This window comes from Erpetoichthys calabaricus, chromosome 11 (genome assembly GCF_900747795.2).
Source record: "Erpetoichthys calabaricus chromosome 11, fErpCal1.3, whole genome shotgun sequence".
NCBI classification, from domain to species: Eukaryota; Metazoa; Chordata; class Cladistia; order Polypteriformes; family Polypteridae; genus Erpetoichthys; species Erpetoichthys calabaricus.
The window spans coordinates 158,227,106-158,345,883 of NC_041404.2; the positions used below are offsets into that span (position 1 = coordinate 158,227,106).

The following is a 118,778-nucleotide window of genomic DNA, read 5'->3' on the forward strand; positions in this document are numbered from 1 at the left end:
TTTCCCCCTAGGGACAAGTATCTGAAGAACAAATACACAAAAAAATTAAGAAGATAATGTTGGCTTTAGCTCAAAAAATATTTCATATGTGGATGGCTTTATCTTCACTGTATCTCACTAAGAAAACCTGGGGAACCCAATATTCTTGACTGACCCACAAGTCTTATAGAATGTTGAAAGCTGGAAAGTCACATCAAATGGGCTTTAACCCCTTTACTTACATGTATAGTTTTAAAATGCTTCAAGTTAATTTCTGTTTAAAAAGTTGTATTAACGTTAATAAACCACTACCCTTCAGACAAATTAAATACTGAAGGAAACATCCAATATACCACATCCAACATGCCTTATTGCAAAAGCTGCTAACATATATGCAATCTATATTGTCATTACTGTCATAGTACAGAGATATTCTTACTTGTATGTGCTAATCAGCATGCAGCATATACCACTGACCAATACCATAATTAGCGAGTTTCGCTACCTTACATTGAAATTTATCTCATTGCCTGAAAAACCACGTAAATGTTCTTTGAAGACATTTCATGTACCTTTATTGCTGGGCCCTGTTCCTCAAAGAACACAATAAACCTTCACAAAACATAAAGTAGACATGAGCATGCAAGCAGTGTTCAAGATTTATAAAGTAATAAAATAAATACTAGTTACCTTTAGAAAAATACCAATGAGAAGAAAAAAAAAACTTGAAAATATATGCAAATGAACAAAATGATTTCAGTAGTTTTCCTTTTTATTGCAATTAAAATTGAGTTGTCAAAAAACTTCCAGGCGAAATTAAAAAATATTCTATTCCAGGGTGTATAATATTTATTTATTTTTTTAACTGAGGACACAAATCCTTCTTTAAAGACAAATTGTTAAAGTAGCATTAGCAAAGCTGTCCTGGCAAATTCTTGCATTTTGTCTCACTTCCCAGAGTATTGGATTTTGTTTTAATTCACTTAGCTGTACCTGAATCACATTACACAGTTTGTATTTTCTGTATCAGGCATTCACTGATCTATGGCCATGGTGGCATTTGTAAGAACTAATGCAGTTAAGTATTTAATTTAGACTTAAGAACACGTAACTTTCACAAAAGGCATTATTTAGAGTAGGTTTATTATACACTGTATAAATCCTCTGAATGCACTTCCCTCTCAGAAAACTTTTTTTTCCCAATTTGCAGTTAAATTCATAATGTGTAATGCATTCAGTTCATAAATTCCCATTAAAAAGGCTGTATTAAAATACTAGGGCACATGGCATTTGACATCTGCAGTATATTTCTGAAAGATGCAGAAGAAATCAGCATTTTTATATACATTTTATATGACTTCTTTACTTTGTATACAGTCTTATTTTGGTGTTCACTTTGTTAAATAATATTTCTGTGTCACTTTCTGGACTGAATTCTAAGATTCTTTGAGGCATGACTGGTGTACATATTTTTACATTTGGCTATTTTTTCACAATCTGGATAACATCCTCATGTTCCATGATGTGTGTCAGTCCAACTCTCTGAGGACTGTACTTGGTACTTGTTCCCTTAAAAAAAAAAGTACATAATATATTGTTATTTTCTACATTTTTAAAAGTTCCTCAAAGAGTGAAGGATATAATACTTACCCACACCAGAGCATATTTAAATTGACTTGCTAAAGTTCTATGAATTCGATGGCACTTAAAACAAGGAAAACATTATTTAGTTAGAAAAACAGATTTAACATATCTCAAAGTTATTTTAGACAAAAAAGTTTAATAGATTTACATTCAAACATTTATTAGGTGTTTTTCTCATATATAAAAGGATTACCAACGCTAAACAAAATATGTCAATCTTCTTACCACATGTTCCACTGATGCTCCTCTTCTCATGATAATTGCATCACTGAAGTCAGGCCTCTCTGTGTAAAATGAAAAGGTTAAATGTGGCATATTAATAAAATCATAATGCAAGACACTAACACAGATATGGTTTTACACACAAGGAAAAATGTGAAAAAAATTAGAATCCACACCTCCCCTCCTCTTTGTGTAGATACAGATAAGTGCCAAGTACTCCCAAAGCATCTCCAGCAAGTAATCCAAATTTAGTTTCATCCCACAGCTTTAAAAAAAAAAAAAAAAAAAAAAGGTAGTTATTTTTTAATTCAAGTCTACTTTTTGTGGAAGTGTATTAGGGCCACAGAAGAAAAAAAAAGTCTAGTTTATGATTAAAGTCAAAATTTCGACTTTCATCTCGAAAGTTACATTTTAATGTCACAGTTTATTTTGTCATTAAAGTAGAATGTCGTAAAATTAAACTTAAAATTGATGTTTAAATTTACTAGTTTCAAACCCTATTGTAACTAAAGTACTATGTTAAATGCTTTGTATTCTGTGTGTTCCCTGACCCAGTCGTTAACCACTATGTGCTTCTTATGCAGAATTCCTCTTGCACTGAGAGGAGCCGCAGGCAGGGATCGTCACACGGAATACAATTATTTCATGATATTACAGCTCCCTGAACATTTGGAATACTTAGATTTATACTTGATGTCATTTTAATGATGGAATACGATAAAGGATGTATATTACATTTTACAGATACATCGATAATTTAAATAATGCATACTGTTAATAATTAAACATACAGGGGCATGGTGGTAGCGCTGCTGCCTCACAGTAAGGGGGTCACGTCCCAGGTGTTCCCTGCCTGGAGTTTGTATGTTTTCCTGGAGGGTTTCCTTCCAAAGGCATGGAGGTTAGGGTATTTGGTGATGCTAAATGGATGCTAGTCTATATGTGTGCTCGTATTGACCTGCAGTGTTCTGACATCCAATGAAGGGATTGTTCCTGCCTCACGCCCGATGCTTGCTGGGACTGGTGTGACCCTGGATAGATGGACTAAATAATTAAACACGTTTTTCAATGTTCCTTAATAGTTTTGAAGAATTGCTATTCTAAGTTTGCAGCTTGTTTTACATTAACTACAGATACTTATTGTTTGGGGATTGGTTATGTGGAAAAAGAAAATGAAAAAATAGGAATTGGGGGTTGGTATATTTGACAGAGACAGTGTGGCTACAATAAAGAAAGCACATCCAGAACAACATCAATTAAATTCTCAGGACACCTTGCTGTAATATCTCTAAAAAGTGACTGCAAAAACAGCTGTACGTTCAGTTCAGAGAACCTTTATGGCAGGTGTGATGAGCCTCCAAGAGGCTGGATATATGAATGGTTATCCAACTGGTTTAATTTAAACAATGTTAAATGATGGTAGTCGGAGACACGAAAACAGAATTCAATGGATGTTTTTCTGAGTGGGCTTTCTTTATTGTAGCTATACTGTCTCTATCAAACCTAACAAACCCCAGTTCCTATCCTTCAGTTTTCTTTCTCCACATAACCAATCACCACACAATAAACATCTTCATGAAAGTAAAACTAGCTATAGACTTAAAACACTTGAGTGTCCGGAACTTTTATGGAACACTGAAAACTCTTTGTTATACATGTTTAATTATTCCATCCATCCATCTGTCCTTCATCCAGGGTCATGCCTGTCCTAGCAAGCATAGGGACTGAGGCGGGAACAATCCCATGCAAAGGTAACAGCTCATCGTAAGGTGAATATGAGCACACACACATACCCTAACATCAATTTAGCATCACCAAATCCCATAACCTGCATGCTTTTGGAAGGAAACTGAAGCACACAAAGGAAACCCACCTGGAAACATACAAACTCCAGGTAAGGAACTTTCAGGACATGACCCCATTACCGCAAGGCAGCAGTGCTACCACCGAAACACCGTGTCCCCACATGTTTAGTTATTAACAGTATATACATTATTTAAATTAAGTATACACATGCTTTAATGCATTTCATCATTAAAATGATATTAAGTATAAATCTATGTTGTTTTCTAAATGTTCAGAGAGCTGTAATTGCATGAAGTTAATGTATTCCGTGTGACGATTGCTGCCTGCGGCTCCTCTCAGTGGAAGAAGCGGCTCATTTAAGAAGCACGTAGTGATTAATGAAGGTATCGGGGAACACATAAAACATGAAGCATTTAATGTGGTACTTTAGTTTATAATGGGGTTTGAGAAACTCTAGTAAATTAAACATCATCTTAAAATTGATGTTTAAGACGTTCTGCTTTAAAGACAAAAACTGAGATTAAAATGGACATTTAGAGATTAAAGTCAAATTTTTGTCATTAATCAAGACAAACTATGAGATTAAAGATGAAATTTGAAGATTAAAGTCGAAAATTCACTGTGTCCCTATTTCTTTTCTCAGAAAACACATAGTACAAAAAAGTTCATTTTCCATTAAATGAGACTAACGTATCTAATAAACATATCTAACAAATCTGTTTATTACAAAAAAAACCCCACCGTGTTTCAATATTATTAAATAATCTTTCACCTGATCACAACACTGTTTGGTCTTCTTGCAAGACGGTCTACTTCCTCCATGGAAATTTGATCTACTTTATTGTAAACCTGTAAAAAAAGTTCTAGTTATGTTTTGCCTTTTGTGAATTGTCAACATTTGGTAATACTGTACCATTTCAGAATGGCATAGAACAATTAGAAATACTCCCATTGTTACATACAGTGGTGTGAAAAACTATTTGCCCCCTTCCTGATTTCTTATTCTTTTGCATGTTTGTCACACAAAATGTTTCTGATCATCAAACACATTTAACCATTAGTCAAATATAACACAAGTAAACACAAAATGCAGTTTGTAAATGGTGGTTTTTATTATTTAGGGAGAAAAAAAAATCCAAACCTACATGGCCCTGTGTGAAAAAGTAATTGCCCCCTGAACCTAATAACTGGTTGGGCCACCCTTAGCAGCAATAACTGCAATCAAGCGTTTGCGATAACTTGCAATGAGTCTTTTACAGTGCTCTGGAGGAATTTTGGCCCACTCATCTTTGCAAAATTGTTGTAATTCAGCTTTATTTGAGGGTTTTCTAGCATGAACCGCCTTTTTAAGGTCATGCCATAGTATCTCAATTGGATTCAGGTCAGGACTTTGACTAGGCCACTCCAAAGTCTTCATTTTGTTTTTCTTCAGCCATTCAGAGGTGGATTTTCTGGTGTGTTTTGGGTCATTGTCCTGTTGCAGCACCCAAGATCGCTTCAGCTTGAGTTGACGAACAGATGGCCGGACATTCTCCTTCAGGATTTTTTGGTAGACAGTAGAATTCATGGTTCCATCTATCACAGCAAGCCTTCCAGGTCCTGAAGCAGCAAAACAACCCCAGACCATCACACTACCACCACCATATTTTACTGTTGGTATGATGTTCTTTTTCTGAAATGCTGTGTTCCTTTTACGCCAGATGTAACGGGACATTTGCCTTCCAAAAAGTTCAACTTTTGACTCATCAGTCCACAAGGTATTTTCCCAAAAGTCTTGGCAATCATTGAGATGTTTCTTAGCAAAATTGAGACGAGCCCTAATGTTCTTTTTGCTTAACAGTGGTTTGCGTCTTGGAAATCTGCCATGCAGGCCGTTTTTGCCCAGTCTCTTTCTTATGGTGGAGTCGTGAACACTGACCTTAATTGAGGCAAGTGAGGCCTGCAGTTCTTTAGACGTTGTCCTGGGGTCTTTTGTGACCTCTCGGATGAGTCGTCTCTGCGCTCTTGGGGTAATTTTGGTCGGCCGGCCACTCCTGGTAAGGTTCACCACTGTTCCACGTTTTTGCCATTTGTGGATAATGGCTCTCACTGTGGTTCGCTGGAGTCCCAAAGCTTTAGAAATGGCTTTATAACCTTTACCAGACTGATAGATCTCAATTACTTCTGTTCTCATTTGTTCCTGAATTTCTTTGGATCTTGGCATGATGTCTAGCTTTTGAGGTGCTTTTGGTCTACTTCTCTGTGTCAGGCAGCTCCTATTTAAGTGATTTCTTGATTGAAACAGGTGTGGCAGTAATCAGGCCTGGGGGTGGCTACGGAAATTGAACTCAGGTGTGATACACCACAGTTAGGTTATTTTTTAACAAGGGGGCAATTACTTTTTCACACAGGGCCATGTAGGTTTGGATTTTTTTTCTCCCTAAATAATAAACACCATCATTTAAAAACTGCATTTTGTATTTACTTGTGTTATATTTGACTAATGGTTAAATGTGTTTGATGATCAGAAACATTTTGTGTGACAAACATGCAAAAGAATAAGAAATCAGGAAGGGGGCAAATAGTTTTTCACACCACTGTAAGTATTTTAATACAGGTGAGCTCAGGTCACTAAAGTGACTTACTGAAGTCATAGTGAGAATCAGTAGTAGAAGCCTTTGAGACTTAAAGTCAAATACCATAAACAATAGGTCATACTGTGTGAAACATCTTAGCTAAATAAAAAAACAAGTTAAATTAAACACACTTCTGTTTATTGCTCCTGTTTACGTGCCATGTCCTCCATTCTTCTCACAGGTCTATTTCTATGAATGAGCTTCTATTCAGCAAAATGTAGCAGAAGTGTTATCACCTGCACTACTGATCAATGCAAGACTCTAAATTCTGAGGGAACAGAAGACTGCAGTTGCCTAATTATTGATAGAAGACTGGTTTCCTATTTATTGCTATGTATACAAATGTCCAGAAAGGTAATATATAAAAGTGTTATTAATCATTTTCCAGTTCTTTTTGAGGAAAGATTTTACTAGAGTAATAAAAATGTAAAAAGTATCAGATGTTCTAAAGTTTAAAATATACTGTCTAGATGTGTTGCAACAGCTCTTTCACACCAAAGCTGAAGATTGACCTGAACTCATACTCAATTCATTTAGATGGGAACTGTGAAAGACTGAGAACTGAGACTACTTCAGTGAAGGCCTCTGTTCAATTCAATTAAATCTCAGAAATGGAAGAGGATTCCCACCATTGTCCATACAAATACAACCACATTAATTAAAGAAAAAAAAACTTGGACATAAAAGAGCAAAAATGCAATGAAATGTGTTAAACCGTTAAGCTTTTTGCAAAGCTATCTCTATGTTTGTGTTGTTTATAATCTGATTTTCTGATTTTCCTAAGGTTTAGATTATATTTAAGACCAAATAATAAAGAAAAAATAAATAAATAAAATTAATATAGCTTAGAACAATTGAAAGCCTACTGATACACTTCAATCTTGCCTTACAAATAGAAACAAATACTTACATAAAGACAGGGCATGTACACTCGGTTTCCAACAATCACATCAATAAATTCATCTGGGCTGCAGTCTTCCCTGAACAAAACCTCTGCATTAAAGATTTCTGAAGTAAAATGTAATTAAAGATTTTTTTATATAAACAAATTTTAAATTATACTTAGCACATTATGACTTCTTATATGAAGGATCCTTTGTTTTTTTGTTCTAGATACAATCTATTGGCCTACTACCCCCAAAAAAGTCTAAGTAGCAATTTAAATAGCCACATCAGATAACAGATGAGGAAAAGAAAGAAAAAACCCACAAAACACAGTTACACTCCCATGACTCAATCAATCACTTTTACCTTTTATAAAGTTACCAAAAAGAAAGTAGAAGTGAGCATTTATTTATGTGTACCTACAGAATCTTAGCATCAGAGGCAGGCAGATCATATTATAGTGGACAAGTGATGACATTTTGTAACTTTGAAGACTGTTTACTTCTCTAACACCTCCTACAGACAACACACTCAGATAAGTAGCCAACAGAAGCCTCCTTTTTATGTGTGTTGCAATACCCATGCTCCTCTGACGACCAGTCTCATCTTTATACTTGTTTTAGCCTACAATTCTTTTACACTACCAGAATACTTAGCAGCTGTGAAATTATTTCACTGCCTACCACAATAGCAGGAAGTTACAAAAACATTAGCTGTTGCTATCTGCTTAGATGTAAATTTGTTTTGATGTAAAGTTCATCCTACATCCTTTAGGCATGCTGATTGTTCAGTGGTTTGGGCATGGTCTTGGTGATCAAAACTTGAGGTTAAATGTGTTACTTTTCTTTTGTATTTTCTTGTTTTTCCATTTTCATTTATGTACACTAGGCCTGAACACTATATCACTGAGGGAACTAAGGATAAAACTAATAGATATACTTTTGCTCCTAGTTTTAATAAATAAAATAAAATGCCAAGATCTGTGTGATAATGACACTTCTGCTTGTTCTTTTTAGCTTTGTTTTCATATCTGATATTCCAAGATGATGTCCTTGGACCTGTACCTGCACTTTAATTCACCCTAATCCTTAGGTACAATAAGGTATTTCTTTGACATCAGTCTCACAGCTTTAAAGATTTCTGGTTAGCATCTTTATGAAAATACTTTTCACATTTCAGTGACACGTTCTGTCTAAAATAACATTTGTGATACACAGACCTAACAAAGAAAATTACATGTTGACGTTTCATGCATGCAGAATTTCCTTTCATATACTGAAGCAGAAAGGTAAGTGGAAAATCCAGTTCCAATTATTATACCATGTAAACCTCTCAATCTTCAGCACACCTCCTCCAACCCTCATATCACCATTTCTCAACTACACTCAACTACAAGTGTCCCTTCTCTCACTTTACAAAAATTATGCACTAGGCTCACAATCTGTGTAGGGTGGGTGTAGTCATTGTCAAATTAAGTATCCAAAGAGAAAGACATAGCTCTAAGGATACAGGGACAAGGCATTCATAAAAATACTGTATTTTAGATGTCAGGTACTTAAGGTTCTAAGGCATTCTTTCAGAACATCACTATAGTGTGCTTAATTTTCTATTGTTTACAGCACAGACAAAGGTACAGCCTTCTCTTTCAATGATGGGACACTATCTTTGAGGAGATATTCTTCAATCAATCAATGTTAATCTTTCTTTTTATTTTAAACAGATTGTGCTTCTATCAAAAATACACACGAAAGACTTGCTCCATACTAAATTAAACTAAATTATTACCGATGAATGAGTGCTCAGAATTAAAAGTCAGAAAAGGATACTGTATTCATGTAGAATAAGTTGAACTAGCTTTTCAGAACACTGTGTAAGAGGAACTGTTGAGTTGTAAGAAATACCACCACCTTTCTTTGGCTATAAAAAGAACACAGTATAATTAATAATTAGAAACTGAAATTACATTTAGAAGAAACAAAACAGTTTAAGGGTGCAGACCATTATCATACCTGTAAAAAGCCCTGAGCACCCAGCAAACACTTAATATCCTAGAGATGGGATAACTTGCAATTCATGTAATGCAAAGTCATACATATTATTTAAATATATATTTAGAATATGCTAGCCCCAGTAAAGAAACATTTCCATGATCACCACCCATTAGAGTATTATTTAAAGGTAGTTATTCTATTATATAATATGTTATACAATATATTATACAATATGTTATAATGTTGTGGAAGATCTGTATGTACTGCAATGTGCCTTACAATTATACTATTTGCATTTTAGAAATAAGCAGCTAAATAAAAATCACATTATTTGTGGGGGAAAAAAAACAAAAACCTCCATGATCTTACCTTGAAGTATATATTAGGTTTGGACATGTTTAACCTAATTCCAACAGATTCCAGTTCTTTTTCTAAGAGACTCCTTCATTGAAAAAATTAAGGAATAAAATTAGTTTTTATTTAATTATTAATGCTCCTCTTAAGGTTGTTTTGTCTATTTTTTTCCATTTTTAAAACTTAACCAACAAAAACAAAGCCTAATCTTTGGCACATGAAGCATAAACAGTCAACAAATCTTCATCAAGTTAAGCATACAGTTATGTTTTGTGTATATACTGTATATATTGTTTACAGACATAAATGTATGACCTTCATCCTATCAAGCATGATAAGTGGCAATGAAAGGTTTCTAAAATTACTATACAGCATATATTAAGCAATAATCACGGCCAAAAAGGCCAATGTCAGACATTAGTACCGCATGTTAAGCTCATGTTTACAATTGGCTCTTTCCCACCGCAGGAACTTTTTTCAGGAACCAGAGACTTTGTAGCATTCCTACCACTGGAACTTGGGTCATTTGTAGCTCCTGGTACTTTTTTTTATTTCCTACTAATGGTATATACTTTTCATTCAATCAGGGACTATCATGGGATGGCTTGTGCAATGAATTGTGCTGATTGGTTGACCACATGCACCAACACCATTTTACAAATCTGTTAATAGTTTGGAGTTATCAGTGATGATGGAGTGCCACACTTTGCATCGCATCATTCTACTTAGCCGCCCCATGGTCCGCTGCACCATGTACACATTGAAGCAGTAATATCTTCTGTGAGATCATGATTGCTTCGAAGCAATAAGGTGGAGGAGTCTCCTCATGAACTCCCAATTGTGCCGCAATTAGCACCTCATCACTCTTCTTTGCACATCACATAATTTACATAAAGCTTACAGTTCCTGTTGCACGATGGGAATGCAACACACAAAAGTGACTAGGGACCACAAGTGGCCCTGAGCATAAATTGTACAGGAGCTCATTGGTTCCTTCAAAGAAAGTTCCTGCATTGGAAAAATTCCTACTATTAAGCTCAGTAATGAATTTGAACTTGCACTATTATTGCTATCTATTCTCTAATGAATCCAGTATTTCAAGATGTCAATTTACCTGACAGACTTTTATTTTTAATATCTTAAACAGGCTATAATATTTTAACAAAGGCTTCAAGTTATCCATCAGGGTAACACTGGCTTACAGCCACCTATTGATGATATAAAATACTAAACAGTTTCATAAACTGAACTACATTTTAAAGGCATAAAATACACTGCTCTAGGCACTGCTTTTTGGTTCCAATCATCCAAATAGGTCTTGAAACCAACCTCTGAACATCACCTTTAGTAGCATCCAGCATCATAATAACAACATCTGCAGTCCTGGCAACAGCTATCACTTGTCTTCCACGTCCTTTTCCTGCAAAAAAAAAATATAAACGCTCTTTTTATTTTTATTTTTTTTAATTTCATGGAAGAAAATAAAATTCCAACAAATGAAGTCAAACTTAACAAAACAGAATTCAACAACCCACCTGAGAGAAAGAGAGGAGAGCCAACAGCATGGGCAAAAATTTAAAAAGAACAAAGAAGGGAGAATGCCCTGTCCCCAATATAAAGGCTTATTCTAAAATTTTATCAAATTAGACCTTGCTATATTTTAAAAATAACTTCTTAAACAACACGACTCGATGAATTTGAGGTGCAATACCACAACTAAAATATTGCTAGATGATTTCTGAGCTTTAGCAATTCACTGACCAATTTGCTCTTTTTTTTATTGTATGGATGTTTGGAATATGATAAAGGGACTATGCTTTATAGGCAGCTCTTTGGATGTATCCTTTAGAATATACATGTAAAATTTTCTTTCATTAATAGAGTGTAAAAATATTGCACCTATTGGTGATGGCACTCAGTTAATGCATTGTGTCCATCAGCAGTAGAATGATATTCCATGAGCGCATGTCTCTTTTAACCCTCTATCACAACTTAGTACATTTAGCATCTAACTGGAATCACAATGTCACAGATGCAAACCCAATCAATGCATTTACAGCTGTTGTCTTGGTTAAGCTGGAATACATTCACCATTATTCCTTAAAATAATTTCCAACATGGATTGTCCATCACCATTTAGTGAGGAAATGCATGCAGAATGTAAATCTATGATAATAAAATACTTTAGTATTTCAATAACTGATAGTTTAATGGTCACTTGATAACCATGGTTAAATTCAGAAAACTGCTGCCTTAAAAATCTTTAAGTTTAAAGGCTCACTCTAAATAAGAACAAACCAACACTTAGGTTTTAATCAACACTATTAGTATAGGATATACTATGTAGTGGCTTCAAATAATTTTCTTAAAATAAGAATAAAAAATAAAGCTGCTTCTTCAAATGTGTTTCAATTAATTTGACATGTCTTTTAAAATTTCAATAAATGGTTTTAATATACAGTATATTTTAAATCACTGCCATTATTCAGAAGGTTGAAATATAAAATGTACTTGTTGGCAGTGACCCAATACCAGTATTCCAACTGCACAATGATCTCCTTTCTGTCTGTTCCCCTGCACCTGTTTTCTTCCAGTTTTTTATAATAAAGCATTTAAAATGTAAAAATGCCCCATCCAACTCCATTAAAAGCAAAGGCAGAGGAACTGTATTTTTTAACTCTATCCAAAATACATTTATCATTATTCTTACAAATTTCTTGCGGCATTGATGGGACTATTTTTAATGTCACACTGCCTTAATACAAGTGGTAACCTGCAGTAAAAGTGTAATGCAAGATAATACTGTCATTTAAAAATAACGTGTCCAAGTGCCTCGCCATATCATTAGAAGTATGATTGGTGATAGCATCTGAACAGTGTAGGTCTGGCAGTGTTTATGATAATGACCTTAATGGACTAATGGTATTCATCAAGGAAAGACAGTAGAATATGTCCAGTTAACCCCGATGTCTGTTTTTATTGGTTATTGCTTTTACCTAACATATCACTATGTCAAATACCTGATATGTAATTAAGCTGTAAATTTGCTAAAAGACAAAGCAGACACATAATTATATGCTGATTTTTTCACATTTCTAAGTAATTTCTAAATTATTTATGCTGTGTAAAGATAACAATTATATTAAAATGAATAAGAATATGGACAAAACCAATATAACAATATAAAAGCAAGAATATACCCCTTCAATTTTCTCTTCAAAGACATACAAAAATATAGCTTTGCAAAAGATGTATTTTATTACAGAATCAATTTATTCAAAGAAAATAAGCTTCAAAACTCATTAAATGCTGTGGGAGTACTGCAGGGCAGGAGAGTTAGGATGCTATATATCAATATTTAAAACATTACACTAGATATTACAGATTTATATTTGAGGCAAACAATTAGTTGAAGACTAAACTTGAATAGAAACACTGATTGAAGAGGTTACCTTGTGCTGCACCTTCAATAATTCCAGGCAAATCCAAAAGCTGAATGTTTGCCCCTTTATACTGAGAATCAAAAGAAATATTTTAAAAAGTTAAAACATCACTCTAATTACTTAATAATTTTAAAAAACAAAGTGCATTGGTGCTGTCTGAGTTCATCAATCACTGCAGTCTTAAATTTATATTTTTTATTTTGAACTAAAACATGTCAGAAATAACTTTTTTTGTGTGTGCATTTTGTGCCCAATTAGATTTTAGGTCATAGTTGGCTCAAACTGCAATCAGCCTGAACAAAGCAATGTCCACTGTTACCTAATTATATGGCTTTGACACTTACATACAACAACAACATATACAAATTATTTGAAACAGTCATACTTTGTTTATAGTTTTTTCACAACCTCCAAAACACAATGTGAAGTTCTAAAGCAATTTTGCAGAATTACTTAACCATTTATGATTTTCCTTTACTTGATAACTGTTTGTCTTAGCAATATACTGTATATTCCCGTTTTGTTCCTGACCATATCAGCAACATCCTTTGTCAAAACTCTCTGGTCTGCTAAATGAGGTCCAATGCTGGCAGTCTTTTTCTGTGTTCAACTAACTTTTGTTTTATGGTTGACAGAGACCTGGCACTCTGATGCTGCAATGCCTTCCACATAGCTGTTAGATCTTTAGACCCTATTCATTACCAAAAAAAGTGACTTAAAATCCCCAGTCTTAAGTATTAATCTTGCACTGAATGCATAAACCCTTTCAACTATAATTTATTTACATGATCAGATTTTTCCTGTTTTATGTCTACGATAAATAATTTATTGTAGATTCACACGATTGTCATTCAACCTCTGTTTGTCTCTGTGAAGAGATGCTTTATAACACTTTGTACCATAGTCATGATTGCTTTGTTTTTAACGCCCATAAGTCAGTCAAAACAAAGAAGGAACATCTTATAAAAAAATTAAATACAATCTCAACATAATCTGCCAAATGTTAGCCTGAACTAATTTAAACAACCATGTAATGATTTAAAAAGATGTTCCCTGCTTTGAATTAAGCGGGCTCTGAAAATGTTATGATATGGTACTGTATTTAACTAATGATACCAATAATTAAAGAAAGCATAATCATAAAAATTAAAAATGTAAGAAATAAAAATGTGAAGAAATAAAATAATCTAATTTGTAAAATACTACTGTACCTCAATAACACCAGGAATACACGTCAATGTAGTAAATTCATAAGATGCAGCTTCACTGGCAGTTGATGTCATCAAGCTCAAAAAAGTAGACTGCCAATGAAAATAAAAATGTAAAAGAAATTATTAAGCACTGTCAAATTGTTAGAAATCATCTTGATCATTTTTTTTTAAATAATGACTGCAACTACTTTACAACTATTCCAAATCTATATATATAAAAATGGAATGAGTGGGTCGTCGGGTGGGCCTTTTTTTCATTCCGTCGTTTTTTCGACGTTTTGAAAATGTAGAATGATTATTTGATTTTTTTGTTTTTATTTGATCGTGTCTATGTAGCCGCCGTCGTAATAAAGTATCGCTAAAATCGTCATTTATCGTAATTTATTTTTGACGTATAACGTCGCCGTCGTCGAGGTCAGTGATACCACTGCAAAAAATCTGCTTACGGTTGAAAGACACGCCCTACTCACTGGACAGTTAAAAACACCAATCAAACTAACGATGACATCAAGTATTACCCAATCAAAAGTAGGAAAGGAGGCATCTCATAAAATGCGTGTGGGATGATTTGCATGACACGCTGCTTTAAAAAAAAAAATGATAAAAAAAATATGGGATAAATCCCGTCCAGTATTGATTCAAAACGGGACGCGCAATTTCATTCTCAAACGCGGCACGATTCCGTATTTTAAAGGACGGGTGGCAACCCTACAGTGCCAGGTAACCACCCATACAATCACATTGTGATTCAGACTAGGAATGCAATGAATGTAATTACCCCCGATCTACATACAAGGCGAAAGTCTTGCAACATTCAAAGATGATGGTTTGGGATAAGTACACCATACAACATAAAAGAGCTTATGAAGCCTTGAACCGAAAAAAGCAACATCTCAGAGATCATAAAAAAAAAAATAGGAGCTAATGTCGTTTTACTCGCTGTAGATTTTAGTCAAACATTACCAGTTATTTCACGAGGGAGACCAGCACATCAACTCAACGCGTGTTTAAAATCCATGCTTCTCCCACGCTCGGTTATATGTCGCGTGTTCTCGGGTAGGTGCACCAAAAAATGTATACATTTAAGCATGTAATGGGCAAACAAAAAATGAGGTATACCCGAAGGCACAGCAGTAGTACTTAATGTAACTTTACTTCTTAAATGTTAATGTTTTACTGTTTAATAATTTATACGCTCCTTATATGTTGTTCAAATTCTTTTATCAAAATACCACTGACAGCGCAATGCACGATAACATCGAGTGAATACACCATACGCATCCGCCCACGGCTGCCCTGCTGTGCGCAGATAGGACTTGATTGTACAATAAAATAAATAAAGATAAAAAGACTAAAACAATCATCACCCATAAAGCGGATAGTAGACGTGACGTACTATATGTGTACCACATTTCAAGTGTATAGGTGCAACGGTTTGCGAGCTACAGGTCATTTAAAATCCTGGACAGACACACAAATTGCCACGGTAGCAAATTACAGAAGAAGATTTTACTGTTTAATAATTTATATTTATATGAAATGTGCTTCTTATATATTACTTCATATTCTCATATGATAATGATGTTAATGTTTATATTGATTTCTGTGTTATTAAAACTGCATGTATGTGTGTATATGTATATATATATATATATATATATATATATATATATATATACGAGCTGTATATACCCGGCGTTGCCCGGGGCAGAAGTAACCTAATCGGTCAAACACTTACATATATACCAAAGTAAACCTAATCGGTTAAACAGCTTCATATATACAGAAGCGAACCTAATCGGACAAACAGCTAATCTATATACATAAGCAAACCTAATTGGTCAAACAGTTACATAAATACAAAAGCAAACCTAATCGATGAAACAGCTTCATATATACAGAAGCGAACCTAATTGGTCAAACAGTTATGCATGTGCAGAATAATTTTACAAAGATTATGCGTGTTAACACTCATTAAAAAGAAAAGATTGAGGAACTCTTCTTCTATATGTGATGAAGCTGGATGAAGCTGACTTGACGAAGACGTAGGTGGCATAGATTGGTTTTTCTAAAACAGAAGAAAAAAATGAGTATCTATTATTATTTTAAATTAGAATGAAAATGAGAACCTTGATTAGAGATAGATTATCCGTATTAAAATATGTGCATGAATAAACTTTTGGTAACTCTCTAGCAAAAGTTTATTCATACAAATTGCCATGGGATGGCTTTGTGAAAAAGTAAAAATTAGATAAAAATAAATTGAGAATGCGTACTTCGATTTGACTGAGATTATCTGTAATGATGAAAAAAAAGTTTAGTATGTTTTTTTTTTCCATACGGGAAGGATGTAAAACCTTACATAGGCACCCTTCAGCCCGTACTGAAGGGTACTGTCAGATTCTTACTGACTAAAAAACACCCTTTTTATTCCACACCTACCCCAAAAACCACTATTAGGCATTACTTTGGGGTGGCAGTAGTTTAGTTATGAAACAGCTGGGTCCTGAAAAAAATCTATCACATATAGAAGAACAGTTCCTCAATCTTTTCTTTTTAATGATTGTTAACACGCATAATGTTTGTAAAATCATTCTGCACATTCATAACTGTTTGACCAATTAGGTTCGCTTCTGTATATATGAAGCTGTTTAACCGATTAGGTTTACTTTGGTATATATGTAAGTGTTTGACCGATTAGGTTACTTCTGCCCCGGGCAACGCCGGGTATATACAGCTCGTTTATAATATTTAATCATGTAAACAGGCCTCAAAACTCAGCATTTCTGGTATAAACCAACAGTTGTCTTGTGGATGCCGTTCAACCTAAAATTGTCAAACTGTCCTTAAAGATTCATTTAATAATTAAAAAAAATAATTTTGGGCACAGGATAATCAGTTACAAATAGAACCTTCATACAATGTTAAATCCTCCTTTGTTCATTATAGACAACTGGATAAGAGGACACAGATATGGCTAAACTAGACAAAGAGCCCATTTCGACAACGTAAGATGAAACGGGCACGAGTTTGTGTCAGCAGTGTATGAAGAACAAATGATAAGTAACGAAGAAGTTGTTTTGTAATGATTGTAGTCCGCTTTACTCATTACTGTACAGGCTTGTACTGTTAGTTGATGAATTTTCCAGACCTATAGTATAATATTGAATGATGAATGTTCCAGTACAATATGGAATAGTAATAAGTATAAGCACCACAAACCTGATATAGGTGTATTGAATGAATGCGTAATTGAATCAGAATGCGTAATTAGGCCTCGAGCTGTAGTCAAAATCGCCGTTTAGATGGCCGGCCAGCTCTAGGAAGAGTCCTGGTGGTTTCGAATTTCTTCCACTTATGGATGATGGAGGCCACTGTGCTCATTGGGACCTTCAAAGCAGCAGAAATTTTTCTGTAACCTTCCCCAGATTTGTGCCTCGAGACAATCCTGTCTCGGAGGTCTACAGACAATTCCTCTGACTTCATGCTTGGTTCGTGCTCTGACATGAACTGTCAACTATGGGACCTTATATAGACAGGTGTGTGCCTTTCCAAATCATGTCCAGTCAACTGAATTTACCACAGGTGGACTCCAATGAAGCTGCAGAAACATCTCAAGGATGATCAGGGGAAACAGGATGCACCTGAGCTCAATTTTGAGCTTCATGGCAAAGGCTGTGAATACTTATGTACATGTGCTTTCTCAATTTTTTTATTTTTAATAAATTTGCAAAAATCTCAAGTAAACTTTTTTCACGTTGTCATTATGGGGTGTTGTGTGTCGAATTCTGAGGAAAAAAAAGAATTTAATCCATTTTGGAATAAGGCTGTAACATAAAATGTGGAAAAAGTGATGCGCTGTGAATACTTTCCAGATGCACTGTAGATATTCTTTCAACAGTAATTCGACTGGTGGAAGACCGGACAGTGTTAACGGTTGTAGATATTCTACCACATATATATATGTAAAATATTTACAACCATTAACACTGTCCGGTCTTCCACCGGTCGAATTACTGTTGAAAGAAGGATGTATCGTAATGTTATTGCATAATTTAGGTATGAGTCGTGTTTACGTATGAGACATGTAAAATTTTAACAGGCGACAAGAAAGTCAATGTGGTACATCTTCCATGGATAACATTAGACACCAAAGGAGATCTTGATTTGCCATTCATATTAAAATGTTTACAGTTTCCCATTAGAATAGCTTTTCCTATGACATTTAACAAATCACAGGGACAAACATTCGAAAAAGTTGGTTTATTTACTAGAGAGAAAGAAACAATATTCACTCATGGGCAGTTAAATGTTGCGTTGTCACGATGTAACTCCAAACACGGAATCAAAATTCAATACGATATTGACAAAGAGTTACGTTTTACAGTAAAAGTGTAAGTTTAAAAAGTATTTGCGAGTTAATTTCAAAGCCAAATAGAACGAAAATGTGCAATGCAATGAATGCCTCTAATACAACATAAAACATAATTATCTTTCAATTTATGTTTTACCATTTTTTTACTATGGTTAATTACTCGCTGTAATGTAAAATAGTTAGGTCTATTATGCATATGCAACAATTCCCATGAAAATAACAATCTGTTTAAATTGTACATCCGCTTCCCCATACATGAGTGACAGTGCCGTGAAGTGGCTAGCCCACCCTAGTATATGTATGTATATTTTATATATATTATATATAAATATTTGTGTGTGAAAGTATTAGTATTTATATTTTTTTTTTTATATTTTTATTTTATTAATTTTCATTGTAATCATTCCATACAAACAGATCAATTTATAACCCAACAAATTTGAAAACAAATCAAACCCCATCCCTGAGAAGGAGAGCTTAGCTAAAGGAAAATTTCTTTAAGCTTTTTAATAAGGCAAAATTAGACAAAAGAAGGGGAGAAGTAAATATCTATATAAATAAGAGATGGAGAAGGGAGTTAAATGCAATAATAGTTAATTCTCTTATTCTAAAATAATATTGATTAAATCCTGCCAAGTTTTGAAAAAATTTTGTACAGATCCTCTAACTGAAAATTTGATTTTTTACAATTTCAAAAAAGTATTAGTATTTAGTTACAATGTATCATAACTCCCAATTCTGGTTAATAAAAATAATTACTATTGTTTGGTGACTATCAAAATGCTGAACCTACCAATACATCATCTTTAAAACTGAATGGTAAAATATAAAAAATGCTGTGCTGTAAAATTTATTGTTACATGTAGAGAAAAGCCAAGCAAAATGACACCTTTTATTGGCTAACTAAAAAGATTACAATATGCAAGCTTTCGAGGCAACTCAGGTAATTACATCTTGCCTGAAGAAGGGGCCTGAGTTGCCTCGAAAGCGTGCATATTGTAATCTTTTTAGTTAGCCAATAAAAGGTGTCATTTTGCTTGGCTTTTCTCTACATTCATAATGGCTAACACGGTACAACACCCTAGTTGTAACATGTAGGAAAGAACAGTTGTGTGGTAGTTAACTGTGCTGCCTGACAGACAAATGGGCCCAAATTCTACCGATTGGTCAAAATCCATACAGGCAGGTGCTGCACTTTCTCCCTGTGTTTAAAAGGGCTTTCTCATGGAATTTCAGTTTCTACACACAAAAATGAGACATACACATTAAGGTATCCTGTGGATGTGTAAAAGACCCAGCAATGCACTGCCTTTCTGAACAGAGTTACTGCTGTCAAAGACGATTCTGCCTATCAACAACACCATAATGGAAAATGCAGGCTCAGATATGGATGGATTCAGCAGCTTTATGGATGATCATATAATATAATGAAGTATGACATGCCTTACCTTCCCCACTGAAGGGAACCCAATAAGTGCAACTCTTGCATCTCCAGATTTCATGACATCAAACCCCTCACCTTTTGTTCCACCGGATTTTGAGGGTTCTAACAGCTGAGCTCTATATTTAGCTAGCTTTGCTTTTAGTAAGCCCAGGTGGTATTCAGTGGCTGCAAACAAAAACACAAAGCATACATAAACACGACAACATCATTTAACAATTCAATTGGATATACAGTACATCATGTTGACTGTTGGAAAACATGTACAAACGTGTGATTACTGTAGTGTTAAAAATGAAAAACTCTGATAAAAACAGTATTAATAACATCATTATTAATTTAACGAATTAAGTACCGGTATATTAACCTTTATAACACCAGTATTTTAAACTTAAACTTCATTCTTGCAAAAAATATTAAACTGGTCACTTTAAAATAATATGTAAAACTTGTCCATATAGGCAAAAGAGTGTAAAATGGCTAATTAACTTTTGTTTTTGAATTTTAGTCAGCTCTGATGGGTACAGGAAACAATTCTTTATAAAAATCAAAAAATGTTTTGAAGTAGAACACATTTTTAAAATCTGCACCTCGCGTTTAAACGTTAGCCCCCATTCACGCACACTAGCAGTATTTTCTTACCTTTATTTTTTTGAGTTCGTGAGATTTCCTTCTCAATTTCAGATATTTTTTCTAATATGCCCATTTTGATATCCTTGTAGGATGGCTCGGAAATGCAGAAAGAAAACTTTCAAACAGGTATAAATAAAATCCTTAGCGTCGTGGCACCTACTGCCCGGTCAAAAAAAATCCGCTAGTTCACAAGAGGCATGAAATACACAGGCTTAGTTCCGAATCTATAAAGTTTACTCTTATATTTTCTGGGCAGAAAAAAAATAATAAACAACATTAAAATGTTGATAATAGTTCAAATATGTTACCAACTCGCTCAGCTCCACGCACTGCCAGCCTGAAATCTGGCAGCAAATTTCGTTACGACGACTAAATCTCACGGCGGGGAAACGCGAAACAAAAGTGTTTTTCGTTCCTAGTCAAGTCTCATCCACTAGGTGTGTCTTGAATGCGTTTGCAGAAACGTGCTGTGGCACTGCTTGAAATTATATGTATATTTTCTAATTTTTTAAAAAAGTAAATGACTCCACTATTTGGTTATGCCAGTAATTGATTATGCTTTATTGTAGCTTTTAATTTTAAAAGTTGTGTTCACCAGAAATAAGAAATCCTCACATTTTCTGGAAAATTAACATGTTTTGTGTGTGGTTATCAATGTCTACTTATAAAAACATCCACTCATTCCTTCATTTTATGAAAGAGCATATTCTGCAGGGGAGTGAGAGTCCACCCTGAAAGAACGAAACGCAAGTGAGCGGGCCGCCCTGAACCGGACGACAGTGGATCGCTGGACACCCGTGTGTTCTCCCGCAGTCACTCTCACTCAGGATAGACCTGTTTATTAAAGGTAACCTTTGGCAGTTAGGAACAATCTGATATAAAATCATATATTTTTAAAACAAATTTGCATTATATTGCAATGCCAGTTTTAAAACATTTTAAACACGTGTCATTTTAACTAGCAATGCTGCTTTATAATTTCTGGGATATTAAACCCCAATGGCTGGGCACTGACTGCGTACATTTACATTTACATTTACATCATTTAGCAGACGCTCTTATCCAGAGCGACTTACAACAGTGCTTAGTGTTTACAAATTCTACCCGCCCCTACGTTGGTTTTTAATATGTACAGTACAGGTATTGCGATTTTCTTCCACAAGGCAGTGATTGACTGGCATCCCATCCAGGGCTGGTTCCCAAGTTTTGGAATACACCCCTACTCCTTGTGACTTATTGTGGAATGAGAAGATTAAGGGGAAAAACATAGGGCTAAATGTCATTCTTTTTGTAGAAATTAACCACTTTAGATTATTTTACAGTCTTCATTTACTGCATATATTGTCAAAGTAAAACAGGAAAAGCTAAACTCATTCTTACCCCAGAATCACATATTTATCGAAGGTCTAAATGACTAACTAACTTTCTAGTCTCTCCCTTAATCTTCTATAATGGCTGCTTTTTCCTCACCTACTCTCATCTTTTCTTTTTTCATCTGCCCAGTTTCCTTCATGTATATGACACCTGCTCTTTCATTTTCAGTTGCACACCTGATGAAGGACACACATAAGAATAAAATCGTATATAACCTTCTGACCTTCTAAGCATAAAAATATCACCAGCTTCTCTCTCTATCTCTCCGTCTTTCTACATACATATATATTTACTATACATACAGTATATATTATACATGGACGCGAGGGTCTGTGATATCGGTGTACATATTTGTAGGTCGTAGTCCACAAAGGTAACAAATGAATCACGTATCTTAAAATAGTTTTTATTCCTAAGCTTTCGCCATCCTACCAGGTGTCACCATCAGCGGGAAATGATTAGACAGACATGAATCAATGGCAATATATAGCAAATGAGGGCATGGGGGTGCAAGGGTCAATCAATAAATTGGGGTTCGGAAGTTGTTGGTAGGCATCTTGGCGTTACTTCACGTCTGATGCAAATATAAAGGAATAAAAGTTTTTCATAGCTGTGAGCTACTCGGATAGCCGATACAGTACATTGGAGGGCTTCTTGATACTAAAGGATTTATACGTAAGCTCCCAAAGTGCTTAGTTGTTTTCTCTCTGATAGCTTCAAGGTTAATTGACGTAAAGGTGTTAGATACTTTGCGTTAAACTTCGATATATTATATTGCTAATATAATTTGATATTAATCATAATAAAAATTACACATACATTGCAGCAGTTTCACACAAAAAAATCACTGTTTTCTGAGTTCTGGTGCACTCAGTGATGGCAATAACTAAACGCGTACATTTCGAGACCTATTTGACCTGAACGTTATTCTGTACTCATTTAGCCGGTACGCTTATGAAAGGCCACCGTCACGTGTCTCGTACGTCACTCTGCGCGCGACCGAAATGGCGATGCACGGTGGGGGAGATACGGGCTTTGGGAGGGCTGCCGGTGTTACTTTTACAATACCAGACGTTACATCTGAAAACGAGACCACACAACACGGGGAACAGCAAAATAAAAAGCCTTGCAGGGCTTGCGTGGACTTTAAGTCTTGGATCAAAGAGCAAAGGAAACAGAGCACCGCGCAGGTTTGTCCTTCGTTTAGCGTTAGGTGGAGGGCAAAGGAAAGGAATGTGGACTTTTCTGTTTGCTCCCCCGAGTTGACGTTGTTTTCGGCATCACCAGGTTGTTGGTATAGTTTTATTTTTTCTGACATGCTTGACCTTGGTATCGCACAAGATTGTAGATGTTCGCAAATTGGTGAAACGTGATCATATTTTTGAAAATATCTGGCACTATTAAAAGTGTATTTTAATTTCATTTTCGAAAAACAGAGCATTATCATGGCATTCGACACAATCAAAGAAATAATGACATTGAGAAAAAAAGCAAAACAAAATTCAAAACGGAAAGGGAAAATAATGTGAGTCAAGCAATGCATTTGAATATTAATAGCATGAGAGTCAATCAAAGGCCAAGCTTTTTTATTCTAAGATAATATAAATGGGGTGGCGCAGTGAGTAGCGCTGCTGCCTCGCAGTTGGGACACCTGGGGACCTGGGTTCGCTTCCCGGGTCCTCCCTGCGTGGAGTTTGCATGTTCTCCCCGTGTCTGCGTGGGTTTCCTCCGGGCGCTCCGGTTTCCTCCCACAGTCCAAAGACATGCAGGTTAGGTGGATTGGCGATTCTAACTTGGCCCTAGGGTGTGCTTGGTGTGTTTGTGTGTGTCCTGTGGTGGGTTGGCACCCTGCCCAGGATTGGTTCCCTGCCTTGTGCCCTGTGTTGGCTGGGATTGGCTCCAGCAGACCCCCGTGACCCTGTGTTCGGATTCAGCGGGTTGGAAAATGGATGGATGGATGGATAATATAAATGAATTCTTATGTTTTAGAAAAGTTTTTGACATATCCTCTAAAAGAAATTCTTCATTTTTTTCGTTTTGAAATTTGGGATTAAACAGAATGGAAAATAAAGTTACAGAAGGAAGGTTGGGATTTTTCTGACTGAGCAGGATAAGTCTAGTAGTGTGGTATAGAATATTTAAATCCATGTCTCCCTATGCATTTTAATCCCATCCAGGAGTAGTCCAAACATCAGCATTAATGGATTAGGAGTGACTATAACACCAAGGCTGCACTACAAAAAATGAAACCTAAGCGATTAAAAGCTTTTATATCAAGCCATTTGGCTTTGTTTTCCTTATTGTAAGATGTATTGACTTATCAAGAAATTTGTATTTAACGTTATTTCGATTATTTTAAGAAATCTTGTCAAGTAAACTTTGCTTACTCCATTGGCATATTTATTTATTTGCTAAATTAAAGTTGTTTTGTTGTTATTTAACAAGAGAAATCTGCCAGTGGGGTAAGCAAAATTTACGTAACAAGATATCATAACCTAAATAAATACTAAATGTATATTCCTTGATCAGTCAGTAAATCTCACAATAAGGAAAATAAGATTTATTAGCTTGGTGTAAAAACTTTGCACTTGCTAAGATTTCATTTCTTTGCAATGTGTCTGAGAAGCATGTAAAAATGTTTGTCCAAAATGTTGTTAATTTAGGGCATTCCTACAACATATGGCCAAGTGATGCTGGGGCTAGACGGCAGCACTCGCAGATTGAATCTGGTTTTTACACTATACATTTACAAACTTAAAGCAGGTGGTTACCTTCAAAAGATTATTAAATGAATGAGTCACTTTTTTGCCGTCTGTGTTTTACCCTACTGTATGTATTGTACTATATTTTTTGTGATTTTTGATTTTTTAATACAATAATTTGTAATGTTTTGTGGTTGGAATGTACATGGAATAATGCCCTGAGCTATTAAAGTAATAAGGAGTGGACGAGGTATCTCATTTGAGGCAATACAGTGTTTTCTGTGCAACCAATTAATTATTCATAAGAGAATTCTTTCTGTGAGATGCACTTCTTGAATAATTATTATTCTAATTTACTTTTGGAGTCACTGCATCCCAATTTACCTTAGTTGTGTTTTGGTACTGAGAATTAATTCAACCTGTAACACATGATATTGAATATGGATAAAATAATGAAAATGCCATATCAAAAGGGAGTTGAACTTTGAAGTAAAAAAATTATAATTACAAATGCAGCTACAAAGATGAGTCATATTAGGTTGATTGCCAGCTTTGAAGCAGGTCTGACAGTTATAGCTTTGATATGTGAATGTTCAAAACGGCATAGAGGTCAAAGTGATGCCGGACATGCAGGTGCGTCAGTCACAAAACTTAATACTTTTTGTGGCAAGGGGCGTTATTTCAAAAATAATGACAACATATTTCAAACATGAACACAATGCCTCAGTATGGAGAAACAGTGGTTGGAAAATGAAGCTAAGCAACAGGGATAGTTGAACACTTCAGCAACAGGATAGTTCTTAAATGCCACAAAAGCACAGCATAACAAATTACCACATAACCGAATCAGCACCTCTGAGACCTACTTTCAGTAACAAAAAAAAAAAAAAAAATTGGCATGAACTTCACAAAGCTCAACATTAGTGCAGGACTGCCATTTGGACATCCTTGTATCCAAGGCCAATCCCTAATGATGCATATAACGTTATGTAATAAGAACAGAACTTGCACCCTTGAATATTCAAAAAAGTACTGTTCTCTGATGTGTCATTTTTCATGTGTTTCCAGCATCCAAACAGGATTATGTTTGGAGGAAGTCAAGGGATGCCTGAAATTCACAATGTCCATTACCACCTTGTATGAACGATGAGGTCTGACAATTGCCCCGCATGATCATATAACGTCCAAGGAATAACATCCAGGACCAGGTGCACACTGAGGTGCAAACACTTTCCCTCATGAAGTTCCCCTGTTCTAGCATGACAATGCCCCCATACACACTGCTATACTGATTTAAGATTGATTTCATAAACCGCAATATTAATTTAAATGTCTCCAATGATATCTGCGATAACCACATCTAAACATAATTATATCTTTATGACAAGATCGGTGGCACGGAGTTGGAAGCAGATTTTCACCTCTTTCTTCCCACAAAAAAATTAAGGCTTTTTAACTTGTGGAATGGTGCACTGTTTCACTACACAGAGTTCAGGGCTTGTATGATAGCATTCCAAGGAGGGAAGCAGTTCTCAAGAAAGAGGCTGGTCCTACTTCTTATTAGTTCTCGGTTACCATTGTGGTGTTAGGAGTTTCTGCTACTGTATTATGACCATTTAGTGTATTTATTGGACTTCTTAATTATTTTATGAAAAAGCCTCCAGTGCAAGTTATCACTCTTATCATTTACCATAAATGATTACCTTCATGGAAACTACTCAAGAATGCTTCAGACAGTTGAAATAAACTTACTTATTCCTTTTACCTAAGTTACAGTGTTTAGATATCTATTAGAGTGCAACCACAAATATCCGGAGTATTTAATTTAAATCAATTGATTTGGTACTGAATTAACTAAGAATTCAGTGGCAGGCTGTAGGTGAAGATATGCTCTAGAGAAGAGAGGAATGAAGGTCAGTAGGACCAAGACAGCATACAAAGGTATTCTAGCAAAGGTGGATGAGTTTAAATACCTGTGATCAACAGTACAGTGTAACGGGGAGTGTGAAAGACAGGTGAAGAAGACAGTACAGGCAGGGTGGAGAAGAGTGTCAGGATGTGACAGATGGGTACCAGCAAGAGTGAAAGGGAAGGTCTACAAGATGATAGTGAGACCAGCTATGTTATATGGGTTGGAGATGGTGCCACTGACCAAAAAACAGGAGACAGAGCTGGAGGTGGCAGAGTTAAAGATGCTAAGATTTGCAATGGGTTTGACAAGGATGGGCAGGATTAGAAATGAGGACATTAGAGGGTCAGCTCAAGTTGGATGGTTGGTACACAAAAGAAGAGAAGGAGATTGTGTTGGTGTAGATATGTGCAGAGGAGAGATGCTGAGTATGTTGGGAAAAGGATGTTAAGGTTAGAGCTGCCAGGCAAGAGGAACAGAGGAAGGCCTAAGAGAAGGTTTATGGATGTGGTGAGAGAGGACATGCAGGCGGTGGGTGTATGAGGAACAAGATGCAGAGGACAGGAAGATATGGAAGACTGCTGTCAACCTTCAGGAGAGGATTAGAACAAGAACCAGTAGGCACTGTAGCCTTCCGAGGTCAGGTTACTGTGCTAGATTATTTTTTCTTCTTAACCTTATAATAGATGAACTGTTGTTTTCTTGCAAGGCAAAGCTCATGGGAATGTTGAACCGATAACCAGCAAGTCATCTAACACCCTGTATGTCCCAAGCTAACTGTGTAACCGGTTAGTGTTCCAGCTGTACTGTATGATTTGATTTGTACATTTATGGAGTTATCTATCTAATCAGTGTGTGGATAGGACTACTAAATGCCCTAATTCAATGAGGCGTAAACTGCATCCTAAAGAAATATTGTATAAAGTAAGGAAAAAATGAAGGTTGGAAACTTTAGCAAAGGTGAAGTATCAAAATGCTTAAGGAGAAGCTCAGACATGTCTTAACCCCTTGTAGGAGATTGTCATGAAATCACTTCAAACTGCTTCTGGCCTGAATGCAGCCAAGGTAGCGTATGTATCCCGCCAATGCCAGTTGATGTATATTTGATACGTACCAAGGATCGTATTGGAAGCACTGGTCACACCATCTAGCAGTCATAGTGGAAACTACATCTGCATACTAATTTCTTTGTTATTTAATTGTAAATAAATTTAGGCAATTTTCTGTCTGAGTTATTAATTGATTGGGTCTGCTTATTGTTTATTGGCTGATTAAAAAAATATTAAAATGGTTTTGAATAGTAAAAAGCAGCAATAAATTCTGAGAAAAGAGAAAGAACATAATGTAGTTTTACTAAAAGCTATGCAAGTACATAACATTTGAAAATGTTTGTATAGCCAAATACAAGTGCAGAAGTATGCTGTTATGCCCCAGTGTTTTCCTGTTGACTGTATATAAGTAGGGGTGGCACAGTGATATCACCTGCTGCCTTGCAGTAAGGAGACTAGGGTTTGCGTGCCAGGTCCTCCCTGCATGGAGTCTGCATGTTCTCCTCATTTATGCGTGGGTTTCCTCCCACAGTCCAAAGGCTCGCAGGTTAGGTGAATTGGCGAATACTAAATTGGCCATAGTGTCTGGTTGAGGTTGTGTGTTTGTGTTTGCCTTGCAATGGACTGGCACCCAGTCCAGGGTTTGTTCCTGCCTTGTGCCCTATACTAGCTAGGATAGGCTCCAGCACCCTTTGCGACCCTGTTCAGGACTGAGCGGGTTTGAAAACTACTAACTATATGCAAGTAACACTGGGCTGAAATTGTAGATACATTGATTTGGATTCTCATGGTTTTTGTGACAGATGTATTCCTATTTCTTTATTCTTTACTTATATTAACTTGAGGTTACTGCCAATTGCTTTATTTTTAAATTTTTAATTTTTTTGTACATTTTTTGTTAGTTTGGCTTTATATCTATGGGACCCTTTTAACATCTTGTCCCTCTTATGAGATCTGTCCCTAGCTTTGTGAATTAGAGGGTGAAGGCCACACAAATGTCTTTGAATGCCCAGGCAGAGAGAATCTTTGGCTGCTTTGGATGAACAAAAAGACATCACAGTTGAGGAAACAAAAAAGTATACATTAGCCAAACCTACCAAGAAAGCCAGAATGGCATACACAAATCGTGTTTACCAGAAATCAAAATATGCCATTTTATAGCTTTATTATCTCTAGAACATCTTATTTTGCAGAGTCAGCAAATGACATGCTTTTGTTTCACAAAATCCTCCATTTCTGTCCACACATTAGGTTAGCTAAAAGAAAGATCAAGAATAAATGGTTAATCATAGGCTAATCTAAACATAGCTGTATTGTACAACACATACAGTTTAAACACGATGAGGAACAAACAAAAATTGCATGTTTGCTTGCAACAGTGTAGGGAGCTGTAATGTACCCTTTGTTGATCTGCATAATCTTTGTTAGTTGGCTTATGCCACTTCAGAGCCATACTTTTAAGCGGAATCTCCATCTAGTACATAAAGTAAGGTACAGAACTAATAAACATGTATTTTAGGAATATAATAGTCTGGTTTGTAGGCTCAACATGAATTATTAGGGAATGCAGATGTGGAGAGGAGTTAAAACAAAGAAGAAAAATCAAAATGTAGAATTCTGCACTTAGCGCATGGCCCCATATAAAATGTATGTTTGTGTTGCCCTGCTTCCCACTTACTATACTTCACTCATGCAAACTCTTTCACGTTTTGTTTTTCAGAGCACAGTATCATTTAAATTTATAATGGAGTAGGCACTGATGCACTCAAAGCAAAATATTAAACCCTTTGAGTTTAAGATGTTGCACCACAGTTAGTTTCAAATGTTAAACTCAATGATGATGCTAAATGTGCTTTGTTTTGTTTTAGGGTAGTCCAGCTGAAGAAAAAAATGAGCCCGTGGATTGCCCACTAGATCGGGAACAACTTGGCAGAAGTACTTGGTCTTATCTTCATACAATGGCCGCATACTATCCTGACAGTCCCACAAACAGCCAACAGCAGGACATGAAACAGTTTATTAATTTGTTTTCAAAATTTTTTCCTTGTGAAGAATGCGCTGAAGATTTAAGAGCCAGGTTTGTCTTTTTTTTTTTTTAGTGGCTGCACACATTAATCTTCTTATATAATACGCTACTGTGGCTGTCCATTTGTCTGTCCAGGATTTTAAATCACCTGTAGACCGCAAACCATTTGACTTATTGACCTGAAATTTGGCACACATATACTACATGACACCTACTATCCGCTTTTGTGGTGATGATTGACCTCCAAGGTTATTCCTCTTTTTGTTTTTGTTTTGTATTAAAAATAAATTAAGAAACAATGAAGAGTCACTAATGTGCTTGTCTTGCAGTCTTGTTTGTATGTTATCACCCAGTTGATGCTCGGAACCAGACAACTCTATTTAATTTCAAAAGCAACAGGGGTGCGGTGGAGCTCAAACATAAAGAATGCTGGCAGTCACCTCCAGTTCGCCATCTGGTGGTCGTTCCAAGTGTCAACTAGATGATAACATGCATAAAAGACCGCAAGATGAAGGGGGTGGGTTAGGGTTGATTTCACCCTACAGTACAGTATTTTTATTCGACCAATGAGAAACATGTGTACCAAGTTTCATGAAAATTGCTCCAGCCGTTCAGAAGTGGTGCTGGAACATACATACATACACACACACACACACACACACACACACACACACATACGTACATTAATATATAGATTGTGTATAAAAATCATTTTTCACAGCTAGCAAAGCTAGGCATGCTGTTAGCTAATATTGGAAGACTGTATTTCCTATGCTACAACTGACAGAATTAGTATGGGGATTTTCAAGAAAAAAAAACAATAATCACTTATTATTCTATAGCTAACCTTTACTTACCATTTGATGGAAGCCACAAATTATATCATAATACAGGTGGATATTACAAGTTTGGGTATGAATACAGTAAAGTAAATGGACAGGTCAGTTATGTGCTCATACAGGAACAGGTGGGTATGAAGCAGGGAGTGATGCATGGGAGATGCAAGTATACTGAGATAGACCACAAAGGGGAGATGAATTCTTGCTTCAGTCATTATCATGTAAAAATTGTGAGCCCAGCCTCCCTTTATCACTAATGTGAAAAATTCACACTACAAATATTACATTCAGCACAGAGGCTGTACACTGCAATGGAGTCCATGCTCTTTCATCCCTCAGATAAGAAGTTAATACCCTAAGCTTGATTTGAACAAAGCATTCTGTAAATTAGGAGTTATGCTTGTCACTGGGATGCACCATGCACAGTAAAAAACGGTGTCAAGGAAAATGAAACAAAACTTAAAAAGAGCATATAAAACTAAACGGGTTCCATTATACAGTGGAACCTCGGGTCACGACCGTAATTTGTTCCAAAACTCTGGTCGTAACCCGATTTGGTCGTGACCTGAAGTAATTTCCCCTATAGGATTGTATGTAAATACAATTAATCCGTTCCAGACCGTACAAACTGCATGTAAATATATTTTTTTAAAGATTTTTTTTAAGCACAAAAATAATTAATAATACCATAGAATGCACAGCGTAATAGTAAACTAAATGTAAAAACATTGAATAACACTGAGAAAACCTTGAACAGAGAAAAGTAACATTGCAAGAATTCACGCTATAGCCTTACGAACCGCTCTCTGTAAACACTTTTTTTAAGCACAGGGAAAAATTTGAAAACCCGTAATTTAATAAACAACCAAGAAAAGTAACATTGCAACAATGCACGCTACGAACCAATTGCTGTAAACAGAATTGAAGTGGAGGTTAAAATCCAATAGAAAAAAGTCTTCATTAAATACAACGAGGTTAAAACAATGCTCGAATCAGTCGCTTTAAAAACAAGCCCGGTGCATTCTTTAACTGCCTTCTCGGTCTTATACGGCCAGCCCTCCCCTCTCTCTCTGTCTCTCTCTCTGCACAGGGATAGACTGAAGAAATCATCGGCGCGTACAAACCGGAAGGGAAACTAAATTGTTCGTCACCCGAGTGTGTGGTCGTGAACAGATGCAAAAGTTTGGCAAACTTTTTGGTCGTAACCCGATTTGTACGTGGTCTGAGATGTTTGTGACTCTGTGTTCCACTGTACTTCATAGTCTTTTACAGACATTAAAGTAACAGATGCAGATGAAATATGTACATCACTGCAACATCAGCTGTCATGGGTAGAATTTAACATAAATTTAGTGGGCTTAATAGACTAGCAGGCTGAAAAATAGACCAGTCCTTTTGTAAAGTAGCCATGCATCCATTTCTTAACCCAGTTGTCCAGGACAGGGTTGTGGGGAAGCTGGAGCTTGTCCAAGCAAGTATCAGGCACAAGGCAGGAACAGTCGCTGAACAAGGCACCAGTCCATAGCAGGGTGAGCATACACATGCACACATTAGGGCCAGTTTAGCAATACCAGTTCACCAATTTTAAATGTTTTTGGACTGTGGGATGAAACTGGAACACCCAGAGGGAACCCACAAAAACATGGGGAGAATGTGCAAACTACACACAGGGAGCACTTGGGAGGTGAATTTTTGTCTCTTTGTTGCAAGATGTAGCAGTGTTGCCACTGTGGGTCCCTTTTGTAAAACATATCAGACAAATATCAAGGTGAACAAAAATTGTATTTTGTAGTTAACAAGGCTAAGTTTTAACAAAACAGTTCTTTAATTAAATCTGAACATATTTCTCGAACTATATCAACCACATAGTGATATCTTTAGCAAGTCATTATAACATTACATGCCTTGTGCTAAATCCTACTAAATCCTATTTTGTTGTTTTAACTAGTCAGAAAAAATCTGTAATTGTATTACAACTAATGAAAACTAACACGCTTTTCTCATGGACTATGGAACTTTTAGTTAGAGAGATTTATAATTGAAATTTGACTAGTTGAAATAACACTTGTAGTTATCTTTAATGTGTTTAAATTATAAATATCCAAAAGGTACATTTAAGTATTCTGAACATAATTAAATATATACTGTACAGTATGTAATCTTTATTTTGGTTATGGTTGTGGTTAGTTATGGTTATCTTCTAAATGTGTCATTCAGATTGTCATTGAATATCACAAATTGAAGGTGGTATATAAGTCAATGGGGAAAAGTCAATCAGTTATGTATATCATAAAGTATATTATAAATATCTCTAATGAGAATTCTGAATAGTCAATACATACTCAATAGTCAATATTGTTATTTTTAATTCTGAAGTTTTATTAGTCAGTGATTTCATTCAATGTATTGTGAATTTCCCCTTAGATAGATACTTTATTAATCCTATCCTATCTATCTATCTATCTATCTATCTATCTATCTATCTATCTATCTATCTATCTATCTATCTATCTATCTATCTATCTATCTATCTATCTATCTATCTTTTTTTAATTAATGATATAGATGCGTATTTTATTATACCTACTTAACTTTTATCGACAATTTATCTAACTCTATATTTATTTTTCTAGTATCAGAACAATTTTTAAAATCAAGTTAATTTGTTTTGGTTTCAATAGATGTATTTTTAATATTTTCGATTCTTGTTTTCTTTTTTCACATCTTTGCACCCCCCTTTTTGTTACTTCACGCCTCCTTAGGGGAGCCTGCCCCACAGGTTTAGAACCACTGAGATATATTATAATTAGTCAAGTGTAGACACTAAAATGTTAAAATATTTGCCATATGAGCATGAGTCCATAAATGAAGATTTTCAGTTTACAAGCAAACCTTATGAAACTAAAAATAGTCACAATAGTTGAAAGCAATCACAGTTTTAAAAAAATATAAAAATAAAAAAGGAAACAAAATGATGTACCAGACTATTGTTCAGCTCCTTCTTCCTTAAATATTTATCACTGTCCTTGTTGTTCTGTGGCATAAATATGTAAAATAAGTTCCTGAGAACTTCTCAAAGCTAGATTTATAGTGTTACAGTCACAGCGCAGCCTTAAGCTGCATGCGGACACCTAAGCGTAATAGAGACATCCTTAAAAGAAAAGCCGCTAAGGGAATACAAGGAAACCTTCAAGCACAAAAAGTTAAGAGAGAACCACTGTCTGTACAAGCTGAGGTGGTAAAAGCTGCTGCTGAAGAAGACTATTTGGAGTAGCACTGTCATATAAACATAAAAATGTGTTATGTAGCTCAGCTTACCAGAGCAAACTATAGTCCTTTGTCCTGTATGATTTTGTTGTGCTACCTTTCCTATAGATTTGTCAGTGGCATAAAAGACCTGAACTAATAACAGCATGGGGATTTTTACATAATTCTCATTGATACTCCTTTACGATGAAAACATTTAGTAGCTCTGTTGATACTGCCAGGGTTACTAGTCTGACAGATACCATCAATATCATGCCCTGGCTGTGATCCAGACTTGTGTGCAAGTAAGGCTTTATGAGTGGAACTGGGAAATGACCCATGTAATCCAGTTCAGAGTCATGGATAGCCGGAGTCCATTCCAGTAACATTTAGGTACAAGGCAGGACACAGCACCCTGGACAGGGCTTCAGTCCATCACAGTCAACCTAACCTTTACATATTTGAAATTGGTGGCGAAAAACACACACATCGAAAAAATGTGCAAACTTCATAGGAATAACAGCCAGGTGTGGGATTTGGACCTAGGATGCTGGATCCGTAAGATGGAAATGCCACCCATTGTGCCACCATGCCTTCCACATCACAATCCCAAAACATAAAATTCTCAAATCATGACACCCCTAGACACAAGGTTGGAAACAACACTGGAGAGTATACCAGTCCATCGCAGGGTCTATTCCAGCACACACTCCTATTCAGGCCAATTTGGAATTGCCAATTAACTGAACCCACACATTTTTGGAGGAAGTGTGGAGTTTGCATGTTTTCCCTGAAACATCCATCTGTAGTATTCAAGCCTCGGATGCCAGATCTGTGACGTGGCGACTCTGCTCACTGCTCCTCTGCCACCCTCTTCACAAACACCAATTTTAATTTTTTTTCCACTGTAACACTCATAACTTTGTTCATCCACTGCTTTTAATTTGAGTGTGTGGGGTTTATAAATGAGCAAGTCAACATAATATTTAGAAGCTATTAAGAAATATTTGTGTCCCCAAATATACAGTTCAGTGTGTTTTCTGTAGTCATTTTTTACAGTTTGCCATTCATAAACAAGTCAGTCCCAACTTTTAAAATAGTGAATTGCATTTTATTCTTCTGATTTTGATCCAAAATAAACCAAGTATTAAGTCTCAGGTACATAAAGTTTAAGTACAAAAAAACAAAAAAAACAACGCAAACCAGAAAGTGACACGAATTTCTTAGGGTCATAAAGTGCATAGGAAAGCTGGCTGACTTGCATTTTCTTACATACATCTCAAAGATGGTTGCTGTATTTTAAGCTTAAGGGTGAAGCCTCATTTTTAATATTTTGCATCTACCTCCGAGAAAAGTAATTTTATTTATTTCCAAACTTTTTGTTTAATTTATTATTGTCCAAATAATATTTTCCAGATTAAACTGAATCAGATTTAAATAAACATTCAAAAATGGCACAGCAAAACAGCACATATCATCAAAATGCTGCTAACTCTCGCTTGTTTTGAGGCAGGTTACACCTAACAAATCACTGGAACAGTTACCATTGTAAAGGGAGCTGCCCATGCTGCGTACTGACCTGCTGCAGACTGAGTGGCCAGAGATTTTAAAAATAAAAATATCAGAGTTTGGACCTGTTATTTCTTAATGAAAAGAGTAAGAGATCTAATTAACATAAATTAGCACATTTATTTAAAACAATTCCTATTTATGTATTATGTTAAGAGCGCTTACCGGCCATCAAATGGGTCACAGTGATTTTAAAAATTGTTCATTTGTTTTAAATAGATACAGTAGGCTTGGTAGAAGTGATCTTAATATTAATATTAAACATCTGTTGTAGGAAACCACACCCATTTCTTGATCTTGCCAGATAAAAACAATGAACTTTTTTTTTTTTTTTTCTTTTATTATATTGTTTTGGGTCTTTAGGCTAAAATCAAATCAGCCAGACACCAGCAGTCGGTACAATTTCTCTCAGTGGATGTGCACTCTCCATAATGAAATCAACTTACGATTAGGAAAACCTGAATTTGACTGTACCAAAGTGGATGAGAGATGGAGAGATGGTTGGAAGGACGGATCTTGTGACTGAGACAAATTAAATTTACTGTACAGAAAAAAAGAACCTGCGTGTCTTGTTCTTCAGACCTGCAATGATGGAAACACTATTCTGTTTTCCACTGGATGTTGCCTGTAATTTTTGTAATCTGATTTATTTTTGTACATATCTCAGGTTTGTAATGAGTGGTTTTAAAATTATCAGTGCTTTCAAGTTCCAGATTTCACTTACTGTGATTAAAAAGTAGGCAGCATTTTTATAAACAAGTAATGTATTTCTGTTTAGAAACATTTTAAACAGTTTCTGTCTTGATGTTTCCACATATGTGACTGACGTTCCATAGTAAAACATGCCTGATTAAAGAACTGGTGACAAATGTTTTTATCATTAATTGAAATCACTTTCATTGATGCTTGCCAGGTTGGATTACAATTTCTGAAAAATCAGGGGTAACAGCAAAGTTTGTTGAGTACTGTACTTTAAATGTTTCATTTACATTGTGAACGGCTGTATAGAATTTGACACCCTAAACTTACATTCACAATATTCTGAAGATTGTGTGTGTGTGTGTGTGTGTGTGTGTCTCGTCTCTCTACCTACAGTATATATTGCATATGCAATTTTATGATTAGTGAACTTTGCCTTGAATGATCTTTTTGTCTTTTTGTATTTCCCATTTAGTGAAACCTTTTGTTATATAATTTAATACTGTACAGGGAGTCTGATTGGGTGTCTACTATTGAAGTGCAGCTGATACTGTATATAAAATGATTTTTATTTATATTTTTTGTTTAACCTGATGTTAATATCAATTGTGTCTGTTTATACTGATTATAAAACTGTTAATCAGAACAACATAATTGTATGCAGTAAATAATAGAAAAAGAATAATTATGAAATTATGTAGAGAAAAGCCAAGCAAAATGACACCTTTTATTGGCTAACTAACATAAAATTATGTAGTATATACAGTAATATTCTGTCAGTAAGCAATGTGGTATGGCAGGTGGTGAAAACCAGTCAATACATTGTGATGATGTGTTTAAACCCTTTGCACAGATTTCCGTGTATTTTGTTTTTCCTGTGCATATGTAAGATGAACTGATCAGCCATAACATTAAAATCACTGACCTGAGAAGTGAATAGCATTGATTACGTCATTACAATGGCACTTTTTAAAAGCTGGGATATGTATGGCAGCAAGAGAACATTCAGTTCTTGAAGGTGATGCGCTGAAGGCAGGAAAAATGGGCAAGCTAAAGGACCTGAGTGACTTTTCACAAATGGTGATGTCTACACAACTGGGTCAGGGCATCTCTAAAACAGCAGGCCTTGTAGGGTGTTTCTGGCACTCGGTGGTTAGTACCTACCAAAAGCAGTCCAAGGAAGAATAACTGGTGAACCAGCAACAGGGTCATGGGCACACAAGATTCATTCATGTGCATGGGGAGCGAGGGCTAGCTTGTCTGCTCCGATCCCACAGAGGAGCTACAATGGCACAAATTACTGAAAAACATAACGCTGCATGTGAGAGAAAGGTGTCGGAACACACAGTGCATCACAGCTTGCTGTGGATGGGGCTGCGTAGCTACAGACCAGTTAGAGTGTCTATGCTGAACCCTATCACCAAAGTGCCTATAGTGGGCACGAGTGTCAGAACTGGACCATGGAGCAATGGAATGGTCTGTTCTAATGAATCATACTTTCTTTTAGGTCATGTGGACAGCTGACGTGTGTGTCGTTTACCTGGGGAAGAGATGGCAGCAGGATGCACTATGGGAAGAAGGCAAGCTGGCAGAGGCAGTTTGATGCTCTGGGCAATGTTCTGCTGGGAATCCTTGGGCCTTGGCATTCATGTGGATGTAACTTTTGCATGCACCACCTACCTAAAGACTGCTGTAGACCACGTACACAACTTCACAGCAATGGCCTCTTTTGGTAAGATAATACACCCTGCTGTACTGCAGAAGTTGTTCAGGATTGGTTTCAGGAACATGACAAAATGTTTAGGTGTTGACTTGGCCTGCAAATTCCCCAGATCTCAATCCAGTTGTAATCTGTGGGATGTGCCGGAAAAACAAGTTCGATCCATGGAGGCCCCACCTTGCACCTTACAGGACTTGAAGGATCGTCTGCTATTGTGATACCAGATAACACAGGACTCCTTCGGAGGTCTTATGGAGTCCACGCCTCTATGAGTCAGAGCTGTTTTGGGAGCACGAGGGGGACCTAACAATAGGTAGGTGGTTTTAATGTTGTGGCTGATTGTTGTATATGTGGTAGGATAATTGGCAGTTCCAAATTGGGCAAGTGCCTGTGTGTGCATTAAAGTGGGCTTTGCCATAGACTGGCACAATTATACCAGTACTATCGATATAAGGTGTAGCCGACCTGTAGTCACTAATTGCATTAGATGGTGTATATATAACTGTGTATGTGTGTATATATATATATATATATAGTAAGTACAGTATATGAGATAGAAAGATAGCACTTTATTTGTCCCAAGAGGTGAATTTAGCTTTTGCAGAAGCCTAAGAAAAACAGCAAACAACACCCCCCTCGAACACACACAAGAATTACAGGAAAAGTAGAAAAACCTTCAGAATTGGCTAAAGATAAGAGATCAGTCGCAGTGAGGCATTGTAAGGGCACATTGCCATTGGAGCTCCATAATGTTTATTGACACATTTCTGCTGAATAATTTGTTGGCTGAAAGTCCTTTGTGTGTCACAAAGAGGATGTACAGCAGCATTGTTTATAATGGCACTCACTTTTGTTTTAATTCTCTCCTTTGCTACGACCTCCAGGTGTTCCAGAGTGTGTCCGATAACTGAGCCTGCACTTTTAATTAGCCTGTTGATTTGCTGGGCCTGTCTTGAAGTGATGTTTCCAGCCCAGAACACCACGGCGTAGAAAATCCCACTGGCCATCACAGTGTTATAGAAGATGTCGCTTCCCACATTAAAGGAACACAGGGCAGAGCAGGGTCTTTTTCCTTAAGAAACTTTCTTATAGAAGTCCTCTGTGTTCAGAGACCAATCCAACCTGTCATTAATGTGGACCCCCAAGTTCTTTTAGGAGTGGACCACCTCTCCATCCACTCGTTGCATTGTGACTGAACACGGAGGCTCTTTGATGTGGTGAAAGTCAATAACCAATTCCTTGTTTTTTTCAGGTGTTAAGATGCAGACAATTCTCTTGGCACCAAGAAGCAAAGGTCTCCACCTGACTCCTCTCCTCTGTCTCATCCCCCTTTATCAATACACCCCATAAGTACAGAATCATCTAAGAATTTCTGCAAGTGACACAACCTGCTGTTATATTTGTAGTCTGAGGTGAACAGAGTGAAGAGAAAATGAAACGGGTTTGCTCTTGGTGGTGTTGACCAATGTACGAGGAGGACGCATGGGATTCCAATGCAATTCCTTTAAGTCCCCTTAAGGCTTTTGTGATAGCCTTTAGAGTTGAGTATGGTCTAAAAATTTGCTGGCTTAAGTTCCTACTTTCACCAAAGCAGATCAGATACTCATGTTCTGAGGGGCAGAGTAGGTTGCAGAATTCCTTTACAGCAAGGATGTCTCTTAAAGCTGTTGCAAGGTTTATCTGGCCTTAAAAGTTGGATTTTCCAACTGTGGAATGAATTATAACCGTTGTAAGAAGACACTATATAGTGCCCGACCTGACACAGATTGGACATGGGAGGCACGTGTAAAATAAAAGAAATACTTTTTATTTTCTTCGTCTGTGGGCTATGCCTTCCTCGTACCCACAGACACAACATAGCCCCAAATAAGGCACACCACTAATCCACCACACTTTCTCTTCTCTGGCACCACCACTCTTCCCCAACAACCTTGTCCTCCTCCACCCGACTCTGGCCGCTGAGTGGTGGTCGCTTTGCCATAGCCGAGCCTTCACACCATTTTTAACACAGGTCCCGGTCCAAATGGACAGACCGGAATCCTGCTGGCTACGCCAGTGTAAAAGGCGCTCTATAGCGCCCGACCCGGCACAGACTGACACAGAGGCACTTTTATTTTTCTTCAGCTGGAGGGCACGTCTTCCCCATAATCCCTCCAGCCACAACACAGTCCCAAATAAAGCACTGAAGACCACTCCAATCCTTCCTCTGCAGCACCACCACTCCTCCCAGGCAACCTCTTCCTCCCGATTCTGGCCACTGAGTGGTGGTCACGGGCTCCTTTTATAGTTCACCCAGAAGTGCTCCAGGTGCTTGATCACCGAGTTCTGGCTGCACTTCCGGGTCTGATGTATATGCTGCCCACACGGGCTCAGGAGTCCCAAACACAGCACCCCCTGGCAGTGCCTGCGGGACCCAACAGGGCTGCACCCAACTCCAATTCCTAGGGAGCCCTGTGGGAAACTGAGGCACTGCTCCACCCCAAGGGGGCAGCCATCTAGTGTCCAGAGGGCGGTATTGCAGCGTCCAGGGCTGCTCCCCCTGAATATAGTGTGCAGGGGCATCCTGGCTGGGCATGGACGCCAGCCGGCTGCCACACCGTGAACTGAAAAGTGATGGTGCATGAGACAGCAACCACTAATGTTGAATAATGAAATAAAACAATCACGTCCCTTAGCATTCCAAGAATAATCTCAAACTAATAAGTCCAGATGGGAAGAAATTTAAGACGAATTTCAATACTGGTTATGAACCAGCACCTATACAACAATGAAAACAATAAAAACACTCTCTGTAACTCCAGAGCAGTTCAAGGTCCAAGCCAGTGCACGACTTTGTATGACTTTGAGAGTGTACTCCATTCACGTGACCAGTCAATAGAATGCTAATTATGCTGACATTTGGGACGCTCAATGAAGGTAAAAGGAAAGCTGCATCCATTTCCCATTTGCTTTCTAACAGTGGCCAGCTCGCCTCACGTGGGTTGCAAACTTTACTCCACAAAACTCTGGATTTGGAACGATGTCACCCGCATCTCATTCTCCAAACCCAGTCCTGTGTACCAACCAGTAGTTCCCAATTTCTGGAGCCCTAACTCTGTCACACTTGCTGTTGGGAGTGACGAAGATGTCAGGTCATCTACACATAAGGAAGACACAATGACTTTGAGTGACATTGAAAGGCTTTGGGGACTCAAGTGTTTTAACGTTCACAGGGATTATCCTGAAAATTGAAACTTTCTACTGGCGTTTCTCTTAAAATATCAAGCTAAAAATGTTTTGATTACCAGTTTAGGAGCCAAAACACTACATAAAGAACCTATTTTGTTTCCAGTTCTTTTTTGTTTCCTAAATAATTTGGACCAGGCACATGGTTCAAAGGAATGGAGGTGTGTTGGTGTGAGACTCGCGTACGGTAAAGCAGTATGGCGTGTGGATGTGAGCCCTGGCAGAATAGCAGATCCCAATATACAAGGAAGTAGACTCACCTAAAGTCTGATTACAAATGCTTCTCAACTAAATTATAAAAGCCACCTATCCTGGTAAGTTTTACATGATTGTTGCAAATAAGCATGCCCACTTTGTTTGCTTCCCAGTTCCTCCCTGTGTGGATAGCGCTTTGAGTACTGAGAAAAGTACTATATAAATGTAATGAATTATTATTATTATTATTATTAATAGAATAAATAGTTAATGCAGCAATTTTCACAGCATACAGTGGTGTGAAAAACTATTTGCCCCCTTCCTGATTTCTTATTCTTTTGCATGTTTGTCACACAAAATGTTTCTGATCATCAAACACATTTAACCATTAGTCAAATATAACACAAGTAAACACAAAATGCAGTTTGTAAATGGTGGTTTTTATTATTTAGGGAGAAAAAAAAAATCCAAACCTACATGGCCCTGTGTGAAAAAGTAATTGCCCCCTGAACCTAATAACTGGTTGGGCCACCCTTAGCAGCAATAACTGCAATCAAGCGTTTGCGATAACTTGCAATGAGTCTTTTACAGCGCTCTGGAGGAATTTTGGCCCACTCATCTTTGCAAAATTGTTGTAATTCAGCTTTATTTGAGGGTTTTCTAGCATGAACCGCCTTTTTAAGGTCATGCCATAGCATCTCAATTGGATTCAGGTCAGGACTTTGACTAGGCCACTCCAAAGTCTTCATTTTGTTTTTCTTCAGCCATTCAGAGGTGGATTTGCTGGTGTGTTTTGGGTCATTGTCCTGTTGCAGCACCCAAGATCGCTTCAGCTTGAGTTGACGAACAGATGGCCGGACATTCTCCTTCAGGATTTTTTGGTAGACAGTAGAATTCATGGTTCCATCTATCACAGCAAGCCTTCCAGGTCCTGAAGCAGCAAAACAACCCCAGACCATCACACTACCACCACCATATTTTACTGTTGGTATGATGTTCTTTTTCTGAAATGCTGTGTTCCTTTTACGCCAGATGTAACGGGACATTTGCCTTCCAAAAAGTTCAACTTTTGTCTCATCAGTCCACAAGGTATTTTCCCAAAAGTCTTGGCAATCATTGAGATGTTTCTTAGCAAAATTGAGACGAGCCCTAATGTTCTTTTTGCTTAACAGTGGTTTGTGTCTTGGACATCTGCCATGCAGGCCGTTTTTGCCCAGTCTCTTTCTTATGGTGGAGTTGTGAACACTGACCTTAATTGAGGCAAGTGAGGCCTGCAGTTATTTAGATGTTGTCCTGGGGTCTTTTGTGACCTCTCGGATGAGTCGTCTCTGCGCTCTTGGGGTAATTTTGGTCGGCCGGCCACTCCTGGGAAGGTTCACCACTGTTCCATGTTTTTCCCATTTGTGGATAATGGCTCTCACTGTGGTTTGCTGGAGTCCCAAAGCTTTAGAAATGGCTTTATAACCTTTACCAGACTGATAGATCTCAATTACTTCTGTTCTCATTTGTTCCTGAATTTCTTTGGATCTTGGCATGATGTCTAGCTTTTGAGGTGCTTTTGGTCTACTTCTCTGTGTCAGGCAGCTCCTATTTAAGTGATTTCTTGATTGAAACAGGTGTGGCAGTAATCAGGCCTGGGGGTGGCTACGGAAATTGAACTCAGGTGTGATACACCACAGTTAGGTTATTTTTTAACAAGGGGGCAATTACTTTTTCACACAGGGCCATGTAGGTTTGGATTTTTTTTCTCCCTAAATAATAAACACCATCATTTACAAACTGCATTTTGTGTTTACTTGTGTTATATTTGACTAATGGTTAAATGTGTTTGATGATCAGAAACATTTTGTGTGACAAACATGCAAAAGAATAAGAAATCAGGAAGGGGGCAAATAGTTTTTCACACCACTGTAAACCACATTTTTATTAATGTAAAGTACCTTCAGAAAGTATTCAGACCCCTTCACTTTTTCACATTTGCTTATGTTGCAGCCTGATGCTAAAATAATTTAATTTTTTTTCCTCATCAAGCGAAAACCAAATACCCAAGAAAGCCAAAGGGAAAACAGGACTTTTGGATGTTTTGCAAATTTACTGAAAATAAAGAAACTAGCCGATTGACAGTAAGTATTCAGACCCTTTACTTGGTGCTTTGTTGAAGCTCTCTTGGCAGGAATTACAGCCTGGGGTCTTCTTGAGTTTGAGGTGACAAACTTTGCATGAGTGGGATTTGGGGTTCCTCTGTCATTCTTCTCTGCAGGTCCTGTCAAGCTCGGTGGACAGTAACTTTCTGGTCTCTCTGGAGATGTTCGATTGGATTCAAGTCCAGACTCTGGATGGGCCATTTAAGGACGTTCTCAGAGTTGTCCCTGAGATGAGCCACTCCTGTGTTATCTTTGCTTTGTTCGTTTGGAAGGTGAACTTTCTGACAAATCTGAGCTCCAGCATGATCTGGGAACAGGTTTTCATTAAGGTTATCTCTGAGCTTTGCTCTGTTCAACTTTTCCTCTACCCTGCCTTGTCTCCCAGTCCCTACTGATGAAAAACATCCCCACATCATGATGCTGCCACCACCCTGCCTCACCTTTGGAATGGTATTATGCAGGTGAAGAGCGGTGCCTAGTCTTTTCCAAACATGACACCTAGAACTGCAGGTCAAGCAGTTCAATCTTGGTTTCATCAGACTAGAGAATCTTGTTTGTCACAGTCTGAGAGTCTTTTAGGTGCCTTTTGGCAAAGTCCAAATGGGCTTCCATGGGGCTTGCTAAAGAAGAGGCTTTTGCCCGCCACTCTGCCTTATCAGTGGAGTGTTGCAGTGATCGTCATGGTTGTCCTTTTGGAAAGTTTCTCCCAGGTTGTCTGGAACTCATCAAGAGTGACCATTGGGTTCTTGGTCACCTCTCTTACCATAACTCAGTTTGGTTGGGTAGCCAACTCTAGGTAGAACTGAGGTTATTCCAAACTTCTTCCATTGAAGAATTATAGAGACCACTGAATTTTTGTGAACCTTCAATGCTGTAGAAAATGTATTGTATCATTTCCCATACCTGTGCCTTAACACAATCCTGTCTCCGAGCTTTGCTGGCAATTCTGTCAACCTCATGGTTTGGTTTTTGCTAATCTGTGGAAATTTCGATGGACAGGTGGATGTTCTTTCTAATCAGGTGCAGTCAATTGAACTGACCACAGGTGCACTCCAAGCAAGGTATAGAAACATCTCAAAGATGATCAATAGAATGGGATGCACTAGGGCCAAATTTCAAGTATCATGCATGGGGTCTGGATGCTTGTGTCAATGTGATATTTCAGTTTTCTACTTTTAATAAATTTGCAAGCATTTCTAAAATCCTTTTCACTTCGTGATTCTGAAACACCGACTGTCGTTTGATGAGGGGAAACAATTAATGTAAACGATTTTAGTACAAGGCTGCAACGTAACAGCATGTGAGAAAAATGCAGGGGTTTGAATACTTCCCGAATGCAGGTGATGCAAATCCTTTTCCTTATAATGGCAGTCTTGGACTCTGAAAGGTTCTTTCCTGGTAACTTTGTGTCCGTCGTCTTGACTGTTTGCTGAACTGCTTTGAACCACATACATTCCCTCACCCCTTCAACGACAGGCAATCTAATATTGTCAGATGAAAACCACAAGATTGGAAGTTCAGCCTCCGCCACAAATTTACCGGGTGTCCCAGAGTAAGCCGCTTATTCTTCCAGGACGTTAACTTTTAAAATCTAACACTGTCAAAATTATGTTTTAGCTATCAACGTACTTCGAACTTTCACAAAACGTGGTAAGTGCAATCTTGTTTACATGCACCCGAATTGAATGATGGGAATATAACCGCAGAAAAGGTGCAGTAGAATAAAAGAAAGCCGCTACATTCGAACGTATTTCTTAAATCAAAGCGCGTCACTGCACGCGCGTTCATAGGCTCAGAGACTGGGGCGCGCTCGCGATAGCTACACGCGCCCCCGTCCAGACAGGGGTGTTGCTTCTTCAGTCGGCTGTCCAAAACAGGAGCGCTGCGCTGTGCTGCGCTGTTCCGAGATAGTCTGCGAGCCGACAGGAGAGGTGTGGTTCGCGACGTTCCTGCAGGGAACGCTGGAGTAGCAGCGGCAGTCGGAGGCGAGGCGAGGGGGTGTGTACACACGCCCGCCCAACCTCTTCTGTGGCACCGAGCTGGGAGCGCAGGGCGCAGTGGGGCAGATCTGCAATCAACATGGAAGCAGGAGGGTCGTTTGGAGCTGGCAGAGCCGGGGGTGCCTTCGATCCCGTCGCCTTTGTCAAGCAGCCGCAGACCATTCTACGAATACTCTCCTGGGTAAGGGTGGACCTTCCTCCTTCGCCGTTATTTTTCACCGGTCATCGCCGGTTATTGATTTGGGTTAAAAGCACATTCTGTTCTGTCTGCTCGCTAGCGGGAAGGCGTGCCGGTACCTTTGCCAGCCACCGTGTCTGGCCGTGAGAACCGTAACTGATTAGTGGACATACATTATTCAGGGATAAGGCTGGAGTGAAAGAGATCGCAGAAGGAAAGTATTCCATGCAAATATCGGGGTCCAACCCACATCAAGTCTGCAATTTTATTCTGTAAAGGTATGCCTAAAGAAGTGGCAATGAAATCCTCATAGGTGCTTGAAAGGACAAATGAGTTAGCTACAAATAATCCGTCCGTTTTCAAAACCCGTTTGTCCAGGACAGGGTCATGAAGAGGCGCTGCTTTTCCCTGTAGACAGGTACAAAGCTAGGACAAGCCCTGGACGGGATGCGGGTTCTGTTTCCATTACAAATACAAAATGCATGAACGATTATAATAAGCATCATGTTGAGATGAATTTATTGAAGCGTGCGTGAGATCTTGTGCGCTGACATCACCTGGACGTCTAGCAATATAAACCGGCAGTTCAGGTGCCGCACTTGCGCTGTTGAGGAGCCGTTTTTTCGCCACCTTCCCAGTGGAGGAATAAAATTTTAAAACTGAAGTTTAATTACGAGGGAGTATCTTTTGATCATTATTTATGAGGTATTTATTTGGTTAGGTCTCCAGTTATCACAATTTTATTTTTACGGTAGTCACTCTTTTGATCATTATAGCATCTCTGTCGCCGGCAGTGCCTCCATTTTGGCAGAGACCGTTTGCACCATATCGTCATCTCCATGGTGACTCTCCAGTCTGATGATTTCCAGTCTGTTTTTTTTTTTGTATCTGAATTAATCTGAAACGGACAATCCCAGTGTAGCCATGTTTCGGAATTCTGGTCATTCACATATGCGTTAATTTTATGTCTTATATTGTCACAATCGGCTGGTGGAGTCGTTTTGAAGCACTTCTCTATTTTAGAGGAGCACAGACCGAGCGCTTGTGGTTTTCCACCCTCTCGTTCGCTTCCTTCTCTGCAATCATTCTACTTGTATTCTCATCATCTTCTTTGTGTACTATTTAGCCAGAGTGTATGGCGTTACGTTTATTTGATGGGTGTGATACCAGCGAAGGCAATGGAGGTTTATCTTTTCGTGTTTTCGTTATCATCTACTGTCTAAATAAGTAGATAAAGACAAATAAAGACATAATTAAACAAGAGCCCAGTGCTGTTTCATTTAGCGCCGCCGTTTCACAGACCCAGCAACCTGGCCCCGAATTCCACGACTGATCATTGCCTGTGTAGAGTTTATATCTTCTCCAGATGGCTGCGTGGGTTTTCCTCCATCACAGGCTAATGTACGGATTCAAATCGGTCCCAGTGTGAGTGTATACGAATGCGGTGCTGCAGGGTAGGTGAACCGAAAGTGGACCAGTCGGGTTTGAAGATGAGATGACAGAGAATCTGAAACTACAGGCTATAATTGTAATGTATCAGTAAATGTTATGTAGCATATTTTGAAGGTATAAAAATATTGATTTTACAGAACTTGGCTGTAAAAAATCCTGAAATGTATTGTTTAAGATATACCGGTAATTTTCAGTAGAACATAAGGTAACTTTCCTTTTTTCAGAAAAGGTATTTTACTTTAATCATTTACAGTATTTTTTACCGTTAAATTTACTGACATTGTTTACAGTGTATTTGAGCAAAAGAAACGAAAGGAGTCATCAACCAACATGCTAGGTGCGGTTTCGTTATTTCTCAGAGAGCTGACGACCAAATGCGTTGTCTGTTTAGCAGCAGATAGGAATCAAACAATTGCTCTCTCTCTCTCTCTCTCTCTCTATATATATATATATATGTGTGTGTGTGTGTGTGTGTACATACAAATACTGTATATATACACACACTTTAGTTGAAAGATGCTTTTAAAAATTGTACAGATCTCCTTCTATGTTAGGATCAGGCCAGTTGTTCACAGGAAAGCACCCAAAATTTGAAAAGCATGTAAATTTGAAAAACCCATCACTTTCTTTTTACAGGAAGTCTAGGGCACTTCCTTGGGGGGTAATGGTTACAGTCACAGCTATGGGTGCAATGAAGGAATGGGAAAACCCTGTTCATCACCTGCACCCTTTAAAAAAATAGGGTTATTTGCATATGAGGTGGTTCTTTGGGCTTTTAAAAGGTTCATAACATGTGGACAAAACTGAAAGTTTCAATAGGCTACTAACAGATCAAGAACACCAGAACAAGTCTATAATTGTATGCAGCAAGTGGCCTTTTAAAATCAGAAACCCATTGGTATTTCACAAATTTGTTATTATGTATTTGTTATTTATGGAACCTGTTACAGATCTAAATAAATAAAAGACTTTTTTCTGTAACCTTCATGTGGATGGTTCTTCTGGGAACCAAAAGTGGTTTCCCTATGGTATAGCTATAAAGAACCACTTTGGAATATTTCTGACAGCGTGGACTATCAAATTAGCAGCATGGCTTTGGCCTAAGAACTTGCAAACTCCAGAAAATTTTAACTGGTGTGTACCTGTGCACATTGAGCCATTAATTGTACCAGCCTTCATTTGCCAGTCTGTATAATTCTTTTGATGGCTGGTGCTATCAGCGACTGATTTGTGTAGAGTCCCATGAAATGTTTCTTCTCTGCACATTAGTTCAATCAAAGGATGTTACTTGTTATGTATCGGGGTAGTTCTATTGCCTGCCTGATAATGTGTCCTGGGTGCAAAATTGTCTATGGAGTGTGCATGTTTTACACTGTGTCTGCTTTAGTTTTCCTTCCAGATCTCCAGAAGCCTTGCAGGTTAGATTAACTGATGGTTACAGATTGTTCCCAGTTTGATTGGTGCACAGTTCAGGAACATTTTCTGCCTTGTGCCCAGTATTGACCGTGAAATGGGATTGAGAATGTTATGTTTTGATGTATGTGAAGGCTCCTGAGTCACCTTATGGAGGTTAACCTCAAACAGCTGTATAATTCCATGAACATGGCCACCCAACTTTAAGGAAGGAGACTTGAATCTACTAGGCTTATATCCCAATTCTGACTCACTGTGTCATCATGAACTAGTTATTTAACTCACCTGCTGTCCACATCTTGAAAAAAATATATAGTGTCAAACTTGATTCATTTGGTCTAGAATTCTTCCCTTAAGTTTCTTTAACAGACACTTTCCTCTGCTGGAGAACTCATGCAACCTTGTATCTTAGTAAGATATTTTCTTCCTTAGCTGAAACTCTGAATTGTGCCTCAATGGACAAGGATATCATTTTACATCTTTAACTCCAAATCTATACTTTGGTGAGATAGTCCTTAAAGGGGCTTATAATCCTTAAGGGTGTAAATATGTATTATCTAACTGCCTTACCTTAACCTTTCTTGTTTCTATTTGTCTGTTTTATTTCATTCTGTCTGTTATTAGATGCAACTGAGAAGGCAAATTTCATGTTTTCTTGTGTAAACATGACTAAATAAAGAAACCGTAACCTTAAAGTCACGATATGATGACTTCTCTGTATAATTTTGTGATGTTATGGTGGTCAGCCTACAGTGTGGAAGGTCCATGACCTACCCCGAGTAAGTGGTGTAGGCTTTCTGAACATCCATCCATCCATTTTCCAACCCGCTGAATCCGAACACAGGGTCACGGGGGTCTGCTGGAGCCAATCCCAGCCAACACAGGGCACAAGGCAGGAACCAATCCTGGGCAGGGTGCCAACCCACCGCAGTTTCTGAACATTTATTTAAAAAAAAAAAGATAAATACTAGCCATGTATAAAGATAGTGTGTATCAAAGGCATTATATGAAAAAGTTTAACTGATACAGCATTGAGCATGACCATGCAGTGGTTTGTGCTACTGCCTCACAGCCTCACTTGTCTGGGTTCTCAACCAAGCCTGGTTGCTCTTTCTAGAGTTACACTTTCTCTCTTTGGTTCAGTGGATCTCCCGCAGACTTGCATATTAAACTACTGTAGTCTGAAAAAGAGCAGCCATGGACAGGTATACCACCCAAAAGTGGTTCCTGCCTGGCACCCAATGCCGCTATGATAGGCTCTGAACCCAGAAGCCCTACAGTGGAATATGCAGGTCAACTAAATGGATGGATGGATGATAATGTGCTCAGTATGGAAGAGCAATAGAAGCACTAAGGCACATGGCAGTCACCTGCTTCAGGCAGCTGGAGACTTAGCTTTGAATCGTTTTGTAAATCTTTTTTTGAAGGGGAATTACAAAGGCACGATGAAAGTAAATAGGAGGAAGTGGACAACGTGTCATAAATGAAATTCATTTTTTGTCCCTCAGCCATTTTATATTTTACCTATTTGACTTGCATACCTTCTGAGAGTGCTCTGAAGAAACGGGTCTTGTAAATAATAAGTGATGAACATTTGAAATTTGTCTAACCTGTCACAGAGTCTGGACTTTGCTTTGATCCACAGCTAGGGTGCCCTCTGTTTGGTGTATAAATGTTTTCCCATTAGTCATGGGGATTTCCTTTGGGGAAGTTTGTTGTCTTCCTACAACTTAAGGACTGGTAATCAGTAGCTATAACTTAGTGTGTGTATGTTGGTGGGTACCGTGTGAGGGGCCCCGTCTCACCCAGTGTTGGTTCCTGCCTTGCAACAGCGATGGACCTTGACTCAATGTGATCATATACTGGATAAAGCCACTTTAAAATGAATTTTTTCCAGTATGGGAATATATTTTAGACAAGTAACTTTTAAAAATTTCCAAAAATATCTTCTGAACTTGGGCTGCTACCTTCTCCTGCATGTTCGGCATCATCTAGCAATGCTCATGTATAGTAACAAGGCACATTTCTTTCTGTGATGTGTCATATGGATCACAGGACCACAATGTTAAATAATTTTATTTTTTCAAAACTTTTTTCTTCTTTTGCTTCATTATCTGTTTTTCTAGTGTTTTAACTTGTCATATTATTAATCTAACCTAATAACAGGTGAAGACTTCTCCTATTTTAAACAGATTAACTGACATAAAGTGTATAATCTTTGGCTCACAGCTTCAAAATTCTTGTGCTGGATGATCACGTATCCCCAAGCAAGACACGTCATGATTTATAAGGCAGAGTAGGTCTACTGACATGTACAGACTGAATATGCGTATTCAAAAATAATGTGGGTGGAAAAATAATCAAAGGTGTGGTTGAATTATTATTATCTAGTATTAGAGTCGCACCTCAAACCGTACCGCATGTAGTGAGCTGAAAATACAGAAAGAGACTCCACCTGAGTTTTTAGAATCTGTCGAAAAATTGCCCAAAACACTTTGAAGTGGCATTTGGTAGAAAAGCTAAACTAAGGAATTGCTGATTTGATTGTGGCTAAGGAGTGAGGCTCAGTGCTTAAGATCATGGCTTCAAATTTCAGAACAGATGCAGTATAGTGTGTAGTTCTATGACATATGCACAAATGTAAATGGGATTGGCATTGCTGCCAATCCTCACCCTTTGTTTTGGAGGTGGTGAGCCTTCATGTTACATTGGCTCCAAAAGTGAGTCCCTGAAACCCTTAGGTTTGCACAGATTTATTTAGAACCATTATTAGAGTCTCCATACACTACCAAGAATCCAGAGATTTTCAGGAAAGGCCCACATTTTACTTGCTGATCATGGCAGCAAGCAATGGCAACGTGTTGTATGTTGGTCAGATGTACCAGTAAGGATTTCACTGTACTCTTCTGATATGTGACACTAATTTGAAGTTCATTAGTATGTTACTGGGTGTGATGTGGTTGAGATGTTGAATGAACACAAAAATCTGACATCAAAGTCCTCTCTGAGGAAAAGTGTCATGTTACCTGCACGTAAGCATTACGTATTCGGTCAAATTAGAGGATTTGAGGACCACACCTTTATTCTGTTTATGTGAATTTTAGTTGATATGTTGGGAGCATATGAGGCCACTGCTGATTTATGATGAGCTCATATGATGTAGGAATTTTCAGGGTTTCTCCTTGTGATTTCTCACCCCTTCACTTTATTTTGTTTACATGGAGTTCCTGTTGGCAATTTGGGGGAGAAAAACAACACATTAATCTTGTATTGCATTGCTGTAGACATAATGTAACCATAAAGATGTAATATCTGGTGAAACTGGTTATTGTTGTCATTATATATGAAGAAATGGGCTGAGCAGTCAGCATGACATTAAAACTTGGATGATTTGTATAACAAAGATGTCTCGCAATTGTTTGGAGCCTGAAATTGGAAAGACGTTCCTCTTGGAATACCCCATTGGGAAGTTTGTATTTTCCATCATCCTAATTAAGCACGAAATCTTGAGATGATACCAATGATTTACTGGTCAATTTACATCTTACACGCTCTGGGTTGTAATTTAAAGGATGAAATGGTGAGTGCATGCAGGAGGAAAAGAAACGTCTGTCCAAGGCTTGCTGTTTGTGACAGGGTGAGGACCTGCTACTTCTCCAGGTTGAGATGACCAAGGGGAAGGTCCTTAGACATAGTTAGCAAAGAATTAATTTCTTGGAGGTGATGAGAAAGTACATGAATCAAAATTCTGTCCATGATCAAGAAATTGTAATTGCAATTCAGACTCAAAATTCATTAACCTGGCATTACCGATGGGTAGGACCAGGATATCCTAGTTGCCTTGCTTAACTGTTGCCACCTTGACTTTATCATAACAATCGAATTGAAAGTGAAAAAACAACAATAGTCATCATAAACTATATAATTTAAATCATTACCATAAATGTTATTTCATGGATTAAGTCATTCAATAAAAGAAATAATAATGCACTTTGGAATGTTTTTCAGCATCAAGGATGCTATAAAAATAGGAAGCAAGTCAGCAGTTCAGAGACTGACTCATTACTATCCCATGAAAGAAGAAGATAGACAGGCAGGAGGTGAGGTGTGTGTGGTTGTGGTGGATAGACAATTAGACTTACTAAACCACAGGGTTAACAGTCCAAACTCATTGCATGTCACAGAGGAAGTCACCTGACCATTCTATAAACTATTGCAATGTACATGGATGCCATAGGCTGCATTTGGCTACTAAATTAATCAGTCAGTTATCCACCTCAAGGTTGGGGCCTGAAGCGTTTCCAGGCAACATTGAACACAAGACAGAAATAAACCATGGATGAGTGGCCAGTCCATCACAGGGTACTATACCACCATACCTTTGAACTGCATTTCCTTTGTGTGGTTGGGCGCCACACTAGTTTCTGTGACATATGGCAGAGAGACCATGCCCAGCTGTGTCCTTACCTCACTGGTGGTTTTATTGCAGAACACAAATGTGCCTCATATTTCAAATTAAACATGAATAATTTGAATATAGGATGGCACAGTGGTTCACACAATATGTCTCAGAAAAAAATTCTCTGTCCCAAATATGGTAAAATCTTTTTTGTGGTAAGAGGGAAAGGAGCATATCAAGTAAGCTGATTCGTATTTTGTGTTAAATAGAGTTCAGTTAGGGCGGCACAGTGGTAGTGCTGCTGCCTCGCAGTTAGGAGACCCGGGTTCGCTTCCCAGGTCCTCCCTGTGTGGAGTTTGCATGTTCTCCCCGTGTTTGCATGGGTTTCCTCCGGATGCTCCGGTTTCCTCCCACAGTCCAAAGACATGCAGGTTAGGTGGATTGACGATTCTAAATTGGCCCTAGTGTGTGCTTGGTGTGTTTGTGTGTGTCCTGCGGTGGGTTGGCACCCTGCCTTGGATTGGTTCCTGCCTTGTGCCCTGTGTTGGCTGGGATTGGCTCCAGCAGACCCCTATGTTCGGATTCAGCGGGTTGGAAAATGGATGGATAGAGTTCAGTTATGTACTTTAATACAATCTAGTTTATCATGGCTCTGGACAGTGGCATGTTGGTCGGACATGTAATTTCACTATACTCTCTGCACATGACAGTATTATTACTACTGTTACTACTAGCCCTTCTACAATTACTACAAATTCCAAGGCACCCGCATTCATTTTCTTACCTGCTCACTGACCATGTGGGATTTGCAAATTCTTCTCATTTCTTGTGTGCTTTTCTTTTTGTACTCCAACTTTCTACCACATCTGAAAGGTATATGTGTTAATGAAGTGGATCGAAGGGAGTTAGTGTGGTTCGTTGTGGTAATCTGGCATCCCGTCTAGTATTCGTATGTTTATTGCTCTAGCGGCCACTAATCCTGTGACAAAATCAAAAAACATTGTCAAACAATGGACGAATACTAAATAAGTGAGACATCTGAATACAGCCTGCTCTCTCAGTGATAGCTAGTCAACATGTAGATGGCAGAATTGTTTATCTCATGATTCCTGGCACCTAGCGTGGCCTTGATCAACCTCCAGGTAGTTGACGCACATTCTGTTTAATTGGTGGGAGATACACTAATTAAGAAAAGCCAAGAGGCTTCAAAAGTCTGTGTCTCATGGAGCAACAGCAGAAGTGTTCATTGCCTATTGCCAGGACAGAAAATAATGCAAACATCTTGAAGACAAATGAGTGAATAGCATAGCAGGACAACAAATTTCAGTATGTCTTACCAGTAATGCTCTACATTTCTGGAACTGCAGTGGATTCTGGATATCCTTAACTACTACCTTAGTTCAAGGCTGTTCTCATTTGAGACTGCTGTCTGTTGACTGCCTAGACAGAGACAGGGTCTTTGCAAGAAACAGCTAAGTTTAACAGTCTTACCTTATTGATTTACTTATTAATTGAGGTGAAGGTTGGATGAAAATCCATTGCAGTTTAATCCCTTCAGGCAAACAACACTGGGTCAATATAAGAAAAACTTTTGCCTCAGTGTTATCTGCAGGGTTAGTCCCATAACTGCACCATAACAAGCTTGGACATTGAATGCTGTTGTATTTATCCATGCTAAATTTCTTTGTTCTTCGTCAATGTCATCTCACCATTGTCACCAATTCATGGCTGCTCCTTACTATGGACCATCCTCCACTTGAGAACAAATCCAAGTCCTTTTGTACAAACCCCAGTGTGTTGGCCTTCCATAGTTGTGATTGTAAAGGCTGAACAAAAGACTCACGGTTATTAGTAGGATGATGCTACCACTATTCTCCAACAAGCTTCCAGGAGCCCACTTTCCAGAATTTTGTATTTTGAGGGATATCTGCTACTACCACAAACTGTAACTGGGCTATGACTTAACATTGTGTCCTGTACCTAGGATGAAACCCAGAACATCTTGTGTACATTGTGGGTCTGCAAGACCACTGACAAAGTTGCATTTTTTTGGGGGGGGGGGGGGGGGGGGGTGGTTGGTTAGGGGGGTAGTGGTGGTGGCATTCATTGCTGGCATGAAGCTTAATTATGCTTCATTCTCTTATGCTAAAATTTTCAGACCTCAGCAAAATGCATCCCCCAGTTGCCACCATTTGTAACTTGTATAGAGCTCACTCTTAAAAAAATAACCTTTATTTTATACATCATCATTTTACAGAAAATGTCCAGTTCATTTTACTAGTTAAGTACATTGTACAACTGTTTATGTTTATATTTTCTCATAGATGAAGCACAGAAGACTAAATGACTTAACTCATGATCACAAAGAGGTTTGAATGTGGGAAGAGAACCAGCATTGTGTCTAGTTCCTTATCCACTAGGCTACACCACCTTCTCAGCTCTTATTGCCAGGGGTCAAAACTTGGATATTTTGCTCATAGGTCCCATTTAGATATTTGGTGACACTCACGGAAGCAAACTGCTAAGAAGAAGCAGTACCTGAGTAAAAACCATATTGTTACCTGCAGGTTGATGCCATTTGTCCACCACAACAGGATCATATGTGATAGATAGTGTATGTGCTCAGTGTGTTTATTTATTAATTACTGTGGATGCATTTATATATTGTCCTTTTAAAGACCCCTCCTCCCCTTTGCATATGACAGCAAGCTAAGAAGAGTTTGGGTTTAGGCAGCAGCTAGCAAATTGCTTGTGTTATTAATCATTAAAGCCAGCATTTTGATTCCCAGACTTCTGTTAAGCAGGCATGTTTTGTTACAGGAAGATTGGCTTCATTTGTTGAATACTAATGAATCCATACTGTTCTGATGTCTCAGAATCCTAAATGTTTACTGTATGCCTTTCATTAACCTTAAGACCTAGAACTGTTTTTTTTAGATTAAGCCAGTCTTCAAAATGAATGGATGGATTTTTCATTTGCAGGCACTTTACTCGGTAGACATATATCAGTACTTTTGCAAGTATAGTGAATCTTTAAAGCTGGATGTTGGAATGGTATTCACAAAGTTTAATAATGAAATCAATTAGTCCATATTAATTTTAGAGATTCAATAATTATGCATTGGGCTGGCGCCCTGCCCAGGGTTTGTTTCCTGCCTTGCGCCCGGTGTTGGCTGGGATTGGCTCCAGCAGACCCCCGTGACCCTGTAGTTAGGATATAGCAGGTTGGATAATGGATGGATGGATGGATGGATTCAATAATTATATTTATAGGCAACACTTTAGTTTAGGTACTACCTATATTGCATCTCTTTGACACACACTTTTATGTAACAAGACATTAACAAAGGCATCTTTTGGACTTAATGACACTTACAAAGTATCAATAGAGAGGTTATTTATTTCTGTGCAATGTGGCATACTAAAATAACTTCACTTTCAAAGGGTTGGGGGCTTAAGTGGGAGTTAATGTCTATCAATATTTCATCCTTCAGTATAAGGCTTAAGAATCCTTAATTAATGCTTAATAAGACCAAATGATGCTCTCATATCACAAGCTCTTAATATGACACACTACACAGAGACGAATAACCACTTTACCAAGGCTTTGTAAATGTTACTAAAACCAACAGAAGCTTTGTTAAAGTATGATTGCATGTGACTTAGAGATGCTTTATAGGTGGTACCTAAAGTGTTATTAAGTTATGGTTAAATGCTGTTACAAACTAATGATGACTCAGTTTTACTCTTTCTGTTTTAAAAATCTAGATGTAACAGTGATGTTTTGAAGGTGATGGCAAGTAGTGTCATACATGGGCAGACAAGAGATGATGGAAATCTACAGTACGCTGAAGGAAAGACAGTTAACCCAATATACTTTACCTTACTTTAATAAATGCTTATTAAAATTTCTAATGTTTCCAGTACACTGCACTTTGAAATATCTACACATCACCTCCTATAAAAACGTTGCCATATTGTGAAAATGATACAAGGTTTATCCCCAGCAGTGCAAGGTACACTAATCAAAAAAAGCCCCGTTTTTTCCAGCTCTTGAATGATTCTTGAATCAAACCTAACCTCAAACGATCCCCAGACCTGCAGACTTGATCCACTGTATACAGAACAATAGACTGTATATGCATATATAGGAAGAGAGTGAATGGATGGAATAAGCAGGGACATACAGTACAACATGAGACACATCTGAAGACACAAGCTTATAATTCTGTATCTGATAATAAAGCATTATGGGAAAACATTGAATTGTAGGTGCATCAGCTAGTTACTGCTACATAACTAAACCTTAACAAATGCTTTGTTTTGCTCTTAATAAAGCTTAACAAACCACCAAGGACAACACAAAAATTCAGAGGCTACTTACAGTAACACTGACATCTGTGAAGTCCCCATCACACTACACGACTTTTACTGATTTTCAGTTGTGGACTTCCATCCATCCATCCATTTTCCAACCCGCTGAATCCGAACACAGGGTCACGGGGGTCTGCTGGAGCCAATCCCAGCCAACACAGGGCACAAGGCAGGAACCAATCCCGGGCAGGGTGCCAACCCACCGCAGGACACACACAAACACACCCACACACCAAGCACACACTAGGGCCAATTGAGAATCGCCAATCCACCTAACCTGCATGTCTTTGGACTGTGGGAGGAAACCGGAGCGCCCGGAGGAAACCCACGCAGACACGGGGAGAACATGCAAACTCCACACAGGGAGGACCCGGGAAGCGAACCCAGGTCCCCAGATCTCCCAACTGCGAGGCAGCAGCGCTACCCACTGCGCCACCGTGCCGCCAGTTGTGGACTTCATTTTCATAATTGTTGTGGTGTGAAATTGGTAAATATTTTGTATGTTTTTATTTGTAACTTAGACAAAGCAATGTAATATTAGTGTTACATTATTGATAAGAACAGCAATGGTTTGATGGTTAAGAACCCCTTCCCCCTTTCAAGAATGAGTTTTTACGACAGGGTTGGGCGAAGTGCCTCAGACAAGTCTGGCAAGTGATTCTCTGCAGGACCCTCTCAGTCAACCCTCACATGGAGGCCAACTACCTAGCTCGCAATCTTCACTTTAACAAATGGTTTTGGGGGCAGGTGTGAAGGTATTCTGTGCCCCATTTGTCTGAAGTATGGCTGTTTGGAATTGGCTTGTATCAGAAGCCTTTAAGTACCATGACGCCCTATTGGCTGTAGGGGTTGGACAGAAAATCTATAAATTTGCTTGCTTTACCTCTCTCTGTTTCTCTGACCAACTGATGAAAGACCATCTCACACACCATGAACTAAAATGGACAACACAATGAAGAGCACAGCTTGGCAGCCATATTGAGACAGGCATGCGGCCTGTTCTGAAGAAAGCTGACCAAAAATGAGGACTTGACTAGAGACATTTTTAATAACTAACAAGTCTGTGTGCCGCCTGAAACTACACATCATCATTTATCACGTTGTATGGTTGCCAATATTCAAATGTACTTTGCATATTGTTATTATTTATGAATATTATCAGTAATACATTATTTAAATTGTAACTTAACTCCTGCTTGTCTTTTACTACACCTAATTGCCTGAGGTTATAAATGTAGAAGGGAAGGTGGGGAGAAGTTATATGGTACAATAATACATCATAAAGAGTGGTAAGTCTGTGAGATTTGAGGCATTCTGACAAAGGCTACACATTAATAATATAAAAGGAGAAAGTGGAGTAAACTCTACCAAGACAAAACAATAATCTTTCCAAGTCGGGTTCAATCACAGCGTGTTTCTGTGACTTTGTGTTATGTAGTCTAACATCCCCAGGGACTCCGTGAGACTGTTCTGTCACTTGCCCAGACTTTGATTTTGTGTTACGTTGTAGGGACGGGCCTGTGTGAGTGCACAAAGAGCTGACAACTAATGGATGCTCACTTGGAAGTAAAATGCAGGAATGCTGCCAGGAGTAATAAGGAGTATATTTTTTTAGGACTGTACAAACAAAAGAGAGGCTTATCTGCATAATGTCTTGTGTTTGTTGTGCCACAACAGAACTGAAGAAGACAAAAAAATATCCAACATTGCAGATGAATTTATCATACCTGGAAAATATATATGCAGACACCGGGGCTGTCGCATGTTAATTGGCTGTCAGCATGTGGCAAGCGATACTTTGGAAATATGAAACTGCTGAAAACTTGTCTTGAAGTCAACTAATTTGTATTGTTCGTAAATCATAGTCCTGTAATCTGACATACTAAGGCAACAAGATCAGCAACTCAGTCATCAAGTTTGACATTCCCTCCAACTATAGCAGTCATATAATATGCTGCCGGCTTACTTTACTGCTACGTAAGAAACCCATAAAAAAGGCCTTGTTTGGTCTTAAAACTGCAAAGCACCAATGTCAACACTATGGAATGGAGATGTAGTACATCTAATAGTATCTTATGTCTGCATAACAACTGATAAGACCTTAACAAAGGCTTTGTCTATGCTAAACAGCAGTAAATGACTAAAAGATGTACTAAAATGCCTGTAATTTAAAGTATTAATAATATACTGTTTTGTTTGTACTTTCAAAATGAATGTCAGTTTACCTTTGACAAACCACTACCATGATGTGCTTCAGAAATAAAACTGAAATAGAATTCAGCCTATTGTAGAAACTTAAATTGTGACAATACGTAATCTTCGAATTAGGGGTGCAACTGCACATTAATTGTAGGAGGAAGACTCACAAATGCAAAGCACATTGCTTACTTTCACAAGTGTGACATCCATGCTGACGTTCTTTAAAAATGAAAGGTGTGTTTGGTACAAATTTTACTAAGAGCCTCTTCTTTATGGCAAGCCAAATTAACAGAAATATCAAAGTACAGTTTAAGGGTTCCATTTTGGGGCCACTACTTTTTTCAATTTACATCCTGCCTTTAGGTGCAATTTTTAGAAAACATGCAATCTCGTATCACCTATATGCTGATGACTGCCAAATTTATTTCTCCCTCAAGTCAACTGACTCCACTAAACCTCTTCTCGACTGCTTATCTGACATTAAGGACTGGCTGGCTGTAAACTTCCTTCACCTGAACGATTCAAAAACCGAGGTCATTGTTTTTAGTCCCGACCCCAAACAGACCCTACCCCTTGACCTCGACTTTCTTCCCATTCCAGTAACTTCGTCTGTTTCCAATCTTTGGAATCAAAATGGATATGGTCCTGAAAATGGATGCTCAAGTCAACAGCACAGTAAAATCCTGCTTTTTCCATCTCAGGCGAATTGCCAAACTCAAACCAATTCTGCCTTACCACCTCCTGGAATCAGTAATCCATGCATTCATTACGTCCCGGCTCGACTATTCTAATTCCTGCCTATATGGTATTAGTAAAGCCACTCTTTCGAGACTCCAATTGGTTCAAAATGCGGCTGCAAGACTTTTAACTGGAAGCAGCAGAAGCCAACACATTACACCGATTTAAAAACCCTACACTGGCTGCCGGTTAGCTTCAGAATTGATTTTAAGATACTCCTCTTAACCTATAAGGCACTAAATGGTCTAGCCCCTGCCTACTTGAGTGTCTTGCTCCATCGTCACAATCCCCCTCGTGTTCTTAGATCCGCAGATCAGCTGCTCCTAACCGTTCCCAAGGCACGTTTTAAAGTTTGTGGTGAAAGAGCTTTTTCCGTCGGTGCACCCAGGCTCTGGAACTCCTTACCTTTAGTGGTTAGGCAGGCCGCTTCAGTCACCACATTCAAATCAAACCTAAAAACTCACTTCTTCACATTGGCTTTTAATTCTTAACCTGTCTTATTCCCACTTGCTTTTTGCTATTTCTCTGTTTTATTGGGTCCCCTGACCTGTTTTTTAGTGTCTCTGTTTTAATTCTCTCTTAATGTTTGTTTTTAATATTTTGCTTTTAGTCTTGCTTGTTTTAACTGTACAGCGCTTCGGTCAGTTGTAATGCTGTGTTTTTAAGCGCTTAACAAATAAAAATGGTATGGTATGGTATATCATAAAATGAATTACAGATACCTAATAATAAGTTTATTTTTAATGGTATCTTAAATGCATTTTCAGTTTTAAAGGAACATATTTTGGGATATCTTAATTTCAATTTCACATACCTGAAAAATGAAAGTTAACTTGAATTAATCTGAAAATTATTTTATAAATAAAAAATGATTTGTTATTTTATATGTCCTACTTAATCGTACTGCCTCATTTTGAAAGGAAGCTGGGCATGGAAGGGCACTAATGCACAGTATTTTACCACCCATCTATTTCTTGGAACCATTTAATTCACTTTACGGGTAACAGAGCACCAAAGGACAGAAGAGAGGAAGGAACTAACCTTGGACTGGCCGCAACTCCATGGGGTACACCCACTCACTTTTTACTGAAAAGTTTGGGATTACTATGAGCTCCTAATTGCCAGCTTTGTGGGTGCGCTTTACCTGCAGTTGATCAGAAAGTGTTTACAAGGTATGTTGAAAGAAAGAATAATTTACTTAAATTCATGCCTAACTGAACCCTCACAATCTAGTTAAGTGTAGCAGAATCTGGAGCCTATCCCTGCAGCATCTGGGTCATGGCAGCATGCAGTGCTGCAAGTGTAACCACTTGGTCTATAGGTTGAACTGCTAATTCTGGTAACTCACAAAGAATAAGGAAAGATTATAAAACATCCAGACATACAGATATCAGAAATGGAATTGAACCCAGACTCCTTGAGCTATGAGGCAACAGAGTCAATTACTGGACCATCTTGCAGTCCCATCAATTTCTGTACCTCTTTCTTTTATGAACTGGTTCTACAGACCCTTGATAGGATATACTGTACTCACACACATGCCCATGTTCACTGACCTCAGTTTTGACCCACAGTAACCATTTGATGTAAAGTGTGAAGAAATTAAGACAAAATGAGGAGATCCCTTGTGAACACAGGGGGAGTGCAGGGGCAGATGAAGACCATTACAGGCCTTAAGCACTTAAAAGATTTTGGTGCCCCCATATATATCTAATTCAAAATATAAACAATATACCATAATATAAAATTTTATTTTTTGACATGAAACAAAACTTACAGTAAGATGGAAAATAAGGTTTATTTTGCAGTTTTGCACTATATGGTCCATGGTGAATCTGGCAATGGAAAATTTGTGTGGTGGCCTCCTTCCCTTGATGCCCTAACCATGTGCTTATTTGTGAAAGTGAACTGCCTGGCATTTGAATGCAGCTCCCAGGGGCAACAAAGAATTCTATGTGTACAGAGCCTTTATTGTCACCTAAAGTACAGTAAACTTCTTAACCAGTCAGCATATCTTTGTATGCTGAGTTTATGTTTAGAATTATTATTTATTATTTTAACAATATGCTAGTTGCAATGTGTTTTGGCTTCAGATACTGAGTTCACTTCTGACCCTCTGTGCTTTTATTGCTTTTGTTGGTGATACTGGCACTGAGGGGTTTGACTTCTCTCGATTTTATATGGGGCTTGGGTCATAGAGATTTGCCTTCTTGGACTGTACTTGAAGTGGCTTCTGTGCGATCCCGACTGCGACTCCTAATGTTTTGAAAACGTTAAAAGGAGGCAGTCCCATACCAGGTGGCAGGGCCATTTCTGGCCTTTTCGGTTTCCTGTAAGAATCTGTTTTGCTCTCCTCGTTCTTCTTCAGTCCTCTTCTATGTGTAGGTTAGGGCGCACCTCATCAGCACTAACCGTGGGGCATCAAACAACTTCTGGGATCACTTATGCTAGCAAACGACCCTGCTAAGTCCGCTCCCGTCTCTGTCTATTCCACAGCAGAAGTGATGTTCCGAGTTCGCGTCTGATGGGCAATAGTTCGAATGACCGCTCACTATTTATGAGAAGGTTTCATTTATTTTCAGTTGTTATATGCTAATTTTAAAAACAAAGAGAGCTAATTAAACACACATACGTATTAAAAAAAGAAAAACGCTATCTCGCACGCAGCTGTTAAAGTGGGAAATTGGTAATTGTCGGGAAAATTTTTAATTGCAGTTTATTCTAATTCAGATGTAAATATTCTCGAAAATACGCTTAGCCTACTACTTACCGGGAAATCCCATCCATTTTGCTAACCCGCACTGTGAAATGACAAATTCAGATATTTCAAAAGAAAATCTTCTCTGAAAGAAATGTGCGCAGTGCTACATGAGTGCAGATGAACAGATGGCCATGTAGGCAAGTGAGCGAGTGTGTCTCTGACGGTGCATGTCTACATTTCCGTGTCTTTCTTTATTTCAGGGCAAACGCATGAAGAGCATTTTCTATATTTGTAACGCATTTATTCAATATTAACTCGACTCGGAAAAACGTTGATGAGAACCCCATGGGAATACTTGGCAAATTCCACCACTCCAGAGCCTCACACAGAAAGACCGTCATGGCTGCTTAATGACCCAGCAGGCTGTACGAAAAGCTGCGACCTGCGCAACATTGTCACCTCCGCGGTGAAACGCCACTGAACCACTTTTTTTTTCTTCTCCTCCCGTTGCCATGAAAGCAAAGATGCTGGTCTCATTTACGTCATCTTACAGATTCCCATATCCAAAATTAGCACAGAGCCAATATATTTTTATACGCATATTGTGACGTTTTATGTCATTAGACCAGTCTTTACTCACAAGCAACAATCCTTTTGTGTTTAAATATATTCAATGTGACATTTCATTCACCACTGAAACGGACATAAATCCGGTATCTACATCATACAAGATTTTCTGTCGGGCTTGTCTGTTTGATTCCTGCGAGCTTGCTGCTGTTTCATTTGATTTTTCATAATTATAGCGACGTAGTATGTAATCATAATGTAGCACAATCCTACAATGATAATAATAATAACAACAACAGTAAGCTATATGGTCCAGGTTTAGTTCCCAGCTCGCGCCAAGTAATGTTAAGATATTCATTCGCTCGCCGCGATCCTGACTAAGACAAGCGATTTAGAAAATATAGGAATAGATATTAAATAATGGAAAGCAGGCCAATGAGGATCTCGGTGGATGCCTTGTAGCCTACCATTTTGTTTGGGTCACGATAAGATGTAATAGCTTCAGCCCTGCAACGTAAAACGTTTCAATAGTCAATTGGTGAACAGCAAAACGTATTTTTTCATTCTGAATATCGTGGTAATGCCCAAAGAAAAAACAAAGTAATGCTATCTATCTATCTATCTATCTATCTATCTATCTATCTATCTATCTAGTTGTATATAGCCCCATATCTATCTATCTATCTATCTATCAGGAGGGGACCTACCCGCACGAGTTATTGATGTGAATCTTGCACTGCAACAGAACCCTAACTACAAAGAGGACTATTTCATTTATGTTAGGTAGAATGCCCAGAGGGGACTGGGCGGTCTCGTGGCCTGGAACTCCTACAGATTTTATTTTTTTTCTCCAGCCTTCTGGAGTTTTTTGTTTGTTTTTTCTGTCCACCCTGGCCATCGGACCTTACTCCTTTTCTATGTTAACTAATGTTGTCTTATTTTAATTTTGTATTTTGTCTGTTATTTTTCTTTTCTTCATTATGTAAAGCACTTTGAGCTACTTTTTGTATGAAAATGTGCTATAGAAATAAATGTTGTTGTTGTTGTTTTTCATCAGACGTAAACCGTTTCTCATGTCCACACGCCAAGTTCACCAAGATGTATTATCCAAGCTACGAAATCATCCATTTTCCAACCTGCTGAATCCGAACACAGGGTCACGGGGGTCTGCTGGAGCCAATCCCAGCCAACACCGGGCACAAGGCAGGTCCCCTAACTGCGAGGCAGCAGCGCTACCCACTGCGCCACCGTGCCGCCCACCAAGTGGGAAATGCTTGCGTGACCCTGCACTAAGAGCAAAAGTGGGAATTAAGTTTTAAGTATGATTGTCTCTCTGTTAAAGAGTACTATTCATTAGGTCATCCAGGGTCCTGCAGGGATCTTACTTCAGATTTGCTATACTGTATATCTATCTAAAAAGGAACACAAATCTAATCTATTTGCAGATATTAATTCGGATGATTTCGGCAAAATGCCTTAAACTTTGCAAGAAATATATGTCTCCATCATAACTATAAACTTGCATATAGAATTTTTGTGTGGACATTCCAAAAATACATGACACATAAAAGGTAGCTCTTTCACTAGGGGTGTGCATTTAAACAACTGGTCATTTTAATTACATTGTAAAGCCTTAAATGAAATTAAGATTTTCTTAATATCACATCCCTGAAATGTTTGTGTTGCAATTTGAATTATTTTGGTACTGGCTAATATTCTGATTTTTTTGCCATAAGAGAAGTCAGACATTCGGGGATATGGTGGGTTTATGATGCTCACAACCACTTGACATCCAAGGAGCCTAATGGAATGGAGGTTAATGTATCTCATTTACTTAGGCAAAGGACAGAACTGGATTTACTTAATTAAATTCTCCCTGAGCCTTTGGTCTGGTGGAAGAGTGATGCTGAAATGAATTAGATGTACCACCAAAGTGTCGCTTCCCTTAGTTCTGTCAGGCTTTTCCCTTTTGAAAGTAAATTTAATAACAATTGGAATTCTTTTTTGGAATCGGAATACTAAGTAACAGAATAGATGTTTCCAACCAAGTGATCAAAAAGGGAATAGAAAAGTTGGGTGGGGGAGTTGTGGGCAGCTTCTTCATGCAAACGTTAGCCACACTAACCTCTGCAGGATCAGAATCTCACGCAGGAGCTCCACATTGCTGTCTAATTGAACAAAAACAACACCTCTGTGTGAATTAAAAGAACTGGCCAGCTGGTGTGAGTGAAAGCAGGGTGGTCAATGCCAGTACAACCTATACGAAAAAAACATGACATTACCAATTTAGATTTCACACTGTCCATGACTGAGAGAGACTGCCACAGTGTTTGACATAAAAAAGTCATCAACCACTGTCCTTCCTGGAAATTCTCAAATCTCATGTCTAATTAAATTCTCATAGTGGAAGACATTATAAAAAAGGATTAAGCAAAGCACGGTGGAGGCACAGCACTGAATTCTTTTCAGTGCACATTGTTTCACATTATGCTGTAATATACTAATGCAATTTTTCTTGTAAGATGCTCACATTGAAAGGCATTGCATTTATCTAGATCTAGCCAACTTCTACTTATCTGCTTTTCTGTATGTGTTAGTTGATTCATTTAATGCAATCTGGCTGATATATCGGCAATATAGAATGACCTTATATAAAGCTGGAGGCCAAGGAAAGACCCTTTATAAAGTTGGAGGCTATGAACTCCATCCAGAACTTACTCTTTTTTCATATTAATGTATTCCTTTTTTATTTTAATAGATTGACATTGACTGTAGGAGGCATAATATAAACTAAATTTAAACTTCTGCCTACATTGTGGCATCCTGCCTGAATCATTTATGCTGTAATGTTTTAAACTATTTTGAAGAGCACTTTGAGACAGTATGACCATGGCCTCTTCTTTCTTACAGATTTTCTCAATAGTGGTTTTTGGCTCCATAGTCAATGAGGGCTATGTTAACAGTGGTAGCGAAGTACTCCACTGTGTGTTCAACAAGAATGAGGACGCCTGCAACTACGGCATCACAATTGGCGTCATTGCATTTTTTGCTTCCATGATGTTTTTAGCCCTGGACATATACTTTCCCCAAATCAGCAGTGTAAAAGACAGAAAAAAAGCTGTCCTCCTGGAGCTAGGATTTTCAGGTAAGCTCTAATTTTTTTGGCAGTTATCCTTTACTAAGAGCAAGTATCTCATTTTTGAACTCATTAACAAAAGATGTTAATATGGTAGCAAACATGAAGGACTCTGTAGAAGACCCAGTTAGAATAGTGACTGGGAATTGAACCCAAATCTCCAAAGCTATATGGCAGCTGTGCTAACCATTGCATCCTGTACTTGAATTAATAAGACTTCAGCAAACCTTTATAATACAGAGAAGGTGGGCAGTGTGGTGTCTTTCATACCTGAGATTACTAGTTAGTATTTTAGGAAAATGACAACCAGATGTCCAAGAAACATCAAACCAAAAGACTGCAAAGTGGCACAGTATTCTATAACATGTGTCTGTCAGTATAAACCCAATTCTGTATGAGCTGATATGTGAAGAATAACAAATGGCTAAAATCAAAACCACAGTAATTTACTAATTAACGCTGTGGTCCAGAAGAAGAACGAAAAATTTGTAAGCAGGTGGCCGAACACATACAGGAGCAGCAAAGGTATCCAAAAAAGTACAAGCCAAAAATAAAAATCACAAAGGACATAAAGGCTTTTATAGAGGCTGGATGCCCAATGCTACAACAAAGAGCCTCTCCCAAGTGTCCTCTTCCAACTTCTGGCACCTCCTACCATGTGACCAGTGCCTGACTAAGGCTGTATGGCAAAAAGACATGATAGGAGGAGCCAATATGCAGAGAGGAGGCACATATGCAGATAAAGCAAATGTCTGGGGGCAGAGCCCAGCGACATCCTGACATGGATGAAGGCAGTGGATTCTGTGAATGACAAAGAGAACTCCTAGTCAGTATATGATGTACATTTTAGTGAAACATTTTACTTTAACCACAAGCTGGGTGGCACACTTCCCCAGGAACATGGATTCAATTCTCAGCTTTTGTCACTAACAGTCAGTAGCTTTTACATTCTTCCACTTCTCCACCAGGTATTTAGGCTGCCTTTGACATCCCAATGACATGTAGATATTGATGCTAAGTGAAGCACAGATCTCTGTGAACAAGAATTTAGGATGATGGCTGCCTTTAAAAAGAGACTGCATTTTAATAACCAATAGTCCCACATGCACTGCATCTGTTAACTAAATAGAACTGTGTACAGCACATCCCTGTCCTGAAAGTCATTTCTTGTATAATATTTGCAAATCAAAACATTTGAAAAAGTGAAATGGAGATTTTCCTGCTAAATTACTGCTTAGGAAAGGTCTTGTGAATGCCCTGCTCTGTAGCACCCCTTGTTTTAGCATGTCATTCTCATCGTGCTTAACTAGGAGTACAACTACATTTCTCCTTGAAATGATTCAGAGACAGAGGTAGTTGACTCTGTATGCCTGGGCATCAGTTCAGAGACTAAAGGGCATTATACTGCCAGTAATTAAAATCAAGCACACGTGTCTTTTTTGCTCCTGGGTTGAAGTCACAGCAGCAATCTTCACTATGTGCTTCACACCCCACTTTTAACCTCTGTGCTCTTTTTGACAGCTTTTAATGGTGGTTCCCCCTTGGTGGCAGATGCTACACAGCAATGTTGGGCCATCCCAGGCAGCCCCTGCTGTTCACTTTGATTGTGGAAAGCTGTTATAATAGCACAAGAGAGGAAGTGAGGGTGTCACAGCCTCCTTCAGAGTTCTCATCTATGAACAAAGGGCAGAATATTATTTGTCACACCATAGTTACCAATGTCTTGAAAGGCAGACATGCTGACTTACACTTCTCTGCTCATGGTTAAGGATAGATTATTTTATGATTACTTGTAGGTTTCTGGACATTCCTGTGGTTTGTAGGATTCTGCTTTTTGGCCAACCAGTGGCAGCGTACATCTTCAGAAGGACTTGTTCTGAATCAGGGGGCAGATGCTGCCCGAGCTGCCATTGCCTTCTGCTTCTTCTCCATTCTGTCTTGGGTAAGTATTCTCTTTCCTGCATTTTTGTTCCTTACTATTGTCATTCTTTTTAGTTTTATAAATTAATGCTTCCCAGAATGTGTCATTCTCTAGCTTCCTCATGGATGAATTGAACTATTGCCTTTTGGGAACCGGCCAATAAAACATAAAAAGAAAATGTCAGTCCATCAAGCTTATTTAGTTAACAATTACTGAGGCACTAAAGCACCAGTTATAATCCAGTATAATATTTTTATGTGCATGGTAATAGGAGTTCACCCACTCCAATAACAATACCAAGGAAACCGAGACTTTCTGAAATTATCCATCAATCATCCATCCATCCATTTTCCAACCCACTGAATCCGAACATAGGGTCACGGGGGTCTGCTGGAGCCAATACCAGCCAAAACAGGGCGCAAGGCAGGAACCAACCCACCGCAGGACACACACACACACACACACACACACACCAAGCATACAATCTATTCTTAATCAAACTAATCCAGCTCAGCTGGTGGGGGCCAAACTCATCAGGCAGCACCAGGCACAAGCCAGGAACCATCCCTCTGTCAGAACAGTTGAATAATATTTTTAAACCAAAACACACACAAGGCATAATAATAAATAAACAAAAAATGGTTATATACAATAAAAAAAGAAATGCAGGTGTACAACTGAGCCTTCCTTTCCAGGTCTTTTCTCTGAACAACAATAAAACCTCTAATTTTTTCTTTTTACATCATGACTTGTACATCTTCCCACCCGAGAGTCTTTTCCTTTCCAAACCTACCTCTGTGGTACAGAGTGGCCTTTAAACCCGTCACGGGATTAATTTTGGGCCAAGATTTGAAATAAATTTTAAGACCATGAGATCAGTATTGGGCGGCACGGTGGCACAGTGGTAGCGCTGATGCCTCACAGTAAGGAGAAGTGGGTTCGCTTCCCGGGTCCTCCCTGTGTGGAGTTTGCATGTTCTCCCTGTGTCTGCGTGGGTTTCCTCCGGTTTCCTCCCACAGTCCAAAGACATGCAGGTTAGGTGCATTGGCGATCCTAAATTGTCCCTGGTGTGTGGGTGTGTCCTGCGGTAGGTTGGCGCCCTGCCCAGGATTTGTTCCTGCCTTGCGCCCAGTGTTGGCTCCAGCAGACGGATATAGCGGGTATGATAATGGATGGATGGAGATCAGTATTGACCCTTTGTGCTTGAAGAGTAGCAGGTTAGTGCTCCCTCTAGTGATCAATGGTGTCACTGTACACCATTGCTGAGAGCAGCTCTTGAAAAGTCATATCTTTAAAACAGCTCTCTGCATAAAACACATGTGTACTGTCTTCTGTCTAAACTTTTGCACTGAGCTACAGTCATCTAGTAACAACAGCAGCATTTATTTTTATTCTACATTTTCATACACAGTATGTTGCTTGAAGTGCTTTACAAGATGTCAAAGAAATAGTTACAAGAAAAGAAAACATTCAAATTAGATAAGAATAATAATGAATAAACAATATAAAAACAAATCAATACACACTTAAATAAAATAGTTATATCATTAATAGAGAAGTAGAGTCCTTATATATAAAATTATTTTTTAAGTCTTTAAAGATGAGTCCAATGATAAGATCAATTGGCAGAGGAGAAGAAAAACACAGAATCTACAGGGGTTCCAAGGCCAAAAGACTGCCCAGCCCCTATTGGGCATTCTACCTAACATAAATGTTCTTAAGTAGTTGGTTATTATTTTTTATGCTTCATCCTAGAGGGTTTGACACAGTTGGTCTCATGGAAAATTAGGGTTTCTGGTTTCACTTGAACATAAAATGCAGCTGCACAGCGTTTTGATCAAACTGTTGTAGTATATACTTCATTCTCTGTTGTTCTGTTTAGGAGGCCCACTATATATATGGGAATGTTGTATTGTACAGTATACTATAGAGGCAGAGCAGCTGAGGTTAAGGGGTACTACCAGCACCTGCCCATGATCAAACACAAGCCTTTGTGGTCTTAGTCTCTTAGACTAATCAAACTGGGCGAGCTAAAGAAAATCTTCTTTGTTGATATCACTGTTATCTGTGAGGAAAGTGGCATTTTGGCTGTTTAACAGATTCACATGTTAAACATAATTACAAAAAATGAATCTGTGTGTATTTATATAATATTATAAGGAGCATCCCCAGAAAAATATGAACCAGGGCAGAATAGAAAGTATTAGCGAAACCTTAAGTAAGCACTCTCTCTTCTTCTTGTTGCCAGTGACGTTTTGCCTGTGATACTCCCAAACTCCAGTTTTCACATCTTCTGCAAGTCTATGTGAATTTTGAGTCCAGGTACTCTGGTTTTCTCCCATATCCCACAGACATGAAGTTCAGTGTGAGTGATAAATCTATACTGGCCTAATGAGTGTGTGTTAGTGCACTGTCTTTGGGTTTTGTTCCCGTTCTTGTGCTCAATTCTGCTTAATGGGCATTGGAGTAAATAGTTTTGATAATGGATAGATAGTTGGATGGCTTAAGAAAATGTATGGATGCAACAATGGTCAAACCTACATGCAAATTCTAACAAGAAAGAAGGGAACTTAGCAAAGTCCATTTTTTCTAGATATTTTACTTTTTTTATGTTGTTTGCTACTTGTCATGAACTATCATCTGCTCAGTATACAAGAGAGCTGGTTTGTGCCTGAGTATGCCGAGTAATGGATTGGTAGCGCATCATAAATGGACTCCTTCCTTGAACCCAATACTGCTTCCTGGGAGGACATTTTTTGAAAAAAACAAAACAGTTTCTTTTGAAAATTTGCACTACCTGATTTCACATTTTACAATATTTCATACTGAGATTTGCTTTCTGGGAAAAAGGTCTGTATTTTTTTAACAATGAAAAAGTATAACATTTGAAAAACTGATTAATGCCTTTTATAATTTCAAAAACTTGGGATAAATCATTAGCCCCATTATTACATCACTGGCATCTTTCTGGTTATGAAGAGGAATATTTATACATTTGCAATGATGTTTTAGCTAAGTAGGTTTGTTATTTTCTGAATTTCTAGCAAAGTAAGTCTATATGCATTTGTTGTTAATGATGGATATTGTTTTCTGTTCCAGGGGTATCTAAGTCTCTTTAACTTGGACAGATTTAAACATTTAGCCTTTGTGGAAGACAGTCAGCGCCTGTTCCCTCCTCCTGTCACTGCTACCCAAGTATAGCCTGTCTGTTAAAACTAACTCAGAAAAATTCTGTAGATTTAGAGAATTTAACATGACACAAAGACTAACCTGTTTGAACCAAGACCCAAAATGTTTAATATCCAACTCAAATAAAGCATATTTGCAAAGGATCAGCAGTTAAACATTTAAAAATGAATGTTTCTCTGCAAGTGGCATACCTGCTTAATTTGCAGTGGAACAGAATATAGCCCTACTTACTATGTTAACTGGGACATGGCTTATTTCTGATACTTTTATTATAAATATGACCAGTACACAGATGTCATTCTTACTTACACAAAAGTTTGAAATCTATCACTCACCACGTGGAAACATCCATAAATATGCACTATGTTTTAAATAGCCTCTATAATAATTATGTTACAGTATATTTTCCATCTATATTTAAATCCATATATTTTATTTTGTTTTTGTCCAAAATGGTAACTTTCCACAACTTTCATCTGTAGAAAGTAAAATATTTAGTATTAATACATTTCAATAATTAGCCGTCCACAGCTGATTCCTGTCTTATGCCCCCAGTGTTGCTGGGATAGAATGCTTCCCCATGTGACCCTAAATTTGACTAAGAGGATGTTCTGTTATGTTTCTATAATCCACAATATTTCATGGCCTTGTTTTTATTAATAATTATTTGCTTACAGAGCAGTAATAGTATATGTACCATTTGGAGTAACTAGCATTTTCTGATAGCTGTTATATTTTTTCTCTTCCTGTTCAAGGGAAGTTGCACATTACAGGTTATACTGCCAACTCGTAACAAACTCAGGAATGTCCTTATAGTGACAGAATCCTGGGTTTGTATCCCAGGCCTAGATGATGTCAGCATGAGTTTTCTCTCACATCCAAGAAACATATATGCTACATTTATTTGTGACATTAAACTGGCCCAGTATGTGAGGCTGAGTGAACCCTGTGTTAGGTTGATGTCCCATCTGGCCTTGAGTCCTATTTTATGCGTAGTGCTAGCAGGATAGCTGACAACCTCCCAAATGCATTACTGAAATTAGCACATTTGAGGATGGGTACATTTTGGTTCATTGTTGTGGGTTGGGGACATTCTGGCAGTACTAAGTACAAAGCATGAACCGATCCTGGACTACATATGAAATAAACAATGACTGATGGGTTGATTTCTGCTTGCTGCTCTAACTTGTGTGTATAACCAACATCTAGAAGACCAAAAGCATGTAACCCTAACATTTTAACATTCATTTCTTATTTTCATCTCTTTTCTTGTCTGGATTATTTTTTTTAATATTGTAACACTTGTGACAGATAGGGGGCACTGTCGTCCCCTTGAACCCTCAGACACCACGTCAGACACCAGATAAAAGTCCAATAATTATTTAGTTTATAATAACTATGTGCACAAAGCACCCTCCACTCCACAATACTCCAATACAACAATACACAATCAAATAACCAATAATCAATCCTCCACTCCCAGCAGCTCAGTCACCCTTCCTCCCAACTCGGCTCACTGCTGGGATCTCCCATAATCCTTTTATAGTCCTTGACCTGGAAGTGTTTCTGATCCCTCAGTCCATGAGATTTTTAACACTTCCGGGTCAGGTGAAAAACTCCTTGTCTTCATCCCGGAAGTACGTCATTTCTTCTGTCCCTGTGACTAGGACGTACTTCCGGGTTATAGTGCAAATAAAAATCCCTATGCCTCCCTGCAGCATCCTCTGGCGACCCCATGGTATCCAGCAGGGCTGTGAAGGAAAACTCCAATGTCCAGGATGCCCTGCTAGAATTCGGGGCACCTCCATGTTGCCAGGGGAGCTCCATCTGGCGGCATGGGGGTATTGGCCGGGATGAACGGCCGGCCATATCCCACACACTATTGTAATATTGTTCATGGTTATTAAGACATTTAAACTGTTTTTTATTGTCTGACTGCATGTAATAATCTTTACAACTCCTAAGATGACACAAAAGCTGCCACATAGCTGATTTATGTTTATACAGATTTTTTGTGAATATTTGAATCTTATATGAATTCATTTTCAATGCAGCTTATTGCTCATAAATGGATTAACTACAGTGATTCAATTTTAGTAAGTAAAATTCTTTCTATGCATGGGGCCTCATGCAAGATCATCCTAATTTCAGAGAAATTCAGTTACTTCTTGAAAAACTAATTTCTACAAAAAAAAAAAGAACAAAATTAGTAAAAGTAGTACAAGCAATAGTCTTCATATACAGTAAGTGAGCTATGTGTCTCACCTGTTGTCATTTTTCAAACTGTGCTTTACTAATTATGTTTACCCTTCTGAAGGCTGGCATGACCCTAAAGGCACTGCAGAGATACCGGCTGGGCACTGACATGTCCCTATTTGCCACGGATCACCTCAATGGCAATCCCAATGTTGAACCCTACCCTGGCTATCCAACAGGAAGCGGCATTGAGACCAGGGACACCTACCAGAGTCCTCCGTTTACTGAGAATCTAGGCACCAACCCCAAGGGATACCAACTGCCAACCTACTAAAAGGCCAAAGGTCAAGCAAGACCACAGAAACCTTCATTTGACCTGTCTGTAGCACAGTAAATATGTCTTTGGCGGATAACTGCAAGTTTCACGTGAAGTTAACTTCTTAATGTGGCCAGTCGCTGATGGTTTACCATGTTTCTAGGCTGTTGTGCAATGACTTCTGTACAAGTGCATTATGTTGGTTGTAAATCCATCTTTGTCCAGGTATTTATGCACTAGGTAGGCTAGGTGGTGCCCATAACCCTGTTCTGTCTGCTGATTATGTTATAGATCCAGGAATGGAGAGAGTGAGACGAAAAGCTCCTCTGCTTGTGTGTAGAGATGGTTGTTTTGTTTCATGTCTTAGTTCTATCTACCTATCTAGCTTCTAGCTAGCACAGAAAATTGATTTTGTATTTACTTGAAAGGTCTACAGATTTTATACTGAACCTGACCCTGGCAGTATAGAAAATTATACTTTGAATTGGGATGTGTCCACCTCACGGGCTCTGTCTTTCTGTGTCATGTCCATCCAGGAGCTGCAGGTCATTCTAATTTGCACATAGAGAGCCAACTATGTGTAACTAAAGTGTGACCTCATGTTCAAGGAGACCACAGTAGTACCCTTCAAATTATGTTCATCAGGTTGATCTCTTTTGATTTGTACAACTTGGATATAAACAGACCTGGTGACATTTTGAAACTTTGTATTATGCATATATTGTGTTGTATTGAAAGACTTTACATTACCATATCTGTTGTATATTAAGGAGGAAGTCAATATCAGGAGGCCTTCATTTGTACCACCATTTCATGCCTTGGTTACCTGTAAATAATCAAAATGAGGATGCTCTTAATAAAAGAAGGAAATCTTATGTATAGCAATGCTGCCAGTCTGTTACCAGCAAATACTGAGGTAATAAGAGTACTGATTTAAGTATGTATGCACACAAAGAGATTTATTATAACATATTTTTGTTGTAATATATATAATAAAACATCTGCAAAATACAAATAATAAATTTACAGTAGAGAAGATGAATATATATTTGTTGTTTGCATTTTGCAGCTGTTGCACACAGAAAGATAAGTATGATGTTTTGCAGACAGCTTACTTCTCAGTTATAGTGGCTTGGTGCAATGTTTCATACAGCAGCACCCACCCTGCATTTTTTGCATTATACCTTGAATACCCTACTAAAGACATACCATTTATTGTTGAAGTTGTGCCCAAAATGACTCCTATTAAAGAACAATATTCATTGTGTGAACATATGTAACTTAACATAACAATATCAAATATGGCTAATCCAATTTATGGTTGGGTTTGCGTATACAGTATACCTATCAATTAAATCAGCCTGACTATCACCATGACCAGTGCCCAGAAGCAGAGGTTAACAGCACATATTTTATTATTGATAAGAAGAGAAGTATAGAGAAAATAAGGGCAGTATTTTTCAATGAATGTACCAACTCTTGTCTCTACATTCAGCTGGGTCTAAATCAAAATGGAAAGTGAAATAACTCTCTGTTCATGACCTTTAACCCCTATGTCACCTCATGTGTGAATGTGCCTTCCTTGGACAAACATGCCCCCGTTTGTGACCTTCAATGAGTGATCTCCAAATAAATAAGAGGTATACATGACAGTTGCATTTACAGTGGATGTGTTTCCATTATCCTCTCAGACACCCCAGTTCTTCTAGGATCTTGCCTGTAAACTCTCATTGTCTTGATTTATAAAAGTGTATTTGCACCTTTACTTAATTGAATTTATGTTTTATGAGTCATTTTTTAATGCTTACAAATGTTGTGCCAAGTTAAAGAGCTACAAAACAAGCATTTTGTGGTTGTGAATAGCATCCATAATCTATGCTGTTCATTGCCTGACCGTGCATGACTTTCATTGGTGGCTGCTTTTGTTTCTGTACCCTCCTGATGCTGATAATGGTTTTCACTTTGGGGGATTCTCAGCTACCTACCTCTGATCTTAATTAATGAAAACTGATCTTAACCCAGCTTTTAATATGTGTATAAAAATACTACTTATATGTGTGTGCCCATTCATAAACATGTACTATTGTGAGATTATTTCATTTGCTGATATGTGCACAGACCAGGCTCACACTCAACCTGGGAAGGAAGATGACTAATTGGATAATTCAGCTCTCTGACAGTGTGAATAGAAGACATTTAATTTAATGTGTAGCAAGAAAAAACTGCATTCACTTTTTTAACATACTAACTTAAAAAAAATAGTCAAGTTTATTATTTGGAGGCTGTATTGTTGTTAGGTTAGGCTGCAGTTGTCAAAGAATTCTGTCATTCCCTTGTTGCAACACTGAAATCTTCTTAGGTTGGCAATTTGCACACTGGCTGAATTTTTGCAGATTGCTTAATCAAAGTTTATAGTTTAGCTTTAGCATTTGAAAGTCTTCTGAAACTGTAGTATACTATTTTTCTTTAGCAATCATTCAGTACCAGGTGTGCCAGCTGTGAGGTTATGCAAAGCACATACTACACAACTGGTAGTTTTTGTACAACACAAAAACAACAGATCTAGTACTACACATGTAAGATCTTCTATAAAGAATTTTCTCTTTGTGGGTTTCTTCTGGGTGCTCAGGTTTCTCCTCGAGGTCCAAAAACATGCAGGTTAGGTGGACTGGCGATTCTAAATTGGACCCTGATGTTTGTGTGTGTGTGTGTCTGTGTGTATTCACCCTGCAATGAGCTGGTGCCCTGTCTGAAGATTGCTCCTGCTTTGTGCCAGATGCCCTCTGGGACAGGCTCCAGCTTCCCTGCCACTCTACTCTGGATAAGTGGGTTTAGAAAATGGATGGAAGGGTGGATATTTCTGTTTGAAGCATTTTGATTCTTTAAACATGCTTTTTAAGCAAAGGTCTGCTTTGTACAACAAAGAATTGGTATGTCATTCACCGAAGCAAGTGAGCTTTCAAAAAGTAATGAGGCTTCATCTGGGTAATACAAGATTTTTTTTTTTTTGGATTTTCTGCCAACTTGGAGCCTGGGGCCATATTTGGTACTCTTCTGTCTGTCATAATACTGGTAGTTCACTTTCTTGCAACTCACTTATTTGAAAGGGTTTAAGGAAATTGTCTTTAGAATCATCATTTAAGCTAGATCGGTCTCTTTCATCTGGTGATGGGGGAGAGTGTTGACTGGAACATTCCTCTTTAAATGAATGCGTTTATTTGTTCCCAAGTCAAAGTTAGGAAAGGACAGTGGGGAACAATAAATATTGAACTCAATGGATGTTTACCTTCTGTTACGTAAAAAGAAATGCCCTTTATCATTCTATAAACTTGATAACCTTATCCTCTTACATATGATGAATATTAATACTTACTTTATCAGCTGAATTGTAATACTCCCTCTTCTATGTTGAATCTTAATGTTACATTTTATTCATTGAATTATTATAAACCCTCTCATTTTTTAAAACAAATACCTCTATTTACATTCTGTTTCATTGAGGTGATACTCCTCTTTATTACTGACTCCTTGTACTACTTGTTCATTCACTTGTAATAGTCCCCTTTCTTTAGTGCATATTGGGGCATCATGTTAATCAATGAAGAGTAATGTCTCCTATACACTGTTAGTTGGGTCAAATGACTTAAATCCATGCTATCCACTGTTTGAAATCTCAGTGTGATTAAGTCAGTGCTTGCAAGAGGCCAGGATACCAGAGGCAACTAAACATTTACCCAAGCATAGTTTGCATACACAAATGGTTTACAATTTACATGGCTTAATACTGCACATACAGCTAATCTGTTCTGCACTGTAAAGACTCCTAACTAGCACATTTAAGACATTTCTATTAGAACCACCACTAAAGGATTCACACAGAGAAGAAAGATGTTTTTGCCAGCTGTGAGAAATGAACTCATTGCTGATGGGAGTACTCGCACCCAAACAACATATTATTAATTTATTTGTCTAAGTGCAGAAAGGAGAGTCGTATTGCACTGCACATCATTTTTGCACAAGAAAGTATTTTTGGAATAATGGGAATAGAGACCTTTTGATCCACTTTTCTCAGTAGGAATTCTGGTTAGTACTAAGCAGTAGTAAAACCGATCGGCACAATGACACTTCATTGTAGATAAAATAAATGATTAAAGTTTGTGTTTTATATTGCTACCACATTTAATACTTGTGATATTCAGAATTTGTCCCGTACAGTGTTTGATATTTTACTTCTTAAAAATATATATAGTATATAATACAATATGAAGAAAATAAACCAAAAAAAGACATGTGTTTGGCGTTATTCTTTTTAATGTACAGAATATAGTAGGATATAGACATCAAAATCAGCTAGATAGATATCAAGGGGGACAAAAAGTCCAAATAAAAAAACAAAAACATGGGGAATGTGAAAAATATGAATGTCATGCATTCTTCCAGCATGAATAACTGCAAGGTTTTCCGAGGTTGCATTTGCTTTCGTCAAGATTAGCAAGGATTTCAATAAATGTGCTAAACTGAGGCCTTGAGATCCTGAGTTCTGCTGCTGCTTATGAAACAGAAGCAGTGACAAGTCTTGTAACTTGGTGCTCTTATTCCATGCATAACACCAAAGCATTCTGACCGGCAGTATCGACTACTAGTTCTGCATTCGCACCTGTTACATCCAACTCAGTATGCCTTCTGGATTTTCTAAGATGCCTTTTGTAAGGTGTTTCTTTGATAGCAAAATAATATGGTAAGCATCTGTGGCTAACCATACAGTGGCGAAATGTCCCAGCTAATACACTAGGGGAAAGGATCAGTGAGCATATGTCAAATGTTTCAATCTTATAGTTGTGACTCTTGGGAGTGCATTTACAATGAGAAGGTGCAAATGTCCAGCAGGAAGCCAACTCTGACATTCCTTTCATGTGGGGAAGGAGTTCATGTCGACAATGCCTCATGTTTGATATCTGTGGTAGCACATCTCTAACGTGTTTGTGAGATATGGTGTTGTACACAAAGTGCTATTGATTGTGATTCAGTATATCTTAATGGATTCATGTTTACTAAGTTGTTCTGAGTCTGTTGTACTTGTACTACTTACACATTCCTGTTCAAAAAGATTCCATAGACCACTCTGACAGCATGTTTGTGTTATTTTTTTTTTCTACTTTTTGTATTATCTCATCTACATCTCACTATTGGATACTGAAGCCCATAATCTGGTAAAGGAATTCGTAATAGACATCACAATAAATGTCAAATGGAATTTGATTGCATTGCTAAAGTCTTTACTGTCCTTGAATAAAATGTTACATTTTTAAAGTGTTGTGTATTTTCTTTGCAATTTCATTGGTTACACTAATAAAAGGGACAGGTGTCTAACTGAAAGTGGCCCCTTAGAAGAATTCCACACCTCCATTATTTTGGCACACTGCGGTACTGTAAACTAAGCTGAATGACCCGTTCTAAGGAGAGCAGTTTAATGACTTGCTTTAATTTAGCATAATTACATCATAATATAGCACAACAATCAAAAATAGTTTTAAATATCTAACATATTTTGACTGGTTAAAATCCTAGTGCACCTTGTTCATTGGACATATCTACAATACATTTTTAAATAGTCAAAATACAATATAGAGACACCTGAAATTATATTTTAACAGTTCATCATTTAGATTTCAGATAGGTGTAATGAAATGTTTAGAATGAAGGGACTTTTCTTATTGATGTTTTTGCAATTTTATATTTTGAGTAATTAAAAGGGTATTTTATATATCAATGACAAGCTGTTTTAACCTTTAATGCAGGGGTGTACAACTCCGGTCCTGAAGGGCCGCCCGGTTTTCATTCTATGCCTTTTCCTAATCAGTGACCAGTTTTCACTGCTAATTAACTCCTTTTTTCTTCATTTTAATAGCCCTGTTTTTAAGGAGTCAGTCCTCTGAATTGATTCCTTTCTTCATGAAATGGCAGCCAAACAGAATTGAGATGTGAAACGAGCCAACAGATGATCAGCTAAATTGGAAGGTCAAACTCCAGCGAATTTCACTCCAACCAGTTTGTTAATGAGAAGCCAATTCTTGCTATTAATTAAAGCTGTTATTGAATATCAGGACCTGTTGCTGTTCTCATTCTGCCACAGCAGACTGTTCATTTTCTGTTTTTTTTGAAGACCACTGTCAAGATGTTTTGGTGTCCTGAGCAGACCAACATGTCCGAGACCTTCACCTTTCTTTATTTTCAGGTTAGCTGGTCATGTGGCGGCTTGTTTTGTGTCTCATTATTGTTTCGCTGCTCATTAAGGAAAAAGAAACAACTAAGGGGTCTGAGTCACGTCAGCTAAAATGAAGGCAAAACAAGTTAAACAGCAGCAAACATGGCTTACTAATTAAGAAGATGGTTAGAATGAAAACCTGCAGCCACTGCAGCCACTGCAGCCCACCAGGACCAGAGTTGGACACCCCTGCTTAATGCCTTACTTTGACAAATCATAATTACATTCCAAGGAGTCAAAATTATATTTTAAATATCTACAATATAATTTTGGCAAGACAGAAACTGAAACTGATATATCTAAGAAAACTTGAATTAAGAGATATCCATAATGTACTTAGAGCAACTGATGGACTTTCCCCATTAAATTCTGCACAGCTTTCAATTTGAGATATCTTTCACTTTGCTTTAACAAGTCAAAATTCAATTGCAGATATTTGTAATGACATCTTAATTTGTCATAATTAAAGATATATTCGATTACATTTAGATATCATTATTTCAAACACATTAAATATAACTGCTGTAATTCCAATCCTGACCATTTAAAACTTTACTTTAGATATCTCGAATTCAGATTTTGATTAGTCAAAAAACAATCACTAATTTAATACTCCACAGACGTTAATAGAAAAAGTCTTTCAGTTATCGTTAGTCAAAATGTAATTACACATATCTGCAATATGAATTTTGACTGGACAAAATAGAATGCCAGATAAGGTGAACAGGAAATTGACATTAACTGTTAAAATGGCTCATCATATTCAAGCATTTTCGTACTTACATATCCAAATGGGGAAATAACCTGTACCTCTCTTACTTGCCATGATTGGAAATTTAAAACTATCATAAACTGAAGAGAACAAGGAGAAAACCAGCACCCCTAGGATTAAATCGTGAGGAAAAAGCAACTCTATACAATGAATGGATGGAAAAGGGGGAATTCAACCCTAGCTTAGTATTGTAATATGTGGTAATGCTGAGGTATTCATAGCCACAGTAAAAAAGATTATAAGGCCTCCATACAATCTTGATTCTGCAATTAGCCAACTGTCAAAATTAAGAATGTACATAAGAAATCCAGGCAACTCTGCTTTGAGACTGTAGAGTGATGCCACCTCACCTCCCACCAGATGGTGCTGTTGTTCTAAAATTAAATATGTAGTAAACTTGCCTTAATGTATCATAACAAAAATGTTTATAGCAAACTTGACTTTATAATCACAGTCTAATGTTTCCAATTTTTCATGCTCAATACAATTTCTTATCTAGAAAAATATTGTTTTCAAGCATGTGAAATTTTCTTTATGCCTGGTGCCACTAAGCTCTTTCCAGGTTGCTCAGACAGGCCCTTGCAACCCTGCAGTGTTCTCACATACCTTTATACAGGTATGAACATAAGTGTCCTGAACTTTTCAGTTCTACTTTAGCGTCCAACGACTAAAGCCCTCCTAGGCTATGCACTGCTTGATTTTTTGACATAATTCAAAATGTGTGTGAACCTATACATCTTACTATTTTAGAGTAGTTGTCATTTTTATCATGAACTCCATCCTCTACCTACCTATAATACAATTTATAATCCTATAATCCTTCCTTGGCTGTCCTCCAATGCCACTGCTACCTCTCCAATCTACCATGGATCCTTCCCTGCAGTTCCAAAGATCCTTATTCTGCTGTGTCCCAAGTATGCACAATTATGCTGTTGGCTTCACTTCATACAACTCACTTTGGGTTACAGACCATGCCATATCCATTTCTTTATTCAACTCTAAACTCTACCAGCCAATCCATGCCAAAACCCTTCCCGAGATCTCTGGCCACCATGCAACCAGGCCAATAAATTTAAATTCTGCTCTTTAAGTTCTTCATCTCTTACTCTCTCAATGTTATGACTACAATTTAATATATCATTAGTGCAAGTCCCACACTTATGTCAATCTTTTATCACTCTTGCATCAGGTCTTTCTTTAATTATATTCTCCTGGACTGGTTTGGAAATTTTAATGTTATTAACAAAAACAGAATAAATCAAAATGTAAAATGGAGCCGTAACATAACAAGGTCTCAGCAGTCAAATCTGACAGACCAGTTCAATACGACAGTATTATGGAAACCAGAGTGTATTGTCTCAGACTGGACTCACCCACTACATTCTCAATTTCAGTTGTTGCCATAACGTCAAAGGTTCGAGGTTCCAAAGAACCTTGGCTTTTGATGGCTGTGTTCTTTGTGATGTGTTTTTTTATGTTATGTCGTGGTTTATCAGTAAAACCAGCTGACAAACCAAATTGCCCTCCTGTGACAACAAACAATTTATTGAATTGAATGCATCAGATTTAAATGTGCAACAACAGCTCTAAATGTAACGTACCTGTGTACACAGTAATGTTATTTACGTTAGACCCGAGCTCCGTGCAGAAGTGTACAGTTGAAGCAGACATGGCTTTTTTCAGTCCATACCCCGCTGAATTAGATTAGAGCAGATCATTGTTTCACAAAAATGAAATGTAGCCAGTTGATATCGGCACTTGAGAAGACACACGCACATAAGAACGCGAGCGACCTGCGACTGTGGGCAACGGCTTTGAAAGATAGCGAGTATAAAAAGCCTGGGACTCTCGCCTCGCCTCCAGCAATAACTAGCAGCGAATTTACGATAAGTAGCACGTGACACCTCTTGCACGCGCGCGTAATACAAGCACGCGCCTACGCTTCTTGTCCCGCCCATGTGCGCAGCAGGAAGTTTGACAGAAGCAGAATCCACCCAGCGCCGCGGAGTGTCCATCTTTCAAGCTCACATCACCTGTGAGTGACACAAGGTAAGATTATGTGAGAATCCCTTTGCACTGGTGTGGATGAAATGGGGCCAGTTTGACATTTCGTTGTTTTTTGCTGTGCTGCCTGAAACCACAGTACGATTAGAGACACTCGTGAAGCAGTGACTAATGACGAACGACAGGAGAATGTTGCGCGATTCCCCGAGGGTAATCCGGCTCACAGGATCGTCATTGTTGAGGACCAAACCAAGGGGACGCCCACGTAACACCTGGCTGCGGCAGATAGATGGTCATTTCCAGAGGGTGTGTGACTAGACCACGTGTCTGCTTGGGGCGCAGTGTTGCCAACTTGGCGACTTCATTTAAAAAAAAAGAGCCTAGCGAGAAATCCAGCGACTTTTCTGTCATCAAGTTGTTGAATACAGTTCATGTACAGTATCTCACAAAAGTGAGTACACACATCACATTTTTGTAAATATTTTATTAATCTTTTCATGGGACAGCACTGAAGATATGACTCTTTGATACAATGTAAAGTAGTCCCTGTACAGCTTGTATAACAGTGTAAATTTGCTGTCCACTCAAAATAACTCAGCACACAGCCATTAATATCTAAACCACTGGCAACAAAAGTGAGTACACCCCTAAGTGAAAAATGTCCAAATTGTGCCCAATTAGCCATTTTCCCTCCCCGGTGTCATGTGACTTGTTAGCGTTACAAGGTCTCAGGTGTGAATGGGGAGCAGGTGTGTTAAATTTGGTGTTATCGCTCTCACACTCTCTCATACTGGTCACTGGAAGTTCAACATGGCACCTCATGGCAAAGAACTCTCTGAGGATCTGAAAAAAAAGAATTGTTGCTCTACATAAAGATGGTCTAGGAGGCTATAAGAAGATTATCAACACCCTGAAACTGAGCTGCAGCACGGTGGCCAAGACCATACAGCAGTTTAACAGGACAGGTTCCACTCAGAACAGGCCTCGCCATGGTTGACCAAAGAAGTTGAGTGCACATGCTCAGTGTCATATCCAGAGACCAAAGAAGTTGAGTGCACATGCTCAGTGTCATATCCAGAGGTTGTCTTTTGAAAATAGATGTATGAGTGCTGCCAGCATTGCTTCAGAGGTTGAAGCGGGAGGTTGTTAGCCTGTCAGTACTCAGTCCATACGTCGCACACTGCATCAAATTGGTCTGCATGGCTGTCGCCCCAGAAGCAAGCCTCTTTTAAAGATGATGCACAAGAAACCCTGCAAACAGTTTTCTGAAGACAAGCAGACTAAGGACATGGATTACTGGAACCAAGTCCTGTGGTCTGATGAGACCAAGATGAACTTATTTGGTTCAGATGGTGTCAAGCGTGTGTGGTGGCAACCAGGTGAGGAGTACAAAGACAAGTGCGTCTTGCCTACAGTCAAGCATGGTGGTGAGAGTGTCATGGTTTGGGGCTGCATGCGTGCTGTCAGCACTGGGGAGCTACAGTTCATTGAGGGAAACATGAATGCCAACATGCACTGTGACATACTGAAGCAGAGCATGATCCCCTTCCTGGGCTGCAGGGCAGTATTCCAACATGATAACAACCCCCAAACACACCTCCAAGACAACCACTGCCTTGCTAAAGAAACCGAGGGTAAAGGTGCTGAACTGGCCAAGCATGTCTCCAGACCTAAACCCTATTGAGCATCTGTGGGGCATCCTCAAACAGAAAGTGGAGGAGCACAAGGTGTCTAACATCCACCAGCTCCATGATGTCGTCATGGAGGAGTGGAAGAGGATTCAGTGGCAACCTGTGAAGCTCTAGTGAACTCCATGCCCAAGAGAGTTAAGGCAGTGCTGGAAAATAATGGTGGCCACACAAAATATTGACACTTTGGACACAATTTGGACATTTTTCACTTAGGGGTGTACTCACTTTTGTTGCCAGCGGTTTAGACATTAATGGCGGTGTGTCGAGTTATTTTGAGGGGACAGCAAATTTACACTGTTATACAAGCTGTACAGGGACTACTTTACATTGTATCAAAATGTCATATTTTCAGTGTTGTCGCATGAAAAGATATAGTAAAATATTTATTAAAAAATGAGGGGTGTACTCACTTTTGTGAGATACTGTAACAACTGATTGCTATGCAGTTCTACTGCTTAAAAACAGGTGTACAGAACAGAGTACAGCTGAGTAAGAAACTGCCAATACTCTTCAATGTACGTTTTGTTTTGGAAATTCTGTTTTCTGACTTTTTCATGGTGTTTGGAGTTCCCCACATTTTTAATGTTCTTTGCCATGTTTGGCCACCATTTCTTGATCCTTTGAACATGGGAGAGCATATTGTTTACTGTTGCTGTGGCCGTTGCTGGTCACATGATGCATCAGGTGACATCACCATTTCTACATGGCTTTGCAGTTCCCTCAGTATTCCAGACATGAATAACAAATCTCTATTCTCAATTTATTTTAGGAACCTTTGTTATATCTGCCTTTTGAACTTTGTTGGCTAATGCTTAAAAGTTTTAAATGTTGGCAGTTATCTTTTCTCGACTTGCTGGTGATAAAGCTCTGCCTGTCCTTTTTTCTCTAGCCCTCAGTTTTTTCCATCTTCCAATCCTTTTTCCATTCTAGACCCAACATAAACAAGTGAATATCCAACGGAAAAGAACAATATATTGAGGAAAATTCTGACAGCTGTTAATACAAGAGGCTGTGCACGCAGAATGGAAACTTCCAGGTGCTGAATGGTGTTCTGTGCCACATTTAACAAAACATTGTGCAGCTACACAAAATGAACAAGATCACTTTGACATCGATGTTGGTGGTTAAACAGGTTTTTGGAGACAAAGTGAAACACACCATGAACTCTGCCTCTTGTTCAAAACTGTGTTTTGCCTTTCACCATTGTTCATTGTCTCTATGAACAAATGTAGTGGTTTTCAGTTCAAAGACAAAAGCAGAAGTGGCTCCTGGGTGCAGTACTGCAAGCTGCTTGAGGTCAGGCCAGATGATGTTGGAAAGATTAAGCAGTCAATGGAAGATAACGATAGATACCATGAACATGCTCTCATCTCAAGTAGCTGACCATATGATCCAGACCATTTACCTAGTGTTCTGTGGAAGACGAGACATTGCTGGAGATGGCAGAAAGCACGACACAAGAAATGTGCTAATATATCACATGGTCATCTGTTCCTTTATTACTCTTTTGGGCCTTCCATGGCTTGTTCAACAGGTGTGATGATATCCTTGCAAACCTCAACTCAATTCAGTTGCTTATACCATTAATAAATGAGTCATGAATCTTGTTGTGGTTTATGGAAAACAGAAGCATCCAGAGGTAGCCCTCCTTTTTTTGGTTTTTTAAAATACAGAGGACCTGATGGGCCCAGTCATCTAGTGGTAGTCATTTACATGCCTATGGCGCTCATTGTGTAAGCCAGCGTTATACAAATTAGATCACAATTTATGGACACAAAACATTTTTGTTACTGGGCAGATACAAAACCAATGATGGAAAATATTTTTTTTTTCTTGAAGTGCCAATGATGACAACTAAACCCAAGACAGTCTTGTCTTTTGATTGGAAACATTTTATTTGAAAACATGATTACTGTGGGGAACGGTTGTCACTTTTACATGCCTGTAACTTCATTTTTAGCACAACTTTTACTTTTTGTTTAACATTGCTGCTGCACAAACCACTCAAATTTGGTTGTGTTAAATAACAATTTTTATAGATTTGTCTTTCAGAATTTAATCTCCCTTATAACAAATAAAGACATGTCATATAATTATAACTGCTGGCAGTCTACAATTTAGATACAATTAGGTGATTCAAATGATGCCACACTGAGAACTCTTGGATTAGCAGCAGTACTTTTAAGCACAACAAACCAAGGAATGTTGACTTAGTAATTAAAACACACTTCTGAAAATATTAAGAGCTGGAAACAAGTATCAGCACTTCAGACCAGATTGTCCCAAATGATGCTATCATATTTACCGGGAGATCAAAGTGTTAAAGTTGCCATAGCACTTTGTTTCAAGGCTACATATATTTAGGTGAAAAACACAGAATCCTGTATTAAACACTGACAACACATTACCCAGAAAAGCAAGTCATCAAGCAATACATTAACCGATCATCCAGTTTGAATTTCTTTGCCTCTCTGTATAGAAGACTACAACTTAGACATACTCCCAATTGACATGCAACTGCTCCTTACTTCCATAAAAAAAATCTAATTGGTCATTTTATATTTGCCCATGAAAACTGTAATAAACAACACAAGCAAGTCTTAAGTACTTTCTGTACCATTTACAGATTTAATAAAGTTTGAGTGACAGTTTTAAACAGCTGTTGAATGATGCCAATGCCAGCCTTTTCTCATCATTTCAATGAAACTTTGCAGTTCCTCACTAAGTACAAGTGCTATGTGTAACTATCCTAGATTTTAGAATTTTTTGTATTACTCTGTGTCCAGCACTAATTACTTTTATCTTATCAATGCAAAACAGAACTTAAATAGTGAATTTATACATTAGATTTTACAATTCAAATTTACAGAAACGGTTAAGCCTCAAATGCAAATCTTTATACAGTATTTTCAAAATGTAGGGATTTCATTCAGGTGCATCAGCCCCTTGAAACCCAACACATTTTCAAGTAAGCTTAGTCTACTTTCCGTTTTGAACATTTGTCATTTTGTCAGAGGTCCAGTACTCTGCATCGTTAAGCAGCAATACTTGAAACACCTTAAAATTAAACTTCTCCCTTTAGACAAAACAACTAAGTGAGTAACTGAATCACTTTTAACTGTAACTCTTGCACAATTTTTTTTTTTACTGCAACTTCCCTTAAATCCTGTCAATTTTCTTTAACATTCTTTTTCTTGTAGCCATTTGGTATAAGCAAGACCGGCCAACAACTGTTAACTACTTTTAGCTGAAAAGCTTCGGCTCTTGTAGCATTGCTGTGACACTTTACATAGTGGATGTAAATTTATTTGCTTAGCTAACTAATGATTTTGCTTATTGCTTGCAGTGAAGGAAAATCATCATCCTCCCTATGTATGATTTTGTGAGCAACAAAGTCCTTTTCGGTGAGGACCTGAAGGCAATGGGGACAAACCTGGCAGTCCAGTTCTAAGCTGTTCTTGTTGCTGGAGGTGGAATTTGACTGCCAAGCATTTATTTTGTTCTTTTTAGGTTTGTTGCAGCCCTGATTCTCCTGAAGACAAATGTCCTTGTGGGCAGAGAGTAGCTCTTGTTGCTTGCTAGTGTCAGGCAATAGCACAAGCAGTTCATTAAATACCAACTTGAAATTGTCACCCAGTAGCTCTTGGCAGCTTTTGTGATAGTGAGTAGCAGACATCTGGCCCTAAAATAAATAAAAACAGATTAACCTTTATTAAAACCATTATACAAAAGCAAGAATACATGGAACACGTTTGTATATATTTTGTTTAATAAAGTGAATGTCTCAATGCAGAAAGTCTTGCTCACGTATAGATCATTATTTCAGTACAATGTGCACTTTTATACATGCAGGGAACCTACCAGAAACATTACTGCCCCCCCCCCCCCCCCCCAATAAAAAAAACAATTTGGGATTTCTTTTCTCCAACGCAGGATTTAATAATTTTAAGCATGGGGATGTGAAATGAATACCAGGTGAGACAGACTGAACACATTACAGCCAAAAGTTACCAAATAATGGCAGGTCAAAATCTTCAGGATTATCAATACATTCTGCTTCATTATTTTTTCCACAATGAGGGAATGTGGGTAGTTACATGTGCATGCCCTTTGATAAACTGAACTATAAAAAAGCACATTAAAAAATTCATCCATTAATGTCAATTTGGCCTATTTCACACCTACAACAATTAACTCACAAGTTACAGAATATGTGAGACATATTTCAGATGTGGGTTTCCTTCACTACCAGCTTTTTTTTTTATTTTTATTGTGGAGCTAACTGGAAAAAATATACTTGTAACGTAACTATAACATATGCAAAAAATATTTACAATGGAACATGCCAACACATACAGTGGGGCAAAAAAGTATTTAGTCAGCCACCAATTGCGCAAGTTCTCCTACTTAAAAAGATGAGAGAGGCCTGTAATTTTCATCACAGGTATACCTCAACTATGAGAGACAAAATGAGAAAAAAAAATCCAGAAAATCACATTGTCTGATTTTTGAAGAATTTATTTGCAAATTATGGTGGGAAAGAAGTATTTGGTCAATAACAAAAGTTCATCTCAATACTTTATTATATACCCTTTGTTGACAATGACAGAGGTCAAACGGTTTTCTGTAAGTCTTCACAAGGTTTTCACACACTGTTGCTGGTATTTTGGCCCATTCCTCCATGCAGATCTCCTCTAGAGCAGTGATGTTTTGGGGCTGTCGCTGGGCAGCACGGACTTTCAACTTCCTCCAAAGATTTTCTATGGGGTTGAGATCTGGAGACTGCCTAGGCCACTCCAGGACCTTGAAATGCTTCTTACAAAGCCACTCCTTCGTTACCCGGGCGGTGTGTTTGGGATCATTGTCATGCTGAAAGACCCAGCCACGTTTCATCTTCAATGCCCTTGCTGATGGAAGGAGGTTTTCACTCAAAATCTGACAATACATGGCCCCATTCATTCTCTCCTTTACACGGATCAGTCGTCCTGGTCCCTTTGCAGAAAAACAGCCCCAAAGCATGATGTTTCCACCCCCATGCTTTATAGTAGGTATGATGTTCTTTGGATGCAACTCAGCATTCTTTCTCCTCCAAACACAACAAGTACAGTTTTTACCAAAAAGTTCTATTTTGGTTTCATCTGACCATATGACATTCTCCCAATCCTCTTCTGGATCATCCAAGTGCTCTCTAGCAAACTTCAGACGGGCCTGCACATGTACTGGCTTAAGCAGGGGGACACGTCTGGCACTGCAGGATTTGAGTCCCTGGCGGCGTAGTGCGTTATTGATGGTAGCCTTTGTTACTTTGGTCCCAGCTCTCTGCAGGTCATTCACTAGGTCACCCCGTGTGGTTCTGGGATTTTTGCTCACCGTTCTTGTGATAATTTTGACCCCATGAGGTGAGATCTTGCGTGGAGCCCCAGATCGAGGGAGATTATCAGTGGTCTTGTATGTCTTCCATTTTCTAATAATTGCTCCCACAGTTGATTTCTTCACACCAAGCTGCTTACCTATTGCAGATTCAGTCTTCCCAGCCTGGTGCAGGGTCTACAATTTTGTTTCTGGTGTCCTGTTGACAGCTCTTTGGTCTTGGCCATCGTGGAGTTTGGAGTGTGACTGTTTGAGGTTGTGGACAGGTGTCTTTTATATTAATAACGAGTTCAAACAGGTGCCATTAATACAGGTAACGAGTGGAGGACAGAGGAGCCTCTTACAGAAGAAGTTACAGGTCTGTGACAGCCAGAAATCTTGCTTGTTTGTAGGTGACCAAATACTTCTTTTCCACCATAATTTGCAAATATATTCTTCAAAAATCAGACAATGTGATTTTCTGGATTTTTTTTTCTCATTTTGTCTCTCATAGTTGAGGTATACCTATGATGAAAATTACAGGCCTCTCTCATCTTTTTAAGTGGGAGAACTTGCACAATTGGTGGCTGACTAAATACTTTTTTGCCCCACTGTACATGAGGAGATAAGAGAATACATTATATTTTCTGATGCTGCATTGGAAGTAAGACAGGAGGACAAGAAAACAGAAGTGAAAGATTTTCAAGGATATCTTATCTGCTTAAATAAAAATAATTTAATCTCATTGGTTACCGAGATTAAGTACCATTTCTATGAAAGAGGTTACTCAAAGAGTATCAAAAGTGATTTTAAAAGGGCTATATATGTATATGGCAACAGAGAATGAATAATGTCTCCACAAAAAGACCCAGAATAGAACTGCATATACTTTATCTTATTTTGGATATGCCAACTTCTTTTGCCGGTGCCTATTAAAACACTGGCATAAATTGCGCCTCATACCTTCATTAAGACAACTGCCTTTTTTTTTTTTTACTTTTTCAAACTTTGATTATTTGAGATTTAGTAACAAACTACCTATGCACTATTTTATTTTTGGACAACTTTACTTTAAACGTTGACATAATCCCTTTTTACATTGTTCATGGTGTACTGTCATTTTAATAGCAGAAATACTTGACTGTATAATATGGAGCATATAGCTATCTTAAATAAAGGTCTAACTGAAATGCCCCTGCCCCTTGTATTTTGGCAAACATTTTGCAGTGTACAACCTCATATAGCAGAGCATAAGACAACATTCAATGCCGATAAAACACGCAGTAACCCAATATTTCATTATACTTAATGACAGCTTGGTTGAATTAAAATTAAAACTGAATGTTTCCTCAAGTCCAAACTTGTCTGTGTTTTTATTACTTTGTATTTTTTTCACTTTAAGGAAGATAAAACAGTAGAAAATCTTGGTGCAGAAGTTTAGTTTTTCATCATTTTAACAGAAAACTGGTTAATCTGGGTGTACATACTTTTTTTCTTAAAGAGTCAATTCATTATCTTTTATTCACATCAATCCCCAAGTTGTTTTACTATTTTTAAAAATTAGCCTCCATACCTGTCTGAACTGTCTTGAGTAAGTTTTAAACTCATTGAACCTTGACTCCTCATTTTGGAGAAAATTTCTGATTGTTTGTATGAGTTCCATATTACGTTGCTGAAAATTGTCAGGAACAGTGTACATTCCTGTGGTGGATACAGATCTGCAAGACAATAAAATAATGAATCCTACATACACTGCTGACAGGAAGCAATAAAAACAAAAATACGACAGTATTCTGAAATTCTTTACAGCTGATAAATAACATACAATGTTAAGATGTTGATTATATGTGAGATTACCCCAAAATGTTTATAAGGCACCATTCAATTACTTACATTGGTTTCTTGACAGATTATAACGTGGTAATGTATATCCTACTGTAAAAATCCTTACTGAAATTTGCCCTAAAGAGATGGCTCAACTTAATACCTAGTCTTAGTTCAGGGTCAAAACACAGATGTTTACACAGAAATTATGCAATTTTAATTAGCATAACTTTGAAAAATGACTAATCTTTTCTTAAATATATTTTTGTGTGTCAAAATAGTTAATCTACATGAACTGGCAGCTAGATTCCCAATTTTCAAAAGTGAAAACACTCTCAAATTAAAAAACTGCTCCAGTAACAGAAGACATTTAAAATGAATACGTGATGAAGGCCCTTGCATTAGATTTTTTGCTATGTTGCAGTATTGCTCTTTAGTAATAAAATTTCTAAGAAATGTAACACCTTATAGTAACTTACTTGCCAACTATAGAATTTGCATTTTCTGATGTATTTATGTTTAATGGGACTCCAGTAAAGCCTGGAGGTGGTTTGCTAGCAGGTGCTAGATATCCTGGTGGTGGAGAGATGTTTACAGGTCCATTCTTCAGTGGAAATGTAGCACTAAATCCTGTATAAAAATAGAACACAAAGATTTAAAAATGTACCTTCATGATGGACTGTAAAATGTGAAATAAGAAAGAGATAGCTTCAACATTAGTTATTAGGTACCGGTAATTCATTTGGCGATGATAAACATAAGCAAAAAATTAAATGAACTTTAGTAAAATTTGTGTAATGACAATGGTGATATAGTGGAATTCTGTCTCATTTTGCAGCAGTATGGGATGGCAAATTGCATTGATAGTGCCTTTCAAATCATAAGTACTGCCTGAAAGGAAAGGCAACGTATGGCAGGTATCTAATGAATCAGCATGGGAAGGTGCACCCCCTTTAGCATTTAGTGTGGAAAGGCCAGCTCAATTCATAGAAACACACTCTGCAATGGAAAAACAATACAAACTGGGCCCAGAGTATGCAACATGCATTCATGCATTAAAAGAATTTGAATTTGGGTCCCACTTTAATGTCCTGTTAAGGGGAAGAAAAATAAAAAAATAAAAAGCTTTATGGTGTGAAGAAACAGACAGTGGCTTTTTAAAGGTACTTGTTGCCTCAAACCAAAGACAAAGGCAAAATATTTTAAAAACAGTACATGTCCCATTTTTTAATATTTAAAAGTATACGCAGATGATCCACTGATTTTCATACTTCTTGAATATATGTTGTTATTATTTTTTTTCATTGCCTTCACAAGGCTGGTAGTTTCCCTTGTATGTTTGTTTTCATTTTAAGGCTTCAATTTAAATTTGTATGTTGTTTAATCAAAAGTCCACTAATAGGAATAATTATGGCATGTGCTCTATTTATACCATTTATATCCTGGCGCCCAACTGAGGGCTGCTGCAAGGAAAGGCTTCAGCTATACTGGTACCATTTGTCCTGAATAAAAATAGATTGATCACTCAGCCATTTCTTTAAAAGTATAAGAAAGCTCAATATTATGCACGTTTGCTGATGAAAACCAACCTTAATAAAAGGATAATTGTTTGTGTGTCTGTCCAGATGCTATGTCTCTGTAATTCCAACAGACTAAACATAAAACATTTTTAGTAATAAAGTACATTACATTTGTCATTCCAATAGTTGGCACATCACAAATATTAACAATGCTTTTATGAATCCCATACCAAATGACATGTAATAGAGACATGTGTATTGCATGGTGCACTGGAAACGTTAACGTTGAAGTGTATGTTGATTACTTGGACTTCAACATGTCTTAGATGGGTAGTACAGCTAGTATAATAATAAAAAGTAATAACTCTTTGTGGGTGTCACAGTGTTATTACTGCTTTTATGAATCACATGCCAAATGGCCCATAACAGAGAAATACAGTATGCATTGTTTTTATCATGTCAACAGATGGTGTGTCACAAATATTTGTAGTAATGTATTTTTACAACTACAAATGCTTGTGATGTACCAAATGTTGAAATGACAAATGCACTGCATTATAATGCTATGTACATTGCAAAACACATTCCAATAGATGGTGCGCTACAAATATTAATGCTGAGGTCTATGTTGATTACTTAGATTTCAACCCATCTCAGATGTGTATCACAACTAGTTCTAACATCTATTAAACCCAGTTACTCAAATAAACTTTCTTTTTTAAAATTCCTCTATACCCTTAACAGGACTGCTTTTAACATACAAATATTTGCTATTACAGTCTCAGAAACATTAAGGTTTACTTTTGGAAGGACCTATTTTGTTAAAATTTACTGCCCTTTCAGTGAATTTTCAAACAGTGCATACATTTTTTTTTTTTTTATTTCAAAACACTCATTTAACTTCACTCGACTGATTAATTTTTGCCTTGAGAAAGGGGAGTTTCCACTATATCATACTCTTTTTCTACATCCAACAGTCACTCTTAACGGTACATGTCAAGCAAAATGACACCATTTATTGGCTAACTAAAAAGATTACAATATGTAAGCTTTCGAGCCACTTGGGTCCCTTCAGCAAATTCCAAATGCAAATTATTGAAATGCCAACAGAGTTGCCCATGTACCTTGACAAATTGCTGTCACCTCTACTGCATACCTGCATAGACTTTAAAACAGATCGTTACTCTTCATTGAAAACTTCTTTCAAAAATTTTACATTTAAGAAATGTGAAGTACAATTAACTACAAGCGTTCAAAACCAATAACATCACATCAATTGGACAATGGTGTCTATGAATAAAGTTTGTTTCTGCTACTTTTTTGGGTATGTTTAAGCAAATAGTTGAATTTTACAATATTGAACTAAAGATATGCATTTTACTTATTACTGTATTAATGCAAATAATTACATTATATAGTTCCATGCAAAAGTTTTGGCATCCCTGGCCAAATTACATTTTTGTTGACATTTTAAGTAAAAAACAGTAAATACAACTTCAACAGTAAATGAACAGAGTAAATGCATACAGGACATTAAAGTAGGGCTTAAATGCAGATTAATTTAATTATGCAGTGTCATATGTTCCATTCTCTGGAGATGACTTCAAATGTCAACAAAGTATGTAATTTGCCCAGACTTTTGCACAGAACTGTGATTTCCAAACAAGACTTATTAAATAGAATATTAACAAAATAAAAATGCAATCTCTACCTATGATGATGTATATAATAAAAATTGTAAATGATCCATCTTTCAAGTCCCTGAATGCTACTGAATACACCATACAAACATTTTCTAACTAATCATTGCTAAGCACAACAATGGCTAAATAAGTATATAAGTATATTTGAACTGATTCAGAATGTTTTTCACATTGTACAGACAGTGATACATGGAAGCTGGAGTTCTGATTATAAAAGCGCATACTTTTTTTGTGCATACGTACAGGCAGATAGCTCAGCCTGTTATTAATTCTGTGTTGGCACCCAGTGTTTTATGACAGATTCAAGTCTTTGAAACCCAGAGTTGGATTAAATATGAATAAAATTAATGAACAAATGATTGCTTCTGGAATCCAAAGTATTGTAATTTACTTTTCCATTTTTAAGTGAACACAGCCTTTGTGGTGTTTGTACATTCTGCCTATGTCCTAGGTTAATTGGAAACTCTAAATTACATTATTATTAGAAGGCATGAGTGTACAATGATGGCTTCTGCCTAAGCAGGTTTGATAAGAAGTTGATTAATGCGTATTTCCATTATTATCTTCTTGGTTGTAGTTACACTGCACATTCTGAAACTACCTTCTTTTATAGTCAAATTACAAATTTGAATTTTATTTTTAATGACAGCAATACATAAACACAAACATTCAATCAATATAAAGTTTGAGCTCACCATTTAATTATTTGAAGTATTTGTTGGAAAAAATGTTCTATAGTTAAGCCAATTCTGACATAAGTAAAACCTGACATAGTGGTTAACACTGAAACAGAGCCGTCTCTTAACCATTATTTTGGAGAAAAATTCTAATACAAATTAAGGAGATACACATGAATGGTATGTATGAAGTTAAGAGAATTTTGAGTTTGAAAGTTTTTACCCAAGAATTATAAAAACGTATGGCCTTAACAGTCTATTAATGTTTACAGATTGAAAAGCTCTTCAGCTATTTAGGGAGACAGTACCATACTGTAACAACTACTTATTATTACACCTTTGCATAAAAGATATATTATGGCACTGGCAAACTAAAATCTGAATGGAAAAACTTTAAAGTCTTATCATTATCTGAACCAAAGCAGTAAAAACACACAAAAGTAGCAGATACTGTACCTGGAGGTGGCTGTTTAGGTAGTAGTGCAGGGAAGTCCTCATCAGGGAGCAAATTGGGGCCTAAAGAAAATGTTTTCTTCAGTCCAGGGGGCTCTCTTATAATAGGAGGATTCTTATTTTCTATTGAATTGTCCAAGTGCTCAATAATTAGGTTATCTTCATTAACTAATGTGCTGTTAATGGGCTGAGGAAAATGAAGGAGTTGCGATTTAGTCTCTGGAACATTTTCCTTTTGGGAAACCTTTTTAACGGTTTCTACTGAAGTTAGAAGTGCTGAAGTATTTTGTTTTTCTCCCCCTACTTTCTTCCTCTTTCCTATTTTTGAGATAGACTGAACAGATGATTTCTCAGTCAATAATGAGGAAATGTCAAGCATGGTTGGCACACTTCGAATCTCCTGAGTGGTCTTTCCAACTTGCCCATCATCCTCATCTGAACTGGGGATTGATTTCTCTCGATCATTTTGTCTGTTATTACCTTTAGAGGATGTAGTCTTCTTTTTTTGCTGGGACGATGAAGAGATAGAAAGTGCAGTGGTGCTAGTTTTGGTGGGGTACACAGAGATTGGGCTGTTAGAGGACACTGGCCGACTAATATTAGTAACATTCTTGTTTGAAGAAGACAACCAAGCTGAACAGGTGTTGCCCAAAGATTTCTGAGGTTTTATTTTTGATACTAGAGCTGGGAAGTCATCTTCTAGGAAAGCAGACTGTTTTCTAGTTGCTGCTGTATAAGCTGGGGTCATTGGTCCAGAAACCATTGTACTTGATAGACTTGGAAAATCATCCTCTTTTAGTTTCACTTCTGCCAACTTATTAGTACTGACACAAGAAAGATATTAGAAAAATAGTTACAAATAGTCAAATATGTGTAGCTATCATTTAATTAAAATTTTGTAAACAACAACACTGCAATTTTCTCAGGGCACTGAGAAAATAAAAAAACTCAATTATTTTCATATATCAGACTATAAAAATGTTAGGCTTACTGAATGTGCACATACAGTATATCAGAGAACCTGTAATATTATGTTAAAAACTTTTTCATCTAATTTAATATAAAAATCAGTGAAACAAAAGCGTAACAACATGGTGATTAACAGGATATACTGAGACCATAAGGGGCAAAGTCACCCTTGCATGCTGGTCACAGTTTAACTGTTCAATATATTTATCCTACAATTATGTTTTTACAAATGTCATTGCCTTGCCAACTTATTGTATGTTCATAAGTAAACATACATTTTTTTTTAACAAAATCACTTTTAGAAGTCATTTTTACCCACAGTAAATTTACAACTTAAAAAGGTCCAAAATAGATTTAAGAGATCAAACAAACTTTTCATCACTACCTAATACAAAAACATTTTATTCTGGTCAGATGTGTATGAGTTAAGAAACTTAGTATATTTAAGTTTCTGGCATCTATTAGAAAAACAAACTCAGCAATAAGGATATACAGTATTGCATAATTTTGCTGAAATACAGAAAAAATGTAAACAATTCAGACAGTCTTTGCTATATGGCTTAAAAATATTTTTACACTACAAAGTTGCTTCATTACCAAAGAATGATAGCTACACTTGTATACTCTTTACTATGACCTAGCACTCAAATGTTATAACAGCTATATAATCTACATCCAGATTTCTCCCTTATAGTTTATCACACAACATGTTATGGTCTTAATTTAATATGTTTCTTCAGTGTATAAGATAATCTGGAATTGAAAGTCATACCTTAACTGAACTATCCCAATTACTATTGAGTCTTAGGTTACCTAAGAAATTAGATATTACATTTTTAAAACACTTTAAAAGTTTGTTTAGTAATTCTTACCATGGAGTAGCAGATCCTAATGCTGGGAAATCTTCACCTCTCAAAGGTCCATTGTTGTTAACAGTTTTAGCTGGGACATCTTTGCCTGTTTTTAAAAAGAAATCAGTTTATCTGCACAATGCAAAATCAATACAAAAGTAAAAGCAAAATTGTGAGAAGAATTGTTTATTGATGTAATGCAAATTAATTGGGTACAAATGATAACACTGATATTGCAAGAAAAAAAACTGGACCAGCAGTCAAACATAACTAAATAACTAATGAAATCATTTCAGACTTTTTTTTTCTTCTATATCTTAACATTTATGTTTATATCAGATCTGTAACTACTCCTTGTGGGCAAGTAATATATGCAAAACAAGTTTCCTTGCTGTTCTAAAAAAACTTTTGCTGAGAAATCACACACACTATCATACTGCTACTCACATACTGTAAAATACTTTGTTAAAAACGGCAATTTCACAGGAAATGTTTATGACGTTTTTCCTCCTTATGCTATTATTCAACAAATGGACCCTCCAGAATAGTTAACGGGTTAAGGTTTATAAAGCTCTTAAGACTGTAGAGCAAACTAATACAAAACATTTATGTTCAGAATTAGAATAACACCATACAGAATGACCAAAACCAAGCCATTTCCTGTGACAGCACATTACCTGGGATATCTGAAGATTGTTTTGGTAAACTTCTGGAGTTCTTGAAGTCTTCGTTTTCCACAGTTTCTTCTTTTTTTGGCTTTATAAGTTCTCTTTCTTGTGCTTGTCTCTTTTCTTCCCTCCTACGTGCAGCAACAGATGCTCTGACGGCAGCAGCTATTTCTCGGTCCTCCTCTTCTCTAAAAAATTATCAAACTGGTCACTATACCAAAACATGCAGCTGCCGGTACTACTTGCTTAAAAGAATGTTTGAATAAATGTAATATTTAGCATAAGACAAATTACTTCAAACATTTGAATGTAACTAACCGATTGTACCGCCAGCTGCCTCTAAGGTTTTGCTGACCGCCTCGACCGCCTCCTCTGGCTCCCCTCAAGTTCCTATTAAAGCGCTCTACTTCTTCATAGTCTTCTCCACCTACAACACCTAAACATACAAACACCAAGAAATTAGTTAATGTAAAATAAAACATCTTCATATTTAAATGCAATCAATGTTGAAGGTTGCCCTTGGCAAAACACAAATCACTATAAACTGTTTAAACATTCACAATCCAGGCTTGAAAAAGTAAAAGAAACCTTGTAATTATTAAAAGGTGCAACCTTCTTTAGCAGAAATAAGCTCAATCTGCTTATCAGACTTGCAAAATGGTTAGAAAACATTTTAGGCTATCTCCTCATAAAACATCTTCCAGTTCATAAATATTTCTTTCACGAACAGCCATAGTAACACATCTCTCAACTTTCTTAGCCATTGTTAAAAAACAAAAAATGTTGTTCCATTTAAACCATTCTGTTGTTGATTTACTCCTGTGTTTGGGGGTCCTTGTGATGAACTGGTATGCTAACATTCTTGTGAAAAATATCTTGATATTTAAATAAATTTTTGCCTCTATTACAGAAAGATCTCTAGGTCCTGAAAAAGCAAAGCACCCCTAAAATATTATGCCCTTCCAGGTTGCAAAATGTTTTCATATTTGTATTAAAATTCAACTTTTGTTTAGTTTCACCCATTCACAGAACACTGTTCGGCGAAGTTTCTTTTGGACATATGGGAGATAGATGAGCAGAGATTCAGACTGTGGTGAACAGCAGTGTCAGATTGGGGAGGGCGTGAACGTGACTGAAAGAATAAAACTGGGGAAAAAAAAAGTTAACCTTTACAAGTACCATAAATATGCACTGGCTGTTACAGACTCAAATCAAATGTATGTTTTTATTCTATAATAGTAACAATAAGAGCAGCTCTCTACTCAAAATGGTAATTCTGGGAAGCAGCCAGGCTCGAACCCGTGACTTCTTGATTATGAGTCAAGCAGCTCTTACCGCTGTACTACCCAAGCAGTTGTATCAGCGTCGTACCCTAAAATGATTTCTTTTTCTTCTGTTATATTTTTGAATAAAAGCGTACTTGTTTTGTTATATGTGTATATTTTGTGAAAGTGTTTGATATTTGGATTTCAGTCTTCACACATTATATACTTCACGTCAAAATTTTATTGTTAATACTGTAACATGAAAAAAGTTTTAGGTATGTGATCAACATTTCCTGCATTTACATAGATCAGTGTAGACATGGAACACACATGAAATACATGTGTTCCAAATATCGATATATTATTTACCCTATACAACTCCAGGCACCTCCCACCAAGATAAACAAGACTTGAGCTGGGAGAACTTTTTGCCCGAGTTGACAGCGGCACTGGGGGGGATAGGATAGCAGGCTGCTTGCTGCTTGTGCGGATTGACACATTTACAAAACAAAGATGCTAATGGAGAGGTGCGAAGGAATTTAAGGTGGGTCGTGATTACAAGTGTTTTTGTAGGCTTCAGGGATTCTAATGTTAATGCAGAAATTCACACAACTACAGTAAGGAGACCAGGGTTCACTTCCTGGGTCCATCCTGTGTGGAGTTTGCATGTTCCCCCCATGCCTGGGGTGCTCTGGTTTCTAAAGTAGCCCTAGTGTGTGGTTGGTGTATGTGTACTGTCCGGGGTTTGTTCCTGCCTTGCTACTTATGCTAGCTGAGATTTGCTCCAGTGACCCCCATAACTCGGTTGAGGACTAAGCAAAATAGAAAATGACTGACTAACAAAGGCTTCACAAACATCTTGCAACTATACACATACATAAGTCATTCTTTGAAAAATGTTACACTTTTGTAAACGTGGAATTAAAAATCAGTTTCAAAGGATCTAAAGCAGAGGGGAGTATGACACTATGTAACTTCTAGTTCTAGCATTGTGTTGTAAAAAACCTGCTTATAAATCAGAAATTAATGAAAAATGTTAATTATAGAAAGAAAATCCTGTTTTAATTGTTCTTTATGTATTTTGCTGTGTGCTCCTTTTACTACTAACATTAAACAAACATGAATACAGGAGTTTAACATTAACTCAGGAAAAGGTGTCAGTTTAGAATAGGCTTCAAGCTGGAAATGCTACTGTCATTTGCACCCATGCATGCCAACATTCTTTTCAAATTTTTCTTATCGTTTCCAACACATAGCAGTGCTCAACATTCACAATACTTTAGCATCCTTAAAACAATTACATTTCAAATGTACTCTACCAGCAACATACTACGTCTACTATATATAAGAAAGACATTTTTTTTCATTTATCCAATCTTCCATCAATATTGGTGGTAGAAACTATACTACCTTGTGATAATGACAACATCTGCAGTATTTCTACATTCTACCACTCTCATTCAAAAAGTTCACAGATACAATGCTCATCCATCTAAAAAGCATGGAGTAACTGCATTAAAACACTAACACCATACACACTTCTCGCAACACTGGTTACCAAAAGATTACCAAGTCAAGCACCTAACTGTGAGCAAAGTTGACAGGCATCCACCCTACACAGTCATATTCCAGAACTGTTCTACACTCAGACCATACTTGGGGAAAAATATTTGCTTATCTGTTAGGCAGCATATGAATAATTCTTACCTAATCCAGTTAAAGCAATACTCCACATATTACTAGACTGGATAGTATTGCAAAGTGAAAAAATCTGTTGTGATATATTAAACTGCATTGCTTGCTCATCAACCACAACTTACTCAATATGAAAAATCCTAAACAACACCATAACAGTAGGAAAAGGATGTTCGGCTTCTCTTAAATTGTAAAAAGTGTAAAGAAGAGTCTAATTTTATATCCAAGGAATTGTCCACACACTAAAGAATTTGGCAAGAATTTAAAAGTACTGGATATGGTATTGAAAATAAATCTTATATGGTATGAAATATATTGTGTGCTCAGTTGTTGTGCATCATGCCCACTTTAAGGGGAGACAAAAATATACTATAAACATGAGCGAGACAAAAGATGGAAGTAGTTAGTAGTTAATATGACATATTTCATTATAGCCATACATTTCTTAGTTCATTCTAATATGCGTATTACTTTTAGTATGGCCCTTATATATTAGGCTGTGTTCTACGGTTATTTGTGTCCAAGTATCTGCTGTGCATGGTGTAGTTTTCAGCTCAGTTCTGTAAAACATTCAAAATGCTGATTACTATTAATTCCAAAAACATGAGACAATGACACATATTAAACAGAAAACATTACTATAATGGGTACAAATACAGAAAAGCCATCATTGGCAAATTCATTATTCTTCTAAAGGTTATTGTTTTGAAAAAATTGAGTTTTATGAGAAAATTACCAAATATTAACTAAAACAGAAACTAGCAAGTTACAAATATATCAGATGTATGACAGTAGCATACATTTCTATCAAAACCAAAGTAACTGTCTCAATTAAGGCTTCTACATTTTCTAGTAATTGAAAACATATAATAATGCCATGCACAGATCTTAATATTGACATGAATACTGCAGAGCCAAACAAAAGCAAGCTGTAAGCCTCATATTTTTTATTCACAATAAAGGTACAATATTACTTGCAAAAATTTACCTTCATTACGTCGCTGATGCCGAGGAGCATAGTTGAACTGAAGGTCTATATGTCGGTTTTGACGAGCTTCTGCCCTGTTTTTGCTGTGTGCAGCAGCTTTATGTGCTTTATAATCAATTTCTGTTCGAAATGCATGTGTAAACTGTTCAGTGTTGCACCTTCCCTCCTCACAAAGGAAATGTTTTTCACGGAAATGTTCACGAAGATAGTCATAATCACTGCAAATATTACATAAAGATTACAACTCAGTTTTTTCTTAAACAGAACAAAAACTAGAGCATTTATTATACAATCTAGATTTTAATGAAATATTTTTGTACTTTTTTTTTTAATTTAAAGCATGCACCAAATAAAACAGAACATCTGACATACCTGTAATATTCTTGACCACCATCAGAGTCACAAAAGTGGCAGAAATAATGATCTCTTCTCAAATGTTTTAGCAGCTCATCATTGTCCAAATAGCGGTCATCACAGAATTTGCATAGAGGATGGCCACGGTGAGAGGTATCATCAGGATCACCTTGCATGCGATGTCGGGCCAGTTCCTTACGACTGTACCACTTGCGCTCATGAGTAAATATCTGAAGGGTTTGAGGAAAAATGGACTTAAATCTTGAATGATAGTTAATGTTAAGTCCGCAATAAAATTAAAACTTTGTTAAATATAATAAATATGTAACATTAAAAAGATACTTAACAAAATTTCATATGTAAAGGTTTACAATTGTAGTGCTTCTTCACTTTCTAACTTATGCCAATTATAAAAGCAAGACATCTGTTTATTCGAACTTCAGTCTTACTCGATGCAAACAAGGTTCTTTGATCCTTTACATGTACAGGTAAAATTGTCAGCCACTTACAGAGAGGACATAGAAGTCAAAGCATTTATGGAGGGCAATAGAAGCTTATCTTCCTACAGCGTAAAGTCACAAGTAAACTGCAATGCTTCTTGTGTTTGATCAACACAGGCATCCTGACAAAGTAAATGTGTACTGAAGTGACTTTGGCTGCAGGTGGAAGCTCCTGTTGACTTTATGCAACTGTTGTTACGGTTCTGCCATTGTCCAGAAACAGCTCCATAAGCTTTATAACCACAGTCTCGGAAAGTCTTTCTCCTGTGGGTTGACTGGGATCTTTTTCTAAATAAAGAGTAATTGCACAAGTATTTTGTCAGCATGCCTGTGTCGATCAAACACAGGAAGCGCTGCAGTCTACTTGTGACTTTAGGCTGTAGGAAGATAAGTAAATAAATCAAGGTAAACAACATTCAATCTGGCTTTTATATAAGTAACAAATTTTTTTTTAATATAAAGACCATCACAAACAGGACTTTGCACGATACCATGGTGAGCTCTGTAAGCCCCTTTTCTTTGAAGCACATGCATGTGTCAGACTGACTCGCAGGACAACACCCGACCTGTTGCTGCATCCAGACTGTGCCATCTTTCACCTTTACACTTGGTGCAGCTGCATTGTTCTTATGTGTGAGTGGACGTTTCTTGTGGGGAGGGCTTCTCTTCCCTTTCTCCAATGTAGAACCCTCGTCCTCATCCGAGTTCACCTCTGTTATAGCACGTTTTTATTTGAAAACTAGCAGTGTCAGATTGGGGAAAGTGTGAACTTGACTGAGAGAATAAAACTGAATTAAAAAATTTTTTAAAAAAAGCTAACTTTTACAAGTCCCATAAATTTACACCAGCTGTTACAGGCTCAAATCAAATGTATGTTTTTATTCTATAATAGTAGCAATAAAAGCAGCTCACTACTCATTACGGACACGTTCGGAAATCGAAACGGGAACCTCTTGATTACAAGTCAGTAGTTCTTACTGCTACACCACCCAAGCGGTCGTGTCAGCGTCATACCCTAACCAGATTTCTTTTTCTACGGTTATATTCTTTTATAAAAGTGCACTTCTTTTGTTATATTTCTACCTTTTGTGAAAGTGTTTATTGGATAGTTGGACTTCAGTCTTCACACATTATACACTTCATGTCTACATTTTGTCAATTACTAAAATATGAAAAACTTACTTTTTAGTTATGTGTTCAACAATTCCCACCTCGCATTTCATCCTACATTTACACAGATCGTTGTAGACACGGAACACACATGAAATATATGTATTCCAAATGATGTATATTATTTAATCTCTACAACTCCAGGCACCTCACACTTAGATAAACAGACTAACTCTGAGAATCTTTTCTGCAACTTGAGCTGCATCAGCAGGCTGCTTGTGCTGATCAACACATTTACAAAACAAATAATGCTGATGTAGAGGTGTGAAGGAATTTAAGGTGGTCCGAGATTAAGAGATTTTTTTGTAGGCTTCAGGGACTCTAGTGTTAAATTATTATATGCAATATGGTACACCAATTTCAGGTATACATCCATAGAAGTATTGAACACACTATTACTGCAATGTGCTTCATACATACTGGTTCTGTCAGTAGTAAAGATTAAAAAGCTACAACGACAGTGGAAACAATTAATGAAGTAGTATTTTATTTATCCCATAAATATATCCTGTAAAAAGTGAACATTTGAACTTAATTCTAAAACCTCATACCTTTTTTTGAAAGTGGCTGAATGACTCAGCCCACCAGATTCCCTGTAGCTTTGCATTTCAATGTGACATGGGTGAAAACAACAGGGTTAAACCAACTTTTAAAAATGGAATCAAGCAATTTATATACTGTACAAAAAAATAACAAAAGGCCCAGTGTCTGAGCCACATGTCATGTCATCCGGCATCCACAAGTGGGCTGCAATGTCCAATGAACAAAGGCAACAAGATGGACAAAAAGGGCGAATGTAAGGTCTAGCGTATCAGTTGAACCAAGGTCCCTAAATGCACTACGCAAGTCCTTATATATTGCCCTTAACACAGAGTATAAAAGATAATGCAAATAATTTACAACAACTTATAGAACAGTGGATATATTTTATTGAACAACTCATTTTCCTATAACTTTGGAATAGCTATGCAATATGTTCTTCGTAACAAGAAGGGATTAAGAAATAAACAAAATCTGAAAACCAAATGCTTTATTTTCGCAGGTTGGATAATGGAAATGAAATATTTAAAAAAATTAAATAAAACAAACTTTTTGTTCTATGTAGTTACCAAATTTGTTTATGCTCTGTTTTTGTTTCCTTTCATTACTGACATACATATAAGACACAATAGGTTCAAATTGGAGATTTGTGGATATAGCCATAATGTTTAACCTTATTTGTAATGCAATGCATTTTTGGTTAAAGGAAGAGTATGAAGACGGCGGTGCTATGCAGGAGAGAGGGGGCTGAGAGAGAGACAGCACTCAGCTGACATCACTAGGAAGCTCTCCCCACTTGCATTATTCAGAAGCACTATCTGCTTGGCCAAGGTCGAGAAGCCTCCTTTAGCTCAGACCAATAAGAAACAGTATTTGACAGTTGTTGCAGTCTGGACTTGCAGGTTTGTAGCTGGTAAAAGGCTGTTATCACAGTGCAAATCTACGAACTGAGATGAACTGCAAAGTATATGAATCCAAAACAAAAGAGTTTAAGATAAAGCTCTCTGATTTCAGTTACAAGAATAAGTGAGAGACCATGATGATGATGATAATGTCACAAGGCAGCAGGAACAAAAACTGATCTACCTGACGGTTAGAATTGGGCTTGAAATCCCTTTGGTTGGCTGAGTAGTTAAAATGTCAAAGTGGCAGCAGGGCATCAGAGAACTATCCTTCCCTTTGGGCTACTTTGGATATGCTTACCACTAAAATCCAAAATGTCTTTGTCAAGTACTTTTCACGTGACATTTAAAATGTTGAAACAGAACCTTTCATTGTTTTATTCCAACTTTTTGTCTCAGACATAAAAACAGTGCTTAAGCTTTTCACTTCATCTCTAAGACATCCAGTGCTTGAAGCTTTTCAAGCACAGAAGACAATTCAACACTTAAATGTAGCTCATGACTGCAAGTATCACGGACGCCCCAAGTATTCTGCTGTTGGTGTGATTTGATTGCAGCACACAAGATTCGCTGAAAGCAGAAAATAATATCTTTATCATTCTCCATATTTGTTCTTTCACCATATATTAGCACTACTACTCTCACAGCACTTTATAAGTTCACAATTTTAACTGCAAATAAGATTACTACAGACTTCATACCTTACAGAACTAAATAAATTTAGACAACTACAAAAACAATTTAATTGTCAAAAACCAAACAACGTACTGACTTTAAATAGAAATACTTTCAGTCTCATCTTTATTGAGCCGAACCAGAATAAAATGGTTAAACATTGTGCACACAACCTTCATTAAAGGATTACATTCTGAATAAAACAAATGAAGAAAACATGCTAACAGCTTTTACCTTGAGATGCTTTGCACACAGTTTGCAGCAAAACAACTCATGTTGTTTTCTCATGTGCTGTTCCAGGTCTTCAAATTTGTTAAAAATTTTCAACTCTTTGCATTGTGGGCATTCATGCTGTAGTATGCGTCTGTTTAGGGGGAGAAACATAGGCTATGTCAATCACCATCACAGTATTTGGTTTGTAATACTATCAACTGGCATATATTTAATAATAAATGCAATAAGATAAAGGGTAGGTAAGTGGCATCAACAGTAGAATATACCTGAACTGTGCACAAAACTGTGGATCACTGAAATATATGTCATACTTCTTCTCACACTGAAAGTTCTGGGTAGTGATGGTAGAAAACTGGTCAGGTTTCTTTACAAAAAGAACCTGTGAAAGCAAATACAAAGTCATTGTTTTCAATACATTGACACTTACCAGTTAATAAAAATGCTTCTATACTTATTTTTTGTCTTATCTACAATGAAATAATTCTTAAACCAGCTTAACAGTTACCATCAGTATTAAGCAATTAGGTATGTTGGAAGACAAGTGCTGTTGTGAGATGAAAATGAAAACTTTACATTGTTGGAAGCTATGTTTTTTAAGATCATGGAAAACATATTTGTGAGAGCATGGTATTTCATTTTCAATAACAGCATAAACTAAAATGTGTGACTTGCTTTAAATTTGTGCACTTACAGTCAATGTTTTCAAAGCAAATAGGCATCAGTTTTCCAACACATTTTACAGTCTTTCAAACAGGCATGAGACTGCGTATGCAATTGAAGCGTTTTTGTTTGCAGAATCATGTTATATCATAAAGGCCTATTACTGTGGGAAATTCTACAGTGTTTTACTTCAAAACTAACAAAAAGCATTAAAGGAATACTCCACACACACACACACAAAAAAAAAAATATATATATATTTTTTTTTACATGTTATTTACCCTATGTTCTTTTGTGTGGTGGTCAAGAAAACATTTTTATCTTGTTTTCATGTGGAATGGAGAGAAAGACATTTATAATATAAGTTCACAACGACTATCAGTATTGTACAATGGCAAATAATGTGAAAAACATCTATGGGAAAAAATCGACTTATTTGCATTCCATAAACCACATGTCTGTTATCCAGTCTCTTGCTCAAAACATAAGCTTTCTTACTAAAATACTATTAAATTATTACTTCCAGAATTATCATTGAGCATATAAAGAGGAAACCCCAAGACTCACAGGGTGACTTTTTTGACTTGAAGACCTGCTTCTGACCATCTTTGGTCAATTCAGTTCAAAATGTTCAATTGAAAAAGTTTGTCCCATGAGTCTAAGTTTTGTGTTCATGTGTGCACTGATAATTCTGGAGTCAGTCACTTTGCGAACCTGCTTTCAGGGGAAAATGGATTATCAAATGACTGACTGATAATTCTGGAACTACCATATATACTCACGTATAAGTCAGGTCTTGAAACCCGAAAAATCGATCATAAAATCAGACCCCGACTTATACACCCGTTCAAAAGTGCGACACTTCATTTTTTTTTTTTTACTACATCTTCTTGCCTCCTCCAATCTCACATCAGTTTCTCAGATGCATCAAATTTTGTTGCAGCAGCGCAGTTACCAATTTCTTTCGCTAATTCAAAATCAGCTTCATATTTTCTTCTGATCGAATGCTCCATCGTAGATAAGGGATGCTCTTATGTTAAAGGTGTATGAGTAACACAGAAATCAGTGCAAACATTGCTTCGAAATAGTTTGGGTCACATAGGCATATGAGAGAGAGAGAGAGAGAGAGAGAGAGAGAGAGTGTGTGTGTGTGTGTTAGGAGCACATGCTGATACAACACCCAGAATAGGAAAAAAAAAGACAGTGTGCTCCATGGTTACTCTCTCAGGTGGGCATTAGCATAGCATAATCCCTTGTACCAATAGCATGAGTTTTCCGTATTTGACTTATATGACCGACATTATAAAATACCAGAAATTATACTGTAAAATCAAGTCCTAACTTATCCGCGGGTATATAAACAATATTTTAGCAAATGTTTTTTTCTTTTTTTTTTGAGCAAGTGACAGGATAGCAGACGTGAATGATGAGACACTAGATAACAGATTCCTCCCCCAAATATGGATGTTTTTCACATTGTTTGTGGCTGTGCAGCAGTGATCACTGTTGACTTCAGTTATGGTATAAACCTCTTTGTCTCCATTTTGCATGAATGAGTGTGTTTGCATGCACACATAAATCCAGGGTAAGGCAAGTAACCCGTTAAGACAGAAACCCACCTTCTTTATATATATATATATATATATATATATATATATATATATATATATATATATAAAAAAAAAAACAACCAATAGAGTTATTTGGCAAAATGTGATGGTAAACACCATCAATGGCGACCATGAATTTGAAAACAAGCTTTAAGCCTGAGTCAAGCGTGATCGTGCTGCTCAGCTCAGCAGCGTACTTACGTCTCATCAATGTAAATTTAGAGATTTCTGAAATACTGAGATAGATTATTTCAACCATGAGAATGAATAATGTGATAACCAAGAACTTACCTCAGGAATTTATCACTGTGGACACTTCCACCACTTCCTACTACCTGTGGTTGGTTGCTAGACGTGTGTGTGAAGCAAAGACATGTGCAGACTATGAAATCCTTAACTGTAACCGTGTTAAGGGTTTATATGGCCACATAAACGGGTTACTTGTAGGTAAATATCTTGGTTTCTCTAACCAGAATAAGCGTATACTGTACATGGCATTTTTAACACTGGGTTCCTATGAATAAATGGAATATTAAAGCACATGAGTAAAGTAACAAATAAAATACAATTTTTGGGTGGAGTATTCCTTGAATAGGCTACAACTTTATGCTTTATGAAGTCCCACATTTATCTTTAGTCCACTCAGAGTCCAGGTTATTTGACAACAGACCCAAGGTCAATTTCAATTAAAATAAACAGCTGCAGAAAAGACCACAAGGGTTCCATCAGTCCCTTGATTTTTAAACTCTCACTACAATTTGTGCTACCATAGTTTGACACTTATTTTATTACTTGTGATTTTAAATTTATATTTCATCACATTTACTATATAAATTAGAGTGCTGCAACTTGTCAGTGCTCAACTGCATTATCAGTTTTGCTATTTCTTCATTTGCCCACATTCTATGTGTATTCCAGTAGAAACTGAATTATGGGATGATGACTAAATTGAATGTTGAATGAATTTGGCTGGCTGTGATGACCACTTCACAGATATGTCTACAGAACTTTACCCTTACCTTTCACAAATGGTGCACTACTTATTTAAAGTAGTATTTAAATTTAATGACCAAAATTACTGTTATTTGTTTTCATCATTGTAAATATTTTAAAGCATACAGAATTACAATTTAAATAAATTTTGTTCAGTTACATTAAGAGTATTTACTGTATTGGGAATATGAAACAGTATCAAATTTCAATACTTTTCTTATTATTGTATTGAAGTTTAAAATATTGTGACAACCGTACTCTGAAACAATGGGAAACCTTTATCACTTGTTATCCAAAAATACATGGAAATTCATTATGATACTCATTAGATGTACATTATTACAAGTACTTAATGTACATAACAATCTTTCAGCAATGTTATAAAAAGATGCTCTGAGCCTATCCCTGACTGTGTGTTAATGTATTAATGCTTTTAAAACAGTTTAATTTTGAACAATTATTAAAACGTACCAAAACTAAAATGTACATTACTCAGAATACCAATTCTAAATAAAGATAAAAGAACAAAAAACCCGTTTGAATTGCAGTTTTCCAAGTAAAAACATTGGCAACATACAGTCATCTCCACAATTATTGGCACCCCAAATAAAGATAAATAAAAAGGCTGTTTAAATAAAAGAAATCAACTTTTAGTGAATTACCTTAATCTCACACTGAAAAAAATGAGAGAAAGCCGACCTTTAATCTCTTTAAGTAAATTTACTCTGAGAAAAAAAATAATCCCTTATCAAGAAATAATTATTTTTAACAAAACCACATGTGCCAAGATTATTGGCACCAATACAAATTCCTAAGAACAAAGTATAACTGAAGCATTTGTTCCACTTCGAACTTTTAAGTTGACCAGAGTGTGTAAAAACTTTGAAGCAGTAATCCATGACTTTCTCTTTCATTGGGGTATAAATACGAAGTGGCACAGAGGTCAAATTCCCTTATTAATTTATCAACATGGGAAAGATAAGAGAAAACACAATTCAAATGTGGAAGAAGTATTTTGACCTTCATACATCAGAGAATGGCTATATAAAATTGCTACTTGCCTGAAAAATGCCAATATCTACAGGTATTGCAATAAATAAAAAGTTCAGATCAACTGCAACTGCTGCCACCTTGCCTGCAAGCGGACCGAAGTTTACTCTGCCCTCATGCACAGTAAGCAGGATAATAACAAAGGTAAAAAAAAAATCCCCAAGGATCACAGTAGGAGAAATACAGAAAAAACTTTGTTTCATGAACTCTCCAAAGCTACCATCAGGTGCCACCTCCATAACAACAGATTATTTGGGAGGCACGCAATATCATCTCAATAAAATCACCTTTCCCGTCATTTAACCACAAATGTAAGCACCTGAATTTTGCTAAACGCTACTGGAACTTTGACTAAAATCTTGTTCTTTCAACAGGCAAAACGAAAATTGAGCTTTTTTGGCAACAAACACTCAAAGTGGGTTTGGCATATAGAGAAGAACGGCTATATTGAAAGCAGCCTGATTACAAGAATATGTGAGAGAGCATGATGATGATGTCACAAGGCGGGGGGCACAAAAACTGATCTACCTGAAGGTTAGCATTGGGCTTGAAATCCCGTTGGTTGACTGAGCGTTTACGATCTGTGATGTCGTGGGGCCATTTTTTCCTCCAAAGGCCCTGCGACCCTTGTTTGGGTACATGGCATTATGAACTCCATGATATACCAGAAGTCTGTACATTTAGATCTAGCTGTCTCTACCAAGAAACTAAAACTGGGTCATTGTTGGATCTATCAGCAGAACAATGATGCAAATCATGTGTCCATATCAACACAAAAACGGTTAAAGGAACACAAAATCAAGCTTCTGCCATGTAGTCTCAGCTCCCGGACCTAAACCCCATTGAAAATCCGTGGGGTGAGACAAAGAGAAGTTTACAAGAGAGTACCTAGGACCATGGATGAGCAGAAGAGACTCTGTAAACAGGAATGGTCTCAGATTTCCTACGCACATTTGCCAACCTTATCAGAAAAAACTCTGTGCCGTTTAATTGGCAAAGGGAAGCTGTATAAAGTATTAGATGTAGGAGTGTTAATACAAATGATCATTTTACAAAATTTTTTATTAAGGAAGAATTATGGAATGATTTTGCACTTAGAATAAATTTACTTCAGTGAAATGGATTCTGTCATTTTTGCAGTATGAGATTAAGATAAAAAAAAAAATCACCTTTCGGTGAATTTTTATTTATAACCCTTTTTTGCATTCATCTTTGCCAGGGATGCCAATAATTATAGAGTGGACTGACTGGTATGTATTTGACTGAGAGGTCAGCTGAACTGCAACAGAACAGGGTTAATAGAAAGGCATGTGATGTTGAATGAGCATTGGTCTATACCACTATTTTAATATCACTTTATGTATCTTGCTTTTTATAGCCTACATTACACAGAAGTACAAACAAAAGTCCCAGGGAGCATCACTTAAGACTTTTTTAATGAGGCCTTAGTCAGAATGTAATTTGCCGCTCACACAATATGGGAAACACTTAAGCACATTAACGTAATGCAAGCACTATAGGAAACTGAATCTAGAAAAAAAGGCCACATGCAATAAAAAATGCCTATTGTACCACTGTTTCCTTTACAAAGTACAACATTTACGCGGTACCCAATATTTGTTTTTGTTGTTAATGTATTACCCAATGGCCCCGTTCACGGTTTGGGTGACACTTTCAGCTAACAATGACAGGTTAATACACACTTAGAAAATAAAAGACGCTGTCACCGAGACAGTCAGAGGACTGAAATTTAGCAAACCTGACAGCAGGGGTGTGACAAGGCACAACTTACGTAACCAAACGAAACTTAAAAGCACATACGTAACATCTAAAACAGTATGCCGGCTAGAAGGCATGCGGTTCTAACAAGCAAAATGCTACCTAACCTTTCTGGACTTCACCGCCAGTCTGATTAACGCACCTCAATGAAGTTAACTGCCTGAAACTAGTACGCCGGTTCTATGCTTCATCTACGTGTTTTCGCTTCAGGTCGTTGTCAGCGGCCTACAAAATTACCCCGTAACCGAGTACTGGGCCATCGCGCCATCGTGTACCTTGTCCAGTTCCTCCCGACAAACGGCGCAGTACTTCTGTTCGCACAGAACTCTCATCTTGGTAGAGCAGCGAAAGCACACCGGATGGTCGCATTTTCCCAGGGCGTAGATGTCGATTTCCTGGCAGCACAGTACACAGCTTCCTTCGCTTTCCTTCCCTAATTTAGATGCCATCACTGCCAGATTCAAGTTGTACACTTTCAAGGCGACCACACGGCAAAACCGCCGACGAACGATAGCCCTGACGTCAGTACGTCGGCAGCTAACGAGTATATGTCTCCTATCATGGCAATCTTGGCTCCTGAGGTAGAGTTTCCAGTCACGCGTGATTCACAGTGCCACCTGCTGGAAGACTCCCAGAGTTGGCGCTTTCCTTGCGTAGAGTATACTGTATTATTTTCAAACGATTTACTTAAGTTGAAATCACTTCAGCTTTATAGTTTTTTTCACCCCCACCGGACTCTCATATTAAATACTGTTCCACTCCTCTGGATGTCACGTTGAACTTCTTGGGGTTCCCTTCTGTTTTTGGCCCTCTAGACTCGAAACACCCCTTTAAAGTCCATTTTTGGACAATATTTTGTGCCTAATTGGAAACGAGGGATCAAAAGGAAATCAAATTTCACAAGACTTTGAAAAAATGGAGATCGGTAATATGGGCATGTTATGTGCCATTTTATGCTATTTCGAGATTGTGATCACAAATATAATATTTTTAATATCTGATTCTTTACCGGTAGTCCTAGCCCTCTAAAAGGCAAATAAAAATAAATTTCAGACATAAGGAAGTGGGAGGTCATTTTAGACTATGTCAAGATCAGTGATTGTGAATATTATATTTTATTTTGATCCTTTACTAGGGATCTAGTCCTCTATGGATCTCTCACAGAGGGTGAAAAAATGACAGATTTATATTACATATTAGACTTTAAACATTTAAATTGAAGCACACATTTTAATATTTCAAATATCTGAAGTAACTGTTCTTGTTTATTATGCACTTCTGCCTCATGAAGTAAATCTTTACATTTCGCATGAAAAAATTAATAAATTAATGCACATATAAATAAAATCACTTGTGAAATCTACTATGTACTAAAATGCTACTGTCTGTGTGTGTGTGTGTGTTTCTGTGTCCGATCCATCCAAGCACTCAGATTGGTCAATTTGGCTTTGATTGCTCAGTCAAACATGATTGTGAAAGGAAACACTCGGCAAGGGTGGATGACACAAACGAGGATACTGACAAAAGGCGTAGGAGGAATGCTTCAAAGATGGGAAGTATTCATGAGAATACAAATGATGTTTAAACACTGGATAATGGGAGGCCATCTACTATTGGTGGTGTTTGAGAAACAGACTTTTCAGGAACACAAAATAGAGAGAGGAAGAGCCAAGCATGAGAGGTTGAGACATGCAAGGATACCAAAGAAAGGAATAGGAGGAATGCTGAAGGTACATGTAAGGAAAGAGATAACACATATCAAATATTTTAAAATTTATTTTACCACATAGCTAGTGTGATAAACAAATAACAACATAAAATGTGAGTATAAATAATTAGATGTGTCATGAAATATCTTTTTATCACTTTATTTTGTATTTATTCCATTATTACTCTATTTATTTATTCTCCATTTATTTATCTGAAGCGTTGGCTGTAAATGTGGCACTTAATGGCCAAATGTTTTTACGTTTGCCCTACCATGGATTCACTGATACAGAAAATAATACTCACTAGAACCCCCACTTTCAGCTTTGTCGAGTGAGTAACAGGTTACATTTCAGGGCTTATTTCATTTTGTATGTGTCATCTATAAGATAAATAAGTAAAAAAAAAAAAGAAAGAAATACATAGAGAAATAAGCAATAAAAATTATTTTGTGACATATAGTCCAGGGGTGGGCAGATTCAGTCCTGGAGGGCCTCAGTGGCTGCAGGTTTTTGCTCCAACCCAATTGCTTAATAAGAAGCCCTTATTGCTCAAGTAACACTTCAGCTTCACTTTAGTTGTCTCGCTCGTTAAGATTTTGAACCCTTATTGCTTATTTTAGTCTTAAACAGCTGTATTCTTAGTTTTTAATTGCTCCTAATTAGCAATACCATGCAAATGACAAAAGAGACCAGCATTTCTCCATTTAGCTTGTTTTCATTTACACCTGTGTGTATTTATCACGCACTATTTGGTTTAATTAAATACTTGGAAGGAAAGTGAAGAGAAAAAAGTGAAGCACTGAGAATTACTCATTTGTTTTAGACTTCAAATCATTTGGATGATATCCTTAGAAAGGAAAATAAATCTAGGATATGAGAATGACTTGACATGGCAGAGTTAAAGCACTAGCAAGCCATGCAATTAAATAATTGACAAGGATTGGTTTTTAATTAAGCAACTGGGTTGGAACAAAAACCTGCAACCACTGCGGCCCTCCAGGACTGAATCTACCCACCCCTGATATAGTCCACACTTACATTTCATAATTCTTTTATTTATTTATTTATTTGTTTGTTTGCTTGTTTGTTTTGTCCAAAATAATCCTCCATACACATAAGATAAACATTACTTCATACATTGAAATGAGTTGTGTTGAATTTCTTTGAAGTTAATTTTCAGCTCTGCCCCAGGCATTCAACTTTGCCCAACACAATGCCCCTCCCTTATAAACACACCTGTGTCCCAAACATCCAGCTCCACTCTGTTTGGCTGATGGCTACAAGGACAGTCACTGGTTACTTGGTATGTCACTCAAAAAGCAAAATTCTTTCTCAGCAATTAAGGTGGTTTTGATTTTAAAAGGTAATGAAAATGATCACTTTCGTTGTCATTGTTCACCATCATCCAGAATATATGAACAACATGATGAAAACAAGCTTTATAAATGTATAATAAGTATATGCCATACCCTGTACGAAATACATTCAAGAACCACCATACTATATAAAAGATACCCTATGAGCAGCACAATTATTTAAGAGACAAAGTATATACATTTTATATAAAATGTATATACGAATATATACAATATACCCTGCTTTTTTAAATTTGGTGAACAAACAGGAAATTATGCTTACTTTTTTTAGTTAATTTGTAGTCCATGCACATAATTATTAGAAGTGAATTTCATCAATTGGAAATTATACAGAAGTGTATCCTTTCATCTATCCATCTAACCCACTTAATACACTGTAGGGCTGAAGGGAGCCAGAGCTCATCTAGCAGCATTGGGCTAAGATCCAGTCTATTGATAGGTACACTGATTTATGTGACCACATCCACACTCATGTATACACCTACATACTATACAGCAGCATCAGGTGTAAAGCAGAATCCAATGCTAAATACTGAACCAGTTTATTGAAGAGTGTGCTCACTTATACCTACACTCAGTAAAACAAGACACATTTAAAAACAATGGATAATCTAATATGAATGTCTTTTGAACTTTAGAGAAGGCTAGAGAAACCAAAGAAAAGCTCATTTGAGCAACATCACAGTAGCAGAGATATTGTAGAAGGTGAGAGGTGTGCTTAGTTTTTGTTGCCATTTTTATGGAAGTGAGAGAAGTAACCATTTCAGGGGAGATGGCTACAGGGTTTGGAGAAATTTATTGACTCAGTTAAGTAAAGTCTGCAGAAATATCACTAATATGGATAGCTGGCACAACCTCTCAGACAAGCTTAGTACAAACTTAGTCAGCATTTCTGTCTCACACACGTAGTTGTCTACAGTTTTATTGTGGCTTTCTAATCCAGAGTTTGTTTTCTTTTTATCTTTTCACCAAAACTTGGTGTTTTGCAGTTAAGGTGTTCTCCTATTTAAGATAACAAGTATTGAACATTTTGTCTGAAAGTATGATTTGACATGCCAGCTTTTATGGAGTTGAATAGTTGTTAAGTTGGGCCCCAAACCTGTGTTTGCATAGGGTCCCCAAATCACTAAGTCTGACCCAGCAATTATACTGTGCATGGATGGAAAGAAAGCATCCTACTGCTCATTTCTGGTACAATTCCTCCTATTCACCTGAAAAGTAACCAGTATATTGCCAATGGTAGGATTCTAAGAGTTTCAATATTTTTTTTGAGCTTCTTTTATTTTTATTTATTTTTTTCTGGGTTTTCTAAAGAGAATCAATCTGTACAGTGTATTTATTTCTTAGTAGTATTAGCCTTATCAAATTTGCATATCATTTTGTTTCATTTTGTTTTTCTGTGAGGACTGTCATTTTGGCGAACTGCTGTCATGATGCAATATTCTCTTGTTAGGATGCATGGCATCAGAAGTGGAGTCACATGACTCACTAGTGCAACAATATATAAGATTATGGATTAAACAAAACTTTGTCATTGTTGGTGTTGCCATGTGTTATTTAGAGTCTCATAGTTGAGTTTTCTGTGATCTTTTTCTTATTCTTTAAATATTATTTTGTATGTTTTGTCACTGATTATGTTTTGTCTCCATTGAAAAATTATGTTTATCATTTATCTAGTAAATATGTATTGTTTATTTTTGCATTAGCGTATTTTGTTTTTTTCCAGACCAAAGGTAATTGTCTGACTGACGGGAGTGTGGTGGCCCTCCTGGGTTAATTGAGCAACATTGTCAAGGTTTTTTTACTGTGCAATCATCAGAGTCAGAGCATTTGATGAATCAATCGTGATCATCAATGCTTTTCTTCTGAGCAGAGGTTGTGGAAGACATCCAGGATCAACTGTGATCCTCCTGCAATGCAGCTGCTGTGAATAGAGTGCAACCATCAGAGTGGTGGGGCTTCTGTCCAGGGTTGGTGGCAGTCCACAGATCACAGATTGGGAAACGCTGTTGTAGAAGATATGAAGGTTGTCATTACCCACATTAAAGAAATTCAGTATCCTTAGAAAGAGTCTGTTCTTCATGATGTGAGATGTGTCATTGGTCCGTAGTCATTACGTGAAGATGCACCTGCCTTCTTTGGAACAGGAACAATGCAGGATGTTTTCCACAGAAGTAGCACTTTCTGTAGCCTTAGGGGCAGACTAAACAGGTGACAGAGGTCACCCCAAAGCTGGTCAGCACAAGCTTTAAGATCCCAAGGATTGACTCCATCTGGTCCTGTGGCTTTTCCTGTGTGTAGCTTCCTCAAGTGTCTTCTCATTTGGTCATCAGTTATGGATAGTGATGGTCAGAGGTGGACATTCCAGTTAAAATGGTAAGAGTTGTTGATGTAGTAGGGATGGTGTGGGAGGATTGGGCATTGGAAGAAGGTTCAAAGCATTAGTTCTGCCCACAT

General features: G+C 37.4%; 4 protein-coding genes across 4 annotated transcripts; 2 read left to right on the forward strand and 2 right to left on the reverse strand.

Moving 5' to 3' along the window:
• Positions 1 to 727: 727 nt before the first annotated feature.
• Positions 728 to 20,995, reverse strand: drg2 (developmentally regulated GTP binding protein 2). Its single transcript, XM_028814432.2, has 13 exons — positions 20,609 to 20,995; positions 19,974 to 20,134; positions 14,151 to 14,240; positions 12,949 to 13,009; positions 10,826 to 10,916; positions 9,512 to 9,584; positions 8,978 to 9,068; positions 7,177 to 7,274; positions 4,424 to 4,500; positions 2,022 to 2,110; positions 1,849 to 1,907; positions 1,630 to 1,683; positions 728 to 1,548 (listed from the first exon to the last, which is right to left on the reverse strand). Exons 1-13 carry the CDS (start codon positions 20,670 to 20,672, stop codon positions 1,462 to 1,464), a joined length of 1,095 nt encoding a protein of 364 aa, XP_028670265.1. The 5' UTR covers positions 20,673 to 20,995; the 3' UTR covers positions 728 to 1,461.
• A 1,950-nt stretch (positions 20,996 to 22,945) lies between these two features.
• Positions 22,946 to 36,157, forward strand: gfer (growth factor, augmenter of liver regeneration (ERV1 homolog, S. cerevisiae)). Its single transcript, XM_028814437.2, has 3 exons — positions 22,946 to 23,163; positions 29,502 to 29,710; positions 35,677 to 36,157. Exons 1-3 carry the CDS (start codon positions 22,978 to 22,980, stop codon positions 35,837 to 35,839), a joined length of 558 nt encoding a protein of 185 aa, XP_028670270.1. The 5' UTR covers positions 22,946 to 22,977; the 3' UTR covers positions 35,840 to 36,157.
• An 8,976-nt stretch (positions 36,158 to 45,133) lies between these two features.
• On the forward strand, positions 45,134 to 75,504 carry syngr3a (synaptogyrin 3a). Its single transcript, XM_028814436.2, has 4 exons — positions 45,134 to 45,477; positions 66,228 to 66,462; positions 68,250 to 68,395; positions 73,881 to 75,504. The coding sequence occupies exons 1-4, from the start codon at positions 45,376 to 45,378 to the stop codon at positions 74,091 to 74,093; spliced, it is 696 nt and encodes a 231-aa protein (XP_028670269.1). The 5' UTR covers positions 45,134 to 45,375; the 3' UTR covers positions 74,094 to 75,504.
• An 11,174-nt stretch (positions 75,505 to 86,678) lies between these two features.
• Positions 86,679 to 113,783, reverse strand: znf598 (zinc finger protein 598). The gene is made up of 12 exons (XM_028814435.2): positions 113,512 to 113,783; positions 107,411 to 107,523; positions 107,145 to 107,274; positions 103,142 to 103,353; positions 102,770 to 102,987; positions 99,140 to 99,257; positions 98,831 to 99,009; positions 98,175 to 98,259; positions 96,337 to 97,157; positions 92,460 to 92,610; positions 91,730 to 91,874; positions 86,679 to 88,489 (listed from the first exon to the last, which is right to left on the reverse strand). Exons 1-12 carry the CDS (start codon positions 113,683 to 113,685, stop codon positions 88,124 to 88,126), a joined length of 2,712 nt encoding a protein of 903 aa, XP_028670268.1. The 5' UTR covers positions 113,686 to 113,783; the 3' UTR covers positions 86,679 to 88,123.
• Between the last annotated feature and the right edge of the window lie 4,995 nt (positions 113,784 to 118,778).

What these genes read in the sequence shown, in the direction of transcription:
- gfer (XM_028814437.2), top strand. Translation starts at nt 22,978, where the DNA reads ATGGCGATGCACGGTGGGGGAGATACGGGCTTTGGGAGGGCTGCCGGT. An exon ending in GGAAACAGAGCACCGCGCAG is followed by an intron (nt 23,164 to 29,501) that starts GTTTGTCCTTCG and finishes GTTTTGTTTTAG; the next exon opens with GGTAGTCCAGCTGAAGAAAA. An exon ending in GCTGAAGATTTAAGAGCCAG is followed by an intron (nt 29,711 to 35,676) that starts GTTTGTCTTTTT and finishes TTGGGTCTTTAG; the next exon opens with GCTAAAATCAAATCAGCCAG.
- znf598 (XM_028814435.2), bottom strand. Translation starts at nt 113,685, where the DNA reads ATGGCATCTAAATTAGGGAAGGAAAGCGAAGGAAGCTGTGTACTGTGC. An exon ending in GCAAATTCTATAGTTGGCAA is followed by an intron (nt 91,875 to 92,459) that starts GTAAGTTACTAT and finishes ATTGTCTTGCAG; the next exon opens with ATCTGTATCCACCACAGGAA. An exon ending in ACTCAAGACAGTTCAGACAG is followed by an intron (nt 88,490 to 91,729) that starts GTATGGAGGCTA and finishes TATTTATTTTAG; the next exon opens with GGCCAGATGTCTGCTACTCA.
- drg2 (XM_028814432.2), bottom strand. Translation starts at nt 20,672, where the DNA reads ATGGGCATATTAGAAAAAATATCTGAAATTGAGAAGGAAATCTCACGA. An exon ending in ACGAACTCAAAAAAATAAAG is followed by an intron (nt 20,135 to 20,608) that starts GTAAGAAAATAC and finishes TTTTGTTTGCAG; the next exon opens with CCACTGAATACCACCTGGGC. An exon ending in GGTTCCCTTCAGTGGGGAAG is followed by an intron (nt 14,241 to 19,973) that starts GTAAGGCATGTC and finishes TTTCATTGGCAG; the next exon opens with TCTACTTTTTTGAGCTTGAT.
- syngr3a (XM_028814436.2), top strand. Translation starts at nt 45,376, where the DNA reads ATGGAAGCAGGAGGGTCGTTTGGAGCTGGCAGAGCCGGGGGTGCCTTC. An exon ending in TTCTACGAATACTCTCCTGG is followed by an intron (nt 45,478 to 66,227) that starts GTAAGGGTGGAC and finishes TCTTTCTTACAG; the next exon opens with ATTTTCTCAATAGTGGTTTT. An exon ending in TCTTCTCCATTCTGTCTTGG is followed by an intron (nt 68,396 to 73,880) that starts GTAAGTATTCTC and finishes ACCCTTCTGAAG; the next exon opens with GCTGGCATGACCCTAAAGGC.